The sequence below is a fragment of the Ambystoma mexicanum genome, chromosome 6p (assembly GCF_040938575.1).
Source record: "Ambystoma mexicanum isolate Mex_15411 chromosome 6p, UKY_AmexF1_1, whole genome shotgun sequence".
Classification (NCBI taxonomy): domain Eukaryota; kingdom Metazoa; phylum Chordata; class Amphibia; order Caudata; family Ambystomatidae; genus Ambystoma; species Ambystoma mexicanum.
Window position 1 is genome coordinate 1,360,462,938 of NC_090935.1, and position 144,179 is coordinate 1,360,607,116.

Consider the following 144,179-nt stretch of genomic DNA (forward strand, 5'->3'; position numbering starts at 1 on the left):
AGTGAAAAACACATTTGTTAAGAGAGAGTTAAGGTGATCTGATTTAATGCAACAAAACCCCTGAAATTCAGCAATCACATTTCAAGCAAGTCCACCTTAACTATGCTCCCCCCTGTGGCGCATGGTATGATCGCAGATGACATCACTTTCCACACATCCAGAAGTCATCACAAAGCAAGATACAGACAACAGATTCAAAGTTCAAAATTAAAACACTTTATTAACTTAAATGTCAGGATGGAAAAAGGCCTAACTTACCCCATGCTAAAGTGGGATTTGCCTACCCAAATTAAACTAAGGAAAGTCTCAGTCAAAGAGTTCAACTTAAAAATCTGTCTGGGTCCAAAACCTTTACTTTCCCTCACAAATAATCTATACAATGTGTAGGGATGTCAGCAACCAAAAGAAACTGTGTTGAACATAAAGTTATGTGCTTCTTCAAGCTCGTAGCTTCCTTTCTGTTCGCTTCCCCAAATATAAAACAGTTTCAACAAAAGTCTCAAAATGACCTTCATTAGGTTGAAGATGACACAGTTTTAACCAATATTCAGGGTTCCCTTCCCCAAGTTCCAAGTAACACAGTTGCAACACAAAAGAACCTTAAGACTATGTCAAGTCAATACATGTCTCAGGGTCCCCTTCCCCAAGACTTAGTTTCATCATGACAGAAATACCCTAGCCCTCTTAAGATTCTTTGCCACACTTGTACCCTCTCTTTATAATTTGTTTTCATGTGGGTTTCTTGAATGTATTGGATTTAATTCCAGTATTTGAATTAATTTTTCTTTCATTGTATATTTATGCTGTTTGTAGCTTTCACACAATTTGATATTCAATACGACTCTCTTTGGTTCAATTTTAAAGTTCCATTTTATTCAAGCTTCAGTATACATTTGTTTTAGCTAATTCTTTAAAGTTCCATTCACTTTGGAATCCAGCATACAGTGGTTTTACTTGAATTTAAAGTTCCATTCACTTCTCAGTTCAATATTTTATAATTCTGTTTGTTTGTAAAGATTTTATTCAGTTTGGTATTCAATAGACATGGGTTTTGCTTGTGACACAATTTCAATTCAACCCACTCTTTAATTTTTGTTCGGTTTACTTTAAATGAAATGCCCAGCAGTCAGAGGCTTTTGAAAACATGTTTTCTTAAACACGCGTCCACTCTGATACAAAGATTTCCTGGTAGTTCAACAATCGACAATGGTTCAAACTGGAGACTTTCGAAAACGTGCTCTTGTGACACATGCAACCACTCCAATACAAAGTATTCCTCAATACACAGAAATGTTAAAATGTTCACGCAACAGGTTTCTCATTTGTTAGAAACTCACTGGTTGCTTTGACAGCTTTCCCAGCAGGGCAGGTCACACAGCCTTATATTTTTTATGTCAGCAGTCCAACTTCTGCCCCTTAGACACTCCTGTGTTGAGCTCTTAACGCAGGAGAACCGGCACCTGGAACAGAAGGGAAAGGGACAGCCTCTTGACACGGCTCCCTTCTCAATGTTCAGTCCACTCCAAGGAGCCCCATCTTCCACGCCACACTTCCAAAGACTACCTTTCTCTGCAGTCTTTAGCGTTTCTGCGTGCTGCGTTCAACAGACTGCCCCATAGCAATTTTCCCCAGCTGCTTGCCTCACCTCAGATATGGTTCCCTGCTTATGGTACGGGCCTCCCTGTCATGCTTTCTGCATCTCTGCCTCTGGGTGGTGCTGTCTATGGACCTTTAAGGTGTTTTCTACAATCTACAGAGAAGACCCTAAAACATTATTTAAGATTTCCCTTTACAAATCTGTGTATCCAATAACATGCACTTCAATTCCCATAATGCACCTTGTGGCAGTTCTCGTTCCCTGGTTATTCCTATGCATCAGTCTTGGAACCACAATCCCCAGATGATATGATGATATAATAGGTTATTTATAACGTGCTTAATACCCAGAGGTTTCTAAGCGCGGACCCGGGAATCGAACCTGTGTTGCTCTGTGTTGTATTGCTTCCAGGGTGAGCTTGTTGCCGCTGAGCTATCCTCCCGAGACGAGATGCCCTAGAGAGCCCTAGAGAGCAGTGCTGCTTTCACTTTCCCAGGACCAGAGGGGAGGAGGCAGATTACTTTCAGGTGTGCTGCTCAAGGTGCTGCTAATGCGCCTGCCTCAGCACATGGCAGGTCAGTATTTAAGCTGTTGTCTGAAGGAGCACAGGGCTCTTGCATTGAGTTCAGCCTTTTGTGCCTTGACCCTCAAATTTCTGTTGTTTCCTGTTGCTGCCAGAACCTGCTCCTGTTCCAGTGCCCTGTGCTCCCTGCCTGCCCCCCTCTGTGCCTTCTTCACTGTCCTGTGCTTCCTGTACTGCAGCCCTGATGCCCTGCTTGAGAAAGTCTCTTGTTCCCTGTCTGAAGCCTCTTGCTTCCTACCACCAATTATCGTGTTCCATGCCTGCAGTTCCTTGCTCTGTGCCCATAGCCTGTGTTTACTGTTTTTAGCTTCCTAGATTCTAGTCTTGAATTTCCTTGTTCTCTGACTGCAGTTCTGCCCTTGTTATTCTAGCTCAAAGGTATAGTCCCATGTATTCCTGTTACATGCTGCAATCCAGTCCTTGTTATCCTAGTGCAGGGTTTTAGTCCTGAGTTTTCCTTGTTCATGGTTTACAGTTCAGTCCGCTGTACCACCGGTCCATAGTTTATAGTTTGCAGTTCTAGTCTCCTGTACCACTGGACTCGGATTCTTCTCTACTTGCTTTTCCTCTTTCATTCCTGGTCTTTGTACTGAACGTTGCTTACTTTGACTGCCTATTCTTCCGTAGATATTTCTGTTACCGTTCTTGTCCTCACTCGTGCTTATTTTATTCCTTTATTCAGAGTATAGCTGCCGAGTTTCCCAGCAGGCAATCTCTGTCCCTTCCTTTGTCTTGCTTGTAGTCTATAGTGAATTTAATGTAACAGTGTGTTGCGTTCTGTTCCCTCAGAAGGCATCCACTGAATGTTCCGGCTGGGCACACACTGACTTGTCTCATGCAAGTACACTCCTTGTTTGTGCCCTGGGGTTCAGACACAGAAGCCACGCGTGCTGCCACCTTCCGTGGGCTTGCAGGGTGTGGTCCCTGTAAAAGTAACTTGCACAGAGGTATTGAGCTTCCCTTATATATGTGAGTGGTCTCTAGTCCAATCTGTGTATACACCGCGAGTGGCATTCCTCATTGTCCAGTGCATGGTTGCCATCCCTTCTTGCTCACCATTGATGTCTGTCCTTTCTTCCTGTCCTGTTCAGAATTACCTTGTCTATTCTTCCTTCTTGTTTACCCAACTGCTGTATGTGTTTGTCCCTTTACATCAGCACAGCTACACCAAACCTACCTGGGTGTCCTGTGCAACTCCTGACACTTGCTGCCTCTGCTCCCTGTGTTGCTTTCTCCTCCTCATTTGATACACCTGCAACCCTCTAACAGGTTTCAGGTGTGCTTTCCCAGTTTGGCTTGGCTGACCATGATTAAAAAGACATGACTGACCTTCCCAACACTTAGCAGGCTTCTTCGTCTCAGTACCAGAAGGGTAAAATGTGTTCATGGCTCTCAGCTACCTCTTCCTCGTTTCGTGACCTACAATAACCCATAAATGTCTGGGAAAGGTTAAGTGGATCATCAATAGAGAAAGGGGGATACCATGTCTCACCTGATTGTACCCCACTCCCAATACCCAAGGACTCTACACCCAGGTGATCCTCCCTCGCTTCTCCACCCCCAGTGTTGGAATCCAAGAGAGATGGCCTTTCCCTGACCACCTGAGAAGAGAATCCAGGGGGTGTAAGGCTGAGGATACCCCCCGGTTTCTAACAATCTGCAGAGTGCTTCCTTATTTTTTCTTAGCTTTATAAACCAAAGTACAAAAGTGAAGATGCATTGAGAAATAATCACACACAAGAAATTCTAGCAAGTTTAATTGCAGAGTATGTGGGATTATTTCAAATTTCAAGAGATTATTTTCCCCCCTTGTCCCAATGATTATACTTTAAAGACTATATTGTATGCAATTCTAAGGTACACCATAAGTGGGCACACATGTTGTACACAGTTTGGGAGTAAAAAAAGGGATCTATTTGCACTTTGTTGTTTTCAGTTAAAATGTAATTTATTTTTCATTTTCATATGCATTCAACTTAACACTCCAAAAGTGGTTAATATGATTAGATGAGTGTTCTTTTGAATTATGATTTATTGTCCTTTTTGTTGTACTTTTTACAAAGGGTTATTGGAACTGTGTTCAGAGAACTATTTCTATGATACATTTTTAGTAATACATAATAATATTGTGGTCTTTAGAAGTTCAGAAAAATAAAAGAATTAAAAAAATGCAATAAACAGCAGCGCATATGCTTATGTTGAAGAACAACTCTCCAAAAAGCTTTGAAAAGGGGATGTAATGTTGAGTTTCTGTTCTTAACAGAAAGCAAAGTGTGGCAATTTTGGACATACAAGTTAGTTACTAAAAGATTATGTTCACAATACAATAAACGATACAATATAATCAGTTGTTTCTGTCAGATATGCACAGCGTTGTTTAATTGAAATGTATGAGTGTTTCAAGGAACACAGTAGATGTTATATATTAGAGTACATTATTTTTCCATTCAACTCATACCATATACAACAAAGAAAGGACAAGCTTCATTTTAGGGACTATATGGTAGAGTTTATATTTTACAGATACTGATGCAGAAAGGGACATGCATTGTGTTGTACATTTCTTTTTAAAAGAGTAGCATAAAGACTATAAATATCTAGAAAACAGACATGCATATGTTTGGATATATGGATCAAGGTCAGAAATTACCCCCTATAACACTGTTATTGCGAAGGCCCCCCACTGAATGCCACCGCTCACACAGTCGCTCTTTGCCTCTCCAGTCCTTGCCACTGTCAGGGGTCCCCTGTGGATGAACAGACATGCACACAACCTTCTGGCTGCATGGCACACTGGCCTGGACCCTGCCCCTCTCCATCTCCCCCCTCTGGTCTGCCACTCACCTTCTGTTGTCACCTCTGTGCTAGCACATGCTCAAAGTCACGTCAGTGTCAAGCACCTCCACCACCAGCAACTGACCAGCCACACACATCAATGATACATGTGGCCGCCTCGTCCCATCCTGCTAAATCATCACCAACACAGCAACTGCCATAGGCAGCAGTCACACGTGTTACACATCCATGTCACAACCAGCCACAACACCATATCAAACAGCTTGTGTGGCACACCCATGACACCCAAACCAGGAAACACCAGTACCCCACGCAACAGCCACTGCACACACCATGTTTGCACACCACACATGCACCAACAGCATCCCCGACACAGGCATGTGTGCACCATGTCATGGCCACCACCATGCCCATGACACAGCATTGCTTTCGGAAAGTACTACCACTAATGCCTGTCTCATGAATCCACACCCATCACTGATGCCCTGCCTTTCTGACCTCCACAGGCACATCATCTGCCAATGAGGCTGAACAGCCTAGTACATCCCGGACCATCAGGCCACACCACCGACAGACCACCACCACATCCACGCAGGACTCAACTACATCCTACGGCAGGTGAGAGAGGACAACTCCTGCATCCCAGCCACCCACAATCCAGGAAGCACCTGCCCCCCAGCCACCCACAAACCAGGAGGCACCTGCAACCCAGCCACCACCCGACCAGGAGGCACCTCGACACAAGGTGGGTCCACAAGGGGTCCAGATGACAACATTGGGGATGACGGTGGAGTAGGAAGCGTGGAAACAGACCACAGCTACCAGGACACTAAGGGCTTCACTACCGTGGGCCCAATGAGCCCCCAACCACCACAACCCCCACCCCTATGCAATTTCAGGAACTGTCCAGAATGGAGGCACGTCAGGAATCCCTTGCTTCTATGGTTCAACAGCACCTGCATGTGATCCAACCCATGCAGGAGGGTTTTCAGGCCAGCTCCAGGAGGGCCGCACAGGGCAGCGCCACAGGTGGCATTTTTCAACTAGCACAGCGTGTGAGGGAGGGGAACAGTGTGATGTCCTCCCTGGTTGAGTCAATTTCCATGTTGGTGCAGGACCTCATGGACCAAAAGCACATGCCCATGCCACTGGCTCCCTCCACAAGCTACACCACAGGGAGTTCCCTTAAGAGCAGCCCAAAGCGCTGCTCTGAGCGGCTGTCTTGACCTGCAGAAGGCCACCACCTTGAGCCTAAAAGGGGCTGGAAATAGGACACTGATTGGGTGGGTGTGGGGAGGGACAGTTGGGGAGGGGGTGTGTGGATAGTTGGGGAGGAGGTGTGGGGATAGTTGAGGAGAGGGTGTAGGGAGGAATATTTGGGTGGTATTGTAGAGGGAGTTAAGGCTTATCACTAATGTAAATAATTGTTTTTGTCATAATATATTTGGTGTTGAAAAAGAAATCATGACTGGACATTGATCTTTCAGTGTGAGTGCATTTATTCATGTACAGTACCCAATGCCCAGTTTGCGCGATGTACTGTGCCATGTGTGTAACAGGTGCTCAAAAGTGTGGGGTTGACTGATGGGGGTCATTAACCATGGCATCAGGGGATACCCAGTATCATCTGCATGGGAGCAACAGAGAGTGTACATGATAATTTCCTGGTCATTTCATGTTGGCACAGGCTGTATAGTGTTCATTTGAGAAGAATGACGTGCACAAGTAAAATTGAGTTTAGCTAGCATATGTTAATTCTCGTGTACCAGAAGGGCACATTGTCAGAATGAGTGTGGGGTGTGTGTTGTGCAGTTGCATTCACATGGACCAATCACAGGCACCATGACCTCTATCACTTTTTGTACAACTGACACACAAGGAATGGATGTGAGAAGCAGTAATTCGGGTTGGGTGGGTGGGGTTCTAAAAATCATATATTGGAGAAAAATAAATCGTTAAGTGTTTTTTCATTTTGCAAGTTTGAGTCTAAAAGCATTCGATTTAAAAGTGTTTGGTATAAAGACATGTAACCGGTACTAAAAGGGAGTGTACCGTCAAACGTGTGTGCAGCTAAAAATTGTTTTGGGGGTGGTAGCTTCTGGATTCTCTGGCTGTGCACCATGAGTTGTGGGTTTGCTTGACTGGGTTTTTGCTTGTTGTCAATATGGTGTGGTGCATTCTGGTAGATGTAGTTTTTAGTTTATCGCTGTACGGAATAGATGTAGTTATGTATGCACTGTATATTTTTCATACATGGAGACACGGCTGTCAAAGCCTTGCACTCTGGCATGCTACTACTGTGGTGCACCTTGAGTTACACCTACACACTTTGCACATTTCATGCACTCACAGTGCTGAGTAGGGTCATGTCCCCTTCAATGTTTGAGGTTTACTAGTTTTACAATTGTGGGTAATAATGTTCCTTGCGCTTATTTTTCATCTACCTTAGCCCTTTAACGCCCTATCTGGCCTCTGTGCACTTTCACAGAGGTTTGTTAATTGTTTCAGTAAATTGCAGTAGGAGTAATGATGGATTAATGCATGCAGTGTGCATATCCACTGGTCATGGGTGTCATACCGGGCGTCATACCGGGCCATAATTAAACATTGCACATGCCCCCATAGTTGGACTCACCCAGCAGCCAAGTATGCTATGCTGGTTAATGCCACCCCCCCAATTCAACACTGCACATGGCCTTGTAGTTGGACTCACCCAGCAGCCAGGTATGCTATGCTGGTTACTGCCCGCCCCAATTCAACACTAAACATGGCCTTGTAGTTACACTCACCAGGCAGCCATGTATGATGTCCAGCGTGTCGTGCCTTGTACGGAGGCAGTGTGGAGTTCCGCAGCAGCATGGAGTCATGTGTTGACCCTGAAATCTTGCACAGCAATGGGTGATGAGGTGACAGGCATCACACACCATCTGTACGTTCAGTGAATGAAACAGCTTCCTGTTGCGGTACACTTCCTCCACATCATGCCTGGCCACCAGTTCCACATGTGTGCAGTCCACTGCACCAATGGCATTAGGCATGCCTGCAAGGGTATGGAAGGCTATTTTTGTGCCATTCACCTCGTCAACAGTCCGGGGAAAGCTGATGTGGTCTCATACATGACAAAGGAGTACATCAATCACTTGGAAGAGCACACGGGAGAAACAGGGTTGCAAGATCCTACGCAGCTGCCTAACTGTGGGCTGGTATGAGCCTGTGGCAAGAAAGTGTAGCAGAGACACTACGTTCAGCAAGGGCGGAGGGGTGGCTGTGCGGATATTAATGTGGCTCACCAGGTCATCATGTATCAGGTCCACTATTGAGGTGATGGTGTCCCTGTCTAGCCGTTACAGGGTGTGGATCTGACTGGGGCTGAGGTTGAATGGTGTGGCCCTTAAGCAAGGGATTAGTGGCTGCTTGTGGGCTGTAACCTGCTGGACATTGGGGATTTCCTGGGCCATGATAGCCCTCCTTCTCCCCAAGCACCTCCGTTGCATCCTCCACCTCACTGCCTCTTCAATTAATAGGTCTGCAGGGATGGCCTCCAGCTCCAGTACAGCTACAGCTACTGTTAGCATTGTGGTGTTGGAAGGGGTGTGGGGGTGGTCCTTTTGTGCCCATTGGGTCCACCTGTGCTGATTTTGAGCACCTGTGCCATGTTTCTACACACCAGAATCCACTTATCGCCTGGTCAGCGATGCCAGTGATTCCGGCATTGTTTTCGCGTTCTTACCGGCATGTTCATGCCGTTGATTGTGGGTCCATGCACCTCAGAATGTTCACTTACTTAGGCCATGCGGGTATCTCGGGCACGGCTTGCATGTTTCTCCGTAGATACCGGCAATGGTGTTGCCAGGTGTGGTGGATCAATTGCAAATCCGGTGTTACCAGCATCGCAATTCGGACTACACCAGTCTGGAAAAAGGTGCCGGTATGGATATACCTGCAATGCTATTTCCAGACCGGAATACTTGTAATGAGAACCATTATGTTTTTGGCACAAAATCCAAAACCATAAAAATGTGCCAGAAGAAGTGCGAGGGGGGGAGGGTGCCGGTCAGCTCAAAGTGAAGTAAAAGGGAGGGAGGGGAAGTGCAGGGTGAAAAAAGTGCAAGAGAAAAAGAAAGGGTCGGTGGTGGAAGGGTTGGGGGAGAAGCCACAAGGGCTAGGCAAGTGCTGAGGGGAGGCCATAAGGGCAAGTGCAAGGGATTGCATGGGATGAAGGGAGAGAGGGTCCACATGCTAATTGTGAGGAGGGGGTGGACTGGGCAGGGGGGCTTGATGCCTGTAGAACCCAGAAGGAACCATGTGGCAGGTCACTAAGGCAGAGGGGTGTTAACAGGGGAGGCGGAGAGGGAAGGAAGAAGAAAAAATGAGAGTCTTGAGGAGCTTCAGGAATTTAAGGAGATCTGGCTCAAGCATGAGAAGGAGAGGGAGACCATTCCAGAGGGAGGCTCCTGCAGAGGACAGAGATCTACCCCTCACTCTCTGCTTAGCAAAGCGTCTGATCTGCAGAGAGTTGGAGCTAGAAGACCGAAGGACCCTAGCCGGGAGGTATTTAGGAAGAGAGAGATGGATGTAGCAGGGTCCCAAGCCCCAGAAAAGCCTTGTGGAGGATGCAGAGGGTCTTGAACTTGGCCCTAGCTGCAACCGGGAGCCAGTGGAGATATTTTAGGGCTGGAGAGATGTAATCCCTGGGCTTGAGGCCAAGGATAAAACTCACATTCCTATTCTGTATTAGTTGAAGGGGTCGAAGGGAGAATAAAGGAAGATTCAGGAAGAAGCTGTTGCAGTAGTCCAGTCTAGAGAGGACCAGAGGTCTGGAGACATTGAGTTTCTGGGTGAAGGTGAGGAAAGGGAGAATGCCTCTGAGGAGGGGCAGCTGATAGTGGGCCTTCTTGGCAAGGTCCCCAATGTGAGGAGAGAAAGATAGAGAGGAGTCAAAAATGACACCAAGGTTTTTGCCTCACAAGAGAGTGAGGGGAGGGGGCCCATGGAGGGCAGCCATAGGGAAGGAGGGAGCTGGGGTCGCAATGAGAAGGCTCTCCATCTTACTGGCATTATGGCAGAGATCATTAGCAGCATGCTTGAATAGCAATCAGACAGTCAGGGATGAGAGTGGAAGAAGAGGAGGACGTAGGGGGAAGTTTGAAGGAGAGCTGCGTGTCGTCTGCATAACACTGGAAGTGAGGAGACAAGGAGGAGATTAGATGGGTCAGAAGGGCAAGGTAGACGTTGAAGAGCCACAGCAAGTGGATAAAGCCTTGAGGGATGTCACAGGTGGAGAGTGTGATAGGGAAACAAAAAGGGCTCAGTTGAACCTGGAAAGGACAGTCAGAGAGGAACGAGGTCAGCCAGTCCAGTGCCAAGCCTGTGACGCCAAGTGTGTCACAGAGCCGATTAGTCCGAGTGGCATGACTAACCGTGTCAAAGGCAGAGGAAAGATCCAGAAGGATAAGAACACATGTAGAGTTGGAGTTGAGATTTGAGAGCAAGTCTTCATGGGTGTTCAGAAGAACATTTTCTGTGCCTCTGGCTGTTATGAAGCCAGACTGGTGGCGTGGAGACAACCAACAGATTCAGTGTGTTGGTTTAGTTGGGAGATAGCCAGCTTCTCCAGGAGTTTGCCCAGGAAGGGGGTAATGGGGATAGGACTATAGTTAGCAGGGCAGGAGGGGTCGGCAGAGGGCTGATTGAGGAGAGGTTGCACAAAGGAGTGCTTGAGGAGTGGTGGGAAGGAGCTAGTGGCAAAGGAGTGATTACAGAAATCGGCACAGGCTGGCGCAAGGGAGGCAATGTTGCCCTTGATAGTTGTGGAGGAGCAGGGGAGCACCTGTTTGGAGACTTTCATAGAGAGGAATTGTCTAGAGACGCTATTCAGTGCTTTGGGCGAGAAAGAGAAGAGTAGAATGTGGGTGAGGGGGTCCAAGGGAGGATTGAGATTTGGGGAGGGAGGGAAGAAGAGGGGAGTGAGGACAAGATGTCCTGAGTTTTAGTTAAAAAGTGAGAGGCCAGTGAACTACAGAGGGTCAGTGAAGGGAGGGGAGAAATGGAGACTGCACCAACATTGGCAAGTTCCATGCAGATTGTAAACAGTTCCCCAGAGTTATTTGTGACCCCAGAGATGCGGGCTTGGAAATGGGCCCTCTTTTTCGAGCGGATGGAATGTCTGTAGTGTCTTTGGACTTGCGTTTCAGAGAGACTAGGTTGAAATCATACCAGGTGCTGTGCTTGGAGGCAGGCTTCATGAAGACCCTCATGACAGGGGCAAGAATGTCCATGGTGTTGGTGATAGAGAGATGAAGATTGTCAAGGGCAGAGTTAGTGTGGGAGTTAGAGGCAGGAGTGGGAGGGAGAATGAAAAGCAGCAACTGACAGAGAAGGAGACTGGCAGTGCATGAGATCCAGGTGAGAGGAAAGGAGAGCATGGTCAGACTAGGCGAGAGGTGTAGAGAGAGGATTTGAGATGGGGATTTCTGCATGGATGAGAGCATACAAGGTATGTCTGGCAGAATGCGTCAGCCCAGAGGGATATATGGTGAGGGAAAGAAAGTCACAGAGGCTGCGGAAGAGACTGGACGACAGGGAAGTCAAGGCGAATACTGAAGTCCCCAAGGAGGAGAAGCTTAGAGGTGGATCAAGCAGAGAAGAGAAAAGGTCATAGCATTCTGAGAGGAAAAGGGAGACCGAACCAGGGGTCTAATAATAAAGAGTCAAAGAGAGGGTTGGAGAGACACCAAGTCTGCAGAGGAGGCATTCAAAGGAAGAGTAGGACTGAGTGGGGACGATAGTAGCAGGGACTCATTCAGGGAAGATCAAGGCCTCTCCTCCTCCAGACCAGTTAGGCTCTTGTAGCCCTTAGGGAGAAGGCAGTGACAGAGCTGACAGTCAACCATGTCTCAGTGAGAGCAAGAATGTCAAGGTCAAAGTCTTCAAGGAGGAGACAGATATCAGAATAGTGTTTAACAGCAGAGCGAGAGTTGAGAGTAGCTAGGTGAAGCTGTTTGAAGGTTTTCCGAGGTGGGGTACAGTGATGTGGTATGCCTGATAGAGGAGGAGAGGGTTCAAGAGGGGTGGAAGACGGAGGAGATGCAGGAGAGGGAAGGAAGTTGATGAGAGATGGAAGATGCCTATCAAGAAGGAGGCGGTTGGGCTGAGAGCCATGGGCCATGACCGTGCCATTCAGATAGACAATAATGATGCACCTAGAGGATGAGAAGCATGCCAAGAGTACTTCCCATCTGGTGCCACCATTAGCGAAAAAGAGTACGGAGAGAGGACAGACCCCACATGGGGAGTCCATAGGTCTGGAGAGGGAACGACAAAGAGAATGTCTGTGACAATCTTTTTGGAAGAAGTGTTGATGTAGGTGTAAGCAATGGCAGGCCAGAATTGTAGATCAAGAGAACCTTTTTAACTTATTTCTTTCAGGCTTCGAGAGAGAGGAAGGATGGGTGACAGTGAAGCAGTTAGAATAAATAGGAGAGATAGAAAGAACCATTGAGGGACAGGGTAGAGAGAAAGAGGACTGAAGAGGGAGAGTGAAGAGGAAACTGCACAAAAGGAAGAAAACTGCACAATGAACAATGAACTCACCAGGCAGCCTACAGCAAGAAAGTTTCAGACAAGTCAAGAGAACGGAACGTCACAGGTCACTGAAACAGGGTGAGTAGCTTGATGCAAGGGGTGACACCCCTCATTAGATGTTTAGAGTACCTGAGCCTCCCAAAGGTACCCAAAGACAGAAAGCTGCAGTATGATCAGAATACCAACTCGGTAAAGACCAGCATAGGGCAGACCAGTATGGGGGAGACCTTCCCAATGTGCACCTCAAGTGCTCCCTGCTTTCCCAGTTCATCACTGGCAGTACTCCAGAGTGTTTCAGCTTGGGCCCTTCAGTGCACGCTTGTGGCAAGTCCCAGGGGCCCAGTTGAATGGGCAAATTTAACTGCCCACAGATGCAGACTGGGCAGGCTGTTAATGACTCCAATCAAGCAGTCCCACTAAGTCAGTGCCTTGCCTGGGATTTCTCAAGGGAAGCCCTTATTTATATATTTTGTTGACAAGTTATAATCTGGATGATGAACCCTTGTATCACGCCCCTCTCTTTGAATCCCCCTGACCCCACTGAGCCAAGAAGTAGGTTTGTTTTGCAAATTAAAAAGGTTTATTTGAAAAATTAAGCAATAGATATATATCACACTTTTATAATAAATTAATATTTGATATCACACTTAGACATATGACAGTGAGTGATCAACAATGGATGATGTTATACTAGCACACTGATTTAATTACTTAGGAGTAGTATAGAGGATAAGGTAGCTGAGAATGCTTTATATGGTACAAGGAAATGCAAGGTGGAAAAGAAGCAACACAGGAATGAACTTGATATGATTTCAGCAAAACATAACATAATCACTTTTCCCCTTTTGGCAATTCACCCCCCTCTATGCAATGTAAGGAAGTGGAAGTAACACACACAGTCTTCAGGAATACAATACCAGTACAATACAAATTCAGTTCCCCCCTAGCAAGCTTAGATCACAAGGATGATTTTAAACACAGGCAAAGTACTTTAAAGGTGGTATGCAAAGAAGGGAAAAATATGCTAAAAATTATTTTAATCCCCTCTAGAGGTTCAGGGTGAGTGATAGCTACTTTAAATTAGTTCAGGATCACTTTAGCAATGCTCTATGAATGATTGTCAGGTTGCAAACGAATTTCAGCAAAGGAAACAAAAGACAAATATTTTTACACGTGGCTGAAATGAAGCAAAATGTCAAATCGCTGCAATTTAGTCGCGTGCGTCAAGCGCAATTACGGAGGAAGTATAAGAAGTAGCAAGTCGGTTTAGGGTTCTTTGGAAAGCCCAGAATCTTAGCTTTAAAATAAAGGTAAATCTCGCTTCTATCACAAACGGTTCAAGAGATACGGACGATTTTGTGGAGGTAGATTTTCAGAAATGAAATTTTAAAGTTTCAGAATGACAGATGACAGTTTTGCAGCTTTAAAGTCACAGAAGGACACACAATGCTATGGTGTAGTTCTTGATAGGTTAAAATAGTTTGAATTAGATTATTTTAAACTAAGAGATTGGTTTTGCACAGTTCTGGCTGAGTACTCACACTATATTTTGGACAGGAATGTGACTTCATCACGGATCGGGTCAGGATTGGCTGCGGTTCGCTCACCACTGGGTACTGGTTCTGCGCACAGCAATTTGGGTCAGCTCTCAGTGATCTGGTCTGGGTCTGGTCTCTCTGGATCTCTGGTCTCTCTGGATAATTCTGCCTTCTGGGTCTGCTACTGGGTCTGGCAAAAGTTCTTGGCAAAGAATTCAAACAGCTCGCCCTGCTGTTGAATAGTTTGCAAATGATTTGGAGGCCTGCTGAAAAAGGATTCAGCTTGTAGATTCAGGCCCCTCTGCTACAAGTTCTGGAGTTAAGTTCTGGTCTCTGGAGTTTGATGGATTTGAAGTCTGGAGTCTCTGGATGTGAAGTCGTCTGTCAGCGTGCTCCGCAAGGAATGGAAATTGAATGTCCCTGTCTGGTTTCCAGTGGCTCTTTTTATGTCTTTAGAAAGTGGGTGTGTGCGTAGCATAACTGAGTCTGCCCCTCTCAACTTATCATTGGCCCAGTTCTCCTCTCTTCCTTGATAGGGGGAACTGGGTTGTGAGTCAGAGTGATGAGGTAGGTTTATGGTCAGAGGATCTTCCCCTTGTCAAATTGCACACAAATCTATTTCTGATCCAAAGTACATATTTCCCAGATACACCAGTGGTTGACATTACATGTACATATTACAGATTACTTATGGTACATTCTGTTCCAACGCTGATGTTTCTAAGAGCTTGCATTAAAAACGGACAACTTATTTTCGTTTTTAGTTAGTTTACCAATATCGGACGTTTACCAAAATGGCACACATGTACATCGCCTTTCTACACATATTCCAGTAACTTTTCATTTTTCTAGCGTGAACCCCGTGTCTGCAATCTCCATAATTCATGGGGTTTTGCCTCAGAGCATGGTACAGAGTTCTAACACCTCTTAAAATGTGCACAGAAAAGTCAGCACTATGAATTATCTGTCTTTTTAAAATTATGCTCTGGCCCTGAGGGGTGTGGTTTTCCAAAGCACATGGTGGAATTTCTGGTTTGTCCAATTCCCCCAAGCTCAGCTTACTCACAGATGCAGTGCCCCTCCCCGTTTCCTTCAAGAGGAAGCCATTTACGACCCCCCTAATTTAACATTTGCCTGGGCCAAGGACAGTGCTTTGTTTAGTTTCCTGCAGTCCCCAGGTGCCACTCCCCTAATTCAAATCAGAGAGGTGTCATCTCCTTTTGGCAGGGGCAGCAGAATGCAGCCAGGCCTGGGAACACAGCTGCTGATCAAGTTTCAACTCCTGTCGGGGGTAGTTGCCGGGCAGAATTCACTCTCTTCAAGCCAGGCTTCAGCCAAATGTCACTTTTGTTCCCAGTTTTTCTTCATTCAAAACAAACTTACAATTTTTACACATGCAGCTAGAATGCTGATTCTAAGTTCAAAACTATGACATTTAACAGTTGCAAACTATGTGACACTCAACAGTAGGTCACTCATTTATTTTAAACATTTAGATTTTAGTGGCTTTCAGTCCAATTTAACTTAGGCTGCTGACATTCACAGCTCAGCCAGTTTCATTATGAACATTATTTTAGGCTCTTTCTTTTCCCAGATTTTGTATGCACACAAGACTACATTCTGCCAAATGTCTGTTGGTGTTCAGTGAGATTTTTGAATATCTTTCAATGTTTAAAATAAGCATTTTTAGCTTGCATTTCAGAGAAACAAAGGTAATTTCAAAGCGCTTTCTGAGCTAACACGCACTGCTGTTTTTCCTTTGGCACCACATTTCACTCATGGCGCTTCTGGCCTATCACGCTCGCACTGGTGGGTGGCAGATCAGGTGACCATTTTGGTGTGCGCAAAACTGCGCGGTTCTCCAGGATTCTGGCGCAAATGTGGGCTTTTCCGCCCTCTTGGATTTCTTAAGCCCACAGCACAAATGTTGTAGCCTAATAACTTGAACGTGGGTCAAGACACCCAACAAGCCCCCCCGCCCGACTGCACTTTGATTTCGCGTCGAGGGGGAGTCGGGTGTAAAGGATGTTTGATCCACGCGCTGGTATGTCCGCATCATCTTCTTCCAATTTCGCAGATGGCACAGTTCAGCATCTTTTTCTCCATCCGGTTGGATCGATCGGTTCTCCTCGCCTGTCCTGATGGGAATATTGGGCGGTACCACGGTGCCCTCGGATCTTTGCTCCCGGTCTCCGGGTCGTTCTGCTTGGTCAGTCTCCATGGTTTCCTCTCTCCTAGGATGATAAAGCAAAGAGGCAATACACATTCCTAGACATTTCTCCCCCACTATTGATATAGTGGGGTGGCATATACATTTTATAAATCAATAAACATTTACATTCTTATTTTAAAAAGAAGATATAACAGGAAACATTTTCATACCAGAATCATGATATTTTAGAGACTATATGCAGGATATTTTAGGGTTGGAACTGAATTACTCTGGAGCGGCCCCCTCTGGGATTCCAGAGGATTCCTCCAGTTGCTGCAGAGTGTGCCTGGGATGGCAACACTTTAGCTGATTTATATGTACCCACTTGTCTTCCCCTTCCGATAGACTACCTTTGGGGACGCGGATCTTATAGGCTACTGGGGAGATCTTGTCTATAATTTCAAAGGGTCCCTTCCATGTAGGCAAAAATCATAATGGGTCTTCATGCTATCAGCTGATCTTTCTAGATTCCGCTGAGCATAGGCAAAAGCATGTTGGAGGTGTTTCCTCAAATTCTCCACATACTCATGAGTGGTGGAGGCATTTATCAATGTCTGCTCTTGGGTCCTGTAGAGCAAATGCTGGGGAAGCACCATCTTGCGTCCAGTCATCAGCTCAAATAGTGACATTTTAGTTGCAGATGAAGGGGTAGATCTAATGGCCATTAGGACCAGAGGTAATCGGATATCCCAACTTGGCCCAGAATCTGCCATAAACTTTTTTAATATGCTCACAATAGTTCGGTTATAGCGTTCTACTGCCCCAGAAGAAGCTGTCCGGTAAGCAATATGTAGCTTCCTTTTGACCCCGAGTATCTCCCACATCTTTGTCATCACTTCATTAGTGAAGTGGCTACCTCTGTCTGACTCAATCCTTTGAGGTAGACCCAAAACGGGAAAAGATGTGGTTAATCATCAGGGCAGCTGCTGTTTCTGCCTTGCAGTTTGGGGCCGGGAGACATTCCACCCACTTGGTAAACAAGCATGTGACCATCAACATGTACTTGTTTCCTCTAGACGAGCGAATCACAGGGCCTACGAAGTCGATTTGCAAATCTGAACATGGCAGTGTCATCCCCTCTTTTGGAGAGGTGCACAGTGTGTGAGGGATGTCGGCTGAAATTGTGCACACACAAGACACCCCTTCAAGTATTGGTCGAGGTCCTGCCCCATGTGTGGCCAGTATGCAACCTCTCTTAAGATTTCCAGTGTTGTGTGAAACCCCCTATGACCGGCTGTGGCCCCATCATGGGCGTGACTTAACATCAGGCTTCGGAATGAGGTAGGAACCACCCACTGATCATGGCCAGCTTGGGATTTCCTTACCAACAAACCATCTTTGATTCGGAACATCTTTGGACATTTCATCAACGCTCTAAGGTCCTCTTTCCCAATGTAATCAGTATCCGTCAGGGGAAAGTTCTCAGGGTCCTCAATGTGTTGGTAAAACTTACCAATTATTGGATCCCCCTTCTGAGCCATAATTAAATCAGCATCAGGGGTCTCCTTACTCCATTGTGCAGTTGAAAGATCGTTGTGAGCATTTGTCTGGGACCTAGTGATAGCAGTGACCTGGATTTCCCCCAACAGGGACTCTATTTCTACTAGATCCCCTTGGATGGCCCCGGTTTTGGCCAGCTGATCCGCTAAGTCATTTCCAGTTTTGTCTGGTCCCTCTACTTTGGAATGACCCTTGATCTTTTTCCAGTAGATGGTCATCCCATTCGAGGTGACCAGGTCATCAATGTTTTGGATTAACTTCCCATGTTTCAAGGGTTTGTTATTAGCACATAACATGCCTCTGGTTTTCCAATTAACCAGGTGCTCCATGAACCCGTTCCGTACATAATCCGAGTCTGTGATTATGACTAGTTCGTGAAGTTGATGTTGGACAGCAGTGAAGATGGCTTGATGCATAGCCATCAACTCTGCTACCTGACTGCTTCGGGGACCAATTTTGTCCCCAGCGGAGGGTTCTGGGGACTCATTCACCCATGCATTCCCTACCCCGGCCACCAGTTCTTTTTCCCCTTTGTTGTCAACATGGTAAGAGCATCCATCCACATAGACAGTGGGCACTCCCTCACACTTGTCTTCTTCAAAGACTTTGTGCGGGGAATTAAGGTATGCCTCCATGTTGTCCTTGATTTTTAGACTTTCGTCCTCGAGACAGTTTTCTCTGGCACTATCATGCAAGTCAGCCAGACCTTGCGCGAGGGGACTCTCCTTTTTTGGCCATATCTGACCTCCACAGGAAAGCCTTGCATTGACAGAATCCAGGAAGTAATTCGGGAATTACTCACATTTCCGGCCCGGATTCTGTCACTTTGGAGGTAGTGCAGAGGCTGGTGTGGAGTCTCCACTATGATGTGTTCCCCCTGGATGAACGGGTGGTAATTCTTCAATGCCCACAGGGTTGCCAGGAGTGCCTTTTCGCAATCGTTGAATTTTTCCTCCACAGAGGATAAAGTTTTGCTCGCATAGGAGATTACTTTATTGACCTTGTCATGCTTTTGGTATAATGCTGCCGTCAAGCACGTATTAGAGAACCCTGTCTCCAGGAAGAACTCCTTGTTTCTGACAGGGTAAGCTAGGCAAAGCGCTTGTGAGAGGCTTCCTTTGAGTTGTCGTACTGCCTCAGATTGTTCTGGACCCCATTCCCACTTGACCCCCCCACCCTTCAAAAGATGAATCAGGGGTCTGGTGATCTCTGCGTAGCCCTCAATGAACTTTCTGCTGTAATTAGTCAGTCCAAGGAGGCTCCTTAGTTCCCGCAGAGTTGTGGGATCCTTCAGTTTCTGAAGTGCTTCCACTTTCTTTTCCTGGGGACAAGGACCCTGAGGAGTAATCTCATGCCCCAAGAAATTAACACGGGTGCTACACCACTGTGCTTTCTGAAAGGAAAGTTTGGCACCAGTGGCCCTCAACTGTGTCAGAACATAACGGATCTTCGCTATATGTTCCTCCACAGATGAACTTTTGATGAGGACATCATCTACATAAGCCAAGGTTACCCCTCGCACCCAGGTCGGGCATGGCCTTATGTAGGAAAATGTTGAATTCATTGCCGGAGTTGAGGTATCTGAAGGGAGTCCGGGTCCATGTGTACTGCTGGCCCCCAAAGGTAAAAGGCAGTTTGTATTGGTCCTCCCTACTGACAGGCACTGTCCAGTATCCATTGGTCAGGTCTATTGCAGTGAATACCTGTGACCCCTGAATCTGGGCCAGCCCTTGGTCAATGTAGGGCAGAGGTCATCGGGACGTATGGACCCGTTTGTTGAGCTCCCTAAGGTCAGCACAGAGTCTCCACTGGCTGTTTGGCTTCAATATTCCCAGCACTGGATTATTGAAGGTGCTGTGTACTGGACGGATTATTCCCCGGGACTCAAGGTTCTTAATTATTTCAGTAAGGGACTCCATGGATGCGAGAGGCAAACAATATTGCTTCACAAACACTGGAGTCATTCCAGGGTCCGTGGGAATTGTTGTTGTGTGGATGTCGGTGCGACCACAGTCATATGAGTCTATTGCAAAGAGATCTTGTAAATCCAAGAAAACTTGTTTCAACTTTTGCTTCTGTTCCGTAGTCACACAGGCATCAGCTAGGTTGACTCTCTCTTCCACCATCTGCCTGAAGCCTGGAAAGACTTCTGGTTTTGCTATCTCAGCGGCCACCTCCAGCTGGGTGGAGAAGTCCCTGGTTAGAGTGCTGATTTGGGCCGGAGGCTTCAGGTGGGAAAGGCAGCCCTCATGGACCTGGAAAATCACCTCATCCCCTCTGAAGTCACAAGTCACGTCTTCCTTGCCATAAGGGCAGGAAGTGTACACCAGGAAGTTCCACCCATGCCGGGTAAAGATCCTGTCTGGTGTTGTATTGTCATCACTGTCACTGTCAAAACAGTCCTTGGGGATTGGTCCTAACAGTTCATTTCCTAAATCAATGGAGAAATGTCGGTCATCAACTGCCATTCCAATAATGGTGCCTGCTGCTAGAGTAATACTCTTTAAGTCGCTGTTATCCACCTCTATTGGAATGGTATCATGTTCTATGTTGACTAATGGTGTTGGGTTTACCCCTAACCCTTGCTGTTGAAGGAAAGCATTTAGATAAATATAAGCATCAGGGTTTTTCAATTTTTGTCCTCTTTTATCTTTCACTTCCAGGGAGAATTGTCGGGTCTTTTCTGGGATGGTGACTTCCTCTTTAATCTGAATTTCAAATGCATAATGTAGCAATTGGGCTGACCTAAATGCTTTTTCTGGTTCCTCAAAGCCCATGGGTTTAGCCGCTAATCGGGACCAAGCTTTGAAGTTTATTAGGTCCAAACTAATGGCAAAGCGATTGAGAATGTCACTGCCTAAGTGAAAGGCGGCAGTGACGTCTCGCACGACCCAACAATTATGGACTATGCTCTTGTTGCCAATGGAGATTTTGAACATACACCTGCTTGGTAGGAGATGTTTCGAATTGGGTGTTTCCAGATCCATTTCCCATTTGTCTATCAGTTTGAATTTGGGAATGGCTGGATCTTTTGGGAGTTGGCGGAACATGGCTTCGCTGATGAAGCTCTTAGCATTGTTCACACACACTCGAGCGAGAACAGAGTCCTTCCCATCATTTAACTGAACAGGGATGAACAACTGCTCTCCAATTTGCTGAACATCAGCCAGGCTCTGAGCTGATTTCACCTCTTTCTGGACTATAGAAGTGGGAGTGTCTGATTGTGGATTGGTAAACAATTTCAGAGTATTTCCTTCCAGTGTGGAATACCACCTTAAACTGGAAAGAAGGTTGATTTTCAGAAATAGAGAGGACCTCCCATCACCAGTCTGTTGTCCTACTGCTATTACGGTCTGCTATTACGGTCACGTCAGGAATTTGGTTGTGAAATTCTACTTTCAGATTTTTGGTCAACCATGTGGCAGGTGCCGTTTAAACTAACATGGTTGATGCTCTGTTTTAATTTTTTTGGTCGGCTAGTCTGGGTCCAGAGGACCTTGTTTACGCAATCTATTAGGGGTGACAACCTTCTCAGCAGGTAATTCCCTAGTAAACAAGGGGTGCCCTCTGGAGTTACTACTATGACCGGGTGTTTCACCTTGTGTCGCCCAATTTTGATGTCCAAATCTGCAGTCCCCTCGACGGGAATTTCCTTCCTGTCAAAGTTCTGGAGTTGTCCAGGAAGAGAGGTGAGAGGGATACGGTAATTCTCCCCCAGTCCTGCATTTAGTTCATCAAAGGCCCTTTTGGACAGAAGGGTAGCTTGGGATCCAGTGTCCACCAGTGCCACAATTGCACCCTGCCCCTGTACTTGTACTGGGGCATAGTATCTTCCCTCCTTCTCCTCAAGGGGGCACAGATAATGCACATTTTTGGACAAATGCTGGGCTAACTTTCTGGTTTTGGACATTGAGAGAGAAGAAATTTGGGCAGAATTCTGTGGAGAACCTTGGGAATCTGAAAGAAAAAGTTGGCAACTGGAAATGGTTTCGGGTTACCCTGGTTCCGGTTCTTGTCCGCCCCCTCCCCTTTTTGGAGGCAGTCATCAGTATGGGTTTGAAACAGGGGTTTTTGGTATTGTTGGTTCTGGGATAGAATGATGGGCGGCGACAGCTCAATCCCCACATCTACCCAGTCTGGGTTGGAATCCCTTGGGACCCATTTTTCCTTGGGAGGAGTTCCCCCCCTCTTTGAAGGAGAAGATCCTTTTCCCAGGATCCTCCGAGGATCCATCTCCCTCAGATTGGAAGACCTGTACCTCCTCCACAAAATGGCCTAGAGTTTGGGGCATTCTGCGGTGGCATGCTCATCTGAGGGTTCTGTTGAGCCCTCAGTATGTGACCCAGATCCCGTGCCATATTTTGGACCTGGCGCTCAAGTTGGGAAACCCGCTCAGGCTGATACGGGGTTCTGTTTTCTCCCCTGGGCTGATCCCGGGAAGGGTAGCTATCCCTCCTCTGGTAGTGTCCCGGGTTGGGAAGATTTGGGTACCCCTCCACCCTTGGCCTCCCCTCTCCCGGATTAGGTTGTCTGGGCTCAGGAAAGTGGGGAAAGAAAGATGGATGATTTTGGGACTGGAAGTTTGGTGGATGCCTGGGGAACAAGTTCTGCCCAGGATTTGGTGAATTTCTGCCCTCCTGGGGGAAGTGCGGAGGGAAGTTCCCTGGGTTGGGCGCTTGGTTGGATCCCCCCCCTTGGGCCGGAGGAGTCCACACATAACCCAGGATTGGTCTGTTTCTCTTATAGAGGGAACTTACATAGTCAGGGGAGCGGGGGACCCCATTTGTGGACTACCTCCTTGACTCCCTGTCTGTGACTAGCCCGAGGGCCTTCTGGGCTGTGAATTATTTGGTGCAGGCAGGTTTTTAGGTCCCCCCATCTCCAAATCTAAAACGGGGGCAACCTTTACCTCTTCCACCTTGGCCGCAGCAGGGGTGCTGTTGGTTTTGGGGTTTTTGGGCTGATTCTTATTTTCCAGCAGTTTCTGCACCTCGTAGATGCGGGTGGCTTGCTCAATGACCCAGTCTAAGGATCTTTTCTCGTGAAAATCTCTCACGAGCTGGGTCATTATGTATTTGGGGAGTGCATGGAAAAATGTGTTGATGAATTCTCTGCTGTCCGTGTGCACCCTTCTGGTGGTCTGCGCAAAGGCACGCTTCAATTCTTGCACGAATTCTTGTGGGGCCTGATCCTCCCCACATTGCAAATTGTTGGCTGCCTTGCGAGCCTCTTGGGGATTCCGGTGAACAGAAAAATGTTTCAAGATGGCCGCCCTATATGTGGACCATCTTGAATGGTTTTGGTCCTCCAGCCCCGCAAAGAAACTGGAGTATTCTGGGGAGAATGTCCATTTGACGTACTGGATGCAGCTACTGCTGTCCTTCAAATGGAAAGTCTCCATCATTTGCTCAAAGAGCTCCAAGTGTTCCCAAACAGAATACTTGGAGTTCTTGTGATAAGGGATGATGACACTTCTTATTGCCTTGATCTGCTTTAAGGGGTCCTTACGAAAGGCCCTTTTTGCCTTGTTGGCCTTTTTGGTTCGGGTAACCCTGGTCCACTCATCCTCTGACTCAGAGGTGCCGGTCTGAACCGCCAGGTTTTCCCGGATTCTGCGAGCCTGGGAATGGCTGGCAGAATGAGGGAACCTGGTCTCCTGTGTCCTGGGCCGCTCAGAGGAGTCTTCAGATCCCTCCTTGCTGCCAGGATTTGATGGGTACCCCCCCCCCACTGACCTAACTGGGCAGAGGTTTTTAGGATGCCCTTAGTGGGCCTACTCTCCTGGGGCTCCCCACTAAATTGCACTGTGCTTAGGTTCCCATATCCATTCCTGGGAGGTACTGGCCTATGAACCCCATACTTTTGGCCGGATAGCAATTTGCCCTCCCTGTGGCCCTGTGCTCATGTGAGCCAGGGGACATGGGGGTGGCAGAGTCCAAGGACTGGGAGAGAGGAAGGCCTCTGGTACTAGGGCTCCTGAGGTTATGCTCAGGTGTTTCCCTTTCCCACCGAACTTCATCACTGTCAGCCCCTGCTCCCTGTTGCAATGCAAGAGCCTGCACTTTCAGTTCCTCAGTTAAGGCCTTACTAGACTCTATCAGTCTTTCCTGCATGGCTACCTGTTGCTGAAGCCTATCTTTGTGCTGACAGAGAGCCTCATTCTCTCTCTGTGCCTCCTGATTGGTCCTGGATTACTGGGCCTGTCTTTGCTGCAGGAGGGTTACCTCCTGAGTCCCATCCCTACTGGCCTGCTCCTTTCTTGCCAGAGCATCTTCCACCCTCCTGGTGTGCTCTAACAAGTTCTGATGCTCTTTTTGGAGATCACCCAGCCCCTGCAGGGCCAGGTGATTTCCTTCAATTTTTTCTTTTAATTGGCCTAAAGTGTCCCTTTCCTGACTAAGAGCCTGCATCTGTGCCGCCAGGTCGTCCCTCTGCTTTTGAAAGGCTCCAGCTTTCTGGCGTGCTTGATCAAACTCTGCCTGGGTATCCAGGTCTTTCAAAATCAATATATTGCTTTCCTCTTTCTCCCTATCTAGGTGGCTTTGCAGGGTGACTACCTGCTCTGCGCATGCCCTATTGAAGTCCAGTTGTTGCTCCAGCTTTTTCTGGCTCTGCAGTAGGGCGTCCAAACCTTCTTGGTACTCCTTCTGCAAGGCCAGAAATCTGTTATCCTGGTCAGACTTTTCCTGTTGCAGGATATCCATTTCCTCCTTTATTTTAATAATATACTGCCTACTATCATTTTCGGACTCCTCGCTCCTCTGCAGCCTCTGCTCAGAAGAGACCAGGTCAGATTGGGCCTTCTCTAATGCCATCAGTTGCCTATTTGCCAGATCTTGGCCTTCAGCACATTTGTCCTGTATGGCTCCCATATGTAAATATAAATATGCCGCTACCCTGGCACTCTTGTTGTGCTCATCCTTGGCCTTAGGGGCCATATATAGTTCACTCAGGGCCACATGTATGGGACCCTGATCTCTCCATATATTTGACCCTGTTTCAGTGATCTGGGGTGTGACTGCCTGCAACCAGACCACCTGGTCCTGATGAGACCACTCACCTCTCACAAATAGCTTATGTAAGAGGTGTTCTCTGGCTATTTTGATATCTACCAAGGTCATTATTCTGGAACTTGATTTCCTTCCTGACTTACAGAGGTTTGTATTTTATTTTGCAAAACAGACCGTTTCCTCAGAGCGTTCCTTTGAGGAGTGCTTTACAGCGTACCACAGCGTGGTGATCCGACCGGTTGTATGTATCCCGTCAGTTAGCACACTGTATTTAAGCTGCACAAATGGTAGGTCTAATCCAGAATCCCCGGCTACGAGCCCCCACTCTGTTAGTGACTCCAATCAAGCAGTCCCACTAAGTCAGTGCCTTGTCTGGGATTGCTCAAGGGAAGCCCTTATTTATAAATCTTTATGACAAGTTATAATCTGGATGATGAACCCTTGTATCACGCCTCTCTCTTAGAATCCCCCTGACCCCCTGAGCCAAGAAGTAGGTTTGTTTTGCAAATTAAAAAGGTTTATTTGAAAAATTAAGCAATAGATATATATCACACTTTTATAATAAATTAATATTTGATATAACACTTAGACATATGACAGTGAGTGATCAACAATGGATGATGTTATACTAGTACACTGGTTTCATTACTTAGTAGTAGTATAGAGGATAAGGTAGCTCAGAATCCTTTATATGGTACAAGGAAATGCAAGGTGGAAAAGAAGCAACACAGGAATAAACTTGATATGATTTCAGCAAAACATAATATAATCACTTTTCCCCTTTTGGCAATTCACCCCCCTCTATGCAATGTAAGGAGGTGGAAGTAACACACAAAGTCTTCAGGAATACAATCCCAGTACAATACGAATTCAGTTCCCCCCTAGCAAGCTTAGATCACAAGGATGATTTTAAACACAGGCAAAGTACTTTAAAGGTGGTATGCAAAGAAGGGAAACATATGCTAAAAATTATTTGAATTCTCTCTAGAGGTTCAGGGTGAGTGATAGCTACTTTAAATTAGTTCAGGATCACTTTAGCAATGCTCTATGAATGATTGTCAGGTTGCAAACGAATTTCAGCAAAGGAAACAAAAGACAAATATTTTTACATGTGGCTGAAATGAAGCAAAATTTCAAATCGCTGCAATTTAGTCGCGTGCGTCGAGCGCAATTACGGAGGAAGTATAAGGAGTCGCAAGTCGGTTTAGGGTTCTTTGGAAAGCCCAGAATCTTAGCTTTAAAATAAAGATAAATCTTGCTTCTATCACAAACGGTTCAAGAGATACGGACGATTTTGTGGAGGTAGATTTTCAGAAATGAAATTTTAAAGTTTCAGAATGACAGATGACAGTTTTGCAGCTTTAAAGTCACAGAAGGACACACAATGCTATGGTGTAGTTCTAGATAGGTTAAAATAGTTTGAATTAGAACCTTTTAAACTAAGAGATTGGTTTTGCACAGTTCTGGCTGAGTACTCACACTATATTTTGGACAGGAATGCGACTTCGTCACGGATCGGGTCAGGATTGGCTGCGGTTCTCTCGTTCTCTCGCCACTGCATACTGGTTCTGCGCACAGCGATTTGGGTCAGCTCTCAGCGATCTGGTCTGGGTCTGGTCTCTCTGGATCTTTGGTCTCTCTGGATAACTCTGCCTTCTGGGTCTGCTACTGGTTCTGGCAAAAGTTCTTGGCCAAGAATTCAAACAGCTCGCCCGGCTGTTGAATAGTTTGCAAATGATTTGGAGGCCTCCTGAAAAAGGATTCAGCTTGTGGATTCAGGCCCCTCTGCTACAAGTTCTGGAGTTAAGTTCTGGTCTCTGGAGATTGATGGATTTGAAATCTGGAGTCTCTGGATGTGAAGTCGTCTGTCAGCGTGCTCCGCAAGGAATGGAAATTGAATGTCCCTGTCTGGCTTCCAGTGGCTCTTTTTATGTCAGTGGGTGTGTGCGTAGCATAACTGAGCCTGCCCCTCTCAACTTATCATTGGCCCAGTTCTCCTCTCTCCCTTGATTGGGGGAACTGGGTTGTGAGTCAGAGTGATGAGGTAGATTTATGGTCAGAGGATCTTCTCCTTGTCAAATTGCACACAAATCTATTTCTGATCCAAATACATATTTCCCAGTACACCAGTGGTTGACATTACATGTACATATTACAGATTACTTATGGTACATTCTGTTCCATCTCTGATGTTTTTAAGAGCTTGCATTAAAAAATGACAACTTATTTTCGTTTTTAGTTGGTTTACCAATATCGGACGTTTACCAAAATGGCACACATGTACACCGCCTTTCTACACATATTCCAGTAACTTTTCATTTTTCTAGCGTGAACCCCGTGTCTGCAATCTCCATAATTCATGGGTTTTTGCCTTAGAACATGGTACAGAGTTCTAACACCTCTTAATATGTGCACAGAAAAATCGCAAGAATGATGATGTTATTTATATAATTTTTACAAGTCCGCAATATGAATTATCCATCTTTTTAAAATTATGCTCTGGCCCCGAGGGGTGTGGTTTTCCAAAGCACATGGTGGAATTTCTGGTTTGTCCACTTCCCCCAAGCTCAGCTTACTCACAGATGCAGTGCCCCTCCCCGTTTCCTTCCAAGAGGAAGCCATTTACGACCCCCCTAATTTAACATTTGCCTGGGCCAAGGACAGTGCTTTGTTTAGTTTCCTGCAGTCCCCAGGTGCCACTCCCCTAATTCAATCAGAGAGGTGTCATCTCCTTTTGGCAGGGGCAGCAGAATGCAGCCAGGCCTGGGAACACAGCTGCTGATCAAGTTTGAACTCCTGTCGGGGGTAGTTGCCGGGCAGAATTCACTCTCTTCAAGCCAGGCTTCAGCCAAATGTCACTTTTGTTCCCAGTTTTTCTTCATTCGAAACACACAATTTTTACACATGCAGCTAGAATGCTGATTCTAAGTTCAAAACTATGACATTTAACAGTTGCAAACTATGTGACACTCAACAGTAGGTCACTCATTTGTTTTAAACATTTAGATTTTAGTGGCTTTCATTCCAATTTAACTTAGGCTGCTGACATCCACAGCTCAGCCAGTTTCATTATGAACATTATTTTAGGCTCTTTCTTTTCACAGATTTTGTATGCACACAAGACTACATTCTGCCAAATGTCTGTTGGTGTTCAGTGAGATTTTTGAATATCTTGCAATGTTTAAAATAGGCATTTTTAGCTTGCATTTCAGAGAAACAAAGGCGATTTCAAAGCGCTTTCTGACCTAACAGGCACTGCTGTTTTTCCTTTGGCACCACATTTCACTCATGGCGCTTCTGGCCTATCACGCTCGCATTGGTGGGTGGCAGATCAGGTGACCATTTTGGTGTGCGCAAAACTGCGCGGTTCTCCAGGATTCTGGCGCAAATGTGGGCTTTTCCGCCCTCTTGGATTTCCTAAGCCCACAGCACAAATGTTGTAGCCTAATAACTTGAACGTGGGTCAAGACACCCAACAAGGCACACCACAGTGAGGCACCGGGGCAGTCTCTCTCAACACGGCCTCTCAGTCAGCGCATTCACTGCAGCCTATCTCACAGGGAGCTAACGACACGCTTGTAGCTCCTTCAATCACGAGGGTAATGTTGGTGTAGGTACCAAGAGTCTCCTATTCCCCAACTTGTTAAAATGGTGCCTGGAGTATTTCAACTGTCTAATCATGGCTCCATGGAGACGCAGCCCAGTACTCCACTTCTCTGCTACAGCCGGGACCCCAGTGTAAGGCCTCACCTCCTGTCTCCTTGCCTTATGCCAGCCTACTTCATTTCCCCGGTGGAGCGGGATGGTACATGTCTTCCGATTCTATGCAGCTGAATACGAGGACCTGGACACTTCAATGCTTCGTTCAAGACGGTTTGCCCCGCATACGCCCATTGCCTATCTTGGAAAGGTCCTCGGCACCTCTGGTCTCTTAAGCCACGTGCATATAAATGTAAATACATATTTTGAACCAACAAAACAATATTTCGAAGTTCCATATAAACATCCAAATAGAGTCCCTCAAACAATTATAGCAGCAAAATTGAATACAATGTACCATAATATTATTGAAGTCATTATGACAAGACGAACAAACAGGGTGTGGCCCATAATGGCCATATTTACAAACAGGGTAATTCAATTTCTGGAAGACATTTTGAAGAGCAATTTCTAAATTAAAATGCATGCCAAATTCTATTGATCCATGTTTTTAATAGGAGTAAAGTAGAGCAAACATTATGCTTACTACATAGATATTTAATAATGTCATCTCATACGTAGTTCTGCAAGTAATGAGCTGATTAATAGGACATTTTCCATGACCGTTTAGGTCAGAAAGTCATTTTTTCATATGCAGCGCAAAATTCCAATTTCACATGTGGTGCATCTAAAAAACTCAGCAAATGATTGTTAAGCCAAGAAACTGAATGTGATGTCGCCGAACTAGAACAAAGGTAACAATCGCACAACTAATCTTTTAAATTTAGTAATCTAAAGAAAGTGATCAGCGGGCCACCTCCTGAATGACCTAGACCCAAATTATCTAGCAACAAATACAAGTGTATATTCAGAATGTTATGAATTTGTTTGTGATCAAAATAATATCTAACAATCAACCTACACGTGTGTTACCCATTTCCTGTAACTTGTCCATAACCTCTGCAAGTGTGTAATAAGGTGTATCTACCAATCTTAATCAATCTGCCTCACAGTTCCTATATGCCCTAATTGGTTCTCTATGTGGCATAGACTTCATCGAAGATGTTGGTGGGCACTTGAGGCATGAGGAATGCTATTCCTTATGGTAGGATTTCCACAAATATTGACATAGCTGTATGCCAAGTGGTAGTTAGTCATGAGCTCCAATCCTAGATACACTTATTAAGATCTAGACAGTTTAATAGTAGAAGTGATATTAAATTAATTATCATCTAAAAGAAACAAGTAGGACAAAAGTTCTTCTTCAGAAACTGACCAGGGTAGCATGGGGGCATATATTTCAAACAGCAATGCTCCTGATATGGATGACATGAACATAAGTTGCATTCCCGCCAGAAAACTAAACATACAGTATGTTACATCAACTGGTGGTTTTCAGTTTTAGAAAATGTATTTACTTTATAACAGTTTGTTTCTTTAAAGAAGCTGGAATTATGTCCATTTGTATCTGACCCACTCAACAAATAGTTGAAGCTATTGTAGTTAAACCATAAACTTGTTTCCAAAAAAGATACCTTAATCCCCAAACACAGCAAAGCTGGGCACATCGTTTCTTGTGCCAAATATGTGCCATTTGTTAAAAAAACTTTAATTTTAGTTTTTCCATTTCTCTCACTTGGCTAACCTTGAGAGGAAACAGGTGCATCCCAGGAAGGTATTTTAAAACACTCTCCCTACTGAAGTCCTAGAAAGAAGGAAAACATGAAAACTCTTGGTAATGAGTGTTTTACAGTGATACCATGCGAGGAGTACTAGAATGAGTGGAATTGTGATTGCGTGATGACCCTGAGCTGTGCTCAGGAAGTCCTTGGTATATAATTGTGTGAATGCTAAGCACCTTTCAGGAGTGACAAGTCCAAGGATAGGCTCTGTAAAAAGGTGATGTCAGGTCATCAGAATGGGAGAAAAGGGAATAGGGTAGGAGAAGTAGAAACCTCTCCAGGGGCGTGATTCGAGAAGTGGGAGATGTGAAGCCAATAAGTTAGCATCATTTAACCCCTATGCAAATTCAACTCCACTACTAATGCCCAATGCAGGCCAGTATGCCACATAACTAATCCCAAAGCAAACATGTGAATTAGAGCTCAGAATACAATTAAATACATGAAACGTGTCAAAGTGGTTTTCAGTGGTGCAGCACAACATTTTGGGTCCCCCCAGTGAGCAATGCAGAGGGGCCCCTGCCAACCCCAGCTCAGCAACAAATCACGGGTCGCGCCACACTCTGGACCAGTCTAGACTACCACGCTTGCGTAATACATACATTCATGCTGCTGCAGTGGCACACTGTTCACTGCGATAGGAGAAAGATATAAATATGCTTTGAATGCATTATACAGTAAACCTTTGGAGAAATATTGGCTAAAACGCCACAGCATTTGCAATTGTTGTGTAGGGCAACACCAGTCCAAAAATCCAATACACGCAAGTCACCAACAGTGCACAATGTAGACCAATTTAACAAGTAATAACATATTACAGTAAAACATGCCATACCACATTAATACATACCTCGACTGGTTGCACCAAAATGCCAGTCATAGCAATACCACTGATCATGGTCATTTTATCACAGATGCCCAGAAAAATATGGAATTCCACAGTAAGAAATCGCTAGACTGGCAGCACCCAAATGCAAGTCTAGCCAGGTAATTACACTTAGCAGGGCTGCTTTATCAGAGATGCCCAGTTAAAAAAAAAAAAATAATAATAAACTCAAGCCAAAGTAAGAATTGACTAGACTGGCTGAACCAAAATACCTGTCTAGCCACTATTTATTAATTTTGTATTTATTTATTTGGCATTTGTAAAGCGTGCCTAACCTGTAGGTATCTGGGCGCTGGACAGACGGAAAGTTGGATATTTTTACAATTATACATAGTTTACCATATTTACAGTATGTACAGGCTGCACATAGATGAAGTGTGCAGAGGAGTTTAGAGAGACTGAGAGTACCTGGTACAATTCTATATATTGCGTGTTAGGAGCCAGGTTTTGAGTTCTATTACGGAAGAATATGTGGGAAGGGTCGGATCTGATGGCTAGAGGGAGGACGTTCCATTATTTGGCAGCTACTACCAGGAAGCTGTGGCCCCCTGCTTTAGCTCTCTTGAATTTGGGCACAGTGAGGAGATTGGCAGTGGAAGAGCGTGTAGGTTTGAACATTTGGGGGGCGTGAGTAAGTTGGAGAGGTATTTCGGGGCAGTATTAGCCAGGCATTTGTGAGTAATCAACATCATTTTGTATCTGATCCTGTCCTGGACCGGAAGCCAGAGTGCTTTGCGCCTCGATTCGGAGATGTGCTCTCTCATGGGGATATTTAAGGCAGCTGAAAGGGTGTTGTTTTGTGTGACCTGGAGTTTTTTGATGTTGCTAGTCGAAGCTCCAGCGAGGAGAACGTTACAGTAGTCGAGTTTGGACAGGATGAGGGCTCTGGCTAGAGTCATGCAGCTGTGTGGTGAGAGGTAGGGTCTGCATGCATTAATGAGCTTATCTGTGTATGCTGCAGATTAAATTGTTGTGTTGACTTGTCTAGAGAGCGATAGTGATGAGTCAAGGTACACTCCCAAGGTTTTTACCTCTTTCAAGACGGTGATGGTGTTACCGTCTATTGTGAAGGTTTTGTATTTTGGGTCAAGTTTTTAAAGGCACGTTTGGGTGCCTACTAGTAGTAGCTCGGTTTTGTCGTAGTTTAGACATAGTTCATGTTGGGCCATCCAGGTTTGGATGATCTGATAGATGTTATTGAGTGTGGTAGAATCCTTTTCATAGTTGCCTGTGAGTGCAATAGGATCTGTGTGTCATCCGCATAGTTAGTATAAGACACTCCGAGTTTGTCTATGTGGTCTAATAAGGGCTTAGTGAAGATATTATAAAGTGTCAGTGCAAGATGCATGGGGCACACCGCAGAGAACTAGGGCAGCAGCGGTGTTTGCTGTGTTGGAGAAAACTCTCATTGTTCGTTCTGAGAGACATGATTCTATCCATGTTATGGCTTTCGAGGAGAAATGGACAGCACTAGATAGGTGACGCACAGGATTTCATGATTCACTAAGTCAAAGGCCCTGGAAAGGTCAAGGAGAAGTAAGAAAGCTAGGTTTCCATTGTCAATGATGATGTCCCACTAATAACACATATCATGTCTGCTTAGCTTGGACATGGATGACCATTACGATTTAGCGCACAGCCCCCTCAACCCACCCCCCACATATCCCTTTTACCTCCCATCCCCTTCCTCAACCCCCAAAATCAGCTCCTCTTGCCAGAATCACCTCCACGTCACTCTTCCTCATCCCAGTGCTTATGGATGAGGCACCTTGCCTCATAGGTAAGTACTGGGATGAGGAAGAGTGGGACTAGGAGTAATAGAGATTACAGGTAACTAAGCCAGGCATTAACTCCATGTCTTTCTACCTTGTCCCAGTACTTGTGTAGGGGGCAAATTGCCTCATATACAAGTACTAGTTTGAGGAAGAGTAGGAGGGAGTAATGAAGATTACAAATAAGTAATCCAGGCATTAAACACAAGCACACACACCATTCACCATACACTCACACACACCAGCCACCCATAAATGTACACGTGCACCTTTTCACCATACACTCACACACGCACACCCAGGTAGCCACCCATACATCATGCACTCACACACATTACATTAAATGTGTTATGTTACGTGGTCTTGTACCGTGCACTGCTGCCACTTGCATGGTCTCTTTGCGCCCTGACAGATGTGCAATGAAAGGACGGTTGGGGTGGGTCACTTAGTGGGATTGAGAGGGAGAAGTGCAAGGGAGCTTTGGTATGCTGTTGACAGCTTCAGTTCGGAGAAACTGGTCACTGAGCATTGGTGTGGTTTTTTGGTAGCTGTTGTGTGATGTTGAGGCATGATTGTGCGTGGGTGCTTTGTGTGTTTTTTGTTTCATGTTGGGTGTTGTGAAGTGTTTGTGGATTGTGGTGCGGTAGAGAAAGGGCTGAGTTTAGTTTAGAGTTTGCACGTGAGTCTGCAGAATATTGAGTTTCTAATATGGTTAGTCAAGTGCAACACATTTCCTAGCCCCAAAATCCATATAGGTGCAACACATTTCCTAGCCCCGAAATCCAACTAGGTGCAAAACCTTTCCTAGCCCCAGAAATACATCCAGGTGCAATACATTTCCAACCCCCTTAATACAGCCAGGTTGAGCATATTCCCAACCCCTGAAAATCTGGATGGAATATGGAAATATTTTTCGTTTACAGCACTTTTGTAACAAAATCATCATCATCACTGTGTAACTGGCTGAGCACAATGCATTAAAAAGGGAGCCGTTGATAAAAGAGAAGTTTTATAAAAGTAAATAAGAGTCCTCTGTTAAGGTGTCTTCTGTCTGCCTTTTCAACAAGTACCTAAATATGGAAAGTGGGTGCTTCAGACATTAACAAACTGCTGCCCATTTGCAGGGCATGCCTATAAACAAAGACAAGTGTGAACGCTTTGCAGCTTGTGTCCCCAAAGAATGAGCAGCTGGTCCCCTTTCTCTGAGCTGCAGGCCCCTCTTGGCGAGGCAGCCGGGAAAAAGAAACATGGACCGGCCGTTCTGAAATGACACCCACACCCAGTGGTGGGTATGCCACTGAGTCCTACGTTTCTGCATCTCTCTAGACTACAAACGAGTGCGTTGTGCATTGATTAAGCGGGGTTTGAAGAGCACACTGCATGCCTAGCGATTTAAGGCCGGAGGTTTTATGGGAAGCTTTAAAATGCACTCTGAGGGGTTATTTGATTAATTTCACGTGTGGATTGAAAAAGAAAAATGCTAGTAGACAGAAGGAACTTGAGATAAGGATTAGTGCTTTATCAAAGATGGTCATGGCTGACCCGTTTGACAAAGATGGTCATACTGAATTGAAAAAACTAAAAAGAGAACTTAATGATATAATTGAGGAGAGGACGGAAAAGAAATACTATAACCTGAAATGTGATTATTTTGAGAAAGGTGAGAAATGTGATAGATGGTTGGCATATAGGTTGAAGATGAGGGAATCTGAACTGTCAATTGTATCCATTCAAGATAAAGATGGCCAGATCACATTTCCGCCAAATGAAATTAACAATGTATTTCGGGATTATTACATGCATTTATATAAGAGTGAAATTGATGAGCCAATTGGGAGTGTTGACTTTCTTGAGAGAGCGAACCTTGGTAGAGTTTCTGATTATGACTCGCAGATACTAAAGGTGGATTTGACAATGGATGAGATTAAGAAGGCTGTCGGCAAATTAAATATTGGGAAGTCGCCTGGATCGGACGGCTTTCTGGTAGAATTCTACAAGATATTGCCAGATTCACCCCTGAATTTACTTAAGGATATGCATGTGTCCTCTTTGGCTAATGGCCTACTACTGACTTCGACTAGACACGCCATGATATCGGTCTTTCCTAAGAAGGGAAAAGATGAGAAGCTCCCTGGGAGCTATCGACCAATTAGTCTCATTAATACGGACAATAAAATTTTGGCTAAGATCTTGGCCATTAGATTGGAGGATCTTCTGCCGAAGTTGATCAATGAAAATCAATCAGGTTTTGTGAAAGGGAGAAAAGCTTCCAGTAATATCAGGCATTTACTCCATACAATTAATAAGGCGACAGACGAGTCAGAAGATGCAGCCGTTTTTTCATTGGATGCGGAGAAGGCTTTTGATCGGGTGGAATGGGATTTCTTGTTCTTAGTGCCTGAAAAATTGAGATTTGGAGTTAATTTTAGATCGTGGATTAGGCTCTTATATTCGGAACCGACAGCAGATGTTACACAAATGGGATTCGCTCTGTTCCTTTTAGACAAGAAAGGGGGATGAGACAGGGTTGTCCCCTTTCGTCTTTGTTGTTTGTTCTGGCGATTGCACCTCTGGCAGCTGTTATTAGAAATGATCTGGATATAGACAGTGTCTCATGTCGGGGTTTACAACAGAAATGATGGTTGTTTGCAGATGATATAATTAATGGAAGTCTTAACTTCATTCCAGTAGATTTCTGGTTATAGAGTAAATTGGAGCAAATCAGGAGTGATGCCGCTGGTTCCTGGATGTAGCAAAAAATATGTCACTGACGTGGGGTTTCGTTGGTGTCCAGATTAGATGTTGTATTTGGGGATTTGGATCACTCCGAAGATTTGTGACTTGGTAAGAGTGAACATGAATGTGCTTACTGTGGCTTTTAACAACTTGAGATAAGGATTGGTGCTTTATCAAAGATGGTCATGGCTGACCCGTTTGACAAAGATGGTCATACTGAATTGAAAAAACTAAAAAGAGAACTTAATGATTTAATTGAGGAGAGGGCGGAAAAGAAATACTATAACCTGAAATGTGATTATTTTGAGAAAGGTGAGAAATGTGATAGATGGTTGGCATATAGGTTGAAGATGAGGGAATCTGAACTGTCAATTGTATTTGGATCACTCCAAAGATTTGTGACTTGGTAAGAGTGAACATGAATGTGCTTACTGTGGCTTTTAACAATGATTTGGAACGATGGGGATTGCTAAATCTCTCGCTTTGGGGGAAGGTTAATGCTTTAAAGATGGTGTCCGCCCCTAAAATCAACTACATCTTGGGTATGATCCCATTGAGTATTGAGGCTTCTCATTGGAAGGAATTGGACAGGCTTATAGAAGGATTCTTATGGGACAGGAAACTGCCAAGATTGAGTTTGTGGAAACTACAGTTAACATTGGAGAAAGGCGGGCTAGGAGTACCAAATTTCAGGGCCTATCATCTAGCCTTTAATTGTGCTTTCATAGTTGATTTCATGGAGACAAATCCTAGTGTGTGGGCTACGGCCGAGGCAAGTGCTAATGGTCCTTTGTCACCTAAGGCATTGTTAACCACAGTATCAAGAGGTGTGAAAGATACATTGACTACATAATTGAGAAATTCCTGGAAGAATTTGAATGTCTTGTTGTGTGTGAATGCATGCAGAGATCCGAATGCGTCAATATGGATGAATCCCTCTATTAAACTGAATGGCAAAATGTTATTCTGGCCTGAATGGTTTTTAGGTGGTGTCAGTTGGATTGGTGACCTCTTCACTGAGGGTGAATGGAAAAGCGCTAGAGATTTACAAAGAGAATATCACATTGATGGTTTGAAGTTTTCACACTAAAGGAAACTGAAGATAGCTGTTGATGTGATGGATTTTCAAAATAGTCTGAATCTAGAATTTCTTACGAGGAAATCTTTGGTGAATGAGGGCGGTTTAGCGAGCCGGGTATGCAGGCAGATTCTGCTTGAATATAAAGGCAATGATTTGCTAAGAATTTAATGGAGTCGGAGAATTGGCACGGACATAACTGTGGAAATTTGGACAAGGATGTTTGAGAATGTTAAACTGTGTTCCTTGGGTTTGACTGAACGGACAAGACAAATTAAGATCCTGAATAGGGTCAATTGGACCCCGGAAAAATTATGGAGGAGAGGTTTAAAGGATGGTCCGGAATGTTGGGCATGTGTTCAGGAGAATGGTACATTGGAACATATGATGGGTACTAGGCGCGTTATAAATAACCAATCAAATCAAATGATGTGGGATTGTGTGAAGGTTCGAGGGTTTTGGAGTGATATTGGTGAAATTTGTGAAGAAATCCTGGATGAAACAATTGGTTTTAATTTCGAGACAATTATTCTGGGGAATGATTTCATCTTGGATGATCTCTCTCAATACCAAAAAAGTTGGTTATTTAGAGGGGCTGCAGTGGGTAAGAAAATTATCCTTAGGGGGGGCGCTGTTGAGCAGCCAGCAAGATGGCTGCCTAGCTTTTAGCTCCGTGCCCTACTGCCACAGATCCGTTAACATCAGCGACCTTCTACTGATTCCTGTGCTTGGAACTGCTGTGTTTTATAAAGGAGATTCAGAGTTACAAACAGACATGTCCTCGAACGAAAACAGAGCACTGCAGCTGAACCTGGACCCGATCCTTTCTCCCCGGCTGACTGCCTCGCCTGCTGTGGCCTCGCCGAGCCATGCGCCGCTATCACGGGGCCCGTCCCTCCTATACTACTGAGGCCGCGCCTTTCATCCCGGGGCCTGTACCAGCCGGAGCGTGGTGTGCCTGAGCCCCGCCGCTGCACCGGGCTGCCCCTCCTCTCCTGGGAGCCTTTGGGGCTTTGTTCTCCTACGGCCACAGCCACTCGTACTGCAACTGTTGAGGCCTTGTGCCGGGCTGCGGGGGCCTCTGGAGCTCTGACTTCTGCTCCGTGTGTGATCGCGGCCCCCCACCCTGCGCCCAGCGGACTCATCTCCTCCTTCCCTGGTGCTGCCCCGCTCGGCGGGTGTGGACGTCTTGGGCTGTGTGGCCGCCCGTCATCCACCGGGGCTCCTACCCTCGGCTGCTGGCCTGGGCCCCTCCTGCTCACGCCAGAGCCTGCACCAGCTGGAGCGGGGGGTGCCTGGGCTCCGGGCTGCCCCTCCTCGCCTGGGAGCCCCTGGGGCTGTGACCGTGTGCACCGGAGCCGCTCGGACTGCAGCTGGTGCGGCCTTGCGCCGGGCTGCGGGGACCACTGGAGCTCTGCCTTCCGCTCCGCTGTGATCGCGGCCCCCCGCCCTGCGCCCGGCTGACTTGTCTCCTCCTCCCCTGGTGCTGCCCCGCTCGGCGGGCGGGGACATCTTGGACCGCGGAGCCCGCCGACATCCACCGCGGTCCCTTCCTCGACTGCCTTCCCGGGCCCCTCCTCCTCATGCTCCGGAGGGTGATCCGGAGGAAACCTAAGACGCCGACCCTAAGCTGCAGGTGAGGAGCTGGGGTGCCGAGTACAATACACCCTGCAACTTCCCCTTTTGGCGATCCGGCCCATCCGTGCTCCCGCTCCAGTGGACCATTACCACCACCTCCACCACCCGCTCCCGGTGCAGCCCTCACTGGCCAAGAACCCTCCTGCCTGGTGGTACTTCCATTGATCTGTGTCCAGCTGTGCACCTGGGGATCCTCACGAAGCCGTCCTCCCCCCCATTGAACTCCATTTATTGGACACACTTGCCGCACTTTGGGCGTAATCTACTCAACTCTGTGCCTGGGCCACTGCGTTAGCCTCCCCACTACTGAGCAAACAGTGGCGCGCCCCCCATCCTTCTTGCCTGCAAACCCTGGAACTAGGGGACCTGCTCCCTTCCCCAACCAGCGATCCAACCAGTCGTCTGGGGGTCCTGACACCACGGCACCCCCTTTCCTCACCGAAACTGGCGATCCTGGCCTGTGCTGACTGCCAATTCCGGTACATGCGAACTGGGATCCTCCTGAGACGTGGTGGGTGGCCCCGGTGAGCCAGAGATATAACCCACATTACATAACGCACCTGCTTGGGATTGTCTGAGGGGTACACACCCTAATGACATAATAGATACTCCGGAACGGACCAACCCTGCAAGTTACCCGCCGTCGACCCTCTCCGCACCCGACCTGGCCTCCGGTGGGACGTGGCGCCCTCTTCTCTGCCATTTCGACGTAAACCTTGCCAAAGGCCTCAGAGGCCCCTATCCACTTGACCTCACTGGACTCCCGCAACATGTCAAGCAGATCACGCGGTACTAGCAAGGCGGGAGCTATGGATAAATATGCCAAGTCGATTCCCAGACAGGAGCAGGGTGGGTCTGCTTCTAACCACGAAGACTCTGATCCACCCCCTGACCCCCCTCAGCCCGATCTGACAACACTAATGGAGACCATGGCGAAGAACTTTGCCTCGTTCCACGAGAAGCTTGATGACATTAATGCAAGCGTGGCCTCCATGAGAACCAAACTAGACCAACACGGGACTAGACTACTGGAGGCTGAGACCAGAGTTGGGGTCAACGAGGACAGGGTGCACTCTCTCCAAAATACGGTCTCAGAGCTGGTGCGAGATATGTAGCAGGTCAAGGCGAAATGTGACGATTTAGAATCCAGATCCCGAAGAAACAACATCCGCATCGTTGAAGACCTCCTCAGAAACCTCTTGGACAACCCCCAACTGTCACCGTTCTTCACGATTGAGCATGCTCACCGATCACTGGCCCCCTGTCCTAAACCGGGCGACTTCCCCAGGCCAATTATTGCTAAGGTCCTCAGCTACAGGGATAGGGACCACATACTACGCCTGGCCCGCGAGAAGGGAGAACTGAGACTAAAATCTCAAATCATCCGAATTTTCCGGGACTTCTCCGTTAACGTACAAGTGGAGCGCAGGCAGTTCAACGGCGTGAAGAAGATGCTCCGAGAAAGGAATATTGAGTAGGCCATGCTCTTCCCGGCACGCTTGAAATTCACCCATCGTAATAAACTGTACTTTTTCACTGTCCCAGATGAAGCAGTAAAGTTCATTGAAGCACAGATTCCGCTCTCTGATCCGGTGGATGAACCACTAGAAAATGATGACTAAGACGAGAGTTCCCACAAATCTCATGTGAATTCACAGGATGTGGCAACTCTGTGATCTGCCCCCTCATTAGCTCGCTCTGTCTCCCTGATCCATCCCACTCTGTGCCCATCCTGGCTCCAACGTTATCGCCCTGGGGGCATCACTTGTGGAGAGGGGGGGACACCCTGCCTTGCTTTGCCATAACGGTATACACTGGGCACTTATCCCAACAGCCATGCCTCGCTGATTAGCGCCTGCCCAAGGCGCTCTCTGGATAAGATCAAGTTACTCTGGGATGCGTTTGTTCTTTGCAACCTAAGCACTACCAACCGTTCGATGATTGCTGATGTTTCATTATATACTTGTTGATAAATGTGAATCACACGGCAGCGGCGGCTCCCACTGCAGCTGCAATGCCGTCCAAGGCAGAGTGTTTTTGTTTAAGCCCCTGTTGGGCTATTGGTCAAGCGTTGCCAAGTTGGGGATGGCATGCAGTTGTTCGCTCCAGGGGGGGGTACTATCACATTGCTAGTTTGTACCGGGCGGTGAGGGTGGGGGGAGGTGTAGTTGGGGAATGGGTTATGAAAATCGGCAGGAAGGAGGCGACTGGTTTCGAAAGAGGCTTACTTACGTCACAGCAGCACATATGGTGAAATGCAGAGACAGATCCATTATTTGGGATGTCCCATAATTTGGCACCATGTCTTTTAAAATGATGACATGGAACGTTAGGGGGTTAACCAATTTCACTAAAACCCGCAGGATCGCGGCCTATGCACAAAGACATGGAGTTAAAATACTCCTACTGCAGGAGACGCATGCCCTGAAACTCTTATCATCAAACCTAGCTCAGTATTGGGGCCCTAACAGATTCTATACCCAATACTCCACCCAATCCAGGGGTGTCCTAACTCTGATCCACAAATCAGTAAAATTCACACTTCACACATCGCACATTGACCCGGAGGGTAGATATGTGATCCTCCATTGCACTCTGGCTAACGAGGAATGCCTGCTTGTCAACTCTTACGGCCCTAACACTGACTCCCCGGAATTTATAGATAGAGTGACCACTATCCTCATGAGGTATGTGGATGTCCCTATTATTTGGGGTGGAGACATGAACCTTATACCTGACAATGTCCTAGATAGAACAACCACTACCCGCAGGGTCACGTCACGAGCCGCCAAACAACTCTATACACAAATGAGGTCCCTAAACTTACAAACGTGTGGAGAACAAGTCATCCCCAAGACAGAGACTACACTTTTTACTCGACGGTACATGATAGCTCTTCAAGGATTGATATGTTTCTGGTGTCGGGATGCTGGGTGGGTAGAGTGGCAGATGTTGAGATCCTCGCACGCACGCTCTCTGATCACTCCCCGGTATGTATGCATGTCCAATTGGGGACTGCCCCGGCGCTCGCGCTGCCTGGTGCTTTAAATCTGATGCCGTCTGACATTGTCTTCAGAGCTGAGATCCTATAGGATATAAACAATTTTTTTGAGAACAACAACTCACAAGAAACATCTGAGGGTACCCGGTGGGAAGCGTTTAAGGTGTACATTCGGGGGATGTGTATCTCGAGGGAGGCGGGAGTACTCAAAGCCATAAGGCGTGCCCTGGGTAATTCTGAGGCGAAACTCCAAACTCTGGAACAAGAGCATGCCTTTGCACCCGCTCCGGCAACACTGGCAAAGATTAGAACTGAACTAGAACTATATGAGTCCCATGCACTCAGCGAAGTCCGATACTTTGCTCGGCCTGTTGCTGCGCGGCAGTATGGTGAGGGGGACAGACCGGGCAGAACCCTGGCTAGATTGGTACGGGCGGAGGGAGGCAGGTCCCGTATAGATAGCATTATAGATAGTCAGGGCACACGACACTGGTCCGATCAGGCCATAATTGACACCTTTGCAAACTTCTATGCCGACTTATATGGCCCCCAGCAGGAACACACAGCCCATGACCTAGACGATCTGTTAGAACGCATCCCAATGACCCTTATCTCCCAAAACACCAGTGAGCAACTTGATGCCCCACTCACCTTGGAAGAGATTGTCCAGGTAATCTCAGACCTCCCAAAGAACAGGGCCGCGGGCCCTGATGGACTTACTTCTGAGTTCTACCGGGAACATGTTGCCATCCTGGCTCCCGTATTGCATGGGGTCTGGACCAAATCTCTCCGATTGGCCACCCTCCCTCCCTCTTTAAGAGAATCCCTGATAACCGTCCTTCCCAAGCCAGGGAAACCCCCAGATCAATGTGGTTCTTATAGGCCGTTATCGCTTATAAACACTGACATAAAAATCTTTGCTAAAATAATAGCGAATAGGTTCCTCCCGCTCATGTCCCATCTGGTCCACGAAGACCAAAGCGGATTTGTCCCCGGCTGTTCAACTACACTTAATATCTGCCGTCTTTTCAATGTAATGTCCAGGATTGACCCCGGGGCAGACGCGGTGGCAGTCACACTAGACGCCCAGAAGGCTTTCGATATGGTCTCATGACAATACCTATGTGCTGTGCTCGACAAAATGGGAGTGGGACCAAATATGATCTCCTACATAAAACTGCTGTATAAGGAACCAATGGCCAGGGTCTTGGTGAACTCCCTCACGTCTCCCCCCTTTGAGTTGCATAGAGGCACCTGCCAGGGCTGCCCTTTCTCCTCTATCCTATTTGCGCTCGCCATCGAACCTATGGCAGACCACGTTAGAGACCGACATACCCGCAAGGGCATTCGCCTGCAGGACACCCCGGAAATCATCTCATGATATGCTGATGATGTACTTCTGTATGTCAGGACCCATCCATACATTTGGACCCGATTATTCGCGAGATAACCAAGTTTGGCACATACTCTGGCTTTACCATCAATTATTCCAAATCAGAAATATTTCCGCTTACTGCGGCTACCCAGCAACCGTCATGTGAATTCCCTCTACGCTGGTCCACGGAAGGCATCAAGTACCTTGGGGTTCAAGTGTCTCTTACCAAATCCTCCATATTGGCAGATAATTATACGACAACAGCGCAGGTCATTGAATCCAAAATGCTTAGGTGGCGCAACCTCCCATTGTCTCTTGCGGGTAGATTATCCCTCATAAAAATGATTGCGGTCCCCAAGCTCCTCTATATCTTCGCCAATGTACCGGTATGGCCTGGGAAGCAATATTTCAAGAGGCTCCATTTGGCGTGCGCCCAATTCCTATGGCACTCCGGGGCTGTCCGCAAGAAGTGGCATCATATGACCCTACCCTACGAAAAAGGGGGCTTCGTGGCCCCAGACCTAACAATGTACTGGCTAGCGGCACAGGCCCAACATGCTACACACTGGTACGCACATGTGAATCCGCCCCCGCACGTTAAGCTTGAGAAACTAGCTGGTGACGGGACGAACATCATGACCTTAATACTGCACCGCATGTTTCGAATGGACGCCCCGGCAGATCCAGTTGCAGCCACGATCAGGGCGTGGAACTCTATATTTTACCCTCAACATGAACATTGCCCATATTACAAGTGGCCCCCTATTTGGCAATTCCCAGGACTCTCCCCTACACACGACCAATATGTCCTACGACACTGGGAGAATCTGGGTTATCGAGCACTAACGGACCTATACCCAGACGGTAAATTCATCACCCCACTGACTTGGCGACCCGAACATTCTAACTCAGCATTAGAGTTCCTACAATACTTCAGGCTAAGAGCGGTAGTCCATAAAATGTGGCCCTCATACCCAGACGAGCCCCCTGACTCGCCCGAACTTCAATACATTGCAAACTATGCAGGCAGTAAGGGCATTATATCCTCACTGTACAAAATACAGCTGGGAAAACCCAGGGGTGTATCCCTCAAATCACGGGAGGAATGGGCTAGGGAATTAGAGCTGAAAATCACTGAAGGGATGTGGAAAAAAATGTGTGCACATACGTGCAAAGTTTCCCTCAATGCCAGATTCCGGTGCATACAATACAAACTTCTTAACAGACTTTATTACACACCACACAAAGTAGCGAAATTCACACATACCCTAACCCACGTGTGCCCTAAATGCAAATCTGAAGAGGCGGATCACTTACATATGTTTTGGGCTTGTGTCGTGCTGAGGGTGTTTTGGACAGAGGTGGTAAAAGCGCTCTCTGAGATGGTTGGGTCCCCTGTAGAATTCGACCCACTGGCTCTACTGTTCGGTATATGGACTGGTGATGATGCAAAGAAAATGTCAACATTTTTAAACGTAAGTGCTATAGAGGAAAAAAGATGTATATTACAATGTTGGAAGCGCCTTCCCCCCCCCCCCCACCCTCGAAATGTGGCTGAAATCCCTCACCTGGGTGCAAATGTGTGAAGAGGAATATATTGGTACCCTCCCAGTGACATCTCCTCCCAGAAATGCAGTTACCTAAATAACAGTGATGGAGCCGAGGGCAGCTCCACCCCCCCCGCCGGTGCCTACTGATACTACCCAAACTCTGGACGATGTATACACTATTGAGTCTTCAGCTTCCCCCCCCCCCCCACAGCACATCCTGGTCAAACACTTGTATGATATACTGCTTAAATGTGTCTGTCATTTTTTCTCTTGTTCCCATTGGTTTCTGTATTTCGCTGCAAATTATATACTGTACCTGTCGTAACTTCCTGCCAATAACCAAAAGTTTAAAAAAAAGAAAATTATCATTAGGAATTGGAAATCTGTTGCTACATTAGAAAAAGAAATGTAGCTGAGTGAAATGCGAGATTTGGCAGCTATGGAGGAACGTTTATATAGGAAGCAGGGCAAGAATGGTTGTTTGAAAAGATTTGGGGGACATTTTTGGAACTGTATTGAATTTGATTTTGTAGGTAATGAGATGTGAACTGCAGGTTAGGGTGGGTTTTGTTTCTAAACTACTGTTATTTTTGATGTTTATATGAATTTGTATATAATTTTTGTAAATATGTTGTTGCCTTTTCCATTGATGTTTTCTTTTTCTACATTGCAAATAAAGTTCCAGCAAAGCAGCTGACACTGGGCAGAAGAGTACAGGGAGACAGAGAAGTCTTTATAGGAGGGCAAAAGGGGCATTTGTCCCAGACCCCCACCTTGGAGGGGGGTCCCACAAAGCTGCCATATCTAAAGATGTCACTTACATTGTTCACTATTCTTAAATAGCACCTTTTATGGCATGCTGCCGAGATTCTAAAATTATTTGTTATCTATTGTCAACAGGTACATTCTGCTCTGCGTTCTGTGTTCACTGTGGCATACATAGTTTGTGCATTCCCGGCAGCCCAACTCCTGTACCATTCCTCCTGTAGTGGAAGAGGTTCTAGAGAGAAGATAGTGGAGCAGACATCACAGGCCTCTGGCAAGCATATTTTATGGTCTGCTTACTTGACACAAAGAACGGTTTGCCCTTTTGTACAATTCAAAGGCTTTTCTGCACGTCTATAAATAACAATTTCACAGGCCTGTGTTTTGGGCGTATTTAACGCTTTAAAATGCAAAATAGAAACCTGGATCACATCAATTAAAATGCCGGTACTTATATACTTCCCTTGCTGATGGACACAATAAAGCTAGAACCATTCCCATTTTGCATAATATGCTTTTATAACATTTTGTTTTTAGGTATTGCCATGTTGGATTGTGTGAATTGTGTACTTTGCAGGTCAATTCTATAAAATGGGATTATTTTAGTTCATGGTAAGAACTGAGAAAGAAATTGGTAAATGCAGACATTACAGAGTGAGTGCAAATCCCAGCCTCACCTCCTAACCAACGTGTGATACTGGTCTTCTAAGGTAATCTCGTTTTGCCTAACCTGTCAAAATTACCAGTCCCTAGACATGTGGAAATTGTCCCCCTTCAGAGGGATTTTCCTCTCAGGGTGTCATTATCATCGTTTGCTGGCTTTAGTGTTGCTTCTGCTGTAATAATAGTGAGTATTGATATATATAGCACACCAGAGCTACTTTGCTCTCTAATGGCAACACTTCTTGAAATCTATGTCCCTCTTCTAATCTCAGTATGCTTGAATATGGACTCGTGTATGGTAGTTTTTAATCATCATCCAATAGCTATGGTATTGTATCTGTTTCTTTCTCCTTGCTTTCAATTGGTTTCCTGTATCCATGCTTGAGCATTTTTGCATTCTTTTAGGCATCTAATCTGAGTCATCTGTCTATTCTGGATTATGTGCACTTTTTTCATACAAACCGTGTTCTGAATTAATACTATGGCCGGTCTACCTTCCTCGTGCCTGCTATTGTTTAAATGTTTCCTGTACCTATGCTAGAACACAAGTACACTTGTCATTGACTGCTAATGTTGGTCTTGAAATGCTACTTGTTTATCATTCAGATTACATCAATATTGACGAGGTTAATGGGACCAAAAGAGAGTACCCATGAATATGTTGATAGCTGAGGGGCAGCATATCAAACTATGGGTTGTGGTCATGATGAAGGGGGTGCAACCAGATGTTTTAGATCTTTAAATTCCTTTGCTTCAGTGGAGGGGGCCCCAAAGGTGTCCATGCCCAGGCCCCAAAAGTGTTTAAAATGGCCCTGCATGTGCCTCTTCTATGAGCACACCGCCTCCTTATCCTGACCGAATGAAGCATTATTGACACTGTGGTATGGGACTTTACCAATCCCCCTAGCCACTCCACCAAAATGTAGGGAGCGCAAGGATAACAGTGTTATATTATTTTAAAGGATTTCTATACACACTATCACCACCTGTGTGGTCCCCTGGCGGTCTGGCGGATCTGTAGAGCAAGAGGGTAAGGTGTGGGGTATAAAATAGTAAGACTGAGTGGGAAAGAAGAGCAAGAAAGCTGTGATGTACTATTGGCAGCTTCAGTTCGGTGTACACTGTTCGCTGAGATAGGTGTGAGTTTTCAGTCGGTAGCCGTCATGTGCTGTTGTGCAAGGCTATGTGTGGTGTGTTTTGTTGTTGCAGTCTAGTGAAGTGTGTGCAGTTTTTTGTGCTGTAGAGATATGGTTGTGTTTAGTTTAGAGTTTGAGAGGTGTATGCAGAGGGATGAGTTATTTAGTGGGTGGATTAGTGGCAATACCTTATCGTACCCCTTCAGTTTTGGCCACCTGTGGCACATATTCCTGCCAATGTCATACATTTTGGTGTGCTACAATTCCCATTCCTTTTTTTGGTGTAGAGGTGTTGGTCATTAACAGGTCTATTTGGTGGTGATACTTTCTCCAACCTGTGTTCAAGCGAATGGGTGTCTACATCAATTTACCCCCTGTGTGCGGCAACCATCGCCTCCACTGGCCCCTTGATGAAGGGGCACCTCTTTCTTGTGCCCTTGAGCTCCCTGGGCACTGTGGTCTATCTGTCCGGTCACCATTCTTTCCGCTTTAATTCTAATGCCCTCGGTCTGTGGTTCAATTAGGTCAGTCACATCTCTCTCCTTTGTTTTCCAGTAGGGCCCTCGATGGGAACGGGTGCACCTGGGTCTCCCTCCCATTCGGAGGCCTCTCTACTTCTTTGCACTTTGCTAGTGATCTGGCCTAGTCCCCCGTCTTTCCATTTGAGTGTCCATACCATGGGGTGTGGGTGTTGCTAATTCGTTTTTATCCCATTCTGAGTAGGAGAGCCAGGTTTTTAGATGTTTTCTGAAGTTTAGATGATCCTTCATGGTACGTATTTCTCTGGGGGGGGGAGTTCCAAAGTTGAACTGCTAGGCAAGAGAAGGCTGATCCAACATTTGTTTTCCTTACGTACAGTTTAGGTTCCAGGAGGATGTTGTCGCTGGATCTGAGTGTTCTTGTCGGCCAGTAAATGGTGATTTTCTTTAGTATGAATTCTGTTCCGGGGCCGTGGATTGCTCTGTGTGTTATGCGCATCTTTTTAAATGCAATTCATTTTTTGACTGGCAGCCAATGTAGCATCTTTAGAGCTGGAGTGATGTGTTCCTTCATGAGAGTTTGAGGAAAGGTCCGGCAGATGCGTTCTATATACGTTGCAGTTTCTTCAGTAAATAATCCATCATTCCGAGGTATAGCCTGTTGGTGTAGTCTATCCTGGACATGAGGGAGATGATGGCCAGTGTTTTGTGCGTGAAGGAGAGGAATGGTAGAATCATTTTGATCATGTGTAGGTGGAAGAAGCATTTCTTGATTATCGCGTTTACTTGTGGTTCTAAGATCAGCTCGTTGTCCATTAGGATGCTAAGGTTTTTTGACAATTTTGGATAGTGTGGGTGCTGTTGCTAGTTCGGTGGGTCATGGGATTTACTGACTGCTTTCTTGGTTTTTGGATATAATCATGATTTCCATCTTGCCTAGGTTGATTTTGAGGCTGTTAGTGCTCATCCATTCATAGAGTTCTTTAAAACAGTCTATTAGCATTGTGTTCTACTCTTAAACAACTTCAATTTTGTAGATGATTTGGGTGTCATCTGAATAGTTGTAGCAAGTGAAGCTGTGTCTTTTGATCAGGTTGATTAGTGGTGTAATGTAGATGCTGAAGAGGAATGGGGATAGGGAGGATCCTTCTAGTACTCCACACGTGGTGTCGCGCAGTGCGGATTGGAATGGTCTTATCTATACTGTTTCTGTTCTTTCAGACAAGAAAGATTTAATCCAGAGAAGTGCTGCGTCAGCGATCCCTATTTCTTCCAGTCTCTAGATGAGCATGTTGTGGCTGACTGTGTAGAACGCTGCAGAGACGTTGAGTAGAATCAGTGCCAAGTTTGTGTTGGAGTCTGTGTTGGTGTTTAGGTCATCCCAAAAAGAAAGAAGTGCCATTTCTGTCCCTCTCATGGGTCTGAAGTCGACTTGTGCCTGGTGGTTGTGTGTGTTCCAGTGTTTCTTCATAGACATAGGTCTCTAACAGTTTTGCCGGATAGGGAATGTTTGATATCGGTCTGTAGTTAGAGAGGTCTTCCACATTGCCCATTGTATCCTCGAGAAGTGGTTTGATGTACACAGATTTGAAATCCCGTAGTCTCTCCCTGTTGGGAGCGAGAGGCTGAAGAGGTTTATGTGGCATTCCGATGGTCTGCCATGTGTAAGGATTGATTTATAGATATCAGGTAGTGAGGGGTCCATTGGGGAGCCTGCTTTGTTGCTTTGTTTCACCAGCTTGAGGAATTGCTCTTGACATATGGGCGAAGCTTTGCAGCTTGTTCTGTGGTTCCAGGGTAGGTTGGGGATGGTACACGGTCTGGTTGATTGGTCTACTTTGTATGATCCGATGTATGTCAGTGATTTTATTTTTAAAGTGGTCTACGAGATAATTGCATAGTTTTTGTGAGGGTACCGTGTGTTGTTGCATCCAGGGGAATTTCTCATCTCATTTATGATACTGAATAGTTATTTCTGTGTGTTGGTGGCTTTTGTAATTTGGTTCTTGTAGTATTTAATTTTGGCTCTAAAAATCTCCTTTGTGTATGCTCAGATTTGTTTTTGATAATTTATTATTTTGGCTTGGTCGTAGTTTTTCCTCCATTCTAGTTCCAGTTTCCGGTGTTTTCTTTTTTCATTGTATTGAGGTGGGGTGTAAACCATCTTGCCACTGCTTTCTTTCATGATGGGATAAATGGTTTTTCTGGGGGGATTGTTCATTGTTTCAGCGATCCAGCTCTGGATTAGCTTCGTCTAGGCCAGTTCCATCCAGGGTCGCACTCGATGGTTTTGAGGATTCAGTTGTTCTTAAGTTACTGCTTTTTATGGAATTCCAGTTTCTTTTCCAGATTTGGCCGAACTTTTGAGGCTATTTGGGTGCTTTAGATGGTAGTTGGATCACAAACGGTATGATGAGGTGTGCGCTCCATAATATTTGTATTGGTGGTGCAATTGAAATAAGTTTTTTGTTGGTGAAGATTGCGTCGAGAGTGTGTCCTGCCATGTGTGTTGCTCCTTTCACCATCGAGCGTAGTTTCATTGTCTCGAGCTGCTTGATTAGTGATTTTTGTGAGTTTGCGTTCTCTTCTTTAAATCATTTTTTAAGGTCCCGGGGGCTTATAACATTATCATGTTTGATGGCCAGGTTCCTGATAGCTTCTATGAAGGTGTCTACGAAGATGGCGTTGAAGGTCGGTGGTCTGTAGATGAGTATGAATGTGAGGTTTGTTTTTGAGTCTGCTGTTGGGTGAAGGACGAGGGATTCACAGTTTCTGATTTTTAGCGGGTCAGATATTTGTATTTTCAGGTGTTCTTTGTAGGCTACTGCAATTCATCTGCCTCTGATTCCTTTTCTGTTTACCTTTGTGTAGACAGCTGTATAGTGTGACTTTGTAGCTGTCTACTAACCGGGTTTCTGTGATGAATAGGATGTAGATTCCACCATCGTAGAATAGATTGTGGATCTGTGTGGTGCGTTTGGACATTGATCTTGCCTTGATTAGATTGCAGTGTATTTTCTTTTTATAGTGCCTTGCTTTGTTCTTGGTTTCATCTTAGAGTGGTCTTGTTGGCGAGTTTCCTCGTTACTCACAGGATGTGGGGTGTGTGCAGTAGGGTCTGTTTCATCATTGAATAGATCGGCTATATTTTGTATTGGATTCCTGACTTCTACTGGTTCTGTATCTCATTGCCATTGCGATTTGTCCCCTAGAGTTTTGGTGATATATGGAGTGAAGGTGCCATTTCCCCTCTTACTGCATCTGGATGTTTCTGCTCTATTGCTGTGGGGTCCTGGTATCTTGCTGGAGTGACTGGCATTGTTGGTGGTCATAAATACTTCTGGTGGGTGGTCTGTAGCGAGATATGGTGTTAGATATAAAGATTTTTGTCTCGTTTTAGAGTGTGTTCTAATTTCTGTCCTGCTTATTGGTGTGTGTTCCGTTACTGTGTCTGTGTTTGTTCGTGTGGTAGAATGGTGTGGTTCAATTTGGTTTATACTTTCTCCCAGTTTTCTCTCGCATCATCCCATTCTGTGCCGTGGCATATTCTGGTCCTTTGAAATTTTGTAGTTTATAGAGTTAGAGTTATTGTGTTTGGTTCGCAAGGGCTCTTGCCCACCTGCAAACATTTCTGAGTTTTGTGGGGTTATTGTTGTCCTTCGGTTTCTTTGTGGTTTTAGCTGTCTTTGTTTATGGTCGGGGAGCATGGTAAAGGGGTGGGGGGGTCCTACGGTCTGATAGCTAGCAAATTGGGTTGAGGGGGGATCCTAAAGGGCAAAGTTGTGGGTGTTTCCTGAGTGCGCGCCTTGGATGGCCTTATTCTTTGGGCTATCTATATGAAGTTTACATTCCTTGGGTTATTATACCACTGGTAGTTTGTGACTGCCTTTCGACTTTCTGCTAGCTACCCCTAGCAACGCCTAGATTCTAAGCACAGTGGAGCTTGGAGCACCTAAAGTTGGAGCCCCTTATTATGTGGAGGCCTACTTCTGGAGTTGTTTCACTCAGAGCACAGCCGTAATGCTAGAGAGAGGCTTGAGCTGAATCTAGCAGAGGCGATGGAGCAACCAGAGCTGGAAACACGGTGCTGGATAGAGGGGATAATACCTAAATGCCTGAATAGGGGGAAGAATGCCTAAATTGCAGAGGACAGCAAATGCAAAAAAAACAGATTTGAGATTCCTGGATAGAGGGAAGAATGCCTAAATTGCATACACAACAGGAAATGCAAAACACCTAGATTTGAGATTCCTGGATAGAGGGAAAAAGCCTAAATATGAGATTCCTGGATAGATAGCTGCCCTTTGTCTTGGGGCACTTAGCCGAGGGCTGACCAGGCAGAGGGGCTGCCCTGGAGTATTGATTTAAATGGGGCACTAGGCCCAATCTGGGGACAGGGACGGGCTGGGAGGAGGGAGTGGGGAGGCAATCAGGAAGAGGGCTCTGGGAGGGGCAGCTGCCTGAACAAAGAAATCAAACAAAATGCAGGTAAATGAGCAGGAGCTCTATGGCATCCACACACTTACCTGTGCTCCGGCAGCAGTCTTCTAAGAATGCGCCATACACATACCGATACAAAATAACACTGCCTAAGTGTTTTGCTGCAGGCACTAGCCTCAATCAGGGGCTAGGGGCAAGCTGGGAGGAGGGAGCGGGGAGGGAATCAGGCAGGGGACTCAAATCAAAAAAATGCGGGCTAATGAGCAGGAGCTCTATGGCATCCTCCCACTTACATGTGCTCCGGCGGCCGTCTTCTAAGAATAGGTTCTCAATGAGATACAATAGTCACTAGGTCTACTCCTACTAGGTAGCGTCAATGCCTGTGGAGTTTCATATCTCTCACAGTTATTCAAGCAGTTCAGCCATTCTTGGACGGTAGGCGCTCTTTTGTTTACCCCATGTCTTTGCGATCAATGACCACACTACAATGGACACCGTATCCAGCAACTTTTTTTCTGCCCTCGAACCAGTTTCAAATAATGACAATAGCCATGTTTCTGGGGGGGGGGGAACGGTGGTTGGCAAGAGGCCATCTGTCCCATGATTCTTCTGATCTGTTGGGCGAGTGATAATGCCGCGGTAATAGCGTTACCACTGCGTATTTACTGTTCCGCCCAAATTATGACGAGGCCCCTGTTGCAAAAAGGGGCACCAAATCACATCTTTAATGTTCCGCTGAACATTGGTGTACTGCACAGATATTGAGGGGAGTTGTTTATATTATGTTTTGTTACCATACCCAGCTTCTCATTTGAGTGTTGAGCTTCACTGGATCTCTCTTTTAGGGAGTCCTTCCTCATTGGTATACACTGCCGACAGTTATGACCTACTTTTTAACCCTTATAATGTCTTGCTATAGTGTTTAACATGCTGCTCATAATATGTTGTGTGGTATTACTCAGCTTTCATGCAAATATTCTAATTTCACAGAATGCCATCTTTTAGGGGTCCTTCATAAACAGTATACATCCATCACAATGAGGAGCTACTTTTGTACCTCTAAAATGCTGTATGCACTGTCTATGTTCTGTTGTGTTACGTTACTCAATTTTCAATGCACAATTCTTAACTGTTCTTCTTCACCGCTGTACTGTGCAAGGCCTACTTTTGGACCTTTAAAATGTCATCTTATACAGTTTCTTGTGCTATTCGTGTTATCTTATGCTGTGTTACTCAGCTTCTAACGTGAATTCCCAACTTAACTGAATCACACTTTCAAGGTGTCATTCCACAACAGTATACTTTAATGATAGTGAGGAGCTGCTTTTTGGATCAATCTTACAAAACGGTATGTGTGATTTTTGTTACCTTATGTTATTTTACTCAGATTGTCTTCCATGTAAATCACCATGCATGAGATTCATGAGAAAATGATTTCTGTAGCTTGCCTTTGGTGCCCATTACAAGCATATATGTGCATCTCCTACCAATGTCCTCTATATCACAACTGCCAATTGACATTCTCACTCTGCCATAATCATGTCATCTGTCTCGCTCTCTCTTTCTCTTTCTCTCTCTCAAATACATAGTACACAGTGTGTAATACGGATCTGGGAATTGGCCTTTTAGTAGATTGGTCAATCTGGAGTCTCTGCTCATTACCGAAAGGTTACGGAAGGCATAAACATGTGGTACAGCAAAAGGGCTGCCTGCAATAAGATGACCCCCAGCTCTCAATTCACCTTCCTTACTACGATTGTGGGCAGGCACAGAGCCACATCAAACCTTGCTGTAACTAGCTGAGGTGCTGTCCTAAGTGGGTCTGGTGAGACCTTCACCAGCCAAATCAATGGCAGTGTTTGTCAGGCTTTCGGATCATGGAGATGAGGGGATGTAGTGTTATTTATGAATTTGATATTGGTAATGACAAGCACTTCTGATTTGTAATTAATTGGGATTTTATTAATATCAAAATCGGTTTCAGAAAAGAGGATACACCAATGAATTACAGACATATTGAGGAATATTGAGAAAGCATTTGAGCCTGCTAAATTTCTGCCCGGTGATGTTGAAGTCCAAGTAAACAAGTTACTATCTTTGAAAATACGAGATAATTTACCATTGAAAATTAGAAAAGAACTAGAAATAAAACTTTTAATAAACGATCATGAAAATGATTGCAAAATGTTGTCCTCAATGGCTGGTTCAATCGGACTGTAGAAAGCTAATACCACGAACTACAGAGGAAGGTGTCTGTGGTGTGTTTTGTCTATGGAAATGGGAAATGTTTAAAATACAATCTCGAATAGAGCGACATGAAACGTGTTCAGATGTTATAATGTTTAATCAATTATTACTAAAACATAATTTAGAAATTTTAAAGTTGTCTGTCGAGAATTACCTAGGGTGAACTCTGGGGATGAGCTTGTATAGAAAATAACTTTCAGGAAAGAGCCGCAACCAATTCTGTCAGTGATGAAAAGTATTTCTGGATTTTATTCAACTTGTGTAACTTTAACGCTTGCCATTTATGAAGAAAACGTTCTCCCTCCGTCTTTCAACAAATGTCTATCCAGAGAAGTTCACACTGGTCTCCTAAATATTGTGAGAATCCAGTTATACCAGTGATTCTCGAAAAAAAAAATAGGACAGGAAAGATCCTTCTCGTTTACAAACGTTTACAAAAAAAAGCCCATTCTTGACCCAAATGACCTAGCAAGCTGTCAACCACAATGCACATACAGGTTTCTAGGAATTGTAATTGAAAAATGCAGTTCCTACAAAATGACATTACATCCGTCATGTACACCAGTCAGGTTTCAGTCCAGGATGCAGCACAGAAACAGCATGCGCACCTTGTGCTGCACCGTAAACCAAAGGAAATGCTCAGAACGCGGGCTGTATTAACTAAGCTCACTTCCCTTCCCTCCCCTGCTCCCTTCACCTTAGCACTAATGTAATCAGGGCCGGCCTTAAGGGCAGCAGGGCCCTGGGCGAATTGGCGCCCCCCCTCGTGCCCCTGGTTAACAGGGGGCAGGGCGGAAGGGAGTGGGCCTGGATGGGCCACTTTAAAAAAAAAAAAATATATATATTTTTTCACCTCCTCGCTCCGGCGAGGAGGTTAAATAGGACGCGTTAGCACCCCATTGTCATTGAATGAGCCCGCCGCTGCGGGTTCATTCAATGACAATGAGGCGCCTGCCACGCCTTCTGCCACTACGCCAGCTTGGGGGCTCCCTTGAAAGACTCCCCGAACTGGTGTGTTCGGGGGCTAATGGTGCCTTTTCTTATGAAAAGTGCCCGCGGTGGAGGGACGCATTGAAATGCACCCGCGGGCACATGTTACAGTTAGAGGCCACCTGCTGCGCCTTCTCCCACAACGCCAGCTCGGGGGAGCCCTTGAAAGACTCCCCCTAGCTGGCGTGGTGGGGGCTAATGGCACCCTGGGGGGCGTGGCGCCACGGACGGTTGCCTGGCGCGCCCCCCACCTAAGGCCGGCTCTGAATTTAATAAATAGAAAAATAGAAACTTACCTTGGCTGCACAGCCCGGTGCCATGCAGAGCAGTTGTCAGCTTATGCCGTTTTCCTGTTGAAGACATCACAGTCATCAACATGGACAATGAACTTGCTGACAACAGCATTATGAAGCGCTTGGCCACACAAGAAAGACAAGTTTATTTATTTATTTTAAAAGACACCGTTATCACCCATCTAAGGAACTTCACTGGTTCTAATGGTGATCTGCCCCTCAGCAGCAAGCCGACCCTTTCTGTAATGGCACTGCCACCCTCGTTAATGGACCCTCACTGCACTCTGGCTGTTAACTTGCGTGGCGGACCATTACAGAAAGGGTCGGCCTGCCGCCGAGGGGCATGCCGCCTCATTAAAAAAGATTTTCTAAGACACACTCTGCATCACAGAAAAAGTCATCCCCTGCCTCCCAATCTTGCTCAACATCTCACCTTCTTTCAACACTATCACTCATAAATTATAACGGACACTCTCTATCAGCATGCGCTGGATTGGATTTAGCAAGAGTATCATAAAGTGTATTGACTAACCAATCCCCCCGTTGGAGTGCTCCAAATACCGCAATCTTGCAGTCTTATTTTAGGTTCTCCAAACTATAAATGGAGCTCCTGGAAGATAAGTGGTCAACCACTGAGCCAGATTTCTTCAGTATGTTGAATAAACCCAGTTAGATTTTCAAGTCTCCACCGAACAATTATACATCCACTGAAAGATTGACCCTCAAATATGAATCCTAAATGTCAAACGCATCCCTGAAATCCAACCCCACGAAGACAGAATCATCACGCAAAACCCAAGACTGGCCTCATGCAATGTAGCTTCAGGGACAGGAAGCTCTATGGCTTCACAACACAACTCACCAGCATTAAATGCTGCAAGCCCAATAACTTGCTTTCTACATTGACAGCAAGCTCTCCTTTAACACTGTGGTGCAACAAAGACCCATGCTGCATAGGACCAGTTCTCCCAGCGATGTAAAACAAAGCCTACTGATCTAGATTTGCAAACCATTGACCAAATCTAGTATTCAAACACCTAGATGATAACACTGCCCTATGCATAGGTTTCCCTAAACCCACACTGACACCATTCAAGCTTGTATGTCATATGGCTCATTGCCTCTTCAAAGGCATGAACAAATACGACCACAGGCAGCCTTCCTAACAGATCTGAAGTAGTGTCAAGCACCAAGTCTCGGGACGATAGCTCCGGGGCAATGTTCTCCCCTTGGAAGCAAGACGACACGGAGCACCACAGGTTCGATCCCCGTTTCCGTGCTTATCAAACTCTGGGTATTAGGCGCGTTATAAATAATCTATCATATCATAACCTAGCGATGTGGCGGCTTATGGGGACTCAGCAGGAGGCTGTGCCTGGGAAATGTGGGAAAATCCCTCTGAGTTGTGGCTGCATGTGTTGGCCATGTTTTAGGGGCAGTCAAACTAGACACGTCAATTGCAGTGATCTTCATTACCTCAGAACATCAGAGCATGACAATAAGTGGACAATAGGGAACTTAAATGCAGGTAAACACTTTACAAATGTTGTGGTACTACACTTCCCATAACTGTCAGTGGCCGTCATCTTGCTGAGCTCCTCCTATAAAAGGACATCCCAGCCCATGAATAAGGATCGTTATTCTTAAAGCCCAAGGAGTACGGTGGATTTTCTCTGGTTCAAATTAGGCTGGAGCAGAAGAAATAAAGGCAGATAATCGATTTGGTGGAAACTACATGTGGGGTCCATGCAATCGATGCAGAATTAACAATGCAAAGATCGTATGAGCGAACATGCCAATTGTCAGTGCAAACAAAGTGAGTGCACAATGGAAAGAAAGAGCACGTTTGGAGACAGCTTTGGTAAGGGGCCTGTGTTCATTTAGGAAGTTATTGGGCCTCATTACGACACTGCTGGTCCGGAAAGAACAGTGGTAGTAAAACCACCGCCACCGTTCGTTCCGGACCGGCTGATTGAGAGTCCTGCATGCGGGGGGTGTCACTCCCGCCAGGTCTGACCTGGCGGGTTTAACACCACCTGCCTAAAGGCGGAAATGGAAACACTGTCTCCGTCATAGACGGAACCAGTGTTTCCATTGTCCCCATCCCCATGGAGTCGTAGGGGACTCCATGGGGATGGGGACTTACACAATTCCGCCTCCGGAATTCCCGGGTCACCGGGGTCATAATGCCCCAGTGATTCCGGGAATCACAGAGGCAGAATGGTAATATAAATCTGGCGGTAACCTGCCGGAATTTCGGGCTCGGTTACCGCCTCACTCGTAATGAGGCCCATTGTGTTTGTAACTTTTTACATTCTTTTAGCAGCACATGCATATCACGGTAACTCCCAATGGAGAGTGCATTGATAGGGGCTTAACAGGATTGGCTATTAGGAGAAATGCAGGAAATATCACTAGGCACACTGGCTTATATCTGGAGTGTAGAATTGGGTACAAAGAATGGCACCATTTTGGGGAGCGACTCAAGCAGAAAGGCTTCTAGTGAATTAGGTGTTAGTGCACTTATTTCTTCTAAAATATTGCTCTGGGGAAGGCTGTTATCCTGAAAACTTCTTGTTGTTTCAAGTAGAGCACCCCAAGTTGTCTCTTGACTATTTTTTTTTGTTAAAGTGTGCTTGGGTGATATAGGAGGACCAGATAAACAGTTGCGTTTTCATTCCCCATCTAAACAGGTTATATTCCCTCTGGATACTATCCAACCCTTTGCACTGCAGCTTTGCATTTTATCCATGTAATTCTAAATATGGGAAGTCCTGTAAGGTTTTTTCTGGGCACTGGTTGCTTTTGTGGGTTTCATTCTGCTCTTGGGGTGCTGCCAGCAATTAGGACAGAATACTAAGACATTTTTTGGCCCAATCATCCGGGAATCATTGGCCCTATGTTGGCAGCCATTATGAAGATCAGTAGAACACTACACATATTCTGACATTGTTAAGGTAGAGGCCACACACGTCACTATGCAGTGGTACAAGGGTGGATAAGTTTCAAGCACATGTTAACCATCTACCTGATGCTCAGGTCCCTGATCTGTTTGCTGGTAAGGAGGTATGCCCATTATTTGAGGAGAAGTCATAGTAGCCATACCGGTTTATGTGGGTACTTCAACCTTGGTGCTGTTGGTAGCTCCCAAAAGTTATGGTAGGGCCCGTTGCAATTTAATATCTTTTAATGCTTACACAACTGCATTTCATGGCACATCCCCATGGTTTTCTAAATGATGTGGACGAGTGGCCTTTTTGATTTCCAGTAGAGCAAGGGCTCAGGCTGTTGTTGCAGAGAGCAAAGTATGAAGAGTTGCTTGAAGGTACACTGCAGTTGGCCTTTGTTGATCTGAAGGCTGCTTTCAATTCTGTAAACGGGGACAGGCTGTGTGAGGCCCTGAGGACCAAAGCAATGGATCCTGTTACAGCATTTGCAATTCAGGCCCATTATAAAAAACAAGTGAGGGAGAGTGAGTAATCAGAAAAGTGAAGAGGTTATAGGGAACTTCTCTGTTGCAAGGGATGTGCCTGTTTAATCTCTTTGTTAACAATATTTATTTTCAGTTACATGGTGCTGGAAACGACCCAACAAATTAATATCAAAATCTGTTCCAGAAAAGTGGATATGCCCGTTCACTTCATTTCCAGACGATGCAGTCTTGTTGGCGCATGCAGCAAATGAGCTGATGAAACTGATGATCAGCTTGAGAACTATTGTGCAGTGAAAGGGTTTAGGGATTGACAGGTCTAGAACTAAATTAATAGCCTGCAGAGTGCAATGAACAATGAAACATAGGATAGTGCTGGGGGGATGCACTAGACACCAGGCAGGGATAGGATTGTCTTTCGATCAGTCTCTCGTCATTGAGCACCTGGTTACCTCAAGTTGAAAAGAGCTTGCTTTAAAAAGGACAGGTGATATCATCCGCTGCTTTACCTAGAAGATTGGGGCAAACTGCTTCACCCCCACTCCAAGCTTACATATCAATAGACCTTTATACGAGCAAGCTTTGGGGGCATGCAAATGTGCGGAATCAGCAAAAGTTGGAAAATTCCTTTTTTTACATCTCTACTGGTGGTCCCACTCTCTTCTTCCAACATAACGGTCACAGAGGAATTGGACATGAATCAAATTAGTATGGAGGTATTTTATTGTTTGCTTGTTAGGTGCTTATACAATAAGAAAATACCGCTTCAAAGCACCCACAGGGCAATGGAGGGAGCAGGAGTGGGAAATGCATTAAAATACATTAAAAACACAATATATAAAAGCAGTGGGGGCAAGAGGAAAACAGGACAAACGTACTATGCCTTGTGAGTATTCAGAACGTACAGGTGCAGCAAGGAAGAAGGCAGGGTGTCAGTGCTGTGGAGTCTGAGCTCATGGGTGAGCCACAAATGAAGTGCTAGGAATGTTGAGTGCTACATGGCCTGGAACCGTGAGGGGTGTAAGTGCGAGCCACCAGGGCGGAGGGTGTAATTGCAAGTGCATATAGACAGGTGCTGGCCCGATTGGCTGCGGTAGGTCAGGGCCCTGAGGATGCATAAGGGCCCCCAACACCAATCACAGCAATTGTGGGATTAGCAGGGGAGAGAAGAAGGGGAGAAGGAGGCCAAGAGGAGATTCTTAAGAAGCTTCCGGAATTTAAGAAGATCCTGCTCAAGGTACAGAGGGAGGGGGAGGCTGTTCCATAGGAGGGAGCCAGTTGAGGAAAGCGAACGACCACCTGCCCTTTATTTAGCAAAACACTTTACACACAGAGAGTTAGAACCAGAGAAGCATAGTGGTCTAGAGGGGGAGTATTTAGTAAGATGATGTTGAGGATAATGTGGTTCCAGGGCCCAGACCGCCTTGTAGATGATGCAGAGGGATTTGAATTTAATCCGTGCAGCAACCGTGAGCCAGTGAAGACTTTTTAATGCAGGATAGTCCCTGGGCTTAAGGCGAAGGATAAGTCGTGCTTCCCTATTCTGGATGGCTGTAGGGGTCGCAGAGTGGAAGATGGCAGATTCACGTGGAGGCTGTTGCAATAGTCAAGCCTAGAGAGAACCAAGGCTTGGCTCACATTGAGCCTCTCGGGTAAAGTGAGAAAATGTAAAGTTCCTTTGAGAAGGAAGATCTGAAAGTAGCTGAAAGGTAGCTTTAAGACTGTTTCTCCTGTGGGTTAAAATGTGGGAACTGGAGGAAGATAGTTTATACAGTTCATTCATGCCACTCAGGGGTGCTCTTTCGCTGCTATGATTAGCTCACATAAAAAGACTTCTAGGCACTCTGCCTTTTAACTATCGTTGGGATTCACCCAATTCTGTCCTGCCTTTGGACCTAAAAACAATCAGACCAATACACTGGGAGACACATTGCTTCGGTATGATGCGACCTAGTAATGATAGGTCCTAGGTTGGAATGGTATGTTGTGCATAAGTGCCACGAGATGCGGGAGCCACATCTTGATTAAATGAGAGCCACTGATTTGCACAGCCTTTATTTTAAGTTTCGATTAACAGTTGAATGCTAGGACCTGGAAATGGACAAGGCTTGAACCTCCAGAGTGTCTTTGTTCTTGAAGGCAAACAGTATATGTGTTGGAGACAGCTTTTGGTTAAGGTCACTCTTGAGGGAACCTTAGAGGGAGGTACTTATCTGGGAGCATTCGAAAGCTAGTCCAGCTATGTTTTGTGCAGTTGCTTGCTTTATATGGAAAGCCTGGAGGCTACAGAGGCATGTACATAAACAATCCGGGAAAGTTTGATTAGGATGGATTGCGAGGGCTGATGAACCGTCTATTTTCTTTGTTTTCCTCGATCCTCTACCAGCTTAATTTTGGATTTTGGACTCTGTATAGATTTGTATCAAGTATGACTAGCAATACTTTTATCGATGCATTTGATATTTTATATTTTCTTCATGTTGCTCATAGTAATGAAAATGGAATTTAGAGTGTTTTTAATCCCGATGTTGCCAATCAAACAATGAATGATTGATTTCCAATCAAAATGGAGATGATGCATCACCGCCTATCCTTATGGCCGTCCAAAATAACAACCCAATGTTTGCAAATTGGGACAAGTTTACTTTATTTAATTTTATTTCATTGTATTGAGCATTTGTTAGGAGCCTACACAACAGAATCGTGTTTCAAAGCACCACAAGGCTAAATGGGAAGGGGACAGGGGAAATAATAACACTGCTTTCAGAGTTTGAGTACAAATCCTATGGTTGTGTGCTCACTTTAACCACAGATAGCAAATGGATGCATATGGTACAGAGTAATAGGGACATTTCAGCCTGTGGTGAATATTGTGGAAGAAACACTTTAGAAACGGACTGACGAGAAGAGGGGGGGGTCTCCAGGATTTTATGGAGGTCTAGGGGGTGAGTTAAAAGATGCTGTGGCCCAAAAAGAACTGAAGCCTTCAGCATGTGAGGAGTTATTCAATCGGGTTTTGAGTTTGGGCCACATGTTGTGTGGAATAGTGAAATTAACAATGCATGATTATGGCAGTAGACTGCAAACTCAGATTATGGACTTCCAATATTCATTTTAGGTGACTATCACATGCTGTGTCACCTGCACACTGAATCAGTGATGTTTCCTATTACACAGTGCTGGTGGTTGCTCTCCCCAAGATAATTAAAGGCAACAATGTGCGGTTCGTGTTTTGATGTTTGCCCAACCCCATTTTTCCATTGTAAAGAACAATAATTTCGAGGAAACATCATGTGCCAGAGGCGACTGCGAAAACATTTGCTAATTAGCCAGAGTCATGCGGAGATTGTAGGCTTGCAAAACGGGTTCACTTTTTTTTTCAAAAGGAATTGGTGACTTTGTAGAGGCGCTATGAACTGTGATGAGTGCCTTGTGTATGATGGCCGGATAAGGGGGGCTACTGTCAGGACTCAACCTCAGGATCAAGCTGTTACATGGGCTCAAGTGAAGGCAACCAGGGTATTCTTAAAAATGTCACCAAAGTTTGTGCAGAGGTAGCAGTGGTGCATAAGCAGTGTATGACTCCATAATAGCAATGCAGCACCCTTGATTAAACAGGGTCGAGAGCATAGCGCAGGGCAATGCCTTAGCCTTGGAAGCAAGATATGCAGAGCAACACAGGTTCAATCCCCGGGTACGTGCTTAGAAATCTCTGGGTATTGAGCACGCTATAAATAACCAATTATAGTCATATGAATAGCCACAGAGTTGCGTGAACAATCAGGAACCTAATTGCAAGAAAACACTGAAGAATCATTGAATAACTACATGCCACACCACAGACACAGAGGCAGCAATTTTGCTGAGCTCTGTCTATAAATGGAGGGTCACACACGAGCTTGCACACTCAGAATTCTTGAGGTTCAGGCAAAAGGGTTGCTTTCTTCTGAATCTAATGAAGCTAAAGCAGATGTTCGAGCTTGGGATACAAGTAATCTACTTACCGTGTCTCACAAAGGAAGTAGATCACTTGTACCCCTGAAAGTGAGGGCTCCTAAGTGGCTGGAAAAGAGAGGCTAGAGACTTGCTACACATATCTCAGTGCCTTCAGTTTGTAGGCAAGGGATCCTGTCTCACGGCCCTCAGAAAGCTTTTAATTGGAAAGTGGAGCGGAAAGTACATAGGAAAAACTGAAAACTGGAACCAAAATAGGGGCGAATGAAATCCTACCCTGGGGCATGTTGCAACATTGCTAAATACACCCAACAGTGCGACCAGAGTGCTGTTCAGCTGGAGTCTATCTCCCCTTCCAAGGCTGCGAAGTTCTGTGAACTGTTACTTTTTATATCCTCTCCTTGGATAATTATTGACTTTTTATACCTTCTTCTATCCTCTAATGTTTTTAACACTATGAACCCAAAGAACTGACAGTGGGCGAATTGTATTTCAACAGAGCTAAGCCATGCCCCTTTGCTGCCGGATTCTGAAAGGCTGACTGCGCGCACAACTGTGCGCGTGCAAGCAAGAGTTCAACTTAAGTCCTGTTGGGGGGGCCGAGGATGGGGTACTTTATATTCTTCTGTAATTTGATTATTGTACATTTTTTGAACTACTTGTTGCCTAGTGTAAGTTGCTGGTGGCTTGCCTACGTTGCTTATGGAAATGTCATATCTCTCCTCTTTTCTCTCATTTTACACCCTCTCGCTCTCTTCGTTCTGCCGATCTCTTCTTACTTTCTGTTCCCCCACCCCCTTGTGCCTCTTCTCGTTTCCGCTCCTTTCAGCTCCTTGCCCCCCTACACTGGAACTCCCTACCTCTCTCTATATGCTCCATCCCCACCTATTCCTCCTTCCGCACCTCCTTGAAATCACTCCTTCATTCCCCACCCTGACACCTTTTTCCCCTCTCACCTTTTTCTCTCTCCTCTAGTACACCAGTCATAGTTCTCTTACGTTCTCCCTTCTCTCCTAGTCCGCCCCTCTTCCTACTGACTCACTCTACTCCTGACTCTCTCTCCCTCTTCCTTTCCTTCCCCAGCCCTTCCTCTCTTCTTCATCCTCATATGCAAATTGTTCTACATACTGTTTTACTGGTTTGATTCATATATATTGTTATTTGCTTCTACTGTTTCATGTTCGATGTATTCTTGTTGTTAAACTGTAAAACTCTTTGAATTAAAGCGCTATATAAAAACAATAAATACAAATACAAATATGCATACACTCTAAAAACAACTATGCCACAATTCTCAATACAAGCCCCCTAAGAAGGCAATAACTTTAAGGAGACCGCTCTAACATTTCAGCGTCTAGTGAAACGGCTAACAAATTCATCCACAGCGGATTCCAAACAGAACCACTCAAAATCATTGATTTCAGATATCAGGGACTATTGGAAGCAACCAGTGGAGGTCAAAGATATGAAGGCATCACACATTGTACACACACCAAGAGACGTTACACAATGTGAACAGGATCCTGATGCCTTTATAGAACCCTTGATATATTGTGAAGGGATACCTGACTCAGCCTTAATTGCAGAACTGAGAGGAATTGATCAAGGATTACCTTCTACACTCTCGAGACTAGAGTTTGTAATTATTCAGGATAACAGCTCCTTGCAAAAAACCTTGCAGTAGCAGAGAGATGAGATTATGTGGGTGGAGGTCCCTTTATCCCAAACGCCTGTTATTACGGAAGCTCAGATGCACTTTAGGGAAGAGCAAGAAGGGTTTTCCTCCGGTCCGGCAAGGATCTGCAAATTCTCCTACCCCCACCGTTATATCAAATGGCACATTTATAACTATCCAGAACCTCAATTTGCTCAAAAGCTTGAATAAACTTGATTCCAAAGTATATCTTTCGCCGCTTCTTCCACCATCGACAAGTGAAGTGGGGTTAGTACTGTGAAGGCATCATGAAGTAAGAAGCAGACAACAGAGAAAACTAAGGAAAGTTCAAGCAAAACATATTTATTAACTTAAATTTCAGGAGGATTAAAATCCTACCTTGCCCTATGCTGAGGTGGGATTTCCTTACCTGAACGAAACTAAGGAAAATCTGAGTCAAAGAGTTCAACTTAAAAGTCTGTCTTTGTCCAAAACCTATCCTTGGCCTCACAACTAAAGATAGTAAATGTCTAGGGATATCAAAGTTCAAAGAAATAAGGTTCTGAACTACTTACAGCTCCCGAAATCACACAGCCCATTCACATCAGGTCTCCCAAGTCTGCTGGGCTTGTTGCCGGCGTCCTGGCTCAGTCTCCTGTCCCACCATGGCTGCCTCTGCACCCTGGTATTCTACTGCTCTCTTCATGGATCCCTTTATAGCGCTCCTTCCTTGATCGTTGCTTCTGGCTGGGCTGGCCTCCTCTTATACGCCTGCAGCCCCTTGACAGGTTTCAGGTGTGGGTGACCAATTATTCCTGGCTGACCACAATTAAAGGGACACGCCTGACCCTCACAACTCCTTGCAGGCATCTTCTTCTTCTTCCCAGTACCAAAGTGGTGAAAAGGTGTAATCTTTAACACTATCAGTTGCCTCCTCTTCATCCCAGTACTGGCAAGTGTCACATGTGGAAAAATGAGGGGAGCTGACTTATAATAGCCCATAAAGGTTGGGGATGGTTAGGTTGGTCATCAATAGGGAAAGGGGAATACCATGTCGCGCCCAAGGGTACCCCACTCTCAATCCTCAAGGACCCCCCACCACGTGATCCTCCCTTGTTTCTCCACCCCAAGGATCAGGATCCAAGTGCAATGGCTTTCCCAGGCCACCTGGGTAGAGGATCCAATGGCAGTGCGAGTGAGATTGCCCTCAGGTTTCTCACAGTACAGGACACTCAGCTTCCGGATACACTTATTCCACAGCCATTGAACAGTTCGGGTTCCCTGATTTTTTTTTACCCAGATTCTTGAAACTCTTCCTCTCGTTCTTCAATGCCATTCATAATCCAACATTTCGAAGGTCGCTTGGTCTGAACACAGCTATAAACACAGGTTTATTGGCCTTGGTGAAATTAATTGAAATCTTTGCCACAAAGTCCAATTAACAACCAAGTTTACTTAGTGACCAGTAGAACAAGGTGGTCCAGAAGGCCACTAAGAACGGCCAGCACTAATGCCAATAGTTATGAATATAAAAGGCAGCGTTCAACATGAATTTTTGAGGGTACCTAGACCAAGTGCCCTCAGTAAGAAACAAAGTCAATATAATGAGTGAACTGCGCCAATTTACAATAATACATCAACCACTCTCCCTTGGATACAGTTGTTGCCGGAAGGCTGTCTACTATAATTAGTCATTGCAATTGCAATTTACATTAAGTCCTGGAATTGTACCCTAGAATTAACCGTACTATTGATTATTCGCCTTCGACAAGCATCAACGCCTTTGAAGAAGAGCTCTGCTCGAAACACGTGTCAGGCTGTGGAATGGAATTAAAAACATAACTCAACTGGTTGATGTATTATTGTAAATTGGCGCAGTTCACTGATTATATTGACTAAGTTTACTTATTGGCCTGAGTTATAAGGTGGTTCAGATTGAAGAACATATTTGAGGGAGGGGACCTGCCTGCTCTACGCAACCGGAGGGATTGCAGGTGGTACCATTGCCTATAGAAATTAATCTTGCTCTTCCAGATCCTCATCCCGTAACATCGAACTTGGATGCTTTAAATACTATAGATTTACCTCACCTTTCATTGGAAGGTGTATGCACTATCTGCCCTCCTCCAGAAGCTGTAACATTCTTCGCTATAGTATGCATTATCTGCTCTCCTCCAGAGGTGGCCGGGTTCTTTGCTAAAGTATGCACTATCCACCCCTCTCAAGACGTGGCCAGGTTCTTTGCTAAAGTATGCACTATCTGCCCCCCTCCGGAAGCAGTGACATTCTTTGCTATAGTATGCATTATCTGCTCTCCTCCAGAGGTGGCCAGGTCCTTTGCTAAAGTATGCACTATCTGCCCCTCTCCGGAAGCAGTGACATTCTTTGCTACAGTATGCATTATCTGCCCTCCTAGGAAGGTGGCCATGTTCTTTGCTATAGTATGCATTATTATTATTATTAGTTTATTTTGGAACATCGCCCATGGGCATAGAAGTGTGAGGACAAGACAAACACCATAAAACAACAACAGAGAATTAGCTAAACCAGACCATCAGGGAAATTCCTTACTGAAGTTATTCAAACAGGAGTGTCTTGAGCTGACGCTTAAAAAGTGATAATGTCTCACATAATCTCAGATCCACAACCGAAGGGCTGCTACAGAGAAGCAACCACTTTGAACATGGGACAGCTTGGCTGCAGGTATGCCCAGAAGTTCTGTGTTTTATATGGTTCGGAGTGTACGCCTAGCTGGCAGCCACTTTAACCATTTAGTAAAATAGGCAGGGCTTTTCCCATAGAGACATGCATGAGTAATGCACAGTGTCCTAAAGAGGATCCGCTTTTGTACAGGTAACCAATGGAGTGGCCTTCTTACTGCAGACACATGCTCCGTTCTACGAAGCCCTGTGACTGCCCTGACTGAATTCTTTTGAACTACTTGCAGTTGATTAAGCTCCATCTTGCCAATACCCTGAAGAAGTCTGGCACAATAGTCCAGACGTGTGCCGATAACTGCCCAAGCTAATGTGGCACTATCTGCTTTATCAAGGAATGGTCTGACCTGCACCAGTTTCTTGATATAATAGGAAGCACGGGATACAAGACTGCTGACATGTACTTTCATAGAGGGTTCTGAATCCAAGACCATACCCAATGTTTTAACTTTTGTAAACGTTGTCAGATGACAGACAGCAATTTGAAAAGTAGCATAGGCAGGATCCATTTTGCACAACTTGGAGGCAGTCCCCACCAACATCATTTCAATGTTTCCATTTCTGAGTACCAGCCCATTCAAAGTCATCCATTGATCAATTCAATTGTAGGTGTCATTAATAGTCTGTGAGTCTAGCTCATAGTTGCCGGTAAGTGGAAAGAGGCACTGGGTATCATCCGCATAGTTTGCATACCCAATGCCTTCGGCATCCAGACAGTTGAAAGGAGGAAGAGTGAAAACATTAAAAGGTTTTGGGGACACACGGGAGCCCTGGGGTACCCCACAAACCAATTCATAGCCTTCTGCCATATAATCTTCATGAAAGACTCTCACTGTTCGATTTGTGAGAAATTACAAGACCCAACTAGATGCCTCACTAGAAAAGGAGGCAGAGTTTTATAGTCTAGTGGCCAGGATGGCATGATGAACAGGGTCAAAGGCTGCAGTAAGATCTAATAGCATCAGAAGAGATGTTTTGCCTTTGTCTGATTGCTGAAGAATAGATGTTTTTTAAATCAAGGAGAGTGGTGTCTGTGCTATGATTGCTTCTGAAGTCTTATTGGTTAGAGCCAAGAATGTTATATGTTTCTAGGAAGTTTTGAATTTGTTGATACACAACCCTATCCAGAATCTTCAGAAGGAAGGGCCAGTTTGTTATTGGACGATAATGCCAGGTAAGTTGGGATCCAGTGAGGGTTTTTCACAGGAGAGGCTACCCAGGCCTGTTTGATAGAACTAGGACCACATTTTCCCTAAATGAAAGGTTCACAAATTTTGTGATGAAAGGTATCAGAAAAACTGCACATGACTACACAATAGGCACAGGACAGCTTTCTCCCTTGCAGGATGTAGGTTTGATTTTCAACAGCAGTTCAAGCATATCAGATTCAGATATTGAACCTAAAGAGAGGCTGAGGAGCGGCTGATTGCTCAGGTCTGGCTGGGGTAAATAGAACCTTAGTGACACAATGATTGTCACTAGATCCTTCCTTGATTTTAGCAATCTTTTGCATCAAAGATATCAGTGCACCAGGTAGTATCTTTTATCACTGGCGAGATAGCAGGGCATGGTTCTTCTAACTCACTGAGAATCTTAAACACTTCTTTTGAGCTTGATGCTGCATCCTCGATTCTTTGTTTATATGAGGATTTCTTAGCCCCATGAATGGCGGATTTATATACTTTAGCTGCTATAGAGTAGCTAGCTTTGTCCTCCAATGATGATGACTTTCTCCAGCTCTAAGTGCCAGTTTATTCTTGCACTTAAGTGACTGAATTTCTGTGGTATACCATAGTCTAGAGGGCTGAGATTTAACCAATCTTTGTTTCAATGGGGCTAGTGTGTTGACTGTCAATGCCATTGTTTCCTCATAGGCTGATACCAGCTTAGTAGATGACTCAAAGCTGGCAAGATCATTAAGAATGTTTGCAAAAAAGGGTAGCCGAGCAGCTAGAGTGAGCTTACGCAGGTTATGACACATGACTTTCTTAGGAGGTTCTCTAATTTTCTGCTTATACATTAGCGGAAAAGTTGAAATTGTATAAACAGGTGGTCTGGCCATGGGTATGGGACGACTTCCACATTCGCCACATGAATCCCATGTGTGACTACCCACTCCAGAATCCTACTGGCACTATGTGTGGGTTTGACAATATTATGTTTACAGCCCAGGCTTTTCAAGGAGGTCTGTAGAGTTCTAGCATGTGGGACAGATAGATCTCATCAAAACTGAGATTTAAATCTCCCAGCAGAATGGTCTTGGTGCTTGGTTTAAGGTCCATAGACAGCCGCTCACATAATTATGTGCAGAACTCTGGCATATTATTAGGAGGACGACATATTAGAAATATATTGCAGGTGTTATTGGGACCAATGGCCTACTTTAAATGCAAAGGTTCACAGTCAGAGATGTCCTCAACATCCAGCTGTTGAATATTCAGTGATGAATGAAAAATGAGGGGAACCTCACTCCCTTTCCCTAACCCTCTCCAGAAGTGCCCAGGTTCTTTGCCATAGTATGCACTATCTGCCCCCCTCCGGATGCAGTGACATTCTTTGCTATGGCATGAATTATCTTCCCTCTTCAAGAGGTGGCCAGGTTTTTTGCTATCGTATGCACTATCCACCCCCTCCAGAAGTGGCCAGGTTCTTTGCTAAAGTATGCACTATCTACCCTCCTCCTGAAGCAGTAACATTCTTTGCTACAGTATGCATTATCTGCCCACCTCTACAGGTGGCCAGTTTCTTTGCAATGGTATCTAACCCCCTCTCCCATCCTCTGGAAGTGGTAAAAAATGGTCTCTTTTGTGACTAATCAACTTCTGGGGTACCAGTGGTCCAGGGGTGAATATCATTTTTTAAACCATCAATCAGCCCGACACCTCTAATACACCAGAAGGGATCCAAACATATTGGAACAACAACCAAATTATAAACCTCCTTGTCCTATTTTGGTAACGTGGATGGAACGGCAGACTTATCTCCGAAAGGTTGTGGATCATTGGTTAGCTGCAACACAGCGAACATACAATTATTACTCAATGATAAAGGGACTGTGAAGTTAAGGTTGTATCAAACATATACGTTTATCACAACAGATAATATAACAACACTACAAAATACAACTCACAAAATACAACTCAAACTGTAAAGGAATGCAGAGAACAGACAGTTTCAGAGAAGGAAAAGAGATGCACTCTGGATATTGACAGGAAGGTAGTCGGTATGTTTAATAAACACACCAGTTTGTTATGGTTTCTTGGTTTTAGCACAAAGAGAGCAATCGGTCTTAACATGTCTCTGGGGGCTTCTGAGAAAGAGCAGGGGGACAGAATTACAATGTACCTTGTGCTGTAAGTGTTCTTGGTGCTTGACAGGGTTGAGTAGGCTTCAGGGCTTTTTGCAGGCTTCTGTGACAGAGTTCAAGAACGGAGTCAGCTGCAGGTATCAGGCGGCAAGATGGTTTGGCGAGTGAAGCTAGACGAACGGTTGAAGGCTGGCCTACACGGCGACTCTGGGTCAGGAATTGTTGTCTCAGTGCTGATCGGCAGTTCAAGACATGTCAGATGTCTTTAAGCGACAGCGGCTTGACAGCGATCAGCGTTGTTGTCAGTTGCAGATCAAGGAACTTGACTAGCTCGAAAATGTCCTTTATGGCAGACGTCGATAGATACTTGTCAAAGCACTTCTCCCAGCTTCATCAATGACCTTGTGATGTCCTTTAAGGCAGATGGCTCAAAGCTAAGGAGTGTGTGGCAGGCAGCTGCCTTGTCCTTTGTTGTAGGTTCAAAGACCTTCTGGCACTTTCTATCCAGGAAGCTTGCTGCAGAGCCTAGCAGGGCACGCTGTCTGCTGGCTGGGTACCATTTCTGGAGCAGTTGGAGGATCCTCTGAGTTCTTTATCTCCCTCTGTTCCATCAGAGATGTTTGGGGGAGGGATCTTGCTTCCCTCTTTAGAAATCCTGCCTTTCTTCACTGACTGAAAATGTAAGGCAGACTGTACCTTCAGCCAGAGTCCATGGTTGAGTTCTTCTTTCTTGCTTCCGGTGAAGCCTTTGGATGATCTCCCAGAAGGGAGGCTCATCCCTCTTGTAAAGCCAAGTGGGCGACAGTGATTGGTTTAGGCTAAGCCTACCTTAATGAACCAATCATGGCTTCCATACCTACAATCTCCTATATGCATGAGGTCATAAGCAGAGTGATTTGCAAAAAGAAAGGTAAAGAGGTGAAAACTTGTGGTACTAAGTCCCACCCATCTTCCTGTCTGTTGTTAATCAGAGTGTCTTTCTGGTTAATTGATTGCTCTGTGGTTCCTGATTAAAGTGTCAGGTCTATTTTGAAGCAGTGGTGAGACCAGACTCTCTGGTTCCTTCAAACCACATTCTCATACCTTAGAAATGGGGTCTCCCGACTGGGGTGGACACACACACTCTGGGAGTTGTTTAGCTTTTTACCCACCCTTCTGCCACCCATGGCCATGCTAATCCATGTGGCCGTTATCACACACCATGCAGCAATCGCTGTGGAGAAGACACCCTCCTGGTGTCCCATGGAGCTATCTCTATCGCTTAGCAAAATCAAACCATGGGCTGTTTTGGGGATGCTCTTGTTTTTGTAAGCAGTCTTCTGAAGGCTAATGGCTTCATTGAAGCTGTAAATCAGACGCTGATGCAATAACAATTTATTAGCCAAGTGTGCCTTCTGACCCTTGATTCCTAGTCAATATGTTCGTCCTTGCATAAGTTCCTTGCACTGTATCCCTACTAAAACAAGCATCGGCAAAGCCAACAGTTGTGGTGCTCTGATAGGAAATGGATAGGCACTACCATCATATGCCCAAGTATTTAAACGTTTGCTAGCTGTTGGAATCTTATGGCCAGAATACCATGCAAATGACTATGCCGTGCCTCCACAAAAGCCAAAACTGTTGACTTTACCATGCTAGTTCAGGGTGGGAGTAGGAATAAGCTGCAATACAATCGCCAGTAAATCACAATTCAGAAAACCGGCTCCGTCGGCACCAATGTTCCATGCCATGCTTTTGTGGCATCTGTCTCCAAACACATCAGTGCCTGCTGATTAAACACTGTGCAGTCTGTATCATGTGTATAACGCCTCAGACACCGAAACGAACTTAATCATTACATTATTTGTATTACGTGTTTATTTCCGGCAGGCACACATATAGACAGGAGCTTCAGTTATGTCAAAGTTGCCTTAGAGACTCAAGGGAACCTCCTTACTGGTTCACCATTTAACAGGTTGGAGGTGATCATGCCACTTAAATGCAGACCTCAAAGGCAATAGACTTCGGGTGAACTGGTCAAGCCTCAAGAAAAGAGTAAGCATTTTTGCCAGGTCTGTGGCTTAGAAGAATAAAGTGTATAGTAATAATAATAATTATTAAATTTTTTATGTTAAGTTACTGGAATTTACACAACGAACGCCGCTATCATTTGCACGGACTCTGGCCGCTCTGGTGGATCTCCCGAATACAAGAAGCTTCTCTAACAGAATTGAATTCATAGGGCACTTTGTTGGGCCAAGAAAAATGCGGCACCCAAATAAAAAGCCATCCGTAGACAAGGGTGAACTGGGCACTGAAAGTGGCCCTGGAAATGTTGGTCAATTGGGCCCATTATTACACCATGCGAGCACCCCAACCCACTAAGTACGGTTTGCAGTATTCTCCCTCAATATATTTTTAAAGGTTCCAAATAGTGAATCTTATGGAGCATTTAGAAAGTAAACAAATAAAAAACTGGCATGAAATGTGCAAAGCCCGAGGCATAACATAGTGGAAGTTTTGTAACAGATTCTTTACGTCAAGCAGATGCGGGTGAGGTGTGGGTGGGTTGAATTGCAGAGCGGGTAAGAGGAGCAGAAAACCAGGGTACCCACAGAAAAGTCGCCCTTGGTGCAGAGGCCCACCAGGAAATCTCCTGTGTTCCCTGTAGAAGATTGGAGGCATGAAAACTGCCAGCATGGTGTCTTACGGGATAAACACTTAAAAATATGTCTTTAGCTGAAAGGTCTTGGATTGCGGTTGAAAGATAGCATTTAACAACTGCCTCCATTTCTGAAGGCATCAAGGCACAGTATTTCTATCGCAATACCAATGCAGCCTCGTATTAGTACATAGTTTGTTAAAAGCTTAACTAAAACGAGAACTGCAGGTTTCCTTACCTGTACAGACCCCATTCATGACGCATCCCTGCATCAAGTTTGTTATTTTCCATTCGGAACCGTGGCGGTCGACCTACCTCTATCTCTGTGTATTAACCCAAAGCGGCCCAGACATTAAAGAAGGACTAAACCTGCCGGTGCAACCCTAGATGTATGTCTGAGTTAGCCCGTAAGATACACCATGAATGTAAATAGCAGGTCAATGACAGTCCACTCCTCAGGAAGACAGGCAACCCTGCTATTGCAGCCCTAGATGCTGCCTGGTCGAAATTAAGAGAAGGGAGGTCCCGTGTAAAAATTAGAGAAGATAAATGTATCTCTGAACAACCTTTAGTCGACAAATGACTGTGTTGTATGAACTTTGTGACGAGTGATTGTAGACAAAATTATTATTTTTTTATTCATTTTATGGTAAAGCATTGTATGAATTCTTAAACATTTACCAGCATTTTAAGGTGTGAGCTTTGTAGATAGGGATTTGTGCATTATAAATGGATTTAAACTCTATTATTAATTCAGTGATGAACATTGAATTGCACTTTGCACTTTATACCTTTAGTGTATTCTCCATACATTCCACTGTACCATTACTTGCCCTATATGCCGAATAAGTGTGTACAGAAGCTTTTCCAATTGTTACTAATTTTCTATTTATATTTTACTATATAGGTAATGCTAAATTATAGTGTTTATATAATAATAAAATATGTTATTTTTGCAAATCTTTCTGTCCTGATCTTCCAACCTCTGTCTAAGTCAGCAGTATTCAAACTGTGGGGCACGACCCCCCAGGGGTCCGCGTGTGCATCCCTGGGGGGCCCTGAGAGCTCAGCATGAAATATAAAAATATATATATATATATATATTTTTTTTAGATTGGAAGAAATGGGCAAGGGTGGCTCACATGGTCAGGCTGAAGCATGAAACTGTCTCAGGAAACAATGAAAAAGTGGCCCGCAGTTGTAAATGGATATTCATTCCTTTAGTCACAGACTGGGCCTCATTACAAATATGGCGGTACGGTGACACTACTAACGGTGTAAGCTATCGGCACCGTTGCTCCCGTACCGCCATAGTAAGAGTTGTGCTCGCGGGTGCCTGACAGCCCGCCAGGTCTAACCTGGCAGGCCGAGCGGCACCCGCAAGCACAGCTCTTATTAACAGTGCCGGTGCATCCTAGCTCCCTTTTCCCATTGAGACCTATGGGGCTCAAATGGGAATGGGGATCTACCGGTACCAGCACCCGTGAAAGGGCAATTATCAGGTCCGCCTAACTCAGCATGACAGGGCAATTGCCCATTCACGGGTGCCGGACCCGGATGCAACTCCGGCGGTAGCCGTGCCAGTTTTACCAGCACAGCTACCGCCAGGGTTGTAATGAGGCCCACTGTTTCAATAGTACCCAAGGGGGTGCTTTGTGTTAAAATGCAAGTAAATTGTGATATATTCAGCAACAATGGTCAAAATTACTAACTGCATAGTTAAGTAACTCATCAATGCTCTAGTTTATGCGGCCCATGATGAAGTGCAATTTTGGTGATCACAGCCCTTGCCAGATTTGCTTGTTTGGTAGCCAATCTGGCATGATATTGAACCCTTAGGGGGCTCTTTAAATCAGTAACACGTCTTACTCAGGACGGGATGCAGAATAACTCTTACATCAAATATTAAGACCGACTCAGGAAGTTGGCAAAAAGTCTCCTCTGACTGTTTTATTTTCAATTGTCTAAAACAGGGACTTACAACACACATCAACAGGCATCGCACATCATTATCTCAACGCATTTCATAATAATCAGTTTTTTATAGTAAAAAACCATCATACGTGACATCATACTACGTGGCAAACTAAGAAAACCTACTGGGGGTTGTGATTGGCTCATGGGTAACATCTAATCATACTTTCTCTAAGGGATCAGGTTGTGATTGGTTCTCTACAGTCAAGCGGACAATTTATGCCCACCCCTAGTGCAAGTCATATTCATCAGTTACTAGAAACACGGTACACCATGGGCTATCAAACTATAAGGCCCTTCGTTGTATGGCCCTCTACAATTGGTTGGCATGCTTGTACCCTTCTGGAACATTTGTCAACCTAGCAGCAAGTAAGCTGGTACCCCAGGTGCCAGTGGGTGGATTCAACCATGTCCCCCCGCCAAATTAGCCCAACATTTCTCATTACTCATGCTGTCTGCCATTCAGATTGTCTTTGAACTTGTCCTTGCAAAGTATCATTGTTCCTGAGAATAAAAGGGAGTACAGGCACACTCTTATCACAGTGCAGGTCTGTACGCCTAACTCCTATCCTGGACTCACGTGACAGGAGACCGTATTCCGACCTGTTTTGTAGCATTCAATTGTCTTGAATTAATAAACTTGCCACTCATGGTGTTCTTTCTTGCACCTTAACAAGGGCTGCTTCAGCTTCTCATGTTCACTGTTCTTCAAGGATAGATAACCAGTTCTTGGCCGCTCCATCTTTTGACACCAGCCCAGACAGTTATTTCAGGCCTTTCCTCAATCTTCAGCTGCTTACTTACTGCGCCACAGCTTTCCGATCCTTCTTTCTTCACAGGTCTAAGCTTACTAAATATGTGACCCTGATGTCCAGATTCTCTATAATGGCGGCATCGCCTGCAGTCTATTCACTACGTATAGCCATACTTTATGATTACTTAGTCTACTTGTGTTGCTGCATCTGTACAATTATAAAACAGCTTACATTTTCTGCAGTGTTCTTCACAAGTGCAATCTTCATTCCGCATATGAAAGTTTACTCGATTCTTTACTTCATCATCAAATTCTATTAGGTCTATGCATTTTCTTCTTCAACCACTCTTCTCAGTGTGTCACGCTCATTTCCTGTGACATCTCCAACCTCCTTTTCTCTCATCTTCATATTCCTTCAGGGATCTCCTACAAGAGATTGTCATCTCTGCGGGGGTACATCATATAGGGTCTTCTCAATGGATAGCTTTTCTAGAAGATTCTCTGTTGAATTGGCACCACCACTGGTGTCGTGCATGTCACGATTTCCAGTTTCCAACATATAGGAAGAATGGGGGTGAACTTCCTGCAGAAGCATTCAGCTGATCCTCTACAATATTACAGAGTAGTCTTGCATTTGTTGCATTTATTGCATCAAAGAGTACCAGATGAAAACCTGTTTTTAGTGCTTATTACTTAGCCTAATGTTGTTTATTGTATTTATTTATTTTATTTTATTGAACATTTGCTAGGCACTTTATACAGCAGAATTGTGTTTCAAAGTGCCACAAGGCTAAATGGGAAAGGGAACCAAAGAAATAAAAAAAACAATGGCCAAACAGTAATATACATTTGTGGTCCTACTAGGCCTTGTGGCATTCGACCGTGTAAGTGCATTGAGGAGAAGTGTAGTGGAGGGGATGGGGCGGGGAACAGAGGAGTCGACAAGTGCTGGGGGAGGGCCCGGGGAGGAAAGTGCTATGGGGAGCCAAGGAGGATGACCTCAGGCTAAGCGCTGGTACAGGCAACTCTCTCAAGGTGGGATGGGGCGCCACAGAGCAGGGGCCTGCAGGGCAGTGCAGTGGGGGAAGGGGTGCTGGTGATGACTGGGAGGAAGGGCCTGGGATCCTGTGAGATTCATGAGGAACAGGCCACTAGTCAGAGTGGCAGTGGGGTGATTAGCAGGGAAGGGAAAGAGGGAAAGATGTAGAGAAAAGTATAGTTTTGAGCAGTTTCCAGAATTTAAGGAGGTCCGGCACAAGTCTGAGAGGGGCAGGAAGGCTGTTCCAAAGGGAGGCACCCGCTCAGGTGTTAGGGAGATTTATCATTTGTATGCTTCATCCCCTCTCCTAGTGAGACCATCAGCACTTTTTGCTGGATTTATGGACCTTTCTCTTTCCATCCTGAATGAGTGGGGAATTTTCCAACTCATTCTTTCTTGTAGGCTGTGTCTTTTGTAACTCTGTTCTGTGCAGTTTACCTGTACTATGGAGTCTGTCTTCTCCATAGCCCTTAAAGGTGTCTGTGTCTTTACAACTGCAGCACACAGATCCTTATGGGCAGTATTGCTGGGGACCATTAGGGTCCTCCTTTAAGATTATTTTTCTATATCCTCAAGTAAGTAGAGTTCTTAAGGAAAGAGAGATACTTACAGGGTAATTCATAGAATTTCGCACAAAAGTGGCGCACGCGGCTGGCGCACAGTGTCCCCGTGCGATACACTGCGCCAGCCGCGTGCGATAAAATCCATTTCATCGCACAGCGTATTCATGGATTTCAGCCTCCAAAAGCAGCCGTGGCGCAGAGTGGCGCAGCGACCCTGCAGCAGCACCAGTTACGCCCCCAAGAACGCCCTCGCGCAAGGAAAAGCCATCAAAATTCCCAATTCATCGCAAAGGGCTGCGCTAACCCTGGACCAGTTCACAGGGCTGCCAAACAGCAAATGCCAAGCGGGGAACGTGTATTTCAGAGGTGCGCATGAAGTAACACACGCGATTCCATCAGGGCACGTGTATTACAGGGGTGCGCGGGAAGTATCACACGCAAAATCAGCAGGGTATGTGTATTTCAGGGGTGCGCGGGAAGTATCACACGCGATTTCAGCAGGGTACGTGTATTCCAAGGTGCGCGGGAAGTACCACACGCGATTGCCCTGGGTACGTGTATTTCGGGGTGCGTGGGAAGTTCCACACGTGATTTCAGCAGGGTACGTGTATTCCATGGTGCGCGGGAAGTACCACACGCGATTGCCCTGGGCACGTGTATTTCGGGGTGCGCGGGAAGTTCCACACGCGAATTCAGCAGGGTACGAGTATTCCAAGGTGCACGGGAAGTTCCGCACGCGATTGCCCTGGGCACGTGTATTTCGGGGTGCGCGGGAAGTTCCACACGCGATTACAGCAGGTTATGTGTATTCCAAGGTGTGCGGGAAGTTCCACACGCGATTGCCCTGGGCACGTGTATTTCGGGGTGCGCGGGAAGTTCCACACGCGATTGTCCATGGTGCATGTATTTCGGGTTGTGCGTGAAGTTTCACACGCAATTTCAGCAGGGTACGTGTATTCCAAGGTGCAAGGGAAATTCCACACGCAAATCCAGCAGCCTACGTGTATTCCGGGGGGGCCGGGCAGTCCTACACCTGAATCGGCCGTGTGGATCCTCCCAGCTGTTCACTCGACACCCTCCACGGCCCCTGCAGGCGGCCCACACCACAGGGGACTACCCTGCACATGTCCCGCAGGCAGCCCATCCACCATGCCCATGCCCCCCAGCCAACCCACATGTCACCTTGCACTACTGCCCACCAACGCATGTCCCCCTGCACCCCCACCCCCCAGCACTGTGGGCCACCCTCCACCAGGCCCCCACTCATGTCCAACTCATGTCTCCCAGCACCCCCACCCCCCAGCACTGTGGGCCACCCTCCACCAGGCCCCCACTCATGTCTCCCAGCACCCCCACCCCCCAGCACTGTGGGGCACCCTCCACCAAGCCCCACTCATGTCTCTCAGCACCCCCACCCCCCAGCACTGTGGGCAACACTCCACCAGGCCCCCACTCATGTCTCCAGCACCCCCACCCCCCAGCACTGTGGGGCACCCTCCACCAGGCCCCCACTCATGTCCTACTCATGTCCCCCTGCACCCCCACCCCCCAGCACTGTGGGGCACCCTCCACAAGGCCCCCACTCATGTCCAACTCATGTCCCCCTGCACCCCCACCCCCCAGCACTGTGCGGCACCCTCCACTAGGCCCCCACTCATGTCCAACTCATGTCCCCCTGCACCCCCACCCCCCAGCACTGTGGGCCACCCTCCACCAGGCCCGCACTCATGTCCAACTCATGTATCCCAGCACCCCCACCCAGCACTGTGGGCCACCCTCCACCAGGCCGCCACTCATGTCTCCCAGCACCCCCACCCCCCAGCACTGTGGGGCACCCTCCACCAGGCCCCCACTCATGTCCAACTCATGTCCCCCTGCACCCCCAACCCCCAGCACTGTGGGGCACCCTCCACCAGGCCCCCACTCATGTCCAACGCATGTCCCCCTGCACCCCCAACCCCCAGCACTGTGGGGCACCCTCCACCAGGCCCCCACTCATGTCCAACTCATGTCTCCCAGCACCCCCACCCCCCAGCACTGTGGGGCACCCTCCACCAGGCCCCCACTCATGTCTCCCAGCACCCCCACCCCCCAGCACTGTGGGGCACCCTCCACCAGGCCCCCACTCATGTCTCCCAGCACCCCCACCCCCCAGCACTGTCGGCCACCCTCCACCAGGCCCCCACTCATGTCTCCCAGCACCCCCTTCCCCCAGCACTGTGGGGCACCATCCACCAGGCCCCCACTCATGTCCAACTCATGTCCCCCTACACCCCCACCCCCAGCACTGTGGAGCACCCTCCACCAGGCCCCCACTCATGTCCAACTCATGTCCCCCTGCACCCCACCCCCCAGCACTGTGGGCCACCCTCCACCAGGCCCCCACTCATGTCCCCCTGCACTCCCACCCCCCAGCACTGTGGGCCACCCTCCAGCAGGCCCCCACTCATGTCCAACTCATGTATCCCAGCAGCCGCACCCCCCAGCACTGTGGGCCACCCTCCATCAGGCCCCCACTCATGTCCAACTCATGTCCCCCTGCACCCACACCCCCCAGCACTGTGGGGCACCCTCCACCAGGCCCCCACTCATGTCCAACTCATGTCCCCCTGCACCCCCACCCCCCAGCACTGTGGGGCACCCTCCTTCAGGCCCCCACTCATGTCCAACTCATGTCCCCCTGCACCCACACCCCCAGCACTGTGGGCCACCCTCCACCAGGCCCCCACTCATGTCCAACTCATGTCTCCCAGCACCCCCACCCCGCAGCACTGTAGGCCACATTCCACCAGGCCCCCACTCATGTCTCCCAGCACCCCCACCCCCCAGCACTGTGGGGCACCCTCCACCAGGCCCCCACTCATGTCTAACTCATGTCCCCCTGCACCCCCACACCCCAGCACTGTGGGGCACCCTCCACCAGGCCCCCACTCATGTCCAACTCATGTCCCCCTGCACCCCCACCCCCCAGCACTGTGGGCCACCCTCCACCAGGCCCCCACTCATGTCCAACTCATTTATCCCAGCACCCCCACCCCACAGCACTGTGGGCCACCCTCCACCAGGCCCCCACTCATGTCTCCCAGCACCCCCACCCCCCAGCACTGTGGAGCACCCTCCACCAGGCCCCCACTCATGTCTCCCAGCACCCCCTCCCCCCAGCACTGTGGGGCACCCTCCACCAGGCCCCCACTCATGTCCAACTCATGTCCCCCTGCACCCCCACCCCCCAGCACTATGGGCCACCCTCCACCAGGCCCCCACTCATGTCCCTCTGCAACCCCACCCCCCAGCACTGTGGGGAACCCTCCACCAGGCCCCCACTCATGTCCAACTCATGTCTCCCTGCACCCCACACCCCAGCACTGTGGGCCACCCTCCACCAGGCCCCCACTCATGTCCCCCTGCACTCCCACCCCCCAGCACTGTGGGCCACCCTCCACCAGGCCCCCACTCATGTCCAACTCATGTATCCCAGAGCCCGCACCCCGCAGCACTGTGGGCCACCCTCCACCAGGCCCCCACTCATGTCTCCCAGCACCCCCACCCCCCAGCACTGTGGGGCACCCTCCACGAGGCCCCCACTCATGTCCAACTCATGTCCCCCTGCACCCCCACCCCCCAGCACTGTGGGGCACCCTCCACCAGGCCCCCACTCATGTCCTACTCATGTCCCCCTGCACCCCCACCCCCAGCACTGTGGGGCACCCTCCACCAGGCCCCCACTCATGTCCTACTCATGTCCCCCTGCACCCCCACCCCCAGCACTGTGGGGCACCCTCCACCAGGCCCCCACTCATGTCCAACTCATGTCTCCCAGCACCCCCACCCCGCAGCACTGTGGGTCACCCTCCACCAGGCCCCCACTCATGTCCAACTCATGTCCCCCTGCACCCCCACCCCCCAGCACTGTGGGCCACCCCCCACCAGGCCCCCACTCATGTCCAACTCATGTAACCCAGCACCCCCACCCCCCAGCACTGTGGGCCACCCTCCACCAGGCCCCCACTCATGTCTCCCAGCACCCCCACCCCCCAGCACTGTGGGGCACCCTCCACCAGGCCCCCACTCATGTCCAACTCATGTCCCCCTGCACCCCCACCCCCCAGCACTGTGGGGCACCCTCCACCAGGCCCCCACTCATGTCCAACGCATGTCCCCCTGCACTCCCGCCCCCCAGCACTGTGGGGCACCCTCCACCAGGCCCCCACTCATGTCTCCTAGCACCCCCACCACCCAGCACTGTGGGGCACCCTCCACCAGGCCCCCACTCATGTCTCCCAGCACCCCCAGCCCCAGCACTGTGGGCCACCCTCCACCAGGCCCCACTCATGTCTCCCAGCACCCCCTCCCCCCAGCACTGTGGGGCACCCTCCACCAGGCCCCCACTCATGTACAACTCATGTCCCCCTGCACCCCCACCCCCCAGCACTGTGGGGCACCCTCCACCAGGCCCCCACTCATGTCCAACTCATGTCCCCCTGCACCCCCACCCCCCAGCACTGTGGGCCACCCTCCACCAGGCCCCCACTCATGTCCAACTCATGTCTCCCAGCACCCCCACCCCGCAGCACTGTGGGCCACCCTCCACCAGGCCCCCACTCATGTCTCCCAGCACCCCCACCCCCAGCACTGTGGGGCACCCTCCACCAGGCCCCCACTCATGTCCAACTCATGTCCCCCTGCACCCCCACCCCCCAGCACTGTGGGGCACCCTCCTCCAGGCCCCCACTCATGTCCAACTCATGTCTCCCAGCACCCCCATCCCCCAGCACTGTGGGCCACCCTCCACCAGGCCCCCACTCATGTCTCCCAGCACCCCCACCCCCCAGCACTGTGGGGCACCCTCCACCGGGCCCCCACTCAAGTCTCCCAGCACCCCCACCCCCCAGCACCGTGGGCCACCCTCCACCAGGCCCCCACTCATGTCTCCCAGCACCCCCACCCACCAGCACTGTGGGGCACCCTCCACCAGGCCCCCACTCATGTCCAACTCATGTCCCCCTGCACCCCCACCCCCAGCACTGTGGGACACCCTCCACCAGGCCCCCACTCATGTCCAACTCATGTCCCCCTGCACCCCCACCCCCCAGCACTGTGGGGCACCCTCCACCAGGCCCCCACTCAGGTCCTCCTGCACCCCCACCCCCCAGCACTGTGGGGCACCCTCCACCAGGACCCCACTCATGTCCAACTCATGTCTCCCAGCACCCCCACCCCCCACACTGTGGGCCACCCTCCACCAGGCCCCCACTCATGTCTCCCAGCACTGTAACGCTCACCTGATTCCCACGGAGGCGCAGGTCGTGGCAGGAAGGTGTCTGTGACTCGAAAGGTGATGCGCAGGACTCGATGGGCTTCTGGGGTTGAACCTCTTCGCACTGTGTGACGGACTCGTAGGGTGAGGTTTCTGCAGATGAAAGAATATAGGGGTTAATGGTCTGGGTTGTTTAATGTCTCTCTTCCTCTCTCTCCCAAGCTTCTCCGTAGGGCCCCCCGGTCAACGTGCTCACCTTAGATAGGTGAATGCTGGACTCTCCATCTGCGTCTGATGCAGGGCGCTGTTGCCAGTTCCTTCACTGGTGAAACATAGGCCTCTTGGACTCAGAGGACCTTTACCGTCGTTAATCGCACGAGCGGTGAGTTTCCAGACACCTTTTTAGTCTTTATAGTCTTTTTAGAGTCTTTAGGTGCAAGGCACGTTAACATTGAACAGGACTTCGTATGATGCTTTTCTCCCCTTTTTGCTTGCAGGACTCGTGAGGAAGATGAAATAAAACGCCTGGAAATGCGTGAGTATATGCAAGCACTCTAGCTGTTCTTTCCCTTGCAGCGTAGTTCGTGCTGAAGAGGCACCGGAGTATTTGCAGGCGTTCTATTGTGAAGAGCGCGAGGGGCGTAAGTAAATACCTGTCTAATGTCTCTTCTTTTGTCTTTCAGAAGCTTGTTTGCAGCGCCGGAGTCCGCGGAAGGCCCGTAAGTAAATACAATGCTTTTATCTCCGCAGGTGGCGATGCAGCGTGAAGAATCCCAGAGTTCACGGAGTGCCGGTAAGTAGTGACAATGCTTTTGTCTTCACAGGCGAAAATACAGCGTGCCGAAATGACCGCAGCCGATGGATCAGGTGAGTAAGCACTGCGAGTTAAAACTGCCTTGCTAACCTGCTGTTTCTTGTCTCTGCAGATGCTGCTGTCGACTGGATACTGGAATGGTGAGTATGATTCTTGCAGATTGAAGAAGAAAGGCTGGAACAGACTCGGTGAGCGTTCTGCTGCAGATGCAGAATAACGCGAAGCAAGTTTCATCCATCGGGTGTGGTTTAAATAGCCTTGGAGTGATGAGGCGTCTTCCTCCACGGCCCCGCCTAGGTAAGAAAAGAGTTCCAGTTCCAGAAGCTTTCCCCATGCTGAATCCAGGGAATGGAGCTGCCCCACCCAGGTAAGAAAGTAGTTCCTGTTTACAGAGGACTTCTAAGTGGCTGGTAAGTAAGCAGCATGGTCTGCTACAGGTAAGTGCACCCAAGCATCTGCACACATATTATGAGCCCGGTGCTTCCAGTGCCGGGACCGATGATTCTGATGAGCCTGGTGCCACCGGCGCCAGGACAAGGTCCAAAAGGTCCCCGTGGGGACCGGCTGGTGCCGAAGATTAGGGTTAGGGGCCTGCTTCCAAGGACGTTGGGCTGGTCCTGGCTCCTTGGAAGCAGTGATCATGACAGTACCCCCCCTCAAGGCCCCTCCTAAGCGTGTCTTCTCCGGGGGTTTTGGCTTGTCGGGGTGATTCAGATGGAATCTCTTGACCAGACAAGGTGCGTGGACATATTCTGAGGGTTCCCAAGACCTTTCCTGGAGACTGTATCCTTTCCAATCAACCAGATAGTATAATTTAGATTTGGAGATTTTGGAGTCTAGGATGTTCTTTACTTCGAATTCGAGTTCTCTGTCTACCAAAACAGGTTCTGGGAGTTCAGTCAATCGAGTTTCTGGTTGTACTGGTTTTAATAAGGAGACATGGAATACTGGATGTATTTTCATATGCTTAGGTAATTCCAATTTGACCGCCACCGGATTAATTATGGTAGAGATGGTGTAGGGTCCAAGGTATCTCGGGTTGAAGTTGCGGGATCCTTTTAGAGGCAGGTGCTTAGTGGATAACCAGACCTCGTCTCCTACTGCGTAGTGAGGGGCCTCTTTACGGTGTCGATCTGCTCCCTTTTTGACTTGAGCTTTAGCTCTTTGCAGATGGGCAGTGGCTTCCTTAAAAGCACGGGTAATCTCAGAGTGTAAATGATCCACAGCTGGTGTTTCGAATTCTTGGGGAGGATCCAAATTAGAGGTTCTAGAATGATGTCCGTATAATAGGAAGAAGGGAGTCTTCCCGGTTCCAGAATGAGTCGAATTGTTGTAAGCGTATTCAGCGATCCATAGAATATCCTTCCAAGGGTTTTCAGTTTGTTGGAGCATGCAACGTAGATATTGCTCTAGAGTCTGATTTGTCCTCTCAGTTTGTCCGTCAGTTTGGGGATGGTGACTGGTTGAAAGTCTTACATCAATTTGGGCTAGACGACAGCAACTTCGCCAAAAATGGGAGATGAATTGACTTCCCCTATCGGAGATTAAAACCGAGGGAAAACCGTGTAACCGAATGATGTTTTCTAAAAATTCTCGGGCCAATACCGAAGCCGAAGGTAGGCCCTTCAGGGGAATGAAATGAGCCATCTTGGAGAATAGATCCACGACTACTAAAATGGTATTATACCCTGAGCATGGAGGTAAGTCCGTGATGAAATCCATGGACAGGGTATGCCATGGACAGGGAGGAATATCCAGAGGGTGTAAAAGGCCGGCTGGTTTCTCCTTCTGGCTTTTATTCTGGGCACACACACCGCAGGAGATTACAAAGTCTCTAATATCCTTCTTCCATGATGGCCTCCAGAAATGTCTCTTGATCTTTTCCATGGTTTTGGTAATGCCAGGGTGACCCTCCATCAAAGAATCGTGATAACCGGAGATTACTTGTTTTTGTATTTTCTCACATGGCAAGTACAATCGTCCTTGGAAATATGGCAGGTCTTGATCCACTGAGAATTCTTTTCCTTTCAATTGCCAGTCCTGCAGATCGGCCGGAGTTAGGAGTGACTTGACTGCAGTCTTGATGTCTTCAAAGGATTGAGTGTGGACTAACCCCAAAATCCTTTGTTCTGGGATTATGGGTATTGGTTCTGGATTGGTCAAATATTCATCTACTCCCATCCGAGAGAGGGCATCTGCTTTTCCGTTTTTACTGCCGGGTCGATAAGTAATTATAAAGTCAAACTCAGCCAGAAACAGAGCCCAGCGAAGCTGTCTGGAAGACTGGGCTTTGGCCGTCTTTAGATATTGTAGATTGCGGTGATCAGTCATTACGGTGACTGTGTGTCTGGCTCCCAAAAGATAGTGTCGCCAGGCTTTAAAGGCCGATCTGATAGCTAAAAGTTCCTTGTCTGTAATGGAATAGTTGATCTCGGGAGCCGAGAATTTGCGGGACCAAAAGGCTACAGGGTGTAATTGGTGTGTGACCGGATCTCTTTGTGACAAAACTGCCCCCATAGCAAGACTAGAAGCATCTGTTTCCACAATGTAGGGGAGTTCTGGGCGAGGATGTTTCAGAACAGGTGCAGAAATGAATTTAGCTTTTAAGTCCTGAAAAGCTTGTTCTGCTTCAGTAGACCATTCAAAACGTTTGTTCTTTTTTAACAGAGCGGTGATGGGCTGGACTATCCGGGAAAACTCAGGAATGAATCTGCGGTAAAAGTTAGCGAATCCCAACATGCTTTGAACTCCTTTTACCAAGGTTGGTGATGGCCACTTGATGATTGCATCGACCTTCTTTGAATCCATATGAACCCCATTAGGTGATAATATGAATCCCAGGAACTCAACTTCAGTTACGTTGAAAACGCATTTTTCAAGCTTGGCAAAAAGGTTATGTTGACGCAGTCTCCCGAGAACCTTTTTAACGTGTCTCTGATGTTCCTCTTCAGATGATGAATAGACAAGGATGTCATCAATATAGACAACAACACACACATCTATGAGTTCTCTAAGGACATCGTTCATAAAATACTGGAAAGCGGCAGGAGCGTTACAAAGTCCAAAGGGCATCACTTGATATTCAAATAGCCCATACTTGGTGCGGAAGGCCGTCTTCCATTCATCGCCTTCTTTTATTCGTACCAAGTGGTAGGCTCCTCTGAGGTCCAATTTTGTATATATACATGCTTCTTTGACTTGGTCCAGGAGTTCAGGGATCAAAGGTAACGGGTATCTGTTTTTAACGGTGATTTGATTCAGGGCGCGGTAATCTATACAAGTCCTAAGGTCTCCTTCCTTTTTCGGAACGAAGAACAAAGCCGAGGAAGCTGGCGACTTAGAAGGACGGATAAACCCGTTAGCTAGGTATTGGTCCAGATATTGTCTGAGGTGAAGATTCTCTGGCTCGGTGAGGGCATAAATCCTACTGCAAGGAGGAGTTGTTCCGGGTATTAAGTCTATTTGACAGTCGTAAGACCTATGAGGAGGCAGGGTGTTAGCTTGATCCTTCCGAAAGACATCTTGGAATTCCTGGTAGTCGGGAGGTAATGTAGGAACCTCAGAAGAAATTGCAGCCACTGAAACTTCAGGCCGAGGATAACAAGTGGTAAAACATTCTGGAAACTGAACCGTCTTTGCTCGCCAGTCGATCTGAGGATTGTGTTTCTCTAACCAAGGGATTCCCAGAATGATCTGGAACTGAGGGGCCTGGATCACATCGAACACAATTTTCTCCCGGTGGCCATCTTGGCTCACTAGCGTCACTTCTTGGGTGGCGTGCGTTACTGGTCCGGAGGCTATCTCCGTGCCATCCACTGTAGTAATGACGTCCTTTACTGCCTTAGGGACAAGGGGTAGATTCATCCTTGATGCCATTTCACGGTCCACATAATTGCCGATTGCTCCGCTGTCGATGTAAGCTTCAATTGCATGCAAACGATCCGGACGTGCTGGACTAATGAGGACCATGGGCACTACGAAAAATGCGAGGTCACGGGACAGATCTTTACGCTCGGCAAGAGGACCTCTACACTTGCCGGGCTAGGTCGTTTCCCTGCTTAGGACTTGTGGCACTGGTGCCTGCGGCTCCTACAGCCTTCTTAGCTGGTTTCACTGGACAGTCTCGAAGAAAGTGCCCTGAGTTCCCGCAATAGAGGCATAATTGCAGCTGTCTTCTTCTTTCCCGCTCCTTTTGGCTTGAAGGACCTTTCATCCCCCCTATTTGCATGGGTTCCACAGTGTCAGCTCCCTTAGCAGAAGTTTGTGGTTTAGAAAACACTTGGGTGTCAAATTTGGAACGATCAGCCTTCCTGTTCTGTAATCTGTGGTCCAATTGGACGACTAAGTCAATATAGTCTGAACATTCTTGTGGAGGGTTCACAACTTGAGCTAACACATCCTTGAGCTCTCCACGCAGGCCTCTGTAGAAAAGCGTTATTCTCTTGTCCTCGGGCCATTGAGTTTCCACTATGAGTCTGTTGAATGAGGCTATATAGGTCAAGAGGTCTTGATTTCCCTGTCGTAATGAAAGAAGTTCATGGTCCAAGGCCTGTCCTTGTGCATGTCTTGCAAACAGTTTCTCCATACTGGACTGGAAGGCCTGGAAATCATGCAGAACCGGATCATCCTGGGTGACTAAAGGAAATGACCAATCTGCGGCGCTGCCACTGAGATAAGAAAGCACGAAAGCCACTTTGGTCTGATCTGTTGGGAATGCAGCTGGTCGACATAAGAAATGTAAGCAGCACTGGTTGATGAACACTGCATATTTCTTTGGGTCACCAGAAAAACATTTGGGCGGAGCCAAGGGCACATTACCAGGTAGATTGATTTGCACTGGATTTACAGATGGTGCAGAAGGATAGCTTCCTCCTGGAGCGGGCAGAGGTGTCTGTCCGGCCTGCGTTTGTAGCAATTGCCTAGCGAGGTCCTCTGTTCGCTCCTTGGAAAGTATTAGTTCTCTTCTTAGAGAGCTTGTTTCCTGACGAGCTGCATGTACTTCTGCTCTTAAGTCTCCGAGCAACTGGGCTAAGTGATCAGTGTCTGAGGTTTCCATTGCGCCTGGGTAGGAGTTTTGCGGTGGGCTTCGCGTTCTGTAACGCTCACCTGATTCCCACGGAGGCGCAGGTTGTGGCAGGAAGGTGTCTGTGACTCGAAAGGTGATGCGCAGGACTCGGTGGGCTTCTGGGGTTGAACCTCTTCGCACAGTGTGACGGACTCGTAGGGTGAGGTTTCTGCAGATGAAAGAATATAGGGGTTAATGGTCTGGGTTGTTTAATGTCTCTCTTCCTCTCTCTCCCAAGCTTCTCCATAGGGCCCCCCGGTCAACGTGCTCACCTTAGATAGGTGAATGCTGGACTCTCCATCTGCGTCTGATGCAGGGCGCTGTTGCCAGTTCCTTCACTGGTGAAACATAGGCCTCTTGGACTCAGAGGACATTTACCGTCGTTAATCGCACGAGCGGTGAGTTTCCAGACACCTTTTTAGTCTTTATAGTCTTTTTAGAGTCTTTAGGTGCAAGGCACGTTAACATTGAACAGGACTTCGTATGATGCTTTTCTCCCCATTTTGCTTGCAGGACTCGTGAGGAAGATGAAATAAAACGCCTGGAAATGCGTGAGTATATGCAAGCACTCTAGCTGTTCTTTCCCTTGCAGCGTAGTTCGTGCTGAAGAGGCACCGGAGTATTTGCAGGCGTTCTATTGTGAAGAGCGCGAGGGGCGTAAGTAAATACCTGTCTAATGTCTCTTCTTTTGTCTTTCAGAAGCTTGTTTGCAGCGCCGGAGTCTGCGGAAGGCCCGTAAGTAAATACAATGCTTTTATCTCCGCAGGTGGCGATGCAGCGTGAAGAACCCCAGAGTTCACGGAGTGCCAGTAAGTAGTGACAATGCTTTTGTCTTCACAGGCGAATATACATCGTGCCGAAATGACCGCAGCCGATGGATCAGGTGAGTAAGCACTGCGAGTTAAAACTGCCTTGCTAACCTGCTGTTTCTTGTCTCTGCTGTCGACTGGATACTGGAATGGTGAGTATGATTCTTGCAGATTGAAGAAGAAAGGCTGGAACAGACTCGGTGAGCGTTCTGCTGCAGATGCAGAATAACGCGAAGCAAGTTTCATCCATCGGGTGTGGTTTAAATAGCCTTGGAGTGATGAGGCGTCTTCCTCCACGGCCCCGCCTAGGTAAGAAAAGAGTTCCAGTTCCAGAAGCTTTCCCCATGCTGAATCCAGGGAATGGAGCTGCCCCACCCAGGTAAGAAAGTAGTTCCTGTTTACAGAGGACTTCTAAGTGGCTGGTAAGTAAGCAGCATGGTCTGCTGCAGGTAAGTCCACCCAAGCATCTGCACACATATTATGAGCCCGGCGCTTCCAGTGCCGGGACCGATGATTCTGATGAGCCTGGTGCCACCGGCGCCAGGACAAGGTCCAAAAGGTCCCCGTGGGGACCGGCTGGTGCCGAAGATTAGGGTTAGGGGCCTGCTTCCAAGGACGTTGGGCTGGTCCTGGCTCCTTGGAAGCAGTGATCATGACAAGCACCCCCACCCCCCAGCACTGTGGGGCACCCTCCACCAGGCCCCCACTCATGTCTCCCAGCACCCCCACCCCCCAGCACTGTGGGCCACACTCCACCAGGCCACCACTCATGTCTCCCAGCACCCCCACACCCCAGCACTCTGGGGCACCCTCCACCAGGCCCCCACTCATGTCCAACTCATGTCATCTGCACCCCCACCCCCCAGCACTGTGGGGCACCCTCCACCAGGCCCCCACTCATGTCCAACTCATGTCCCCCTGCACCCCCACCCCCCCAGCACTGTGGGGCACCCTCCACCAGGCCCCACTCATGTCCCCCTGCACCCACACCCCCCAGCACTGTGGGCCACCCTCCACCAGGCCCCCACTCATGTCTCCCAGCACCCCCACCCCCCAGCACTGTGGGCCACCCTCCACCAGGCCCCCACTCATGTCTCCCAGCACCCCCACCCCCCAGCACTGTGGGCCACCCTCCACCAGGCCCCCACCCATGTCTCCCAGCACCCCCACTCCCCAGCACTGTGGGGCACCCTCCACCAGGCCCCCACTCAAGTCCAACTCATGTCCCCCTGCACCCCCAGCACTGTGGGGCACCCTCCACCAGGTCCCCACTCATTTCCAACTCATGTCCCCCTGCACCCCCACCCCCCAGCACTGTGGGGCACCCTCCACCAGGCCCCCACTCATGTCCAACTCATTTCCCCTGCACCCCCACCCCCCAGCACTGTGGGCCACCCTCCACCAGGCCCCCACTCATGGCCCCCTGCACCCCCACCCCCAGCACTGTGGGGCACCCTCCACCAGGCCTCCACCCATGTCCAACTCATGTCCCCCTGCACCCCCACCCCCCAGCACTGTGGGGCACCCTCCACCAGGCCCCCACTCATGTCCAACTCATGTCCCCCTGCACCCCCAGCCCCCAGCACTGTGGGCCACCCTCCACCAGGCCCCCACTCATGTCTCCCAGCACCCCCACCCCCCAGCACTGTGGGGCACCCTCCACCAGGCCCCCACTCATGTCTCCCAGCACCCCCACCCCCCAGCACTGTGGGGCACCCTCCACCAGGCCCTCACTCATGACTCCCAGCACCCCGACCCCCCAGCACTGTGGGGCACCCTCCACCAGGCCCCCACTCATGTCTCCCAGCACCCCCACCCCCCAGCACTGTGGGCCACCCTCCACCAGGCCCCCACTCATGTCTCCCAGCACCCCCACCCCCAGCACTGTGGGGCACCCTCCACCAGGCCCCCACTCATTTCCAACTCATGTCCCCCTGCACCCTCACCCCCCAGCACTGTGGGGCACCCTCCACCATGCCCCCACTCATGTCTCCCAGCACCCCCACCCCCAGCACTGTGGGGCACCCTCCACCAGGCCCCCACTCATGTCCAACTCATGTCCCCCTGCACCCCCACCCCCCAGCACTGTGGGGCACCCTCCACCAGGCCCCCACTCATGTCCCCCTGCACCCCCACCCCCCAACACTGTGGGGCACCCTCCACCAGGCCCCCACTCATGTCCAACTCATTTCTCCCAGCACCCCCACCCCCCAGCACTGTGGGCCACCCTCCACCAGGCCCCCACTCATGTCTCCCATCACCCCCACCCCCCAGCACTGTGGGGCACCCTCCACCAGGCCCCCACTCATGTCTCCCAGCACCCCCAGCCCCAGCACTGTGGGCCACCCTCCACCATGCCCCCACTCATGTCTCCCAGCACCCCCTCCCCCCAGCACTGTGGGGCACCCTCCACCAGGCCCCCACTCATGTCCAACTCATGTCCCCCTGCACCCCCACCCCCCAGCACTATGGGCCACCCTCCACCAGGCCCCCACTCATGTCCCTCTGCAACCCCACCCCCCAGCACTGTGGGGCACCCTCCACCAGGCCCCCACTCATGTCCAACTCATGTCTCCCTGCACCCCACCCCCCAGCACTGTGGGCCACCCTCCACCAGGCCCCCACTCATGTCCCCCTGCACTCCCACCCCCCAGCACTATGGGCCAACCTCCACCAGGCCCCCACTCATGTCCAACTCATGTATCCCAGAACCCGCACCCCCCAGCACTGTGGGCCACCCTCCACCAGGCCCCCACTCATGTCTCCCAGCACCCCCACCCCCCAGCACTGTGGGGCACCCTCCACGAGGCCCCCACTCATGTCCAACTCATGTCCCCCTGCACCCCCACCCCCAGCACTGTGGGGCACCCTCCACCAGGTCCCCACTCATTTCCAACTCATGTCCCCCTGCACCCCCACCCCCCAGCACTGTGGGGCACCCTCCACCAGGCCCCCACTCATGTCCAACTCATTTCCCCTGCACCCCCACCCCCCAGCACTGCGGGCCACCCTCCACCAGGCCCCCACTCATGGCCCCCTGCACCCCCACCCCCAGCACTGTGGGGCACCCTCCACCAGGCCTCCACCCATGTCCAACTCATGTCCCCCTGCACCCCCACCCCCCAGCACTGTGGGGCACCCTCCACCAGGCCCCCACTCATGTCCAACTCATGTCCCCCTGCACCCCCAGCCCCCAGCACTGTGGGCCACCCTCCACCAGGCCCCCACTCATGTCTCCCAGCACCCCCACCCCCCAGCACTGTGGGGCACCCTCCACCAGGCCCCCACTCATGTCTCCCAGCACCCCCACCCCCCAGCACTGTGGGCCACCCTCCACCAGGCCCCCACTCATGTCTCCCAGCACCCCCACCCCTAGCACTGTGGGGCACCCTCCACCAGGCCCCCACTCATTTCCAACTCATGTCCCCCTGCACCCTCACCCCCCAGCACTGTGGGGCACCCTCCACCATGCCCCCACTCATGTCTCCCAGCACCCCCACCCCCCAGCACTGTGGGGCACCCTCCACCAGGCCCCCACTCATGTCCAACTCATGTCCCCCTGCACCCCCACCCCCCAGCACTGTGGGGCCCCCTCCACCAGGCCCCCACTCATGCCCCCCTGCACCCCCACCCCCCAACACTGTGGGGCACCCTCCACCAGGCCCCCACTCATGTCCAACTCATTTCTCCCAGCACCCCCAGCCCCCAGCACTGTGGGCCACCCTCCACCAGGCCCCCACTCATGTCTCCCATCACCCCCACCCCCCAGCACTGTGGGGCACCCTCCACCAGGCCCCCACTCATGACTCCCAGCACCCCCAGCCCCAGCACTGTGGGCCACCCTCCACCATGCCCCCACTCATGTCTCCCAGCACCCCCTCCCCCCAGCACTGTGGGGCACCCTCCACCAGGCCCCCACTCATGTCCAACTCATGTCCCCCTGCACCCCCACCCCCCAGCACTATGGGCCACCCTCCACCAGGCCCCCACTCATGTCCCTCTGCAACCCCACCCCCCAGCACTGTGGGGCACCCTCCACCAGGCCCCCACTCATGTCCAACTCATGTCTCCCTGCACCCCACCCCCCAGCACTGTGGGCCACCCTCCACCAGGCCCCCACTCATGTCCCCCTGCACTCCCACCCCCCAGCACTATGGGCCACCCTCCACCAGGCCCCCACTCATGTCCAACTCATGTATCCCAGAACCCGCACCCCCCAGCACTGTGGGCCACCCTCCACCAGGCCCCCACTCATGTCTCCCAGCACCCCCACCCCCCAGCACTGTGGGGCACCCTCCACGAGGCCCCCACTCATGTCCAACTCATGTCCCCCTGCACCCCCACCCCCCAGCACTGTGGGGCACCCTCCACCAGGCCCCCACTCATGTCCAACTCATGTCCCCCTGCACCCCCACCCCCAGCACTGTGGGGCACCCTCCACCAGGCCCCCACTCATGTCCAACTCATGTCTCCCAGCACCCCCACCCCGCAGCACTGTGGGCCACCTTCCACCAGGCCCCCACTCATGTCTCCCTGCACCCCCACCCCAGCACTGTGGGGCACCCTCCACCAGGCCCCCACTCATGTCCAACTCATGTCCCCCTGCGCCCCCACCCCCCAGCACTGTGGGGCACCCTCCACCAGGCCCCCACTCATGTCCAACTCATGTCCCCCTGCACCCCCACCCCCCAGCACTGTGGGCCACCCTCCACCAGGCCCCCACTCATGTCCAACTCATGTATCCCAGCACCCCCACCCCCCAGCACTGTGGGCCACCCTCCACCAGGCCCCCACTCGTGTCTCCCAGCACCCCCACCCCCCAGCACTGTGGGGCACCCTCCACCAGGCCCCCACTCATATCCAACGCATGTCTTTCTGCACCCCCACCCCCCAGCACTGTGGGGCACCCTCCACCAGGCCCCCACTCATGTCCAACTCATGTCTCCCAGAACCCCCACCCCCCGCAACGTGGGCCACCCTCCACCAGGCCCCCACTCATGTCTCCCAGCACCCCCACCACCCAGCACTGTGGGGCACCCTCCACCAGGCCCCCACTCATGTCTCCCAGCACCCCCTCCCGCCAGCACTGTGGGGCACCCTCCACCAGGCCCCCACTCATGTCCAACTCATGTCCCCCTGCACCCCCACCCCCCAGCACTGTGGGGCACCCTCCACCAGGCCCCCACTCATGTCCAACTCATGTCCCCCTGCACCACCACCCCCCAGCACTGTGGGCCACCCTCCACCAGGCCCCCACTCATGACCAACTCATGTCTCCCAGCACCCCCACCCCGCAGCACTGTGGGCCACCCTCCACCAGGCCCCCACTGATGTCTCCCAGCACCCCCACCCACCAGCACTGTGGGGCACCCTCGACCAGGCCCCCACTCATGTCCAACTCATGTCCCCCTGCACCCCCACCCCCCAGCACTGTGGGGCACCCTCCACCAGGCCCCCACTCATGTCCAACTCATGTCTCCCAGCACCCCCATCCCCCAGCACTGTGGGCCACCCTCCACCAGGCCCCCACTCATGTCTCCCAGCACCCCCACCCCCCAGCACTGTGGGGCACCCTCCACCAGGCCCCCACTCATGTCTCCCAGCACCCCCACCCCCCAGCACCGTGGGCCACACTCCACCAGGCCCCCACTCATTTCTCCCAGCACCCCCACCCACCAGCACTGTGGGGCACCCTCCACCAGGCCCCCACTCATGTCCAACTCATGTCCCCCTGCACCCCCACCCCCAGCACTGTGGGGCACCCTCCACCAGGCCCCCACTCATGTCCAACTCATGTCCCCCTGCACCCCCACCCCCCAGCACTGTGGGGCACCCTCCACCAGGCCCCCACTCATGTCCTCCTGCACCCCCACCCCCCAGCACTGTGGGGCACCCTCCACCAGGACCCCACTCATGTCCAACTCATGTCTCCCAGCACCCCCACCCCCCACACTGTGGGCCACCCTCCAACAGGCCCCCACTCATGTCTCCCAGCACCCCCACCCCCCAGCACTGTGGGGCACCCTCCACCAGGCCCCCACTCATGTCCAACTCATGTCCCCCTGCACCCCCACCCCCCAGCACTGTGGGGCACCCTCCACCAGGCCCCCACTCATGTCCTCCTGCACCCCCACCCATCAGCACTGTGGGGCACCCTCCACCAGGCCCCCACTCATGTCCAACTCATGTCCCCCTGCACCCCCACCCCCCAGCACTGTGGGGCACCCTCCACCAGGCCCCCACTCATGTCCAACTCATGTCCCCCTGCACCCCCACCCCCCAGCACTGTGGGGCACCCTCCACCAGGCCCCCACTCATGTCCTCCTGCACCCCCACCCCCCAGCACTGTGGGGCACCCTCCACCAGGACCCCACTCATGTCCAACTCATGTCCCCCTGCACCCCCACCCCCCAGCACTGTGGGGCAGCCTCCACCAGGCCCCCACTCATGTCCCCCTGCACCCACACCCCCCAGCACTGTGGGCCACCCTCCACCAGGCCCCCACTCATGTCTCCCAGCACCCCCACCCCCCAGCACTGTGGGCCACCCTCCACCAGGCCCCCACCCATGTCTCCCAGCACCCCCACTCCCCAGCACTGTGGGGCACCCTCCACCAGGCCCCCACTCAAGTCCAACTCATGTCCCCCTGCACCCCCAGCACTGTGGGGCACCCTCCATCAGGTCCCCACTCTTTTCCAACTCATGTCCCCCTGCACCCCCACCCCCCAGCACTGTGGGGCACCCTCCACCAGGCCCCCACTCATGTCCAACTCATTTCCCCTGCACCCCCACCCCCCAGCACTGTGGGCCACCCTCCACCAGGCCCCCACTCATGGCCCCCTGCACCCCCAACCCCAGCACTGTGGGGCACCCTCCACCAGGCCTCCACCCATGTCCGACTCATGTCCCCCTGCACCCCCACCCCCCAGCACTGTGGGGCACCCTCCACCAGGCCCCCACTCATGTCCAACTCATGTCCCCCTGCACCCCCAGCACTGTGGGCCACCCTCCACCAGGCCCCCACTCATGTCTCCCAGCACCCCCACCCCCCAGCACTGTGGGGCACCCTCCACCAGGCCCCCACTCATGTCTCCCAGCACCCCCACCCCCCAGCACTGTGGGGCACCCTCCACCAGGCCCCCACTTATGTCTCCCAGCACCCCAACCCCGTGGGGCACCCTCCACCAGGCCCCCACTCATGTCTCCCAGCACCCCCACCCCCCAGCACTGTGGGCCACCCTCCACCAGGCCCCCACTCATGTCTCCCAGCACCCCCACCCCCAGCACTGTGAGGCACCCTCCACCAGGCCCCCACTCATTTCCAACTCATGTCCCCCTGCACCCTCACCCCCCAGCACTGTGAGGCACCCTCCACCAGGCCCCCACTCATGTCCAACTCATGTCCCCCTGCACCCCCACCCCCCAGCACTGTGGGTCACCCTCCACCAGGCCCCCACTCATGTCTCCCAGCACCCCCACCCCCCAGCACTGTGGGGCACCCTCCACCAGGCCCCCACTCATGTCCAACTCATGTCTCCCTGCACCCCCACGCCCCAGCACTGTGGGGCACCCTCCACCAGGCCCCCACTCATGCCCAACTCATGTCTCCCAGCACCCCTACCCCCCAGCACTGTGGGCCACCCTCCACCAGGCCCCCACTCATCTCTCAGCACCCCCACCACCCAGCACTGTGGGGCACCCTCCACCAGGCCCCCACTCATGTCCAACTCATGTCCCCCTGCACCCCCACCCCCCAGCACTGTGGGGCACCCTCCACCAGGTCCCTACTCATGTCCAACTCATGTCCCCCTGCACCGCCACCCCCCAGCACTGTGGGCCACCCTCCACCAGGCCCCCATTCATGTCCCCCTGCACCACCACCCCCCAGCACTGAGGGGCACCCTCCACCAGGCCCCCACTCATGTCCAACTCATGTCCCCCTGCACCCCCACCCCCCAGCAATGTGGGGCCTCCATAAGGCCCCCACTCATGTCCAACTCATGTCCCCCTGCACCCCCACCCCCAGCACTGTGGGCCACCCTCCACCAGGCCCCCACTCATGTCCGCCTCATGTCTCCCAGCGCCCCCAGCACTGTGGGCCACCCTCCACCAGGCCCCTACTCATGTCTCCTAGCACCCCCACCTCCCAGCACTGTGGGGCACCCTCCACCAGGCCCCCACTCATGTCCAACTCATGTCCCCCTGCACCCCCACCCCCCAGCACTGTGGGGCACCCTCCACCAGGCCCCCACTCATGTCTCCCAGCACCCCCACCCCCCAGCACTGTGGGCCATCCTCCACCAGGCCCCCACTCATGTCTCCCAGCACCCCCACCCCCAGCACTGTGAGGCACCCTCCACCAGGCCCCCACTCATTTCCAACTCATGTCCCCCTGCACCCTCACCCCCCAGCACTGTGAGGCACCCTCCACCAGGCCCCCACTCATGTCCAACTCATGTCCCCCTGCACCCCCACCCCCCAGCTCTGTGGGTCACCCTCCACCAGGCCCCCACTCATGTCTCCCAGCACCCCCACCCCCCAGCACTGTGGGGCACCCTCCACCAGGCCCCCACTCATGTCCAACTCATGTATCCCTGCACCCCACGCCCCAGCACTGTGGGGCACCCTCCACCAGGCCCCCACTCATGCCCAACTCATGTCTCCCAGCACCCCCACCCCCCAGCACTGTGAGGCACCCTCCACCAGGCCCCCACTCATGTCCAACTCATGTCCCCCTGCACCCCCACCCCCCAGCACTGTGGGTCACCCTCCACCAGGCCCCCACTCATGTCTCCCAGCACCCCCACCCCCCAGCACTGTGGGGCACCCTCCACCAGGCCCCCACTCATGTCCAACTCATGTCTCCCTGCACCCCCACGCCCCAGCACTGTGGGGCACCCTCCACCAGGCCCCCACTCATGCCCAACTCATGTCTCCCAGCACCCCCAGCCCCCAGCACTGTGGGCCACCCTCCACCAGGCCCCCACTCATGTCTCCCAGCACCCCCACCCCCCAGCACTGTGGGGCACCCTCCACCAGGCCCCCACTCATGTCTCCCAGCACCCCCACCCCCCAGCACTGTGGGGCACCCTCCACCAGGCCCCCACTCATGTCTCCCAGCACCCCAACCCCGTGGGGCACCCTCCACCAGGCCCCCACTCATGTCTCCCAGCACCCCCACCCCCCAGCACTGTGGGCCATCCTCCACCAGGCCCCCACTCATGTCTCCCAGCACCCCCACCCCCAGCACTGTGAGGCACCCTCCACCAGGCCCCCACTCATTTCCAACTCATGTCCCCCTGCACCCTCACCCCCCAGCACTGTGAGGCACCCTCCACCAGGCCCCCACTCATGTCCAACTCATGTCCCCCTGCACCCCCACCCCCCAGCACTGTGGGTCACCCTCCACCAGGCCCCCACTCATGTCTCCCAGCACCCCCACCCCCCAGCACTGTGGGGCACCCTCCACCAGGCCCCCACTCATGTCCAACTCATGTCTCCCTGCACCATCACGCCCCAGCACTGTGGGGCACCCTCCACCAGGCCCCCACTCATGCCCAACTCATGTCTCCCAGCACCCCCACCCCCCAGCACTGTGGGCCACCCTCCACCAGGCCCCCACTCATCTCTCAGCACCCCCACCACCCAGCACTGTGGGGCACCCTCCACCAGGCCCCCACTCATGTCTCCCAGCACCCCCACCCCCCAGCACTGTGGGCACCCTCCACCAGGCCCCCACTCATGTCCAACTCATGTCCCCCTGCACCCCCACCCCCCAGCACTGTGGGGCACCCTCCACCAGGTCCCTACTCATGTCCAACTCATGTCCCCCTGCACCGCCACCCCCCAGCACTGTGGGCCACCCTCCACCAGGCCCCCACTCATGTCCCCCTGCACCACCACCCCCCAGCACTGAGGGGCACCCTCCACCAGGCCCCCACTCATGTCCAACTCATGTCCCCCTGCACCCCCACCCCCCAGCAATGTGGGGCCTCCATAAGGCCCCCACTCATGTCCAACTCATGTCCCCCTGCACCCCCACCCCCAGCACTGTGGGCCACCCTCCACCAGGCCCCCACTCATGTCCGCCTCATGTCTCCCAGCCACCCCAGCACTGTGGGCCACCCTCCACCAGGCCCCCACTCATGTCTCCTAGCACCCCCACCTCCCAGCACTGTGGGGCACCCTCCACCAGGCCCCCACTCATGTCCAACTCATGTCCCCCTGCACCCCCACCCCCCAGCACTGTGGGGCACCCTCCACCAGGCCCCCACTCATGTCCTCCTGCACCCCCACCCCCCAGCACTGTGGGGCACCCTCCACCAGGACCCCACTCATGTCCAACTCATGTCCCCCTGCACCCCCACCCCCCAGCACTTTGGGGCAGCCTCCACCAGGCCCCCACTCATGTCCCCCTGCACCCACACCCCCCAGCACTGTGGGCCACCCTCCACCAGGCCCCCACTCATGTCTCCCAGCACCCCCACCCCCCAGCACTGTGGGCCACCCTCCACCAGGCCCCCACCCATGTCTCCCAGCACCCCCACTCCCCAGCACTGTGGGGCACCCTCCACCAGGCCCCCACTCAAGTCCAACTCATGTCCACCTGCACCCCCACCCCCCAGCACTGTGGGCCACCCTCCACCAGGCCCCCACTCATGTCCAACTCATGTATCCCAGCACCCCCACCCCCCAGCACTGTGGGCCACCCTCCACCAGGCCCCCACTCATGTCTCCCAGCACCCCCACCCCCCAGCACTGTGGGGCACCCTCCACCAGGCCCCCACTCATGTCCAACTCATGTCCCCCTGCACCCCCACCCCCCAGCACTGTGGGGCACCCTCCACCAGGCCCCCACTCATATCCAACGCATGTCTTTCTGCACCCCCACCCCCCAGCACTGTGGGGCACCCTCCACCAGGCCCCCACTCATGTCCAACTCATGTCTCCCAGCACCCCCACCCCCCGCAATGTGGGCCACCCTCCACCAGGCCCCCACTCATGTCTCCCAGCACCCCCACCACCCAGCACTGTGGGGCACCCTCCACCAGGCCCCCACTCATGTCTCCCAGCACCCCCTCCCGCCAGCACTGTGGGGCACCCTCCACCAGGCCCCCACTCATGTCCAACTCATGTCCCCCTGCACCCCCACCCCCCAGCACTGTGGGGCACCCTCCACCAGGCCCCCACTCATCTCCAACTCATGTCCCCCTGCACCCCCACCCCCCAGCACTGTGGGCCACCCTCCACCAGGCCCCCACTCATGACCAACTCATGTCTCCCAGCACCCCCACCCCGCAGCACTGTGGGCCACCCTCCACCAGGCCCCCACTCATGTCTCCCAGCACCCCCACCCCCCAGCACTGTGGGGCACCCTCCACCAGGCCCCCACTCATGTCCAACTCATGTCCCCCTGCACCCCCACCCCCCAGCACTGTGGGGCACCCTCCACCAGGCCCCCACCCATGTCTCCCAGCACCCCCACTCCCCAGCACTGTGGGGCACCCTCCACCAGGCCCCCACTCATGTCTCCTAGCACCCCCACCTCCCAGCACTGTGGGGCACCCTCCACCAGGCCCCCACTCATGTCCAACTCATGTCCCCCTGCACCCCCACCCCCCAGCACTGTGGGGCACCCTCCACCAGGCCCCCACTCATGTCCTCCTGCACCCCCACCCCCCAGCACTGTGGGGCACCCTCCACCAGGACCCCACTCATGTCCAACTCATGTCCCCCTGCACCCCCACCCCCCAGCACTGTGGGGCAGCCTCCACCAGGCCCCCACTCATGTCCCCCTGCACCCACACCCCCCAGCACTGTGGGCCACCCTCCACCAGGCCCCCACTCATGTCTCCCAGCACCCCCACCCCCCAGCACTGTGGGCCACCCTCCACCAGGCCCCCACCCATGTCTCCCAGCACCCCCACTCCCCAGCACTGTGGGGCACCCTCCACCAGGCCCCCACTCAAGTCCAACTCATGTCCACCTGCACCCCCACCCCCCAGCACTGTGGGCCACCCTCCACCAGGCCCCCACTCATGTCCAACTCATGTATCCCAGCACCCCCACCCCCCAGCACTGTGGGCCACCCTCCACCAGGCCCCCACTCATGTCTCCCAGCACCCCCACCCCCCAGCACTGTGGGGCACCCTCCACCAGGCCCCCACTCATGTCCAACTCATGTCCCCCTGCACCCCCACCCCCCAGCACTGTGGGGCACCCTCCACCAGGCCCCCACTCATATCCAACGCATGTCTTTCTGCACCCCCACCCCCCAGCACTGTGGGGCACCCTCCACCAGGCCCCCACTCATGTCCAACTCATGTCTCCCAGCACCCCCACCCCCCGCAACGTGGGCCACCCTCCACCAGGCCCCCACTCATGTCTCCCAGCACCCCCACCACCCAGCACTGTGGGGCACCCTCCACCAGGCCCCCACTCATGTCTCCCAGCACCCCCTCCCGCCAGCACTGTGGGGCACCCTCCACCAGGCCCCCACTCATGTCCAACTCATGTCCCCCTGCACCCCCACCCCCCAGCACTGTGGGGCACCCTCCACCAGGCCCCCACTCATGTCCAACTCATGTCCCCCTGCACCCCCACCCCCCAGCACTGTGGGCCACCCTCCACCAGGCCCCCACTCATGACCAACTCATGTCTCCCAGCACCCCCACCCCGCAGCACTGTGGGCCACCCTCCACCAGGCCCCCACTCATGTCTCCCAGCACCCCCACCCCCCAGCACTGTGGGGCACCCTCCACCAGGCCCCCACTCATGTCCAACTCATGTCCCCCTGCACCCCCACCCCCCAGCACTGTGGGGCACCCTCCACCAGGCCCCCACTCATGTCCAACTCATGTCTCCCAGCACCCCCATCCCCCAGCACTGTGGGCCACCCTCCACCAGGCCCCCACTCATGTCTCCCAGCACCCCCACCCCCCAGCACTGTGGGGCACCCTCCACCAGGCCCCCACTCATGTCTCCCAGCACCCCCACCCCCCAGCACTGTGGGCCACACTCCACCAGGCCCCCACTCATTTCTCCCAGCACCCCCACCCACCAGCACTGTGGGGCACCCTCCACAAGGCCCCCACTCATGTCCAACTCATGTCCCCCTGCACCCCCACCCCCCTGCACTGTGGGGCACCCTCCACCAGGCCCCCACTCATGTCCAACTCATGTCCCCCTGCACCCCCACCCCCCAGCACAGTGGGGCACCCTCCACCAGGCCCCCACTCATGTCCTCCTGCACCCCCACCCCCCAGCACTGTGGGGCACCCTCCACCAGGACCCCACTCATGTCCAACTCATGTCTCCCAGCACCCCCACCCCCCACACTGTGGGCCACCCTCCAACAGGCCCCCACTCATGTCTCCCAGCACCCCCACCCCCCAGCACTGTGGGGCACCCTCCACCAGGCCCCCACTCATGTCCAACTCATGTCCCCCTGCACCCCCACCCCCCAGCACTGTGGGGCACCCTCCACCAGGCCCCCACTCATGTCCTCCTGCACCCCCACCCACCAGCACTGTGGGGCACCCTCCACCAGGCCCCCACTCATGTCCAACTCATGTCCCCCTGCACCCCCACCCCCCAGCACTGTGGGGCACCCTCCACCAGGCCCCCACTCATGTCCAACTCATGTCCCCCTGCACCCCCACCCCCCAGCACTGTGGGGCACCCTCCACCAGGCCCCCACTCATGTCCTCCTGCACCCCCACCCCCCAGCACTGTGGGGCACCCTCCACCAGGACCCCACTCATGTCCAACTCATGTCCCCCTGCACCCCCACCCCCCAGCACTGTGGGGCAGCCTCCACCAGGCCCCCACTCATGTCCCCCTGCACCCACACCCCCCAGCACTGTGGGCCACCCTCCACCAGGCCCCCACTCATGTCTCCCAGCACCCCCACCCCCCAGCACTGTGGGCCACCCTCCACCAGGCCCCCACCCATGTCTCCCAGCACCCCCACTCCCCAGCACTGTGGGGCACCCTCCACCAGGCCCCCACTCAAGTCCAACTCATGTCCCCCTGCACCCCCAGCACTGTGGGGCACCCTCCATCAGGTCCCCACTCATTTCCAACTCATGTCCCCCAGCACCCCCACCCCCCAGCACTGTGGGGCACCCTCCACCAGGCCCCCACTCATGTCCAACTCATTTCCCCTGCACCCCCATCCCCCAGCACTGTGGGCCACCCTCCACCAGGCCCCCACTCATGGCCCCCTGCACCCCCACCCCCAGCACTGTGGGGCACCCTCCACCAGGCCTCCACCCATGTCCGACTCATGTCCCCCTGCACCCCCACCCCCCAGCACTGTGGGGCACCCTCCACCAGGCCCCCACTCATGTCCAACTCATGTCCCCCTGCACCCCCAGCCCCCAGCACTGTGGGCCACCGTCCACCAGGCCCCCACTCATGTCTCCCAGCACCCCCACCCCCCAGCACTGTGGGGCACCCTCCACCAGGCCCCCACTCATGTCTCCCAGCACCCCCACCCCCCAGCACTGTGGGGCACCCTCCACCAGGCCCCCACTCATGTCTCCCAGCACCCCAACCCCCCAGCACTGTGGGGCACCCTCCACCAGGCCCCCACTCATGTCTCCCAGCACCCCCACCCCCCAGCACTGTGGGCCACCCTCCACCAGGCCCCCACTCATGTCTCCCAGCACCCCCACCCCCAGCACTGTGGGGCACCCTCCACCAGGCCCCCACTCATTTCCAACTCATGTCCCCCTGCACCCTCACCCCCCAGCACTGTGAGGCACCCTCCACCAGGCCCCCACTCATGTCCAACTCATGTCCCCCTGCACCCCCACCCCCCAGCACTGTGGGTCACCCTCCACCAGGCCCCCACTCATGTCTCCCAGCACCCCCACCCCCCAGCACTGTGGGGCACCCTCCACCAGGCCCCCACTCATGTCCAACTCATGTCTCCCTGCACCCCCACGCCCCAGCACTGTGGGCCACCCTCCACCAGGCCCCCACTCATCTCTCAGCACCCCCACCACCCAGCACTGTGGGGCACCCTCCACCAGGTCCCTACTCATGTCCAACTCATGTCCCCCTGCACCGCCACCCCCCAGCACTGTGGGCCACCCTCCACCAGGCCCCCACTCATGTCCCCCTGCACCCCCACCCCCCAGCACTGAGGGGCACCCTCCACCAGGCCCCCACTCATGTCCAACTCATGTCCCCCTGCACCCCCACCCCCCAGCAATGTGGGGCCTCCATAAGGCCCCCACTCATGTCCAACTCATGTCCCCCTGCACCCCCACCCCCAGCACTGTGGGCCACCCTCCACCAGGCCCCCACTCATGTCCGCCTCATGTCTCCCAGCACCCCCAGCACTGTGGGCCACCCTCCACCAGGCCCCCACTCATGTCTCCTAGCACCCCCACCTCCCAGCACTGTGGGGCACCCTCCACCAGGCCCCCACTCATGTCCAACTCATGTCCCCCTGCACCCCCACCCCCCAGCACTGTGGGGTACCCTCCACCAGGCCCCCACTCCTGTCCAACTCATGTCCCCCTCCACCCCCACCCCCCAGCACTGTGGGGCACCCTCCACCAGGCCCCCACTCATGTCCAACTCATGTCTCCCAGCACCCCCACCCCCCAGCACTGTGGGCCACCCTCCACCAGGCTCCCACTCATGTCTCCCAGCACCCCCACCCCCCAGCACTGTGGGGCACCCTCCACCAGGCCCCCACTCATGTCGCCCAGCACCCCCACCCCCCAGCACTGTGATCCACCCTCCACTAGGCCCCCACTCATGACCAGCTCATGTCCCCCTGCACCCCCACCACTGTGGGGCACCCTCCACCAGGCCCCCACTCATGTCCAACTCATGTCCCCCTGCACCCCCACCCCCCAGCACTGTGGGGCACCCTCCACCAGGCCCCTACTCATGTCCCCCTGCACCCCCACCCCCCAGCACTGTGGGGCACCCTCCACCAGGCCCCCACTCATGTCCAACTCATGTCCCCCTGTACCCCCACCCCCGAGCACTGTGGGGCACCCTCCACCAGGCCCCCACTCATGTCCAACTCATGTCTCCCAGCACCCCCACCCCCCAGCACTGTGCGCCACCCTTCACCAGGCCCCCATCCATGTCTCCCAGCACCCCCACCACCCAGCACTGTGGGGCACCCTCCACCAGGCCCCCACTCATGTCCCCCTGCACCCACACCCCCCAGCACTGTGGGCCACCCTCCACCAGGCCCCCACTCATGTCTCCCAGCACCCCCACCCCCCAGCACTGTGGGCCACCCTCCACCAGGCCCCCACCCATGTCTCCCAGCACCCCCACTCCCCAGCACTGTGGGGCACCCTCCACCAGGCCCCCACTCAAGTCCAACTCATGCCCCCCTGCACCCCCAGCACTGTGGGGCACCCTCCACCAGGCCCCCACTCATGTCCAACTCATGTCCCACTGCACCCCCACCCCCCAGCACTGTGGGGCACCCTCCACCAGGCCCCCACTCATGTCCAACTCATGTCCCCCTGCACCTCCACCTCCCAGCACTGTGGGGCACCCTCCATCAGGCCCCCACTCATGTCCCCCTGCACCCCCACCCCCCAGCACTGTGGGCCACCCTCCACCAGGCCCCCACTCTTGTCTCCCAGCACCCCCAACCCCCAGCACTGTGGGCCACCCTCCACCAGGCCCCCACTCATGTCTCCCAGCACCCCCACCCCCAGCAATGTGGGGCACCCTCCACCAGGCCCCCACTCATGTCCAACTCATGTCCCCCTGCACCCCCACCACCCAGCACTGTGGGGCACCCTCCACCAGGCCCCCACTCATGTCCAACTCATGTCCCCATGCACCCCCACCCCCCAGCACTGTGGGGCACCCTCCACCAGGCCACCACTCATGTCCAACTCATCTCCCCCTGCACCCCCACCCCCCAGCACTGTGGGGCACCCTCCACCAGGCCCCCACTCATGTCCCCCTGCACCCCCACCCCCCAGCACTGTGGGCCACCCTCCACCAGGCCCCCACTCATGTCTCCCAGCACCCCCACCCCCCCAGCACTGTGGGCCACCCTCCACCAGGCCCCCATTCATGTCTCCCAGCACCCCCACCCCCCAGCACTGTGGGGCACCCTCCACCAGGCCCCCACTCATGTCCAACTCATGTCCCCCTGCACCCCCACCCCCCAGCACTGTGGGGCACCCTCCACCAGGCCCCCACTCATGTCCAACTCATGTCCCCCTGCAACTCCACCCCCCCAGCACTGTGGGGTACCCTCCACCAGGCCCCCACTCATGTCCCCCTCACCCCCACCCCCCAGCACTCTGGGGCACCCTCCACCAGGCCCCCACTCATGTCCACTCATGTCCCCCTGCACCCCACCCCCCAGCACTGTGGGGCACCCTCCACCAGGACCCCACTCATGTCCAACTCATGTCCCCCTGCACCCCCACCCCCCAGCACTGTGGGGCAGCCTCCACCAGGCCCCCACTCATGTCCCCCTGCACCCACACCCCCCAGCACTGTGGGCCACCCTCCACCAGGCCCCCACTCATGTCTCCCAGCACCCCCACCCCCCAGCACTGTGGGCCACCCTCCACCAGGCCCCCACCCATGTCTCCCAGCACCCCCACTCCCCAGCACTGTGGGGCACCCTCCACCAGGCCCCCACTCAAGTCCACCTCATGTCCCCCTGCACCCCCAGCACTGTGGGGCACCCTCCATCAGGTCCCCACTCATTTCCAACTCATGTCCCCCTGCACCCCCACCCCCCAGCACTGTGGGGCACCCTCCACCAGGCCCCCACTCATGTCCAACTCATTTCCCCTGCACCCCCACCCCCCAGCACTGTGGGCCACCCTCCACCAGGCCCCCACTCATGGCCCCCTGCACCCCCACCCCCAGCACTGTGGGGCACCCTCCACCAGGCCTCCACCCATGTCCGACTCATGTCCCCCTGCATCCCCACCCCCCAGCACTGTGGGGCACCCTCCACCAGGCCCCCACTCATGTCCAACTCATGTCCCCCTGCACCCCCAGCCCCCAGCACTGTGGGCCACCCTCCACCAGGCCCCCACTCATGTCTCCCAGCACCCCCACCCCCCAGCACTGTGGGGCACCCTCCACCAGGCCCCCACTCATGTCTCCCAGCACCCCCACCCCCCAGCACTGTGGGGCACCCTCCACCAGGCCCCCACTCATGTCTCCCAGCACCCCAACCCCCCAGCACTGTGGGGCACCCTCCACCAGGCCCGCACTCATGTCTCCCAGCACCCCCACCCCCCAGCACTGTGGGCCACCCTCCACCAGGCCCCCACTCATGTCTCCCAGCACCCCCACCCCCAGCACTGTGGGGCACCCTCCACCAGGCCCCCACTCATTTCCAACTCATGTCCCCCTGCACCCTCACCCCCCAGCACTGTGAGGCACCCTCCACTAGGCCCCCACTCATGTCCAACTCATGTCCCCCTGCACCCCCACCCCCCAGCACTGTGGGTCACCTTCCACCAGGCCCCCACTCATGTCTCCCAGCACCCCCACCCCCCAGCACTGTGGGGAACCCTCCACCAGGCCCCCACTCATGTCCAACTCATGTCTCCCTGCACCCCCACGCCCCAGCACTGTGGGGCACCCTCCACCAGGCCCCCACTCATGCCCAACTCATGTCTCCCAGCACCCCCACCCCCCAGCACTGTGGGCCACCCTCCACCAGGCCCCCACTCATCTCTCAGCACCCCCACCACCCAGCACTGTGGGGCACCCTCCACCAGGCCCCCACTCATGTCTCCCAGCACCCCCACCCCCCAGCACTGTGGGCACCCTCCACCAGGCCCCCACTCATGTCCAACTCATGTCCCCCTGCACCCCCACCCCCCAGTACTGTGGGGCACCCTCCACCAGGTCCCTACTCATGTCCAACTCATGTCCCCCTGCACCGCCACCCCCCAGCACTGTGGGCCACCCTCCACCAGGCCCCCACTCATGTCCCCCTGCACCCCCACCCCCCAGCACTGAGGGGCACCCTCCACCAGGCCCCCACTCATGTCCAACTCATGTCCCCCTGCACCCCCACCCCCCAGCAATGTGGGGCCTCCATAAGGCCCCCACTCATGTACAACTCATGTCCCCCTGCACCCCCACCCCCAGCACTGTGGGCCACCCTCCACCAGGCCCCCACTCATGTCCGCCTCATGTCTCCCAGCACCCCCAGCACTGTGGGCCACCCTCCACCAGGCCCCCACTCATGTCTCCTAGCACCCCCACCTCCCAGCACTGTGGGGCACCCTCCACCAGGCCCCCACTCATGTCCAACTCATGTCCCCCTGCACCCCCACCCCCCAGCACTGTGGGGTACCCTCCACCAGGCCCCCACTCATGTCCAACTCATGTCCCCCTCCACCCCCACCCCCCAGCACTGTGGGGCACCCTCCACCAGGCCCCCACTCATGTCCAACTCATGTCTCCCAGCACCCCCACCCCCCAGCACTGTGGGCCACCCTCCACCAGGCTCCCACTCATGTCTCCCAGCACCCCCACCCCCCAGCACTGTGGGGCACCCTCCACCAGGCCCCCACTCATGTCGCCCAGCACCCCCACCCCCCAGCACTGTGATCCACCCTCCACTAGGCCCCCACTCATGACCAGCTCATGTCCCCCTGCACCCCCACCACTTTGGGGCACCCTCCACCAGGCCCCCACTCATGTCCAACTCATGTCCCCCTGCACCCCCACCCCCCAGCACTGTGGGGCACCCTCCACCAGGCCCCTACTCATGTCCCCCTGCACCCCCACCCCCCAGCACTGTGGGGCACCCTCCACCAGGCCCCCACTCATGTCCAACTCATGTCCCCCTGTACCCCCACCCCCGAGCACTGTGGGGCACCCTCCACCAGGCCCCCACTCATGTTCAACTCATGTCTCCCAGCACCCCCACCCCCCAGCACTGTGCGCCACCCTTCACCAGGCCCCCATCCATGTCTCCCAGCACCCCCACCACCCAGCACTGTGGGGCACCCTCCACCAGGCCCCCACTCATGTCCCCCTGCACCCACACCCCCCAGCACTGTGGGCCACCCTCCACCAGGCCCCCACTCATGTCTCCCAGCACCCCCACCCCCCAGCACTGTGGGCCACCCTCCACCAGGCCCCCACCCATGTCTCCCAGCACCCCCACTCCCCAGCACTGTGGGGCACCCTCCACCAGGCCCCCACTCAAGTCCAACTCATGTCCCCCTGCACCCCCAGCACTGTGGGGCACCCTCCACCAGGCCCCCACTCATGTCCAACTCATGTCCCACTGCACCCCCACCCCCCAGCACTGTGGGGCACCCTCCACCAGGCCCCCACTCATGTCCAACTCATGTCCCCCTGCACCTCCACCTCCCAGCACTGTGGGGCACCCTCCATCAGGCCCCCACTCATGTCCCCCTGCACCCCCACCCCCCAGCACTGTGGGCCACCCTCCACCAGGCCCCCACTCTTGTCTCCCAGCACCCCCAACCCCCAGCACTGTGGGCCACCCTCCACCAGGCCCCCACTCATGTCTCCCAGCACCCCCACCCCCAGCAATGTGGGGCACCCTCCACCAGGCCCCCACTCATGTCCAACTCATGTCCCCCTGCACCCCCACCACCCAGCACTGTGGGGCACCCTCCACCAGGCCCCCACTCATGTCCAACTCATGTCCCCATGCACCCCCACCCCCCAGCACTGTGGGGCACCCTCCACCAGGCCACCACTCATGTCCAACTCATCTCCCCCTGCACCCCCACCCCCCAGCACTGTGGGGCACCCTCCACCAGGCCCCCACTCATGTCCCCCTGCACCCCCACCCCCCAGCACTGTGGGCCACCCTCCACCAGGCCCCCACTCATGTCTCCCAGCACCCCCACCCCCCCAGCACTGTGGGCCACCCTCCACCAGGCCCCCATTCATGTCTCCCAGCACCCCCACCCCCCAGCACTGTGGGGCACCCTCCACCAGGCCCCCACTCATGTCCAACTCATGTCCCCCTGCACCCCCACCCCCCAGCACTGTGGGGCACCCTCCACCAGGCCCCCACTCATATCCAACTCATGTCCCCCTGCAACTCCACCCCCCCAGCACTGTGGGGCACCCTCCACCAGGCCCCCACTCATGTCCCCCTCACCCCCACCCCCCAGCACTGTGGGGCACCCTCCACCAGGCCCCCACTCATGTCCACTCATGTCCCCCTGCACCCCACCCCCCAGCACTGTGGGCCACCCTCCACCCGGCCCCCACTCATGTCTCCCAGCACCCCCACTCCCCAGCACTGTGGGGCACCCTCCACCAGGCCCCCACCCATGTCTCCCAGTACCCCCACCCCCCAGCACTCTGGGCCACCCTCCGCCAGGCCCCCACTCATGTCTCCCAGCACCCCCACCCCCCAGCACTGTGGGGCACCCTCCACCAGGACCCCACTCATGTCCAACTCATGTCCCCCTGCACCCCCACCCCCCAGCACTGTGGGGCACCCTCCACCAGGCCCCCACTCATGTCCAACTCATGTCCCCCTGAACCCCTGTTAGGCGGAAACCTGTGCAGTTCCCTCTGGGACCATTGCAAAAGATTTAAGACTACAGGTGTTTGGCGGTGAACCCACTTGGTAGCAGTCTGTACCACACAGATTCACTTGGTAGCTGTGGCTGAGCAGTCAGACTTCCCTCATGAAGAGTTGAGCAGTATGTGGAGTATACAAAATAGGGCAATTCTTCACAGCAAGACAAGCAAACACGCAACGAGGCTTAGTGTAAAGATATTAAGGTATTTATTTACAACGAAACATCTATCAAAAACACTATGCACTTTCACGGCAAACAAATCAAACACAATTACTCTACGAAGAAGAAACGATCAATCCCCCTAGTAATATTTCGACAAGTCTAGGTTCTACCGGCACCACTTATTTACAGACAGAGGTGAATACCTCAACCTAGATGGCACTCTAATATTAGTTAGGACAGGAGAGAAAAAGATAGGCAGGTTACGAAATCAACACAGTTCAATACTTCACGGGTAAAATGCAAGGCAGGAAGGCAAGAATCACAATAGAGCATAAAGTTCAGAGGCCAGGCCCACTCGGAGAGAGGCAAGGCGATATGTCCCAAAAAGTCTCTAGTGGAGAGGCCTTCAAGTCTTTGTAGCAAATTGTTATCGGCAGATTGAACCAGTTCAGAACAATAAATGAGAAAAGCTTGCAGGCAACCCAACGGAAAGGAGAGGATTAAGACACCTCACTCGAACCGATTGAAAGGGAAGCCAGGCGGACACGGTACCTTGTTGTGGAGGGCAGCTCCGGCGGGGGCAGTTGTTCCTGGTGGTGGATGCACGTCGGGTCTTTGCCAAGAGTAGAGATGATCTCGTCGTCGAAGAAAAGTGAAGTCCGGTGCACCACCAGGGAAGAGAACAGCCGCGGAGTGCTCCGTCACAAGGCGCCACCTTTTGGTCGTGGTACAGGGGTAGTGGCTATCCGGTTGCCGAGGTGCTCTGCATGGGCAATTCGATCACTGCGTCCTGAGGCGAATAAAAAGCAAAGGGGACTGGTTGTTCCCACCAGTCAGGGGAAGAGACTCTCCGGCAGGGAGATCTCCTCTGTCGTCGGGAAGTGGTGAGTCGGTTCTGCAGGCCTCCACCGGAGGTGTCGTCGTGCAGGTCGGCTCAGCGTTACCCTCGTCGGATTCTTAGGTCCTGTGGCGACTTCTGAAGATCTAGTCCCAAAAGCCCTGCTTTTATGCAGAAAAACCCCCATTCATTCAGCCTAGCTGTCAATCAACACTGGCTAAGTGGTGAGCGGGGAGGCTCACCACCTGGGCCAATCACTCCAGAGTGCGACCGGAGTTGGCAAGTCAACTCGGTCCAGGGTGCCTAAACTCCCTCCCACACCCCTGTGGTAACCCAGACAGAATGGCACCACTTTGGAGGGTCTCTGTACAGAGGCCCGCCAAAAGTTGAACAAAGGGCTCAACCTTTGGTTTAGGAGTCACAGAGACGAACACAGACGCCATTTTTCAAACCGAGTTCTGGCAGAAAATACCATCCGATAAATTTATTTAAGATAAGTAGACCGGTGCTACGTTAGAGATTAACGAGAAAAAGTATTAATCTCCAACAATGGGACGAATCCCATAGGGTTATGTTCGGGGTCGGACATAACAAGTAGTTTCCACTGCCACCAGCCAAAACTCGACGAGGGGGGACGGGACAGTGCCCCCTCGAGTAACAGATCCAGGAGTAATCGAATTACCCCTACTAGTACGTCCACAATAAGATGGTTTGTACTAGTTCTGTTAGTAAATTTAGGTCTAGTAAAGCCAATGGTGACTTTACATGCCCGGGGAGACAGTAGTCAGTCACCGGGTATGGAGTCTATGGTGGAGGTCCGCTAGGACGCCCCAGTGTTACGGCACGTAGGGTGCGGTGTAACACACATAGAAAAACATGAGACCCTATGGAGTAAAAGACCCCATAGCCCATAGAACACATTGACATTCAAAGGAATTACACACATACATGTCCAAGAGTGGGAGAAAAATAGTCTCACTCTTGGCAGGATGGAAAAAAACACACTCCAGAAATCCAGCAAAGCTGCTGGGGGACTCACTAGGTTAGTAAATTCAGCCTAAACAGAGAATTCTCCCTAACAACCCCCACACCCCAGCACTGTGGGCCACCCTCCACCAGGCCCCCACTCATGTCCAACTCATGTCCCCCTGAACCCCCACCCCCAGTACTGTGGGCCACCCTCCACCAGGCCCCCACTCATGTCTCCCGGCACCCCCACCCCCCAGCATTGTGGGGCACCCTCCACCAGGCCCCCACTCATGTCCAACTCATGTCCCCCTGCACCCCCACCCCCCAGCACTGTGGGGCACCCTCCACCAGGCCCCCACTCATGTCCAACTCATGTCCCCCTGCACCCCCACCCCCCAGCACTGTGGGGCACCCTCCACCAGGCCCCCACTCATGTCCCCCTGCACCCCCACCCCCCAGCACTGTGGGCCACCCTCCACCAGGCCCCCACTCATGTCTCCCAGCACCCGCACCCCCCAGCACTGTGGGCCACCCTCCACCAGGCCCCCACTCATGCCTCCCAGCACCCCCACCCCCCAGCACTGTGGAGCACCCTCCACCAGGCCCCCACTCATGTCCAACTCATGTCCCCCTGCACCCCCACCCCCCAGCACTGTGGGGCACCCTCCATCAGGCCCCCACTCATGTCCAACTCATGTCTCCCTGCACCCCCACCCCCCAGCACTGTGGGGCACCCTCCACCAGGCCCCCACTCATGTCCAACTCATGTCCCCCTGCACCCCCACCCCCCAGCACTGTGGGCCACCCTCCACCAGGCCCCCACTCATGTTCCCCTGCACCCCCACCCTCCAGCACTGTGGGGCACCCTCCACCAGGCCCCCACTCATGTCCAACTCATGTCCCCCTGCACCCCCACCCCCCAGCACTGTGGGGCACCCTCCACCAGGCCCCCACTCATAACCAACTCATGTCCCCCTGCACCCCCACCCCCCAGCACTGTGGGCCACCCTCCACCAGGCCCCCACTCATGTCTCCCAGCACCCCCACCCCCCAGCACTGTGGGGCACCCTCCACCAGGCACCCACTCATGTCTCCCAGCACCCCCACCCCCAGCTCTGTGGGCCACCCTCCACCAGGCCCCCACTCATGTCTCTCTGCACCCCCACCCCCCAGCACTGTGGGGCACCCTCCACCAGCCCCCACTCATGTCCAACTCATGTCCCCCTGCACCCCCACCCCCCAGCACTGTGGGGCACCCTCCACCAGGCCCCCACTCATGTCCAACTCATGTCCCCCTGCACCCCCACCCCCCAGCACTGTGGGCCACCCTCCACCAGGCCCCGACTCATGTCTCCCAGCACCCCCACCCCCCAGCACTGTGGGGCACCCTCCACCAGGCCCCCACTCATGTCCAACTCATGTCTCCCAGCACCCCCACCCCCCAGCACTGTGGGCCACCCTCCACCAGGCCCCCACTCATGTGTCCCAGCACCCCCACCCCCCAGCACTGTGGGACACCCTCCACCCGGCCCCCACTCATGTCCAACTCATGTCCCCCTGCACCCCCACCCCCCAGCACTGTGGGGCACCCTCCACCAGGCCCCCACTCATGTCCAACTCATGTCCCCCTGCACCCCCACCCCCAGCACTGTGGGCCACCCTCCATCAGGCCCCCACTCATGTCTCCCAGCACCCCCACCCCCCAGCACTGTGGGGCACCCTCCACCAGGCCCCCACTCATGTCCAACTCATGTCCCCCTGCACTCCCTCCCCCCACCAGTCAGGGGCACCTGCCAGCAGGCCCCCACTCATGTCCAACTCATGTCCCCCTGCACCCCCACCCCCCAGCACTGTGGGGCACCCTCCACCAGGCCCCCACTCATGTCCAACTCATGTCCCCCTGCACCCCCACCCCCCAGCACTGTGGGCCACCCTCCACCAGGCCCCCACTCATGTCTCCCAGCAGCCCCACCCCCAGCACTGTGGGGCACCCTCCACCAGGCCCCCACTCATGTCCAACTCATGTCTCCCAGCACCCCCAACCCCCAGCACTGTGGGCCACCCTCCACCAGGCCCCCACTCATGTGTCCCAGCACCCCCACCCCCCAGCACTGTGGGGCACCCTCTACCAGGCCCCCACTCATGTCCAACTCATGTCCCCCTGCACCCCCACCCCCCAGCACTGTGGGGCACCCTCCACCAGGCCCCCACTCATGTCCAACTCATGTCCCCCTGCACCCCCACCCCCCAGCACTGTGGGGCACCCTCCACCAGGCCCCCACTCATGTCCCCCTGCACCCCCACCCCCCAGCACTGTGGGCCACCCTCCACCAGGCCCCCACTCATGTCTCCCAGCACCCCCACCCCCCAGCACTGTGGGCCACCCTCCACCAGGCCCCCACTCATGTCTCCCAGCACCCCCACCACCCAGCACTGTGGAGCACCCTCCACCAGGCCCCCACTCATGTCCAACTCATGTCCCCCTGCACCCCCACCCCCCAGCACTGTGGGGCACCCTCCACCAGGCCCCCACTCATGTCCAACTCATGTCTCCCTGCACCCCCACCCCCAGCACTGTGGGGCACCCTCCACCAGGCCCCCACTCATGTCCAACTCATGTCCCCCTGCACCCCCACCCCCCAGCACTGTGGGCCACCCTCCACCAGGCCCCCACTCATGTTCCCCTGCACCCCCACCCCCCAGCACTGTGGGGCACCCTCCACCAGGCACCCACTCATGTCTCCCAGCACCCCCACCCCCCAGCACTGTGGGCCACCCTCCACCAGGCCCCCACTCATGTCTCCCAGCACCCCCACCACCCAGCACTGTGGAGCACCCTCCACCAGGCCCCCACTCATGTCCAACTCATGTCCCCCTGCACCCCCACCCCCCAGCACTGTGGGGCACCCTCCACCAGGCCCCCACTCATGTCCAACTCATGTCTCCCTGCACCCCCACCCCCAGCACTGTGGGGCACCCTCCACCAGGCCCCCACTCATGTCCAACTCATGTCCCCCTGCACCCCCACCCCCCAGCACTGTGGGGCACCCTCCACCAGGCCCCCACTCATGTCCCCCTGCACCCCCACCCCCCAGCACTGTGGGCCACCCTCCACCAGGCCCCCACTCATGTCTCCCAGCACCCCCACCCCCCAGCACTGTGGGCCACCCTCCACCAGGCCCCCACTCATGTCTCCCAGCACCCCCACCACCCAGCACTGTGGAGCACCCTCCACCAGGCCCCCACTCATGTCCAACTCATGTCCCCCTGCACCCCCACCCCCCAGCACTGTGGGGCACCCTCCACCAGGCCCCCACTCATGTCCAACTCATGTCTCCCTGCACCCCCACCCCCAGCACTGTGGGGCACCCTCCACCAGGCCCCCACTCATGTCCAACTCATGTCCCCCTGCACCCCCACCCCCCAGCACTGTGGGCCACCCTCCACCAGGCCCCCACTCATGTCTCCCAGCACCCCCACCCCCCAGCACTGTGGGGCACCCTCCACCAGGCACCCACTCATGTCTCCCAGCACCCCCACCCCCCAGCTCTGTGGGCCACCCTCCACCAGGCCCCCACTCATGTCTCTCTGCACCCCCACCCCCCAGCACTGTGGGGCACCCTCCACCAGGCCCCCACTCATGTCCAACTCATGCCCCCCTGCAACCCCACCCCCCAGCACTGTGGGGCACCCTCCACCAGGCCCCCACTCATGTCCAACTCATGTCCGCCTGCACCCCCACCCCCCAGCACTGTGGGCCACCCTCCACCAGGCCCCCACTCATGTCTAGTAGTAAGGTAAATGCACACCTAATTAGAGAAAGTATTGCGAAGTATTGTTTAAACACCCACAAGGAGTGATCTCTATATTCTTATGAGGTGCAGAGGAGGAATAGAGGGTTTTGGCACAACAACCCTATAGTAAATAAGAACAAAGGAAGAGGACCCAAGGTTGGAGTCCTCCCGTCCCCTGCACACTCTAAGTCTACGCAACAGGGGCGTAGATATTTTAAGGTAAAATTCAAAATATTTGTTTTTAGACTATCTATAGGAAAATGATTTGTCGAGACTATTAACTTAGAACAGAAGAACAATCGTTTTGGTTTATTAGGTGTTCAAAAGTGGAATGAGCACCTATTTATTAATACATAAAACAATGTGTAGTCAAGGCAGGAAAAACACAACAACATTATAATGTCAACGTAAAGATGATTGATTGAGATTCCACTTTCTGTGGCTTGACGCGTTTCGAGGAGATTCCTCTTCTTCAGAAGCCTTTGTGGATCTACTGTCTGACTGGTAGTACAGGTATGGGGGTGTCTTGCGTATCCATCAATAACTCTCCAAAGAGGAAAATGCCTGCTCGTGCCTCGTGTGTCAAGGTCCAGATATATTCTATTCTGCTTGCCAGATTTTCTTCAAGCACTCATCAATGATTCCGTTATGATGTTTCCGTTTTAATTTGGCTCGCCACAGCATACACTGCATATGCTGTGGCGAGCCAAATTAAAACGGAAACATCATAACGGAATCATTGATGAGTGCTTGAAGAAAATCTGGCAAGCAGAATAGAATATATCTGGACCTTGACACACGAGGCACGAGCAGGCATTTTCCTCTTTGGAGAGTTATTGATGGATACGCAAGACACCCCCATACCTGTACTACCAGTCAGACAGTAGATCCACAAAGGCTTCTGAAGAAGAGGAATCTCCTCGAAACGCGTCAAGCCACAGAAAGTGGAATCTCAATCAATCATCTTTACGTTGACATTATAATGTTGTTGTGTTTTTCCTGCCTTGACTACACATTGTTTTATGTATTAATAAATAGGTGCTCATTCCACTTTTGAACACCTAATAAACCAAAACGATTGTTCTTCTGTTCTAAGTTAATAGTCTCGACAAATCATTTTCCTATAGATAGTCTAAAAACAAATATTTTGAATTTTACCTTAAAATATCTACGCCCCTGTTGCGTAGACTTAGAGTGTGCAGGGGACGGGAGGACTCCAACCTTGGGTCCTCTTCCTTTGTTCCCCACTCATGTCTCCCAGCACCCCCACCCCCCAGCACTTTGGGGCACCCTCCACCAGGCCCCCACTCATGTCCAACTCATGTCTCCCAGCACCCCCACCCCCCAGCACTGTGGGCCACCCTCCACCAGGCCCCCACTCATGTGTCCCAGCACCCCCACCCCCCAGCACTGTGGGACACCCTCCACCCGGCCCCCACTCATGTCCAACTCATGTCCCCCTGCACCCCCACCCCCCAGCACTGTGGGGCACCCTCCACCAGGCCCCCGCTCATGTCCAACTCATGTCCCCCTGCACCCCCACCCCCAGCACTGTGGGCCACCCTCCATCAGGCCCCCACTCATGTCTCCCAGCACCCCCACCCCCCAGCACTGTGGGGCACCCTCCACCAGGCCCCCACTCATGTCCAACTCATGTCCCCCTGCACCCCCACCCCCCACCAGTCAGGGGCACCTGCCAGCAGGCCCCCACTCATGTCCAACTCATGTCCCCCTGCACCCCCACCCCCCAGCACTGTGGGGCAGCCTCCACCAGGCCCCCACTCATGTCCAACTCATGTCCCCCTGCACCCCCACCCCCCAGCACTGTGGGCCACCCTCCACCAAGCCCCCACACATGTCTCCCAGCAGCCCCACCCCCCAGCACTGTGGGGCACCCTCCACCAGGCCCCCACTCATGTCCAACTCATGTCTCCCAGCACCCCCACCCCCCAGCACTGTGGGCCACCCTCCACCAGGCCCCCACTCATGTGTCCCAGCACCCCCACCCCCCAGCACTGTGGGACACCCTCCACCCGGCCCCCACTCATGTCCAACTCATGTCCCCCTGCACCCCCACCCCCCAGCACTGTGGGGCACCCTCCACCAGGCCCCCACTCATGTCCAACTCATGTCCCCCTGCACCCCCACCCCCAGCACTGTGGGCCACCCTCCATCAGGCCCCCACTCATGTCTCTCAGCACCCCCACCCCCCAGCACTGTGGGGCACCCTCCACCAGGCCCCCACTCATGTCCAACTCATGTCCCCCTGCGCCCCCACCCCCCACCAGTCAGGGGCACCTGCCAGCAGGCCCCCACACATGTCCCCCAGCCAACACGTCATCACAATCTAGATCCCTGGGCCTTATGGGCAGCCTCCAAATGCCAAACACCCACCCGAGTATTGCATCCACCCACTTAGAAATGGCAATTACATGATACAACCCCATTGGCAAGGTTGTAAATGAACACATGTCCCTCACATACACACAATGGGTGTCAGTGAATGTCAAAACCCATATCATGATATGCATGAAACCAATGAGATGATACTACACATTGAAGTTTGAAGAAAAAATATGTATTAAAAGCAACATAAATTGAATCAAAAATAAACAAACGAAAATGGGAATTAAAAAAAAGAAAGCAGCATGTCCGTAAAATAATGTAAAACCACAAATCATAATCCAAAGGAAAGGTGTCCAAAGTCACAGTTCACAAAAGTAAATCCAATGGAAAATTAAAATCGAAAACCATTGCTCCATGGGTAAATCATAAAAAAAAATAGAAAATCCAACAGTCAACTATTTACAGGTAAACAATCCAGGGTCCATGATCCCAACAAAAGAAATGAAACCTATCTAATAACACTACCTAATAAAAAAATCTATATACAAAAATGTGGCCCATTGTCCAAAAGGTCCAAAAAAAAATGCAAAACCAAAGGAAACCTAACACTAACTACAGAACTATTTACAAGGGCAGCGGGCCAGTCTGACGGCTCACTGCGGGATGTTCCGGGCCAGGGCATCATCGAACTCCTGCTCAATGTCCCGGAGGCAGTCCTCCTCCATGGCCCGAGGGTCCGCAGGGCCGTCGACATGTTCACCTCCAACTCCCTGTGGATTGCCTCGAGGCACTCGGCCCGCCTCAGGGCCCTCCGCATGGAGTTCTCCGCCCTGACCATCGTGAGCCGTGCCTCTACCGCCCGCTGCCGCTCCGCATCTATGGCGTGGCCCAACCGCTGCCACACAGAAGACACTTCCCGTCCTGGGTCCTCCTGCCCTCCGGCCGATGCCTGTCCCTCCGATGTCGAAGGCCCCGAGCCATCATGGCTCCCACCTCGTTGCTGCTGCTGCTGTGCCTGTGCCCGTGCCCTGGCTCCTGCTGCCTGCACATCCTCCACCGGCTGGGGTGCAGTCGTTGATGTGGCCACCCCTGCTGGACGTCCGACTCCCTACTGTGGTAGGGATGCCTCCTCCACAAGCTGGGCCGCACCGTCAGAGGCAGCTCCACAGGGCACCCAGGTGACTAATGGGTGGGAAGATGGCACGGAGGATGACTGGCGCAAAGGGGGTTCAGTTGAGGAGGGGGTCTGAGCAAGCCCCATCAAACGGAGGAATCCGGCCTGGGTGACCTGTCCCAGTAGGCCGACGCGGCCAACGAGCCATTCGAGATGACGTGTAGTCTCCTCATGAAAAGACTGCAGGTCACCTCTCATGGCCCGTTGACGCAACGCCACACCAGTCAGGACAGGCTCAACCCGGACCCGGATAGCCACGTCCGCAGGCAGAGGAAGGCCAGTTGTTGTGAGCTCATCCCCTGCCTGAAAACGGATCTGGACGTAGGCATCCCTGCTGGTGCAAGATGATGCAGTGACAGGATCAGGGACAGGATTGCACACAGGCACCTCCGCGGCGGCCTGTGCTGCCTCCTGTCCCTGGTCCTGCACTGCGTCACTAGCACCAGTGGAAACCCCACCTCCAGACCCTGTCTCTGTTGCTTGCACGGCCTCCTCCTCCGCCAAACCCCCCACCAACCTGGATGACTCTGTGCCATCTTCCCCCGTTGGGCCCTGTGGGGTACCAGCTGCCCCTTCTGCTACCGAGGAGTCCAACTCCGACCTCCGCCTCTTGGACCTCCCCCCGGCAGCTGCGGCCTGGGACGCGGCACCGGACTCCTCACTCCCCGACGAGATCACAACCTGGGAGGGGAGCCGGGCCTTGCGTCTCCGGCTGGCGGTGCGATCCCCGCCGTTGTGCTCCACAGCACCTTCTCCGCCCTCTTCATCAGTTGACGCTGCAGACAGGGAGAAATAAAACACAGGCATCAGGGCACTGTACAATGGACACATACACACATGACAGTTGTACATGAGTGGCATTGGCAAACCTCAGACATGGCATCACAATCGCCAAAACACATGTCATTTCAACTTGCACACATGAGCCATACCACAGCCATATCGCAACTGCCAGCACCATCCATACACATACAACAGCATGAGCAGGCAAAGGTGAGCCAGACATCACATGCAACACAGGGAGTGCACTACACATGTACACACACCACCACACTTGCATGCATGTGTACACCTCTGCCAACTGTCGCAGTGTTCAGACCGGCATCCATGTCACATCTGCCAATCAGGCTTCCACATCCCGCTGTCACATGCATCCATGTTGCATCACTGTTGCACCCTTGTCAAATACACACACATGTACACAGTGCTGATACATGCAGCTGAAAACAACATCCATGTGTGACATCACGAACATGCCTACTTACATACACATTCATCCAAACATGTGTGCCCACACAACTGCATTTGGCATGCAAGCCTACACACACAAGCACCATCCATGTCTCACACATGACAGCCCTCGCATGTGTTAGCCTCACGGCCCTGTACACCCCCACCCATACTTGGCCCCATACAAACACATGTGCAACCTGCACAATACTGGCACATCACCACACGCACAGCTTACAATCATGATGCATGTACACTTACCGCTCGACTCCAGACGGGTCTGCCTCTCAAGGACCTGGACGTGGAGCGCTGGGGATATGCGTTCCAGGACCCTCATCTGATCGTCCGACAAGTGGCCCCGGCGCCCCTTAGCTTCCGCTGCCTTCAAGAGGCGCCGGGGCTTGTTGAGGGTCCTGGACCTGAAGTCCTCCCAGTGCTTCTTGACATGTTGGAAGTCGCGGACTGCCACCCCCTCCGTGTTGATTGCAGTCACAATGTCGGCGCGCAAACTTCCGAAGAGGGCATCATACTGCCCCAGGACTTGCTCCACCAGGACACCAACTTCGGTGGCAGTGAAGCTGGTGCCCCTCTGCCTCTCTGGCCGGGGGTTGTCAGTGGTGCCAGATGTTGCAGTGCCCAACATGACAACCCCAGAGGCAGGAGTGGGTGGGCAACTGGGTCCTGGGGTTGGGCTGTGGAGCGATGGAATCCCAGTCGGGAGTCTTCGGTTCCAGCAGGGGTGGTCACAGCAACAGCACCCCTGGCTGATGTGCAGGCAGCAAATGGCAGGGCACGTGGGCAGCAGGCAATCAGGCAGCAGCAGATGGCAGGTGGGAGCGTGCTCGGGGTTCTGGGGGGGAGTAATTCGGCCTTCTGGGCAGGAGCGTGGTCTTCCGTATGCTTACGCGTGGCCAGCTTGATACGGAGTGATTTGGCACGTGAAAATCCAGCACGTCTGCGTGTAATTCGAGGAAAGGACCTTAGCGCGTAAGCGCGTCAGCACACGCACGCGAATTCATTGGCCCAAAGGCCACCAGCGCGTATGCGCGTCTGTGACGTGCATGCGCGGGTGTTTCCCTGTACACGGGTGCATGTTACACGTCCAATGACTGCATGTCAGAGTGTCAGCTCGTGTAATTGGAGGATGGGACCTTAGCGCGTACACGCGGAAGTGACACTGGACGTGTGGGCATGTTTAAAAGGTACGTGTAGAACGCCATTTCCTTGTACGTGCTTTTCGTTGAGAGCGAGTGGGTGAAATCTGTACTTATTGTCGGTTCACACGCGATTTACTTCACGGCATTCCAAGTTCGTACTCCCTGTTACCTCTGACAGCTTTTTGTCTTCTTGTCTTTTTCCTGGGCCTGTTTCCTCAAACAGCGTTCACTTCTCCTGTTGTCCTGTCTCCTCAGACAGCGTACAATTCTTCTTTTGGCGGGGGTGTTGCCAATGCGCACACGCACGTATATTTCATGCGATCTTTCCTGGCAGGCGGTGAGTCGCGCACGTATTTGACATCTGTGCTTGCCCCGTGTGTTGCCTACCCCTTCAGAGGTCAGTCTAGGCTGCGTGTGACACGCATACGTTCATTTTTGTGTTTCTGGGTGCCACAGCGTAGTGCAGGTTTTTTTTTCCACGCACGTGGTCTAGGAGGGGTTGCGTGCACATTATCTCCCTTTTTCGGGGTGCCTGTGCATTGCGTGACCCGTCATCTACCCCCAGGGGTCACATACAGCCTTGCTAGAGCACTAGGGTACGAATTCTATCTAGTACCCTACCCCTTTGACCCCCAATTGCCCAGGACAATAGTTTACTGCAACTCCCATACGCACAACAACATCAGTGCCATGGTTGGGAGGCGAGCACGCGGTAAGGGTGGCAAAGGTGGGCGAGCCACAAGTGGTGGCCGTGGTGGATACGGTAGGGGACGTGGCCAGGACTTGCAGGGTGCCCCTAGCCCCCCATGTGTGGGTGACCAGTCAGGGACACCCATGCCCCCCCCCCTGGTTGAGGGTAACGTGGCTGACACCATCCCTGCTCAGCCCTTGTTGGACCAGCCCATTGTGGCACCAGACCTGGCACTGGGTGACTCCATGGCTGACTTCCAGGTCAGCAGGTCTAGGCAAGTGTGGCGGTGCACGTTGGTGTCACCAGCCCACGTGGATCAGGGGCAGCTATGTCATCTGCTGCCCCGAGTAGGCAGGGTGGGGAGGCTGCAGGGGCAGCTGCGGCTCCATCCACCCCAGCTCTGAGTGTCCCAGCTAGGACAGTGTCGGTCCTAGTCCATCCTGCTGACGTTCCCCCTGACTACATCACACTTCAGCTAATGCCTGCACCAAGTCCCATGGTGAGTGTTCATTCCCACACTCCTAGTCCACAGTCCACCGGGGCTCCTGCCCCTAGTGTCCAGAGCGGCGTAGGACACTCAGTATCACCACCTCCTTCCAAGCGGAAGAGGAAGAGTGCTTGTCCAGTACAGGCTGATGCCCCAGACACGGCTACACAGTCCGGCCCACCAAGGAAGCCCAGCTTCAATCAGGTTGAACTTGATGCACTTGTGGAGTATGTGTCCGCACATGACAGCGAAATTGTGATTACTGCAGGATGCAAGACCACACCTGCACAACGTCAGGCACACTGGCAGACCATTGCGGAACTCATAAGTACCCTTGGATTCGTGAGGCGCACAGCTAATGATTGCTACAAGCGCTGGAATGACCTTAAGCGCAGGGCAAAGAAAAAGCTGGCCTCAAGTCATGCCGCAACTCTAGTGACTGGAGGTGAGTCTCCGGCAGAGGACATAGAATTCACTCCACATGAGTATGTTGCTGGGACCTACGTCACGGAGGAACAGATCCAAGGCGTGGGAGACCTGCCAGATTACGAGGCATTGTCCGGTGAGTGCACATGCATGTGTGTGTCATCCATGTGCATGGTGTGTGTGTAAGTGCTTCTGATTGAGTGCCAGGTGAGGGTGTGTGTGCCTGAGTGGTTTGGGTCACCCATGTGCTTCATCCAATACATTCTGCTCACCAGGATTTGGGTGTTGCAGTATCTCTTCTGGCAACAGTAGACATTCAGCCCAACCTCACCCCAGTTGCCCTTGAATTGTCATCTTGCCACAACATAGTTGCATGTTATTCTGTGTTCATTCAGGCCCGATTGTCTGCATTCCACCACTTTCACTAGGCATTTCTCAGTCCTATTGTCTCATGTGTGACATGGCTAGGGTACATGCCATCTGTGTGATGGCATGTGTCATGTATGTGTATTGGACATGCCAATCACAGGCGAATGTGTGATGTCACTGCTAGGCAGCATGCAGCAAATTTGTTGGTCTTCCATTTTGGTGTCATCAATGTGTGCTATTTGCCTCCCCTTCATACGCAGTGACAGTGCATGCATGGGAGGGTTATAGTCATGTGGTACATGTGTCAATGAAGTACTGTTTCTGTTGCTTGTCAGCCCTAATTGTGTTCCATGTTGCTAATGCCTGTTCCCATTTCTTTTCTTTCATGTCTTTGCAGGGGATGACGCACTTGATACTGCTGGGGTTGTGGAGATGGTGCAGGCCCAGGAGGGGTCTCAGGCCTGACCGGGCACCAGTGAGGGACGTGGTGTGGTGGTGGGTGAGAACCAACACTTGCTGCAGGCCGTCATCTCAAGGGGTGTCTCTGGGTGCACCTCCCCAGAGCTCTATTCAGGTGTCGATTCGGATGATGAGACCTATGTGCCGTCGCAGGTAAGTGTTTCTGGGAGGGATTCTGTACTGTCCAACCCACCTGCACCAGGGGTAGAACCCTCAATGGGGATGTCAGTGTTGGTAGGTCCGCCTTTGGTGGTTACGGATGCAGGGTCACACTCCGCTACATCTGATCCTGTTCCTGGGCCAGCAGATCAGAGGGGGAATGCAGTCCTGCAGCCTCAGGCAGTGTCGGCACAGCAAGGCGCTGTTCGCCTTGCCCCAGACAGGTGTGGTGCCCGCCAACGGGGTGGCCGTACGCCACCTGGCAATACCGCATGGGAGCAATCCATATACGGTATGGCAAACCAACAGGCAGCATCAACTGAGATGATGGCTCAGGCCATGGATAGGGTGGCCACTTCCATTGTCCCCCAAGAAAGGCTAATTGAACAACTACAGCAGGCAACAGACTCCATTAGCCAGTCACACAGGGAGGACATGTTGGCGTCCAACAGGGACAGGCGGGCGGCACTGGAGACTCTGCGGGAAGCCATTTTTATTGAGTCCCAGGGCCACAGGGAAGCCCTGAGGGTGGAACTCCGTCAGCTCAGGGCAACTCTGGTTGAGCTTGAGGCTTCAGCTAACACGAGGACAGAACAGCAGCTGGAGCGGCTCACACGTACGCTCTCAGCTGAGATGCAGGCAACTAGGGCGGAGGTCTGGGCATCCCGTGAGTTGTTGCATGGGGACCTACGCACAATTATCCTTCAGAACCAGACCTTCCACACCCGCATGCTTGCTGCCATGGAGGACACGACTAGGGCTTTGCATGGGCTGCCTCCCATAGTGCCACAACCTCCTGATGCAGCTGCAGAGGGTGAGGAGAGCGACAGCAGCGATTCTCCCACAATAGAGTAGCCGTGCAGGCCATGAGCCCATGGAGGAGTTTTTTTTTTTGCAAGATCCACACAGGTGGGTTTTGGTGTGCACCCTGTCCTCGGACCTCCTGGGTGGCCTTGCTCACCCCCCCCCCCCGGCCCATTCATGGCCATTTTTGATTTTTAATTATTATTTTTTTATTTTGTTTATTTTTTAATCTTGATTTTTTTGACAGTGTGTTGCCTTGTGTGGCTCCCGTGGGCATACGCTGTATTGTGGCTGGGCACATGCAGGCTTGTCCTGAATTTGGGTCAGATGCTTGGGTTTGTGTGACACACACCCCTCCTGCTTCCTGTTTCCATGGGCTTGCAAAGGGTGTGCCCAAGTGACATTGACTTACACGGTGACGTTGGACTCCCATATGATGTGTGGGCAGTCTGTAGTCAATACTGTGTATACATTCCTAGTGCATATTGTGGTTGTATTGTACACTGCATGGTGTAGTGATATGTGCCTCTGCATCCATCTCATCCTAATTTGCAGGTCCATTTCTCATGTCTTCACTAGGCGGTCTACTTTGGAACTGGAGTCCATGTTGTAAGCAGTGCACCTACACTCTTGCGTGGCGCTAACACTGTATAGTTGGAAGTGTTCAAAGTGCTGGAATGATCAGGTAGTGAGGCTACCAATTTTTTAAGTCTGTACTGTCATGTTTATGGTAGGTTGGAGGTTGTGTAGGTGATTGGTATTATTGGCAAGTATTTGGTAATGTGTGTTGTTGGTCCTGCATTACTGTGAGCATTTCATGTGTGGCCAGTTTCCATTAAGAACACTGTAGTTGGTGACACTTGGGGCATGTTGTGGGGATTAATTTGTTTGCTCTCACATTGCATGACATGCCATGGTGTGTTGTGTGGCCATGCCGGGGAGGGGTTGGGTGACATGGCACTGTTCTCATGTTGTATTTTGCAAGTGGGTATTCATTTTTGCTGCATGGAAGTGTGTCTTTTGATGACACTGCATTGGTGGTGTTTGTGTAGGTAGGGATGCACACATTGTGACAATTCCAGGTGAACAATCTCAGGCTGCTATGGTTCTGACTGTTGACTGTCCCTTAATTCATCAGAATTGTCAGATTGAGTCACCATTGATTGTCAGATGGTATGTGCCAGGGCTGTGTGCACTCCACAGGGCTGTGCTTTCTATGTGAAGTAATTAGCCACCAGCTGCGTACAGGCTACCTCACCCCGTGCCCTTTCCCCTCCCATGCGCAGCGAGCGTGCATGTGGTTGGGGATGTGGGGGCACCACCATGTCCACAGCCAGGCCCCGGCGTGTTGCAACATTGTGCAGGACACATGCTGCCACTATGATCCTGCACACTACTGGGGGAGCGTATAACAGCTGCCCACCAGAACGGTCAAGGGAGCGAAAGCGTGACTTGAGCACTCCGAATGTGCGCTCCACTATGCCCCGTGTTGCAATATGGGCTGTGTTGTATCTTACCTCGGGAGGCGTGATGGGGTTCCGAATTGGCGTCATCATGTGTGTGCTCAGAGGGTAGGCACTGTCCCCTGGGGAGGTGGTGATGGGGATCATTAGTGGGGTATTGGCATTACTCTGTATCTGTCATGCATGCATGTGCTGTGGCATTTCTACTCACCAAGCAGCCTTGCATCGCCATGCCGCCCAGCTTCCATGTCCCGGTTTAGGGTTGACATCCTGTAAATGAAGCTGTCGTGGGTGGACCCTGGATAGTTGGCATATACTGAGGTGATGATTCCCTTCGCATCACATACTACCTGGACGTTGATGGAATGCCAGTGCTTGCGGTTTCTATAGATGTGCTCAGATGCCCTGGGGGGACGTAGAGCCACATGGGTGCAATCAATGGCACCTAGCACTTTGGGGAATTGTGCCACCCTGTAGAAATCCTGGCTGACAGCCTGCCTTTCAGCAGGTGTTCTGGACAGGTATATGTGCCTGCGGACTGATGGGCGTGCAGTGATGATGGCCAACACCTGGTGTAGGCACCGTGACTGCGTGGCCTGTGACACCCCCCCCTCTATGGCACTTGTGCGCTGAAATGATCCGGTAGCCAAGAAGTGCAGTACATTGAGGACCTTCTCCAGGGGGCTGAGTGCTTGGGAGCACAGGGTGGGTGATGTGAGGTCATCCTCCCACTCACTGACCAGGTCGAGTATTATGTGTGGTGGAAACCTGTACCTCCCATACACCTGGTCATCAGGCATACCAAATAGGCTGGTTCTGGGTGTGAAGATTCTGGCCCTGACTATCCTTCTCCTCCTCCTGCGGTATCCCACGGCCACTGCTGCTAGGAACGGTATATTCATCCTGACGTCTGAGCTTGTTTGTTGTTTGCGCACTCTTTTATGCTGCGCCAGACGTGCGCCTGCTTCATGCTGGCATACATGTTTCAGGATTGGACCTTTTATTTTTTGGCGCGTTGTAGGCGACCATGTAAATCTTCCTGCCCACCCCAGGAATACACGTACCCCACTCGCACAGGCCCTGTCGCGTGTGGAACTTCACGCGCACACCGAAATACACGTACCCTGCAAATTCGCGTGTGGAACTTCCCGCGCACCCCGAAATACACGTACCCTGCTGGTATCGCGTGTGGAAGTTCACGCGGACCCATAATACACGTACCCTGATGGAATGGCGTGTGAGACTACCCGCGCACCCCTGGAGTACACGTACCCAGGCAAATTGCACAGCTGGGGGGTGGGGGTGCAGGGAGACAGGAGTGGGTGCCTGGTGGAGGGTGCCCCTGGATGCAGGGGGTGGGGGTGCAGGGGGACAGGAGTGGTGGCCTGGTGGAGGGTGCCCCTGGATGCAGGGGGGTGGGGGTGCAGGGGGACAGGAGTGGGGCCCTGGTGGAGGGTGCCCCACAGTGCTGGGCGGTGGGGGTGCAGGGGGAAAGGAGAGGGGGTCTGGTGGAGGGTGCCCCCTGATGCAGGGGGGTGGGGGTGCAGGGAGACAGGAGTGGTGGCCTGGTGGAGGGTGCCCCTGGATGCAGGGGGGTGGGGGTGCAGGGGGACAGGAGTGGGGGCCTGGTGGAGGGTGCTCCTGGATGCAGGGGGTTGGAGGTGCAGGGGGACAGGAGTGGTGGCCTGGTGGAGGGCGGCCCTGGATGCAGGGGGGTGGGGGTGCAGGGGGACAGGAGTAGTGGCCTGGTGGAGGGTGCCCCTGGATGCAGGGGGGTGGGGTGCAGGTGGACAGGAGTGGGGCCCTGGTGGAGGGTGCCCCACAGTGCTGGGCGGTGGGGGTGCAGGGGGACAGGAGTGGGGGTCTGGTGGAGGGTGCCCCTGGTTGCAGGGGGGTGGGGGTGCAGGGGGACAAGAGTGGTGGCCTGGTGGAGGGTGCCCCTGGATGCAGGGAGGTGGGGGTGCAGGGGGACAGGAGTGGGGGCCTGGTGGAGGGTGCCCCACAGTGCTGGGGGGTGGGCGTGCAGGGGGACAGGAGTGGGGGCCTGGTGGAGGGTGCTCTTGGATGCAGGGGGGCGGGGGTGCAGGGGGACAGGAGTGGTGGCCTGGTGGAGGGTGGCCCTGGATGCAGGGGGTGGGGGTGCAGGGGGACAGGAGTGGGGGCCTGGTGGAGGGTGCCCTACAGTGCTGGGGGGTGGGGGTGCAGGGGGGCATGAGTGGGGGCCTGGTGGAGGATGCCCCTGGATGCAGGGGGGTGGGGGTGGAGGGGGACAGGATGGGGGCCTGGTGGAGGGTGCCCCTGGATGCAGGGGGGTGGGGGTGCAGGGGGACAGGAGTGGGGGCCTGGTGGAGGGTGCCCTACAGTGCTGGGGGGTGGGGGTGCAGGGGGACATGAGTGGGGGCCTGGTGAAGGGTGCCCCTGGATGCAGGGGGGTGGGGGTGCAGGGGGACATGCGTGGGGGCCTGGTGGAGGGTGCCCCACAGTGCTGGGGGTGGGGGTGCAGGGGGACAGGAGTGGGGGCCTGGTGGAGGGTGCCCCTGGATGCAGAGGGGTGGGGTGCAGGGGGACAGGAGTGGTGGCCTGGTGGAGGGTGCCCCTGGATGCAGGGGAGTGGGGGTGCAGGGGGACAGGAGTGGGGGCCTGGTGGAGGGTGCCCTACAGTGCTGGGGGGTGGGGGTGCAGGGGGACATGAGTGGGGGCCTGGTGGAGGGTGCCCCACAGTGCTGGGGGGTGGGGGTGCAGGGGGACAGGAGTGGGGGCCTGGTGGAGGGTGCCCCTGGATGCAGGGGGTTGGGGGTGCAGGGGGACAGGAGTGGGGGCCTGGCGGAGGGTGCCCTACAGTGCTGGGGGGTAGGGGTGCAGGGGGACATGAGTGGGGGCCTGGTGGAGGGTGCCCCTGGATGCAGGGGGGTGGGGGTGGAGGGGGACAGGAGTGGGGGCCTGGTGGAGGGTGCCCTACAGTGCTGGGGAGTGGGGGTGCAGGGGGACATGAGTGGGGGCCTGGTGAAGGGTGCCCTGGATGCAGGGGGGTGGGGGTGCAGGGGGACATGAGTGGGGGCCTGGTGGAGGGTGCCCCACAGTGCTGGGTGGTGGGGGTGCATGGGGACAGGAGTGGGGGCCTGGTCGAGGGTGCCCCTGGATGCAGGGGGGTGGGGGTGCAGGGGGACAGGAGTGGTGGCCTGGTGGAGGGTGCCCTACAGTGCTGGGGGGTGGGGGTGCTGGGAGACATGCGTTGGTGGGCAGTAGTGCAAGGTGACATGTGGGTTGGCTGGGGGGCATGGCCATGGTGGATGGGCTGCCTGCGGGACATGTGCAGGGGTGCAGGGTAGTCCCCTATGGAAGTTCACGCGGACCCATAATACACGTACCCTGATGGAATCGCGTGTGAGACTACCCGCGCACCCCTGGAATACACGTACCCTGCTGGTATCGCGTGTGGAAGTTCACGCGGACCCATAATACACGTACCCTGATGGAATCGCGTGTGAGACTACCCGCGCACCCCTGGAATACACATACCCAGGCAAATCGCACGGCTGGGGGGTGGGGGTGCAGGGAGACAGGAGTGGGGGCCTGGTGGAGGTTGCCCCTGGATGCAGGGGGGTGGGGGTGCAGGGGGACAGGAGTGGGGGCCTGGTGGAGGGTGCCCCTGGATGCAGGGGGTGGGGTTGCAGGGGGACAGGAGTGGGGGCCTGGTGGAAGGTGCCCCTGGATGCAGGGGGGTGGCGGTGCAGGGGGACAGGAGTGGGGGCCTGGTGGAGGGTGCCCTACAGTGCTGGGGGGTGGGGGTGCAGGGGGACATGAGTGGGGGCCTGGTGAAGGGTGCCCTGGATGCAGGGGGGTGGGGGTGCATGGGGACAGGAGTGGGGGCCTGGTCGAGGGTGCCCCTGGATGCAGGGGGGTGGGGGTGCAGGGGGACACGAGTGGTGGCCTGGTGGAGGGTGCCCTACAGTGCTGGGGGGTCGGGGTGCTGGGAGACATGCGTTGGTGGGCAGTAGTGCAAGGTGACATGTGGGTTGGCTGGGGGGCATGGCCATGGTGGATGGGCTGCCTGCGGGACATGTGCAGGGGTGCAGGGTAGTCCCCTATGGAAGTTCACGCGGACCCATAATACACGTACCCTGATGGAATCGCGTGTGAGACTACCCGCGCACCCCTGGAATACACGTACCCTGCTGGTATCGCGTGTGGAAGTTCACGCGGACCCATAATACACGTACCCTGATGGAATCGCGTGTGAGACTACCCGCGCACCCCTGGAATACACGTACCCAGGCAAATCGCACGGCTGGGGGGTGGGGGTGCAGGGAGACAGGAGTGGGGGCCTGGTGGAGGTTGCCCCTGGATGCAGGGGGATGGGGGTGCAGGGGGACAGGAGTGGGGGCCTGGTGGAGGGTGCCCCTGGATGCAGGGGGTGGGGTTGCAGGGGGACAGGAGTGGGGGCCTGGTGGAAGGTGCCCCTGGATGCAGGGGGGTGGCGGTGCAGGGGGACAGGAGTGGGGGCCTGGTGGAGGGTGCCCTACAGTGCTGGGGGGTGGGGGTGCAGGGGGACATGAGTGGGGGCCTGGTGAAGGGTGCCCCTGGATGCAGGGGGGTGGGGGTGGAGGGGGACAGGAGTGGGGGCCTGGTGGAAGGTGCCCCTGGATGCAGGGGGGTGGGGGTGGAGGGGGACAGGAGTGGGGGCCTGGTGGAGGGTGCCCTACAGTGCTGGGGGGTGGGGGTGCAGGGGGACATGAGTGGGGGCCTGGTGAAGGGTGCCCTGGATGCAGGGGCGTGGGGGTGCAGGGGGACATGAGTGGGGGCCTGGTGGAGGGTGCCCCACAGTGCTGGGTGGTGGGGGTGCATGGGGACAGGAGTGGGGGCCTGGTCGAGGGTGCCCCTGGATGCAGGGGGGTGGGGGTGCAGGGGGACAGGAGTGGTGGCCTGGTGGAGGGTGCCCTACAGTGCTGGGGGGTGGGGATGCTGGGAGACATGCGTTGGTGGGCAGTAGTGCAAGGTGACATGTGGGTTGGCTGGGGGGCATGGCCATGGTGGATGGGCTGCCTGCGGGACATGTGCAGGGGTGCAGGGTAGTCCCCTATGGAAGTTCACGCGGACCCATAATACACGTACCCTGATGGAATCGCGTGTGAGACTACCCGCGCACCCCTGGAATACACGTACCCTGCTGGTATCGCGTGTGGAAGTTCACGCGGACCCATAATACACGTACCCTGATGGAATCGCGTGTGAGACTACCCGCGCACCCCTGGAATACACATACCCAGGCAAATCGCACGGCTGGGGGGTGGGGGTGCAGGGAGACAGGAGTGGGGGCCTGGTGGAGGTTGCCCCTGGATGCAGGGGGGTGGGGGTGCAGGGGGACAGGAGTGGGGGCCTGGTGGAGGGTGCCCCTGGATGCAGGGGGTGGGGTTGCAGGGGGACAGGAGTGGGGGCCTGGTGGAAGGTGCCCCTGGATGCAGGGGGGTGGCGGTGCAGGGGGACAGGAGTGGGGGCCTGGTGGAGGGTGCCCTACAGTGCTGGGGGGTGGGGGTGCAGGGGGACATGAGTGGGGGCCTGGTGAAGGGTGCCCTGGATGCAGGGGGGTGGGGGTGCAGGGGGACATGAGTGGGGGCCTGGTGGAGGGTGCCCCACAGTGCTGGGTGGTGTGGGTGCATGGGGACAGGAGTGGGGGCCTGGTCGAGGGTGCCCCTGGATGCAGGGGGGTGGGGGTGCAGGGGGACAGGAGTGGTGGCCTGGTGGAGGGTGCCCTACAGTGCTGGGGGGTGGGGGTGCTGGGAGACATGCGTTGGTGGGTAGTAGTGCAAGGTGACATGTGGGTTGGCTGGGGGGCATGGCCATGGTGGATGGGCTGCCTGCGGGACATGTGCAGGGGTGCAGGGTAGTCCCCTATGGAAGTTCACGCGGACCCATAATACACGTACCCTGATGGAATCGCGTGTGAGACTACCCGCGCACCCCTGGAATACACGTACCCTGCTGGTATCGCGTGTGGAAGTTCACGCGGACCCATAATACACGTACCCTGATGGAATCGCGTGTGAGACTACCCGCGCACCCCTGGAATACACGTACCCAGGCAAATCGCACGGCTGGGGGGTGGGGGTGCAGGGAGACAGGAGTGGGGGCCTGGTGGAGGTTGCCCCTGGATGCAGGGGGGTGGGAGTGCAGGGGGACAGGAGTGGGGGCCTGGTGGAGGGTGCCCCTGGATGCAGGGGGGTGGGGTTGCAGGGGGACAGGAGTGGGGGCCTGGTGGAGGGTGCCCCTGGATGCAGGGGGGTGGGGGTGCAGGGGTACATGAGTGGTGGCCTGGTGGAGGGTGCCCTACAGTGCTGGGGGGTGGGGGTTCAGGGGGACATGAGTGGGGGCCTGGTGGAGGGTGCCCCTGGATGCAGGGGGGTGGGGGTGCTGGGAGACATGAGTGGGGGCCTGGTGGAGGGTGCCCCTGGATGCTGGGGGTGGGGGTGCAGGGAGACATGCGTTGGTGGGCAGTAGTGCAAGGTGACATGTGGGTTGGCTGGGGGGCATGGCCATGGTGGATGGGCTGCCTGCGGGACATGTGCAAGGGTGCAGGGTAGTACCCTGTGGTGTGGGCCGCCTGCAGGGGCCGTGGAGGGTGTAGAGGGAACAGCTGGGAGGACCCACATGGCCAATTCACGTGTGGGACTCCCCGGCACCCCCGAAATACACGTAGGCTGCTGGATTTGCGTGTGGAATTTGCCGCGCACCCGGAGTACACGTACCCTGCTGAAATTGCATGTGGAACTTCACGCGCACACCGAAATACACTGTTAGGCGGAAACCTGTGCAGTTCCCTCTGGGACCACTGCAAAAGATTTAGGACTACAGGTGTTTGGCAGTAAACCCACTTGGTAGCAGCCTGTACCACACAGATTCACTGTTGGTAGCTGTGGCTGAGCAGTCAGACATCTCTCAAGAAGACTTAAGCAGTATGTGGAGTATACAAGATAGGGCAATTCTTCACAGTAAGACAAGCAAACACGCAACAAGGCTCAGTGTAAAGATATTAAGGTATTTATTTATAACGAAACATCTATCAAAAACACTATGGCACTATCACGGCAAACAAATCAAACACAATTACTCTACGAAGAAGAAACGATCAATCCCCCTAGCAATATTTCGACAAGTCTAGGTTTTACCAGCACCACTTATTTACAGACAGAGGTGTATACCTCAACCTAGATGGCACTCTAATATTAGTTAGGACGGGAGAGAAAAATAGGCAGGTTACGAAATCAACACAGTTCAATACTTCACGGGAGAAAGATGCAAAGCAAGAAGGCAAGAACCACAATAGATCATAAAGTTCAGAGGCCAGGCCCACTCGGAGAGAGGCAAGGCGATATGTCCCAAAAGGTCTCTAGTGGAAATGCGTTTGAGTCTTTGTAGCAAATTGTTATCGGCAGATTGAACCAGTTCAGAACAATGCGTGAGAAAACTTGGAGGCGACCCCAATGGAAAGGAGAGGATTAAGACACCTCACTCGAACCGATCGAAAGGGAAGCCAGGCGGACACGGTACCTTGTTGTGGAGGGCAGCTCCGGCGGGGGCAGTTGTTCCTGGTGGTGGATGCACGTCGGGTCTTTGCCAAGAGTAGAGATGATCTCGTCGTCGAAGAAAAGTGAAGTCCGGTGCACCACCAGGGAAGAGACCAGCCGCGGATTGCTCCATCACAAGGCACCACCTTTTGGTCGCGATACAGGGGTAGTGGCTATCCGGTTGCCGGGGTGCTCTGCACGGGCAATTCGACCACTGCGTCCTGAGGCGAATAAAAAGCAAAGGGGACTGGTTGTTCCCACCAGTCAGGGGAAGAGACTCTCCGGCAGGGAGATCTCCTCTGTCGTCGGGAAGTGGTAAGTCGGTTCCGCAGGGCTCCACCGGAGGTGTCGTCGTGCAGGTCGGCTCAGCGTTACCCTCGTCGGATTCTTAGGTCCTGTGGCGACTTCTAAAGATCCAGTCCCAAAAGCCCTGCTTTTATGCAGAAAACCCCCATTCATTCAGCCTAGCTGTCAATCAACACATGCTAAGTGGTGAGCGGGGAGGCTCACCACTTGGGCCAATCGCTCCAGAGTGCGACCGGAGTTGGCAAGGCAACTCGGCCCAGGGTGCCTAGGCCCCCTCCCACACCCCTGTGGTAACCCAGACAGAATGGCACCACCTTTGGAGGGTCTCTGTACAGAGCCCGCCAAAAGTGGAACAAAGGGCTCGACCTTTGGTTTAGGAGTCACAGAGACGAACACAGACGCCATTTTACAAACCGAGTTCTGGCAGAAAATACCATTCGATAAACTTATTTAAGATAAGTAGATCGGGGGTACGTTAGAGATTAACGAGAAAAAGTATCAATCTCCAACAATGGGATGAATCCCATAGGGTTATGTTCGGGGTCGGACATAACAAGTAGTTTCCACTGCCACCAGCCAAAACTCGACGAGGGGGGACGGGACAGTGCCCCCTCGAGTAACAGATCCAGGAGTAATCGAATTACCCCTACTGGTACGTCCACAATAAGATGGTTTGTACTAGTTCTGCTAGTAAATTTAGGTCTAGTAAAGCCAATGGTCCCTTTACATTCCCGGGGCGACAGTAGTCAGTCCCCGGGTATGGAGTCTATGGTGGGGGTCCGCTAGGACACCCCAGTGCTACGGCACGTAGGGTGCGGTGTAACACACATAGAAAAACATATGAAACTCTATGGGATAAAAGACCCCATAGCCCATAGAACACATTGACATTCAAAGGAATTACACACATACATGTCCAAGAGTGGGAGAAAAAGAGTCTCACTCTTGGCAGGATGGAAAAAACAAACTCCCGAAATCCAGCAAAGCTGCTGGGGGACTCACTAGGTTAGGAAATTCAGCCTAAACAGAGAATTCTCCCTAACACTCGCCCCCCTCAGACTAAGGGACAGGAGGATTTAATCCACTCCTGGATGGATCTCATACCTCTAGTCGATGACATACATCCTAGAGAAACCATCAGCATTTTGGTGGTGACATCCTGACCTGTGCTCAATGGTGAAATCAAACCCTTGCAGGCAGATCGACCATCTCAATAGTTTTGGGTTTTCCCCTTTCATTTGCATTAACCATCTCAAGGGTTGGTGGTCAGTCTGAAAGACGAAAGTAGAACCATACAAGTACGGCCTAAACTTCTTCAGAGCCCACACGATAGCAAAGCACTCTCTTTCGATTGTTGCCCACCTTGTTTCAGGATCCTTCAGCTTGCGGCTGATGAAGCAAACGGGGTGCTCCCTACCTTTCCCATCCAGTTGACTGAGTACGGCACCTATTCCTACATTTGAAGCATCTGTCTGCACAATGAAGTGTTGGCGGTAATCAGGAGCTCTGAGTACTGGGGCTTGGAAAAGAGCCTTTTTCAGGTTTTCAAAAGCCTGATTGCACTCCTCGTTCCATCGAACCTTTTTAGGAAATTTGGGCGAGGAGATGACATTCAGTGGAGAAGCTATGGTCCCATAGTTCTCTATGAAATTCCTGTAATACCCAGTGAGGCCTAGGAAGGCTCTCACTTGGGTTTGAGTAGTCGGTGTTGTCCAATTTTGCACAGCTTCAATCTTACTGTGCAAAGGCCTTATTTCTCCACCTCCTACCTCATGTCCAAGATAGACTACCTTACTCTGTCCAATTTGGCATTTACTTGCCTTTATGGTCAGATTGGCTCGTCCAAGAGCCTGCAAAAGATCTCTCAGGTGGGTTACGTGTTCTTCCCAGGAATTGCTGAACACTGCGATGTCATCCAAGTATACCATGCAGAAGTCCACCATCCCATTCAGAACCTGGTTTACGATCCGTTGAAACGTAGCAGGTGCATTCTTCAATCCAAAAGGCATTACCTTGAACTGGTATAAGCCAACGGGGGTCGAAAATGCAGTTTTCTCCTTGGCATGGTCTTTTCAGGGCTATTTGCCAATAGCCTGACGTCAAGTCAAATGTGCTGAGGAACTTGGCGGCGCCAAGTTTATCCACCAACTCATCTGTTCTTGGCAAAGGGTGGGCATCAGTCTTGGTGACTGCATTAAGAGCTCTATAATCCACGCAAAATCTAAGTTCTTTAGATCCGGCCTTTGGTACTAACACGACTGGGCTAGACCATGGACTAGTAGAGGGCTCTATTACCCCGAGATCGAGCATCTTGTTGACCTCACCTTTGATGTGGGTTCGTACGTTTTCTGACATGCGGTATCCTCTGCTTTTGACCGGCAGACAGTCACCAGTGAGTATGTCGTGCTGGCCCCAAGGGGTCAAGCCTGGTGAAAGCGAGAACAGAGAGGCAAACTGATTCAACATAGATTTGCACTCTTCTTGTTGCTCGGGTGTCAGATTGGAGGAGAGATTTACTCCTTCAATTTTTTCATCTAAAGGTAAGTCTCTGAGGAGATCCGGAAGAGCTTCACTCTCTTCTTCTTCCTCGGATGATGCTAGAAGCAACGCTCCTACATCAGGTCGTGAGACATACGCTTTAAGTCGGTTGGTGTGGAAGACTGTCGGAGCCTCCTTGGGATTGCCCAAGTCCACCAGATAGTTGACCTCTCCGAGTTTACCCACAACTCTGAAGGGTCCCATCCACTTATCTTGCAAGGCCCTCTGCCTTGTTGGGATCATAACGAGAATGAGCTGGTCTTGAGCGAACTCAACCATGTTAGACTTTTGATCGTGCCAGTGCTTGACCAATGCTTGTCCAGCTTTCAAGTTATCGCTTGCTTCCGTCATCATGTGCGACATTCTCCTCCGGAGACCTATCACGTAGTCAGTCACTCTGACTGGCTTGGGGGAAGGAGCACTCTCCAACCCCTCCTTAATCAGGGCCAATGGACCTCTGACGGGATGACCATAGAGTAGTTCGAGGGGAGAGTAACCTACTCCCTCCTGAGGGACTTCTCTATAAGCAAAGAGAAGGCATGGCAGTAGAAGGTCCCACTTACGTTTAAGGGGTTCTTCTAAAGCACCTATCATGCTCTTCATGGTTCCGTTGAACCGTTCTACCAGTCCATTGGTTTGTGGGTGGTACGCTGTTGAGAACTTGTAAGTAACTCCGCAGGTTTTCCACATGGCTTTCATGTAGTGGGACATAAAGTTTGACCCCCTGTCAGAGATTACTTCCTTAGGAAACCCGACCCTAGTAAAAATACCAAGGAGGGCCTTAGCCACAGCCAGAGCTGTAACAGTCCTCATAGGAATTGCATCAGGATACCTAGTAGCATGGTCTACTACAACAAGTATAAACCTGTTGCCTGAGGAGGTTGGAGGATCAAGGGGACCAACAATGTCAATCCCTACTCTCTCAAATGGGACTCCCACGACTGGGAGAGGCACTAAAGGTGCCACATTCTTGGAGCCAACCTTACCAGAGGTCTGGCAGGTGTGGCAGCTCCTGCAGTGTTTTTCCACTTCAGCCCCCATCTTCGGCCAATAGAAGTAGAGAGAGAGCCTTTCCTTAGTCTTCTTGAAACTCAAGTGAGCAGCCAAAGGAATCTCGTGGGCTAACTGCAAGAACTGTGGTCTGTTCCCTTGGGGTACTACAAGTCGTTTGTAGTCCCCAGGTGCAGACTCGGTTGGTTCACTGTAGAAGAGGCCATCTTCCCAGTGCAACCTGTATTTCCCAGGCTCTTGCCCTTCGGCCTGAGCTTCTGCCTGGTGGCGAAGGCCTTCCAGAGTTGGACATTCCCTCTGTCCCTTACTGAAGTCTGTCCTGCTGGGTCCACCTTCTGCCAGTAAAGACTGCAGCTCAGGATGGTCAACAGGATCCAGATCTCCAATGAGTTCCTGGCCTTCCATTAGCTCTTCCTCAGAGTCTAATTCTACCACACAGGGTCGTACCTCCCTCTCAGCCTCGGCTGGAGGTGGAGTTACGGGTGTAACTTTGGACAACCGCGGGGAAGTCCGTGTTAGCTGCACTGGAATGCTGGCTGCTGGTTTCGGGATAGAAGTCTTAGGTTGCCCTTTCGCTTCTGATTTCTTGGAGACAGCGGCCGACAATTCCAGTGGAGCAGGAGTGATTTCCTTCTTCATCATCTCCTGGAGAGTACCGCGCCTGGTCCTCTCTCTTGCGGGTCTAGTTAGCTCCTGTAACCGTTTACTAGGAGGTCTGGGAGTATGCGATACAACTCCGAGAGTTTTCAAATCGTTACCCAACAGTACGCGTCCTGGTACCTCACTCTGTATGCTGACAGGTATCTTTACAGTCATGTCGTTACACTGGATGAGAACTGGTAATTGGGGAAGCATCTGCACAGGCCCTCCAGCTAACTTGGTGAGACGTTTGGGTGCCTTAGCAACATCCTCAGCCTGAAAAAACGAATTATCCGCCACAGTTATGCTGGCCCCAGTGTCCCTAATGGCAGGAGTCTCCTGACCATTCGCCTGGACACTGTCCTTATAATACTCTTTAGTATTATCGGGGATAGAGTTATAGACATCTAAATTCTGTTGTTGCCACAAACCCAGAGATACTAAAGAAACGCTGGCTGAGACTCCAGTGGGTTCGTCAGCTAGCAGTAGAAAGTTTCCACTTGCCATTTGGACTTCCTCCTCTGGAGCGAAGGCTAAGGAGACAAGCTGGACCCCTGAAGGTTTACCCTTACATCTGGGATCTCCTTTCACGTGGTCAGTCGAGCCACAAACAAAGCATTTACCAAATGCTTTCTGGAATGGTGGCTTGTTCTGACCTCCTTCCAGTTTGGCACCAGAAGACACACTATTCTGCAGCGGTTTTCCTTGTGGCTTACCCTTCTGGTTTTGTTTTGGGCCCTCTTTGGAATATGAGTTATTAGAATTCTCGTTTGAGTCTTTTTTAGGCTATTTCCCCCCATCCTTTTTCTGAGTTGCCCCAGGATCCTTATGAGTAGCCCTGTTGGCAACCCATAAGTCAGCAGCCTTAGCTAGCTTCCGGAAATCCAATTCCTTCGAATCGGCCAAGTGCTGTCTGAGCTCAGGAGAACAGGCATCATAAATAGACTCCAACATAAAAAGATTCCTCATACCCTCATAAGTGTTCACTTTGTAACCCTTAATACATCCCTCTAGGTTTTTCAACCCTTCACTCACCCAGGTAGCCCAAGGGGTACCATCATGCTTTTTGAGGGTTCTAAACCTCTTAAGATACTGGGAAGGGGTCTTCCCGAATCTAGCTATCAAAGCTAGCTTCACACTTTCGTAATCCGTCTTATCCGCCTCCCGCAATTCCATTACCACATCAGTCGCAACAGGAGGGAGCCTAGAGAACAACCAGGGAAGCAAAGCATTCCCGGTGATGTCCTGGAGCCCATGATTGTATTCAAACAGTTTCAACCAATCCAACACATCCAATCTCGGTTCATACATACCCACTAATTCCTTCGGCATCCAGGGTCTTTTGGGACTGGAGCTCCTAGAGGAACCAGAGGAGAGAGAAGTTTTTTCCATAGACAACTTTTTCATTTCTAACTAGTGATTAAGTTCTATTTCCCTGAGTCTTAACTCAGCTTGCTTCTGCTCAGCCTGGGCAATCATCCGTCTGAACTCAAGCTCTTGGTTTCGTTCAGATTGAGCCAAGAACCGTTTGTATTCTAATTCGAGCTTCATTTTTTCAAGTTCAAAATAAGCAGGGTTACTTGTGGGACCTGGTATGGGCCCCGTAGGCACAGCTGGTAAGGCAGGTAGAGGAGCAGGGGAGACAGTTTCGTTAGCCTCTCCGTCCTCGTCAGCCTCTTCATCGCTAACATCAGAATTACGATTCAGATCAACACCATCACTGTTATCTACATTTGCTGGAGAAATTGGTTCCTCTGAACCAGTACCCAGACTTTGGTTCGCCAGCAATCTCTCTATTAGTTCTAACTTCTTGCCTCTTACAGGAAGATTCTCTTGCCTACACAGAGCTCGAAAACTCTCAGTATTTTCACCTGACAAGGATTCTTGACTGTAAGTTTCCATCGTAGACATGTTTTTGAAAGTTGCTTTTTAGTGCTAAGTTTTGTGGTTAGTTATCCTAAAGTGTCGAAAAGCACTCTAAACTGTATACTCGATACAAATCCCACTGCTGTACACCAGTGTTAGGCGGAAACCTGTGCAGTTCCCTCTGGGACCACTGCAAAAGATTTAGGACTACAGGTGTTTGGCAGTAAACCCACTTGGTAGCAGCCTGTACCACACAGATTCACTGTTGGTAGCTGTGGCTGAGCAGTCAGACTTCTCTCAAGAAGAGTTAAGCAGTATGTGGAGTATACAAGATAGGGCAATTCTTCACAGTAAGACAAGCAAACACGCAACAAGGCTCAGTGTAAAGATATTAAGGTATTTATTTATAACGAAACATCTATCAAAAACACTATGGCGCTATCACGGCAAACAAATCAAACACAATTACTTTACGAAGAAGAAACAATCAATCCCCCTAGCAATATTTCGACAAGTCTAGGTTTTACCGGCACCACTTATTTACAGACAGAGGTGTATGCCTCAACCTAGATGGCACTCTAATATTAGTTAGGACGGGAGAGAAAAATAGGCAGGTTACGAAATCAACACAGTTCAATACTTCACGGAAGAAAGATGCAAGGCAAGAAGGCAAGAACCACAATAGATCATAAAGTTCAGAGGCCAGGCCCACTCGGAGAGAGGCAAGGCGATATGTCCCAAAAAGTCTCTAGTGGAAATGCGTTTGAGTCTTTGTAGCAAATTGTTATCGGCAGATTGAACCAGTTCAGAACAATGCGTGAGAAAACTTGGAGGCGACCCCAACGGAAAGGAGAGGATTAAGACACCTCACTCGAACCGATCGAAAGGGAAGCCAGGCGGACACGGTACCTTGTTGTGGAGGGCAGCTCCGGCGGGGGCAGTTGTTCCTGGTGGTGGATGCACGTCGGGTCTTTGCCAAGAGTAGAGATGATCTCGTCGTCGAAGAAAAGTGAAGTCCGGTGCACCACCAGGGAAGAGACCAGCCGCGGAGTGCTCCATCACAAGGCACCACCTTTTGGTCGCGATACAGGGGTAGTGGCTATCCGGTTGCCGGGGTGCTCTGCACGGGCAATTCGACCACTGCGTCCTGAGGCGAATAAAAAGCAAAGGGGACTGGTTGTTCCCACCAGTCAGGGGAAGAGACTCTCCGGCAGGGAGATCTCCTCTGTCGTCGGGAAGTGGTAAGTCGGTTCCGCAGGGCTCCACCGGAGGTGTCGTCGTGCAGGTCGGCTCAGCGTTACCCTCGTCGGATTCTTAGGTCCTGTGGCGACTTCTAAAGATCCAGTCCCAAAAGCCCTGCTTTTATGCAGAAAACCCCCATTCATTCAGCCTAGCTGTCAATCAACACATGCTAAGTGGTGAGCGGGGAGGCTCACCACTTGGGCCAATCGCTCCAGAGTGCGACCGGAGTTGGCAAGGCAACTCGGCCCAGGGTGCCTAGGCCCCCTCCCACACCCCTGTGGTAACCCAGACAGAATGGCACCACCTTTGGAGGGTCTCTGTACAGAGCCCGCCAAAAGTGGAACAAAGGGCTCGACCTTTGGTTTAGGAGTCACAGAGACGAACACAGACGCCATTTTACAAACCGAGTTCTGGCAGAAAATACCATTCGATAAACTTATTTAAGATAAGTAGATCGGGGGTACGTTAGAGATTAACGAGAAAAAGTATCAATCTCCAACAATGGGATGAATCCCATAGGGTTATGTTCGGGGTCGGACATAACAAGTAGTTTCCACTGCCACCAGCCAAAACTCGACGAGGGGGGACGGGACAGTGCCCCCTCGAGTAACAGATCCAGGAGTAATCGAATTACCCCTACTGGTACGTCCACAATAAGATGGTTTGTACTAGTTCTGCTAGTAAATTTAGGTCTAGTAAAGCCAATGGTCCCTTTACATTCCCGGGGCGACAGTAGTCAGTCCCCGGGTATGGAGTCTATGGTGGGGGTCCGCTAGGACACCCCAGTGCTACGGCACGTAGGGTGCGGTGTAACACACATAGAAAAACATATGAAACTCTATGGGATAAAAGACCCCATAGCCCATAGAACACATTGACATTCAAAGGAATTACACACATACATGTCCAAGAGTGGGAGAAAAAGAGTCTCACTCTTGGCAGGATGGAAAAAACAAACTCCCGAAATCCAGCAAAGCTGCTGGGGGACTCACTAGGTTAGGAAATTCAGCCTAAACAGAGAATTCTCCCTAACACTCGCCCCCCTCAGACTAAGGGACAGGAGGATTTAATCCACTCCTGGATGGATCTCATACCTCTAGTCGATGACATACATCCTAGAGAAACCATCAGCATTTTGGTGGTGACATCCTGACCTGTGCTCAATGGTGAAATCAAACCCTTGCAGGCAGATCGACCATCTCAATAGTTTTGGGTTTTCCCCTTTCATTTGCATTAACCATCTCAAGGGTTGGTGGTCAGTCTGAAAGACGAAAGTAGAACCATACAAGTACGGCCTAAACTTCTTCAGAGCCCACACGATAGCAAAGCACTCTCTTTCGATTGTTGCCCACCTTGTTTCAGGATCCTTCAGCTTGCGGCTGATGAAGCAAACGGGGTGCTCCCTACCTTTCCCATCCAGTTGACTGAGTACGGCACCTATTCCTACATTTGAAGCATCTGTCTGCACAATGAAGTGTTGGCGGTAATCAGGAGCTCTGAGTACTGGGGCTTGGAAAAGAGCCTTTTTCAGGTTTTCAAAAGCCTGATTGCACTCCTCGTTCCATCGAACCTTTTTAGGAAATTTGGGCGAGGAGATGACATTCAGTGGAGAAGCTATGGTCCCATAGTTCTCTATGAAATTCCTGTAATACCCAGTGAGGCCTAGGAAGGCTCTCACTTGGGTTTGAGTAGTCGGTGT